The following is a 121,896-nucleotide window of genomic DNA, read 5'->3' as shown; positions in this document are numbered from 1 at the left end:
AGCCTGTTTTCCTGTTACGTTATTTGACGCTATCGTCGTTGATCGTTAACAGTTAAACGACGATCGTTTGAAAACGATCAAGTTGAAATGATAACGATAGCGAGTACCTTTTTCTGTTAAATTGTTAACATTTCAATGTTTACGTAGAAGATCGCCGATTGTTGTTAACGATAGCGTCGACTAACGTCGACAGGAAAACAGGCTTTAATCATCGTCATATTGTTATTGATTATTAATTCAAATGTGTTTATGTAATATTTCCTTATAGAAGGTTGCCCTCCTGAAGTTGTTATGGTAAAAGGTGTGAATTATAAATTTGAATATACATCGCTGGGAGTGTTGGCACATTCTCTAGAAGTATGTGGCGCAGGAGGCAGTAAGTTCAATAAAATACAAGAGTTAGGAGGCCTATGTGTTTTTCCCAAACAATTTTAATATTGCGTCTGCAAGTGAGTTGAATAATTTGACAAATTTATAAAAAACTTCAACTATGTCGGTATACTAATACGGTATTAAACACATTATCGTATTATAGTCATTCAAGATTCCGTGTATGTTCATACCAGAGAAGAGTGAAATGTTTAAACATCGACGCATGCATAATTCGGATTAACAAAGATTCTATTAGTAGTTGGTAGTGTGGAAAGATGAGATTGCATATTTTCATCTCATGGAATTATTTGCCCCATTGCATGTAAAAAATAAATATGTATTATAATATTAGGCCTAAATCAATATCAACTATTACTATGCGCATTTCTTATTAGGTCCATTGGCTGAGCGGATGTGTAATCGTAGCCTACACGGAGGAGTAGGACTCTGGGGAGCAATTAAAGTGAAGTTATGTGAAAATTATGAAAACTATACCATTGATGAGTTAGTAGAGGTAGGCTAATAATTAGGCTTATATTTGTATAGCTAAAGTGAATGCTTACATTCTTAACTACACTTGTTTGAAAAGTCTTGATTAATCATTTGATAAGACAATTTTTAGTATTGTTGTTGCTTTTACTGTTGTTATACGATAGTGATTGGCTAATTTTAGTATCAATAAATTCAGATATGTCTAGATGTACATAACATGAACGTATCAGCTTTATATCTCGGGAGTATGGGAAGTGTCTTATCGTAATCATAGTGTTAACATTAAAAAAAATTGGATTGAAAATATAATAATAACAATAAATAACATATAATAACAATAAATATTTGGAAGTATAAAAATATACATGTTTCATAGTTATATAAGTTATACATTAATATGAACGTAGTTGATTGTTTGAGTGTACGTATTACTGTTGCTAATAATTAAGACGATTTTTTTAAATTTTAATTTGTAGGTAATTGTAACTGAAGAAAACTCTGAAGCAGTTGCTACGCAGTTATCAGTCATTACTGGTGAAGACAATATTAACAATGGAGATAATATTGATGCCATTTCCTCGATTCTAGAATGTTTAACTATCGTAAGCGCAGGAAATGAAAAAGTAAGCAGTAACTGTATTTCTTAAAGATGTATTGTTCCCCAAAAACATGAAAAATGAAAGCCATTTCACAGTTAATCACTTCCTTAGAAAAAATATAAAAAACAAAATATGTTCACTTATAAAAAAAAAAAATAAATGGTTAAAATTCAACCAAAAACTCCTCCGCGACTCTATAGCTCACTATGTCGATCGATTGGTTGGTTGGTCGGTCTGTCGGTCTGTAAACATTAGCTCAAATTTTATATGGCCTTCAGGTAATAATATGTTTTTGTTCGATCCAAATGAATAACTATATGGCATTACATTTTTTAGTGGGACGCTATATGTTTAAGGTGTTGTTTCATTAATTAATTATCTCAGGGTGAATTCGAATTTGCAAATGCAAAACAACAAATATTAAGTATATTTACCAGAAAAAACTTACAAGTAACATAATTTATTTAATTTTCCCTTTCAGCGTTGATTGTTTCAATTCATCAAATATATTGGAAAATATTATCTTGTATACCACTTATTTTTCAGGTTACCAACTTAACAGTAAAAGTTGTGAGTAACTTACAAAATGCTGACGATGAACTATTTTCAACAGACAATCGAAACATAGGTGGAACTTCTAGGATCATACTGTCGCTTCAAACTCAGCTAGCATCACTACCAGACTATAGAGCAGTTGAAACGAATCTAGCTGTGCAGACTAAACAGTATCTTCCTGATGAATTAAACCAGGGTATTGGGTATTTTATAAATGTAGCCAACTCTGAAACCGGTTTTCAAGGCGACAACATTAAAACATTTTACACAGTGGATGACGTTATAACTGAGAAGATAGATACATCAATATTTCTGCCTTCTGATATTGTTGAATTAAGTCTTGATCAAACCAGCTCAAGCAAGACTCAAATAACCATCATTGTATATCGGACATCTAAGTTATTTACATCTAATTACTTGATGTCCAATAGGAGTAGAGCAATTGGAAGTCGTATAGTTTCTGCTACTGCTGAAAAAGTCATAGTTGAGAGTCTGAATGAGCCCATCCAAATGACTTATTCACCGGTTGTGGTAAGTTTACCGCGACTCGGATGACGAAATTAACTTTTCAGTCACCCTAAAAATTGAAAGTCTTAAATCGGAATTTGCACATTGCGACCGAAATAAAATAATGTCGATAATATTAAGTGAATGATGATTACGTTTGAGTTTTGGTCGTTTGAACGAACTTCATAACGGCATTGACGGACGATGATTATAAAAATTCAATAAATTAGTCATTTGGATAAAAAATAATGTAGTTTTTTATAAAGCTAATACTGTAGTTTATTTATGGGATTACTTGTATTGTCTACAATTATTGCTGTGAAATAATTTCAGTAGGTATAATCTATCTACCGAAAATAAATATACAGTACTTATTATTTGTAATTGTATTTAATATATTACAGGAAGGTGTACTTGATAACTATGAATGCGTTTTCTGGGACTTTACATTGCAAAACGGACATGGTGATTGGTCTAACGAAGGCTGTTACTACAACACAACATCAGACGATCGTATCGTCTGCTTCTGTGACCATTTAACTAACTTTGCAGTCATAATGGTCAGTACTACTTTCACATTATGTATTCGTTACCTTTTCATGATTTTTGGTTATTTATTTGGTATTATGGTTTTTTTTAAAGACATGACACGTAACAGCGAGGCTAGTTGGAAAAAGTCTATAACATTGAATCTTCACACAATTATGGTTCATAGTGGTAGTTGCCTGAAATTAACTTTAATCTTTCCCAATATCTTTTTAATAGTGACATTGGGCCCAAGTTCCTATCTTACCTTCGTCTCAACAACATTTTTTTTAATGAAGTTCCAAAAATCAGTAAATAAATAGATACAATAAAAAAGCCCCAAAAAACCCAACACTGTACATAATGTCAGCAATCGTTAGATTTAGTGACCTGGTTTGTATGATTGGTCTGCTCATGTGAATTTGTCACTGCTATATCATGGACGTAATGCATTTGTTTACCATAGTATAAATAATGTGTTTTTTTGGACAGGATTACTCTGGACAAGCCGGCCCAACCTCTACATTCGAGGATGTACTTACATACATTAGCATCATTGGTTGTGTCATATCTATCATTTGCTTGGTATTTACGATTGTTACATTTACATATTTCAGGTAAGATTAAACAAGAAACTAAATGTGCATACATTACATCACTTGGCTCTATTATGATTCATTATTCTCTCTTTCACCATTTTCTAATCAAGTGTCTGTAAATGTACTCCGAGCCAATATACAGTGTCATGATGATGTAAATGTGCATTGTACAGTAGGTTGTCAGGAATGTGTCTATTTCAATTCCACAATAATATTGTATTATTATTATTCTCAGCTATACAACATTTATTTTTGTATTTGATTCCGCCTATGATGATCAATTAGTGATATTTTGTTATACTTTATATTAAACACACACTTAAAACTACATTTATAACAACGTGGTTTTATTATTTTTTTAAAATTTATTTTAGAAAATTACGTGGAAAACGTCCCCAACGTATCTTGGTCAACCTGTGTTTTTCTCTGCTGTTTCTATACGCTACTTTTGTGATAGGTATTGGGTTAACATCGTGTCCCAATTGCTGCATCGTGGTAGCCATTCTTCTACATTACTTTGTTCTCACAACACTTTTCTGGATGCTTGTCGAAGCCGTGAATATGTATCTGCTATTCGTTTTAGTGTTTGACGATGGAGTACGTTTTTTCGTGTGGAAGGCTGCTTTAGTTGGATGGGGTAAGTACTAAGTAGATACGTTTAAGCTACCACTAGAGCCTAGCACCGTATCCGTACACTCCTTATGAAACCCCCTAGCATCACCCAATATCACTATTCTAGAAATCACATTTAAATGCGATTGCCGCAGAACATTATCAAACTGGTTTAACTAAATGTTTTGGCTAGGGGGAAGGTAATAAAATAGGTCTACTGATGTCATATACAAATAGCATTAAAGTATTCACTACGCTAATTTACTTGACATTTCATTCTGTCTAATTATGATAATTTATGACAACAATTTATTTTAAAGAACATGTGGTTTTAAGAAAAGTGAAACAATTTGCGTATGGCAGTTTACCTAAATTATATATTTAAAAAAAACAACAACAACAAAGCACAGACGCCAAGAATGAATGAAATGAACATAGTAAAAAACAAATTTCAAAATGTTACTTACTTGTTGTCTTTAACAGTTCTGCCTATCATACCAGTTACAATCATTGCTGTTATGAAATGTGATGAAACATATTCTAATAATGAGTAGTAAGTTATTATTATGAGTATTTATTATTATTTATTTACTTGCACTGGGCTAGTGTTGCCCGAAAGCTCTGCTAACTTTTCTGGCTGTTTTACTTTATCGTTTTGATTTAGCTTTTCGCTTTTTTTTGTATCTCCATTGAGATCCAGCCACTGATACACACAGCATTGTCATTTTTTCAGTAATTTTCCTTTTGATTTTAATATTTATTTACTGGTAGATAGCCAGATAGTAGTTGTAGGCCCATAAACAAGTAACAGCCTAACAGTACGCTAATCCTAACTAGGGAAGATCAGGGAAGAGTTACATTACTTCCCCTTGCCCTGGCTTTACCATTTTTGCTTGGTCCGGACTGTTCTCTTCCTCTTCTTGATATACATTAGGCCTACTTACAATTACATGCTGTTGAATCTGGAATACACGCTCTATATTTAATACTAATGCAACCTGTAATGCTAATATTGATACTAGTACGGTATTTAAACGCATGCATTATTGACTAATATTCTGCAATAAGATAACCAATTATAAAATTGACTCCACACATTATAAAGTTATACTTTTACACTTAAGTTTTACTAAACGTTGATACAAAATAGCCCCATGTATCATGGGGATTACCACCTATCTGATAGGACAGTGATTAATTTACTATCGGTAATCCTTGGCCACATTGCCTAAAGACATACAAAAAATAAAATAAAATACTTCATTTATACAATCATTAACAGAAAATGTAACCTTCTTTTGCACACTCAGTTGTTTTATGAAACCTGGAAACCCGCTATACTTCGGTTTGTTACTCATCTCATCTATCGTCCTCTTCATCAACATGGTCATGTTCGTTTTAATCATTCGGGGACTGACATGCCAACGATCAGTAACGTCGTCAAAACTGAAGGATAAAAGTAAAATGGACGAGCTGACTACACGCCTACGACAAGCCATATCGATAATGATGCTGCTTGGCTTAACGTGGATCTTCGGATATTTCTCTATTCATTCTTCTGACGCAGTTCGTTTTTCGTTCCAATTGTTGTTCTGCGTATTTAATTCCCTACAAGGATTTGTTATCTTCGTATTTCTCTGTATTCGTCGTAAGGATGTCAGAGATGCGTGGGCGAGTTGTTTCTGCTGTCTACGAATCGAAGCCACTTAAACCAGCACTGCCATGTCAAATCCGCGACGTAGGATTGCAAATACCATACTTTGAAACCACTTTATACCAAAGTAGAAAAAAGACACTTAGGCTACATTTTAGATTACCAAATGCTAAGACAATTCAGATTGCTCTCGAATAGTTGTTGAAATCTAATACATTTACGACATGTATTATAAAGAAATTATAATCGTTCAACATTTTCTGTGTTAAACATTTCGGCCTAAGTAAAGAAACTATATTACAATAACAGTAAGTTTAGATGTGAATTGAAATTACGTGAGAATGGTATCACATAAAATACCGGTATGCCTACAATAAAATAATGATGTTTAACAATTATTATCTGACTACAATAGGCCTACATATTTTTCCAGATGTTTGTTTAGGCCTATATAATAATTATGAAAGATCAATGTCATAAGCTTATTGTAGGAAGATCCGATTAAAAACAATTGCTGGTCGCTATTTAGCGTTACTTTACCACCTATCGATTCGAACATCTTAAAGACCCATTCCCTACAATTTGTGACGTTTTGTAGAAAAAAATAATGCATATAATATATTACTTTTAAAAACATTAAACCAGGTCATTCCTTGTCTTAAATGTACGTTTTATGGTAAATTATGATAAAAAGAGAGATCAAATTAACTTTAAATAAATGTAATTGAAATATGTTATTAGAGCTACTGTCACTGTGTATTTCTAGTAAAAAGGTAAATATTTTGGCACATCTGACGTTTCATAGTGTTTCTACTTCTAGTAAAAAGGTAAATATTTTGGCACATCTGACGTTTCATACGTATGATACTTTAGCTCAAATATTTCCAGACAAAAATTGGTAAACTATTACAGTACTGTATGTTGGAACATCTTGTTGTATGTTCAATATGCAATATGAATCAATCAATCTATTTTTTAAATTCTAATATTCAGCCTACGAATAATCTGTATATTATTCGTAGTAACAATAGCGTGGGATCGACTATATGCTAGATTTAGTTGCAGGGACAACAAATGGAGTATTATTCGATTTATTTATTTAGTTGAGATATAAACAATGTGTCATTCATGGAACCACAGTAGAAGGTCAGCAAGATATTTAACTTTTCTATTGGGGTATAAAATCTTTTTTATAATAATGTATACATTAAGTACTATATGTAAACATACACATACTTTATTCATTTTACCGTTACACAATATGTAACTAAATAACATGAAATTAAAAAAAATAATTGATAGAATAATGTAATATTAATGTAAAAAACATATTGCAATACTTGCTGATTACGTCATTCACTATCCGCAAAAAAAAAATAATAAAACCTAGTAAAACTGGTCACGAGTAACGGTTTTGTCACACATAAGTTGAAATTAGAACGTATTTCGTACAATTCCAATACTTTTTTTTAAGATTAGAAGAAAACAATTAGATAATTCAAAACGGGGTCATACCTAGGAACTGGAAGTAGGTATTTAGCTATTGTTAGGCTAAGGTAAAACACGGATCTTGAATACTAACGTTCAAGGTCAGATTTACTTTACAATAAAATATATTACGTAAATAAATACTCGTGTTTACTGAGGCATGACAAATGTTGGCTTTAGTTTACAGGAAACTTCATTTCACCTTGTCGCTGGTTGAATCAACACACCGGATTGCCAACATACCCGATATAGTAAAGGTAGCGTTCGAGATTACCGAAGGATCTACGGACCGTGTATGGGAGAAATATGTTATGGAAAAGGACTATATGTTTGTTTATGCTTATAGGACTATGCATTGAAAGCAGTAGATGTCAAGTTACACAGCCAGCAGGTAAACAAATTAAGTTATAAACATGTTAGCTACTCCATCAATACTAAACTAGGCGAATATGTTTAGATGGGTCGAATGGTCCCGGGCCCGAATCGCCTCAGGTCCGAATCGTCCCGCTACCGGTTGGTTATAGCATGGACCTATACATATAATGTCTAGGTCCATGGTTATAGCTTGACTATTATGGATAGGTAACGTTGCTAAAACTGTCGAAGTTCATCAACTTTGCAATGCTAATGAAGTTAATTCGATGCCGCGTGTTCTCATTCCATTATTTGTAATTGCCATTTTGGTTATAGGTGTGTAAGACAATGGACCTATCAATGTAAAGGTCCGGACAATAACCTATTAATGGACTCTACCATTGTTAGCGGATGGACCTATAAATTATAGTGGAGTAGATTATAGAAGACAATGTATATAATTATGTATATTACTGCACTGCTCTTCTTCACTCTTTAAATTTACCCAAATTGAATTTACTTCACCAGATATTTATTAGTGATTCCAATTCTAGGTCTTTTTACTCGCATCTATTAAATAGCAATGCATGTATCCTGTAATACCCTATTGATAACATACAAAACAATGACTTTTCTATTTGTAATGTTGTCTTTAATAGTACATACCGCGATAATATTTCAAAAATGTATAAATCTGTGGATTGTTTCAATCATGGTATCCTTTAAGTCTGCCAAGTTTTCGCAATTATTGTAATACTTTATTTCTTGTTAAAACCATTTTTATCTTATATGATTCGTGTGAATCTTCATTCTGATGTGTTTTATTTTGCTGTACAGTTTTGATAATAATAATAATAATTTATTTGGAGTTTACATTTTACAACAGTGGCACTCGACCAAATGGAAGGTGCATCCATAGGAAATATATGTTTCTCTTAAGGGAGGTCAATACATTTGAATTGAATTAATACTAAACCAACAGTAAGATGCCTTTTAAAGTCTTAAGTTAATGTTTGGGTTTCGTTGTATGGGCGTCAGAAATTGTTTAATAGGCCCTTAACCAATTTTAATATACTTAGCTTGCCTTCTTACATTTATGACAAATTACAAAATAATACAACGATTGTAGTACTAGCAAAGTACATTTAGATATTTCTCATTCAATTGCTGCAGTTGATGCGTTTTAATAAAATATTCTCATACCGACGTAAAAGCAATTCACTGTGATAATCCAAACAAAAAATACAACTATTATTATTATGAATTTAATACAAACTTACAATGCAACCACTGTAAAACCTGGAAGAGTTAAACTCGACTGGTAAAACAAGATACAACCAAGATAATTCAAGTCTACCATCCTCCATGGTCGACCCCACTCTAACAATGGTAGGCCTAGAGTTAATTCTATTGTCTGGTGGGTGGCTATTGTCCCGGGTGATTAATGTTTCAATACTTATTGTTTCGACCTTAAAACCGGATAGAATATAATATCTCTGTGATTGCGTGTTATACAGTAGGTCCTCTTAAGTGAAAATCAAAGTCTGTGTTGTCATGGATCACCTCAATTGTGGTTTCATATTGTAGCCGTACATTCTTTATGTGCTGGTCATTACTGTACGTGGGAATTACGAATATGCGATACACAATGTGGAAGTGTTTTGTGTCAGCATTAACCCCAATCAGAATTAATCAAGTTTGTGTAATTGCATCAATCAAATGTAAGCAATTTAACTGAAGTAAAAATGATCGTAGAGAATATAGATTCATTTTTACATACAGTAGTACTTTTTCCATTGATGAGTAGCCACAGCCCCGGAGCTACAGAGGCCTACATGTATAAATAAAAACATTATTGCAAAATAGTGTTTTTTTCATGTAGGCCTATAATAATAATTATGATGTAGGCCTATCTTTCCCAAACACAATCATTTCTACTATACTGATTCAGCATATAACGCACTATTCTAATCCATTGTGTATTTTTGTAATGAACAAGGCGTACTATGGCCTACAAAACGTTTAGCGAGGATTATCTACCCTGTACTCCATGGAGATTAGCACTGTTTTACTCTCTGTTGATAAACTCCTATTTACTTGCTCCGCCTAAGAGGTTATATTTTTGTCTAAAATATTTGTGTTTTTCTGTTTTTATTTTATTTTACTAGTTCGGTAAAAACTACAAATCGGATCTCTATCACGATTATTGTTTGTTTGCTTTGTTGCTTTCATAGATAAATTTTTAAGATGCTGTTGTACAAATAATTACAGTAAGCTAAAATATCGTTTAATACAGTAGTGCGTACTATTTCACGCCATGTGACCAGCAATCGACCAATCAAATGACAAGAATGTATTTAGTTGTTATAATACTGTATGTAATATTCACCTCTGTTTTGTTATATCCTAGGTAATTTTCTACCCGTTATTAAGATTATTTTGTTAAGAAAAAAATATTCATTCTTTTTTTACGGAAAATATCAATAAAACAATAATAATAATATTAAAGCTGATCCGCGATTGTTTGGTATTAAATAATAATTTTAATAATAATGTATACAAATGTGAGTCATGTTTTGTTGTGTGTACAGGCATGTCGACGCTTAATCCACAGTAAGTCTGTACACAATCATGATAACAATTAAGCGAATTACCGTTTTTTGTTATTTTTATCCTAGTTTTCATATTATTAAAAAAATTCTACATTATTTTCCAACGTATCACAATAATAGTTTACAGTGTACTTCCTCTATGATACTGTACAGTAGGCCTACATACTGTACAACATACAGTATTTTAAAATGTTTTTATTTTTCCTATTATACATTTCCAAAATTCTAATTTAAATTCTGGCGGACCATTATTTATCAAAATACAGTATTCATACACAACATTATGTTGAAATGAGAAATGTTTTTTTCTTACAGTGAGCTTAGCAAACCCTTAATGAATTTACTCTTCCAGTACGGATCATATATAATTGTAATATGAATATGTTAAATTTAAATACGGTATTAACTAAAATAATTTATAATTGTTATTTTTTCATTTTTTGGTAGAAAATGGAAACCAATACTTTTTTTATTTCTATATTTACAACATACAAGATAAAGTGTTTTCATAATTCTAGCAAGTGTTTAGATACTGTAAGAACATGTTTAGGTTCTAAATACATTCTAAACATGTACAGTACAGTAGTCTGTATCCAACTTAACACATCAACGCCGTGTTGATTGATAAACATGTGGATCAATATAAAGACACGTTTAGGTTTTAAACGTATTTAATTTTCAATGTATGGAGCTCATGTGGGGAGCTTTTTTTCTGCCACAGTAAAATCATATGCACGCAACGCTAAATACATACCACGCTAAATACATACCACGCTAAATACATACCACCTAAACATGTTGACTGAACATAATAGTGACATGTTGACTGCTAAACGAGTGGAAGAAAACCACCAACATGTACCTATAAACACGTTTAGGTTTTAAACACGCTAAACATGTAGTTCTACGTGTATAAAAGCTAAATGGGTGGAAAAAGTGGGTACAAAATAGATTTTTAAGATCTAACTATTTTTACAGTGTAGACTACAGTATATCTGTAGTATCATTATTTTAAATGTGTAGTAATTAATATAATATTGTAATTCTGACAAATTTTTATTTTCATTTACATGTTAAAAGTCGATTGCTCCAATCCTGGAGTTTGTCAAAATGGAGGAATTTGTCAAAACAGTATGTGCGAATGTTCACCTGGATTCAATGGAACCAAGTGTGAAAGTAAGTTAGCATCTATTATTATTCTGACAAAAGCCAGTCAAGCCAATAAATAGCTTCAAACTATTTTGATTTATTATACAATAGTATAAAACAAAATATTTTCCAAGCTCGAAAAGATTTTGTTTTCATACACGAAGGAAAGTACTATTAAACGATCGTTTAATAGTGCGTACTATTGCACGGCATGTGACCCACATTCGTCCAATCAAAGGTGTTATATAAAATTAATTATCGAACCTTATTATAAATATACAGTAGAACCCCTATTAAGGAATACTTTCGGAACCCACACAATGTTCCCTTTAAAGGCCAATTTACACAGACGAACGGTAAAGGTAGGCCTAATTTAATATAATCTGCAGTATGATATTCGTTACTGTATTTACACACAACGCCTAGTGGACGAGCGGTTTCCGCTCAGGATAGACACTGTTCTACGTGTGACAAGCTACAGGTTTTCCGCTTACCGCTTTCCACTCGTCTTATGTAAATTAATGGCCTTAATGGGGTTTTCCCTGAATAGGGGTACTCTTATTCAGGGGTTTTGCCTGAATAGGGTACATTTATTCAAGGGAGAATAATAAACTGACCTGCCGACTTAATAGGAGTTTTCACGGAAAAAAATCGCAAAACAAATACAAAAAATGAACAATAACTGAAACTAGACTCATGGAATTGAGAAGAATAGAAACTACAATTCAACATTTTTGTACTAAAACGTTGTCTAATAGCCATATAAATGAATAGGATTATTTTGATCTTTTTTGTTGCTTTTGTGACGGGACAAAATTCTCCTCTTAAAAAATCAGCACAGTGTTACAGAGGTGTCCCTTAGAAATCTTTCTCCTTGTCCCTCACACCCTCTCCTCAAAACGGCTGTCATGCTGCAACTGGTCCCAGTTCCAACTGGTCTAGTGACCCGTTGGAACTGAGACCAGTTGGAACTGAAACCAGTTGGAACTGGGACCAGTTGGACCAGTTGGAAAAAGGAATTTCCATCATTCAACTGGTTCCAGTTCCAACTGGTTCAACTGGAATTTTCACCTGGGTTTAGAAATCTTTCTCCTTGTCCCTCACCCCCTCTCCTCAAAACGGCTGTCCCAAAAAGAGGTAACTTCTGTAAGACATAATGTAGCGCACCTGTGACGCTGTATCATACCAGATAAAAGAATATCGACATCAGCTGCAATGTCCCTCTACAAACAATCATAATGAATATAAGCCTACGTCATGATTTTGTTGCTCGGATTTGTTTACAGTCTTTGCTTGTGATGCTGAAACATGTCAAAATAACGGAGGATGTGCTAATGAATTTGAATACGCTGAAGTTGGTATTATCTGCAACTGTCCATCAGGAACCACAGGCCGGTATTGTGAAATATTGGGTATGTACATAATATTGAATCCTTCTGACTTCATTTTGTACTCATCTTTTCCTACACTTTGAAATACAAAATTCAGTTGTTCTTTTCTTAAAGTAAGATTTAGCATATATTACTTAGGCCTACTCAGTCCTGTACGCGATATTTCTTTTCGTACTGTACATAAGTTGGGAACCCTCATGAAACGTCACAAAATAAACATAATATTCATAACATGAATATTCATTAGTCATATACCCATAAGATGTGACGTAAGAATTGAGCTAACTGCAATTCGATAGCAAACGCTTTCCGTCGATCCGTCTATATGTCGATGTATGGTGTTCGAATCCCATGAGCAACTTCTTTCTACTTTATAGTGAGAGAGAGAGAGATTATTTAGTTATATTTAGGAAGTACTTTTACATAAGGGGCGGCTATCTTTCACATAAGTTGTCCCCAACTTAGTACGAAAACAAAAATCGCGTCCGAGACATACCTAAACTAGATTCCTTCATTCCATAACTTTCTATCTACCATTGTGACAGCCAGTTCATCTCTCTGCATACCAGCATCCATCTAGTACAGCAATGTATGTGAGTGCGTGTCCTCTTCCACAGCAGAACATCTGCAATGATTTCGTCCTTATTGTATAACCATTACATTATCTTAAAAAATCTCGAAATACAGTCTACAGTCTATCTAAAGTGTTTTATATAATGTCCTATTCACACACATTGACATTAATGTTTCTCCAACTTCTTTTATAGTGAGTCCAGAATGCAACGTTGAGACATGTCTAAACGAAGGTTTTTGTGCGCCGATTGAACTTGGTAAACTCTGCGATTGCCCTCAGGGATTCACCGGTTCATTTTGTGAGATAAGTAAGTGCTCTGTTGTTAATTGTCCTTCACGCTCCTTTGTTTTGCATAAAGCTATCAATGATGTTGCTCATTTGTATTCTCTCGTTAAATAATTAACAATACTGCAATATAATAATAAATGCGGTAAAATACAATGCAATGAGGATATTGAATTAATTTGCGATCTACCTACAAGACAACTCTTTATGTTTACTGTCTAAAATAGCTTTTTGATACACCTTAAACCTAAAAGTACTATTATGATATATTACAGATATGTATACTCGGCAAAAGTCGGATACCTTGGGCATATTCCCTTTGGCCATCTCGACATTAACTCTCATTTCCCAGGTCAAGATTAAAAGATTTCGATTTGTGACGACATGACCTACGCACGTGACATTGATTGTCACCTAGACATAGAAACCATTGTGTAGAAGTAAATAGCGAGCAACCAGGTTCCAACTTCCACGCCCCCACTCCCGCTATACGCAAAATATTATGTATTACTATTACGAGTTTTTTCCTAGCTGTCACAAATCGGAAGGAGTCTTCTTTGCTTCAATATAGCATTTTAGAGACCCAATACTCCTGCCTTATTATACTTGTATTTTATGTTTTAAACTTGTTAAAAATATGTGTTAGAGAAAACATATTAGTTAAGAAAAAAAATGTTCATTATTATAATAATATGATGTCTGTTTTTGAAGTTCCTAATTTTGTAATATTATGTATATTTTGTATTGAGGAGCCTATTAAATACAAGCTATGCTTTCACTTAGGCTCCTCCACTTTATATACGTTATTAGTAAAGTGAAATAAATGAAATGAAATTATAAATGTACCATATTCAATTCATATTCCATTCTTCTTTCAAGTTGCTGATTGTATTAATACCCCACGATACTGCGAGAATGGGGCAACGTGTATTCCAGGTATCGAGGGTTTACCAGTCACCTGTCAGTGTTCGCCTGGTTTTAAAGGAGACCAATGTGAAAGTAAGAAATCATGAATAAGTACGGTAAACTACTAAATGAGCAATACCACGTTCACATGTCTTGGGTCGCTGTCGCTCTCCATACGCTGATCGGTTCGCGAGCCGTTCCAACGTGTGAACGCTGAGATTCTATCTTGAGTGGCCCAAGGCCGCTTTCGATATTATAATACATTTGACTTACCATGCAGTACGTACATTGTGATGTTGTGAAGTTTTAATATATATTGTCCATCGGTACTGGTTTCAAATATTGTATATTCATCTTTACAACTACATTCTTAATGGTATTTGTTTAAGAAAATAATAATAATAATAATAATAACGTAAGGCCATTATATCCGTAATGTAAATTTATTTAGTGAGTGAGTGGCCAAGCGGTTAAGACAGTGGAACCGTAATAGCTTCCAGATTAACATCGGCAAGGGTTCGAGCCTCACTCGCTCCGTGGTTCTGATGGTAGAACGAGTCTTCTCAGATAAGGACTATAAACCGTAGGTCACCCTTTATATAAGGTATAACAAAAATTAATGTAGGCGTGCATGGGATACCTCATAAACTTATAATTTGTCATAATACCTCATAAACTTATAATTTATATCATAATACCCATCGCGCATACTCATATTTCAAAATCTAGCGACAATAAAAGTTAAATTATTATAACGAATTTCGTGTTCACTATCTCTTGACAGCTTTTTCATGTGAAGCAGGTACCTGTCAAAACCAAGGAAAATGTTCTAGTGAACCTGAGTTTTTAGAAGTTGGAACGATATGCAACTGTTCGCCGTTGTTCACGGGCACGTACTGCGAAGGTATGACTTCTGTAAACGATGAGTTGCTGTTTCATTAAAAAAACACTGTAGGCCTACAGGCCTAGTATGTTTCTTTAGTATTTGTAGTAATTGAGTGCCCGCGGTTAAGACACTGCAACCTTAATGCTTATGTAAAGGGTTCGGGCCTAACTCACTCCATGGCTCTGGTAGTGGTTAAGACACTGCAACCTTAATGCTTATGTCAAGGGTTTGGGCCTAACTCACTCCATGGTTCTGATAGTGGTTAAGACACTGCAACCTTCATGCTTATATCAAGGGTTCGGGCCTAACTCACTCCATGGTTCTGATAGTGGGTTAAGACACTGTAACCGTAATCCTTATGGCAAGGGTTCGGACCTAACTCACTCCATAGGTCTGATAGTGGAACGAGTCATTTCGGAGAAGGACTATAAGCCGTAGGTCCAGTGTGCACAGAATGGTTATGTGCACTTTTAAAAACCTAGTACATCGTTCGAGACTAGATTAGGACAAATGAGATAGCGTGTATTATTTAAGTCCACATTGCTATGAATATTATTGCGGATATGGCGCTATATATATCATCGTCATCATCATCATCATCATAATTTAATTAAGCATACTGTTAGTTCAGTTCAGTTCAATAACAAACTATATCTTTTTTTAAATTGTAGTTGGAGTGGATTGCAACGTGGAGACGTGCTTAAACGGAGGAGCTTGCAACACTCCAGAAATAGCCTTAGCGAACAATTCTCTTTGTTTTTGTCCGGACCAATTCACTGGTCATTTTTGCGAAACAAGTAAGATACTTTCCTATATTTTCTTTAAAACATTTGGGTAACGGCTATCATACTTGAAGAATTAAGAACGTTCTAGTGAATTTGCTTGTTAAATTAAGTATTATTGCATGTCAATATACCTAGTATATACAACGATGACATTGCCAATGGGGAATGCGGATATCGTTTGATCGAACGAATTTGCAATATCCGGAAAATTAAAACCAAAAAAAAAGGTGTAACCGCAAATTGCTAATCCGTATTTTCAAGTACGTACTTCACAAACCGACATTACTCGATGTGTCACTGTGTAGGTACTGTAGTAGGTTTTATTTAACTCGAAAATAAAACACCATTAGAAAAGAAGCTAAATCGATTAGTTCTAAATATGCTGGAATAAAATACAATAACAACTTATATATCGTCAACTAAAGACAATGTTTTACCATTAACATTTCAACGGAACATTTCATTTAAAAAAATTAAATTTCAATCTATTCCATCCTCTAAAAATAAAGCAATATCAAAGCAGTATAAATGTTATCATTCACAAATTTAAAAAAAAAGAAGAATAAAAATGTGTTTTCGTTTATTAACATGGGTCGAAATATCAACATGCGCTCTCTGTGGAAATATTTCTCCAAGTACTTCACTCAGTTTCTGATTGCTTACATTGATACATTGATTCTAATTTGATTTCACAGTGATAAACTGCGTCCATGATCCAGCTCTTTGTCAAAATGGTGGTAGTTGCATAGATGGATTGTGTATTTGTCCCTTTGGCTTTACTGGCAGTTCATGTGACGGTAACAAACGTTTTTATTTGTTTTAGTAAAAGTGTGTATGCATCATTTTATTCTAGCATAACTATGATATTAAATATATGTCTTAAGGTGTTATTTTTACATTATATAAAACTAATTAAAAAATGTAATTGAAAAAAAAACACAAACTAAATAATTATGTGACTGTAGCATAGCCAAACGCTATCATCTTCATGTTGTTGTACGCATTTTATAAAATGGTATTAGTCAAAAACACAAAACAACAAATTATAGCCAAAACGCAAATACGTTTCACAATTCTAATTTCAGATTGTTAACCAGTTATTAGCTAATTAAAATTTTGTAATTTAAATACTCTATGAAGCGTTTGAAACAACCTGGTGTGTGTAATAACTATTAGTGTCAAACAACAAGAAAAAAACCTATTTTTCGCTGCTTATAATAGGAAGAAAAATCATAAATGTACATATAAAATCAACGATTATAACACAAAGAAAAAACACAGTACATATACAAACATGCATACTTTGTATTAAGTGTTTGCAACCAAAATACTATTGGAAAACATAGATCAGAAGAACAATGCAATATTTCAATGTACTTTTCTGCCTGGGTTTTCCTAGAAGTACACCTTAAGATCACTCTATTCGTTTCTATTCTGTGCAATTGCTTTTATTTTGTTCTAAATCCGTTGCCGTTTTTTTAGTTTCAAGTAAGAGTGGTTTTTGCACGATTCTCCATGTGAAAAATAAACAACTCGTTTTTATTTGATTTCTTAGTGCTCTTCTGTTTATTTCTCAGTTTATGAGTGTGGCAGTGGCACTTGTCAGAATGGAGGGACTTGTCAACCAGGATCAACAGACCCTGCGACGGTGTGTACATGTCAGCCTGGATACATGGGAACGTTCTGTGACGAAAGTAAGTGACTATGGTAGTTTGTCCTACTTTTTTTTACTGCAATTTTAAAACGTGTAAATCGGCCATAAATACCTTTAAAAAAACAATAAAACAAATAAATTACTATGATGATATTTGGAGAACACTGATGATGTCATATCACTACCATATTTGGTTTTACATCACATCTTTTTTGTCGTTTGATGGTATAAACTAGGCATTATAGTCAACTCACACATATTGAAAAACAAACGCTCTAAAGTATGTTGGTATTATACATTAAAACAATATTCTGAAGATATTAATTACATATACAGGTAATATTTTAACAAAACTTTCGATTAGGATAATAAACATAAGAATATGGCATAAAATGTCTAATAACATGATCGGCATCGGCCATTGAAGATAAATATCATTTCACTTTTTTTTTATAGTTGATACTGAAGCAATGTGTTTGATTAATTGCAATAACGGGGAATGCTCATCCAACCACACCTGCGAATGTAACCTAGGCTATCAAGGAATTTATTGCAATGGTAAGGATGGTATTTAAGGCCGTGTTTGCGCAGCCAAAAAAATCGATAATTTACTGATAAACTGCCTGTAGAAACGGGGTTTAACCGAGTCCACTCGAGAGAAATTAACCGATAATTATCTCACTCAAATCGAATAATTATTGGATAGATGCGATAATTTTTAACCTTTAACCAGATGGTTGTAATGACTGATCATGCGCACTTTATTGGTTAAAAAATTAACCGATAATTTTGTTTTGGCTGCGGAAACTCGAGATTTGTTTTTCTTATTTATTTATTTTTTTTTATTTCATACGCAGCGAGAACAAACTCGCCAATTACAGGAAGGATAAACTCTTATTGTGCTTTGAAACTAAGTCTCATTTGAGGCTTAGGGGGTGGAGTTGAAAAAGTCACTAGGTCAGGATTGATCCCTGAACCACCTTGGTTCGGAAGGCAAGCACGTTCACCACAATGCTACAGCTCCGCTACTTTCAATTTGACCAATCACAAGTGAATGATTAGTTGAACTGGCGCTTGCCATTGGTCAACTCACTTGCGTTGGGTTTATGTCCTTGCGTTGCTTCCATAGTGGGAAAAAAGATTAAGTGTCATTCCGATGTCCTTCGGAGAGGACGAAATTTATCCATTCGTGTTTCCTTCTTCTTAACCACGTAGTACAGCCCTTGTAGCATATGGAATCATTTCCTGCCGTGGTCTCTGTACCTGCCGTTCAATTTTATTACCGTAGTCCCATTTCTATTTCGTTTTTTTTAAATTTATTTTTATTTATTTTATTCATTTTATTCGTTCACATCCAACAGTGTATACACCAATTACAGGATGAAGATATAGATATAAATATAAAAACATATATAAAAATAACAAAAAGAAAAGCCTAAAAGTTTATCTAATCTATAATAATCTATAGATTGGCAGCAGTGTTAACTAATTCATGGACAATATGCTTAGAAAAGATACCTAATTCAGGATTTTGACAAACACAGTTGTTATAAACAGACAAAATTTTACAAAAAATACCTTTCTTACAAGAAACAAGATTACAAGTGAACATAGAATTAAGACATTTATACAAAAATATTAGGTCATTTATTTTTCGTTTATCAGTTGGTGAAATAATTGGAGATTGGCAAGGCCAACAGGTTTTTGGGCCAAGAAACCGTAAACATTTTTTATGAATCCTTTCGATTCTAGAGGATGGTGTATTTGATATAGAGTTAAAAATAACTGAACAAAAATCTACCGAAGGTTGAATAAGACTTTCATAGAGGGCAATTTTTGGTGGACGGTATTTAATATCTATATTTTTAACACATCTTTTTTACAAACCATGGATTACAATTTTACACGCATTTGCGTTGTTCACTAGGCCTATTATGAGAAAAAGTAAATGCATTTAGATCGTATATCGTGTAATAACTTTGAATTTAAAAATTAAATGGTAGATGTTGATACTCATTATTACTAATGCTTGATTCCCACTAGAGAGAGGCAACGCAAAGACGTCAACGTAAGCGCAACGTCATTGGTCAACTCGCTTGCGTTACGTCATTGCGTTACGTCTTTAGAACTTTGGTAATCCGTATGTACAGCGCCGTGTATATAGTCTATAACCGTTTTTCAATTCAAGTATAAAAAAAAGACTAAATTAGGTCCAAGGCATACTATGTATAGATATTGCTTGCTCAACGCTGTTTGTAATAATTTATCATTATTTTCTTAAAACACTAGGACTTTTAGTAACTTTAATGTCTTTATTCTTCTATCGATTTAGATATAATTCCATGTGAAGAAATGCCATGTCAAAACGGTGGCGAGTGTTTTGGACGACAACCACAGCGCCGGAAACGTCAGGAGGAGGAATTATTACCACCTACGCTAGCTGGCTGTTCTTGTTTGATCGAATATACCGGTTTATATTGCGAAACAGGTATACACATTTACGAGAGAAATCGTATTATTTATTTATTCAAAATATTGTTCAATAGTATCAAACGAATACCTGCAGCCCTATAATACAAAAACAAATCAAAATTTGTTCCCGTAGCTATGTTTGAAACACTGTTACGTCGTCGGTTCCCACTTTACGTAATACAACATTTTGGGTCGATACGTCGCTACGTTACGTTGCGTTGCGTTCTAGTGGGAAGCACGCTTTATGATTGTTCAAATCACATACGTTGCATTACGTCTCCAGTGGGAACGAAGCATATTAATTACGTCTTTTAACTTTAACTTCCGTAATCTGTAGTCTTATGGGCCTCACATAAATTATTATTATAGTGGTAAAACGAGTCTTCTTATATGCCTATAAGGACTATAAACAGTGGTTCAAAGAATCTAGTACATGCTTAAACGAGAGGGAGATTACCCTGGTGAATAATGAATAATTTGCGCTGTAGTTGGCAGTACCGACTTGACCCTTAGGAGAAAGCATTTAATATTGAAAGGTAGAAGTCCACATTGAGACGACATTAAACGAAGTACTATAGGCCTATGTGCAATACAACACCACACAATCACAAACGATCGATTTGTTATTAGATATTAATTACCTTGTATTACGTCATTATTGTTAGGCGTATTGCGAATCAATTTACTTACTCTTGACCCATTGTTTTTTTCTTTTTCCATTATTATTTGAATTGTTGAGAATATCATAACGCGTTACATTCTATAACCAGAGATTTGTTATGTCATGTATATTTAGGATGATTATTGATATTGATAAATACTATATACTGTTTATTTTTACACTGAAGAACGACCGCCGTGTGAGTTGGAATGCCAAAACAATGGAAGATGCGAACTAAGTCCAGAATCATTCGATTATATTTGTCAATGCTCTAACAGGAACTATTACAGTGGCGAATTGTGTGAAGGTAAGTATAATGATAATTGTTATTTTTTTTTATTTTTTTTTTTGGTTTTCTAAATATTGCGGAACAACGTCCGGTTATTTTTCAGACACATTCTATTAATCTCTATACATTTCTTTATTATTTGTCATAGTAATATTATATATATATATATTACAATACATCTTTAATATGATCTCATGCTTTACTTACAGTAGCTTAACAAAATGCATTCATTACATTTTAACTGTATACGCAATGATATACATGCATACACACATATACCAACAAAAGGTCTTTTAAAAATCATTTTTATATTTTGGACATTATTATCTAATGTATATTTTCTACAAACAGTTGTTGCACTTTGCTTTGAAATCGGCTGTGAATTTAATGGTATCTGTGATGAACAAGGCAAGTGTATCTGTCCCGATGGGCGATACGGAGCATTTTGTGAACAAGGTAGTCTTCTTAAGTCATTCAATTATGTGATAGTATCCGCTGCAATCCATTCTAATACTGACAAAATTTAAAAAATGTGCAAATGGTAACAGTCATTTGTGACTTTAATTCAGTATTACCCACTTGTTAAAATCACGTACAGTGGCTCTCACTCTCTAACTCTTTGTATTGGATGGAGTGTTTCGGACTGTTTTTGTTTTCAATCCTCACTCTTTCTTAGATTCTATAAACGTTGGTCCTCTAAATAGTCTTCCCACTCAGATTTAACAGATCCTCTTGATAAGTTTCGAGAATTTGACATAAGTCTTTGTCAACACAATTTTCATACCTGAATTGTCATTTCCTTGGCTCTCGTATTTGATTTTCTTTGTAATTGCATTTTTGAGAATTATGATTTGAAAATGTTAATCATAATGTTATTTCTTTAAATGATTTAAAATTATATTTTATATTTATTTGTAATTCTGTTAAAAGAAAGTCTTCCTACCGTGATTTAGTTCGCTTTTGAAAATTCTTGACATCGTGTTTACTTTGTTGTTTTGTAATTTTTCTGTATTTGTTGTTGTTCCAAAATTAAATAAATCAAATAAAAAATAAATCAAACAATTAATGGATTATGGTTGACATTAAATGATGAGCATTTTATTTTATAGACATCTGTGACACAAATCCTTGTGCAAATGGAGGAATCTGTTTCCAGCCTACTGAAGCGTTTTCTGAAATTCAAATTGTTACCGATGAATTTTACTGCGCATGTGCACCGGGTTTCAGAGGTCCTACATGTACAGGAGAAATCGGTTTGTATTAAACATTATTAGTTTCAGTTAAATCTGCATTTATTCATTATGTATTCGTTATTCTGAAAATATAGAGTCAATCAACAACGATAGTGTAAGATTTGTGAGTGAAGTTAAAAATGCAGAAGTAGGCCTAAACATTTTCTAGTGCGTATGATACAAGCCAATGAAAAACCCTTCTTTCTTTCGTCGTTTATCTATTGTGAATCTTTAATATGATTTACCTTTAGTTTTGTATGATGGAGATTTGAAATTCTATAAGGACCAAACAAATATAGACATAACTGTACCAGACGCCAGGCATACACAGTGATATTTTTTCTATTGATATTCTAATTTATGTATTTCTACAAATGTATATTGATTATTTTTATAGTTGAATGTAGTCGTAATGAATTCGCATGTGGAAGTGGCGAGTGTATCTCACTTAGCAAGATGTGTGATAATGTGCCGTATGACTGTGCAGATAACTCAGATGAACCAGACGAATGTCAAAGTAAGGAGAAATAATAAGTATGGTTAATTCCGACATAGGCGAGCACAATGGAAAAACTTCGGGATAAATCTCCGCCTTGGATACATACCTTATCTATCTCAGATGTACCGCGAAACGTATATTTGATAATTTTAGTTTCCACTATTACAATGTTGTTCCATATTTCTATCTTAGGAAGATATAAAGGGTTTCGAAACAAAATTTCTGATTTCATCGGTAGATGTTCAACTGTGCCCACTAGAAGTAATTTCCGGGTTCACGGTCGGTCCACGGATTCACCTTGTATTAATAATTTAACTTCATATTTACAAACATTGATAAATTAGTGAAACACTACAAATAGGAATATGAGCTTGTCAAATAAACCACTTTTAGTGAAACATAAAATGCGCAACATGGCTACAACAATGAAATGTAATGTTTACGCATATTTATAATATTATATGTTATATATATATATATATAATACAATCTGCAAAACAGTATCTGTCCCTGCAACATGTAGGTATATTTCTTAATATGGGCTAGTGACATACGCTATCATAACGTATTGTAAACATAATGTTGTACTTACAAGGCATATCTAACTATATTCCAAATCAATATCCAATTACATTTATCCAAACTGCTATAACACATCCTTTATTTTACTTTATTAGAAGCAGAATGTGACGACTTATTGGAACGTCTGGACGCTTTGACAGAAAGATGTGGGGAACTCCAAACAATTGAGGCCTTTCCTAAAGACAGTACAGAATCGCAAAACGTATTTCAATTCAGTTTCGGAGGATCTGATTTTCCAGACGCTCCGACTATAATAGCACAGGTATAGAATTATTAAATTCACCATTACTAAGAATATAATGTACACAATTGTAACAACATAACAATCATCGAACAAAATAGAAAATGTCGTGAAAACTAGTAGTGAGCAATATAATATAATAAGCAAAATAGCCTTATATTGTTTGGAGGTTTGCATGGCGAAATCAAATGTTGCCTCCTGAGAACGATAAAAGCATATTGATCGGAACGTCGAGAAACTCAACAGTTCTTTTCAGAACTAATATACGTGGTGTACCGCAAACTTTATATCAACAAAATAGCCTTCCATTTATAACAACATTATGATTACTATGGTTATATGTAATAATGATAATGACAATGTCGACTTTAATATGAATGAACTATTGTAAATGTACAATCAATGCTTTTCAAAACTTCACTTTTGTAGTATCGTGTATTTTAATCACATTATATAAAATATTTTGTTGTAGATTAAGATTGATATCTCTGAATACTTTGGAAATGAGATTAGAGAAACTGGAACGCTGTTTGTGCCATTACCTTCATAAGTAGTGTTTATTTTAATCACATTATATAAAATATTTTGTTGTAGATTGCGATTGATATCTCTGGATACCTTGGAAATGAGATTAGAGAAACTGGAACGCTGTTTATAGCATTACTTTCATCAGATCCAACTGTTATTGAAATACCTGTTATTCATTTCAGGGTAAGATTATATTTACAATTCGCAATTACTGCTTATTACGTCTTATTGTATCATTGACATCGTCCACTTCTTTTTGTTGTGCTTCGTTTATTTTTCACCCGTTTCTCGGCAATGAATCTAAATTTCTCCAGTATCACCTAGTAGCATATACCATAACCTAACCCTTAATCTAACCTCCCATGATACAGGCAGGCACACAATAAGTGATACCGGTACACATGGGATTCTGCATATTGTTGTAGAGATACATCTCTATAGTGATGCAGATCTTGCGTATTGTAATCCCATTTTACTCCTGCAGACTATAATAATAATAATTTCTTATTATTTCCATTATGATACTACTTTGATATGCAGCTGAATAGATTCTGATTTTATTGAAATGTAATGTTCACTGTGTAATGAGCCCTATGTTAAAGATAAAATACATGAAAAATGCAGATTAATTAAATCAGACTTTGAATATGTTATTTTGTAGTTTTAATAAAGTTAATCACTTCCATTTTACTTATAAAATGACAAAATAAATTGTTATATTCAACTAAAAATCCATTGGCTGGCAGCCAATTTGACCATTTTTTTTCAGGTAAATACATTTTTTTTTAATCCAATTTTTGTTCAAAGTGTATAACTATTATGTTACATTAAAATGGAATATTCAACAAAAATGTTGTTAAGAATTATTTTTCAGGGGGACAATACATCTTTAACATTGTTCATAAATTATTTTTCCCAAATGTATAGTAATAATGTATGTACAATAACACCAATATATTTTTCAGGTATATTTTGAAAATGAGTTGGAATCAACGATCTTCGAGAAAGACCTGTCTGATATATTCAGTGTTGTTCAAAATGAGCCTCAAGATGTCTGGTTATCATTTCTTCCTGATGGCGACACAGAACACATTCCACTTCCATGGTTCTCGTGTTTCATTCAAGAATCGTCTTGCTTAACCATGTCAACAAGGTTATTTATTCCTGACTGTAATGATCTCGAACCTACATGCCTTGACATATATGCAGAATGGGTACAAGCCACTGACGACTCGAGAGATTACAATTGTGGGATAACTTCGATTGATACTGTTGTTGAACCGTTGTTTGACCAGTGTCTTGGTAAGTAGGCCTATATCAAACACCTGTTGCATAGTTCAATCATTGTTTGTTGCCGTTAATTTGTACTGCTGTTTCTCTCTGAAATTATTATTATGATACTTAAAATTATAAAAAAATGATTTCCACCTAGAATTAAATAAGCACGCACTAAAATTATAATGAATGTCATTTACTTCACGCGATTATTACATTTACGTTTCTGCATTATAGGTAAATTTAAGAAAATTTAGTGGGCCTACAAGCAAAATGTACAAAAGTGTCGATCTTTAACAAATGTAAACGCTGCCGTGTAATTTGCATATCGAATCGTCCCAAGCTTTACTGGCCTCAACATACAGAACAGGAGTTGTTTTGTTAATGTCCGAATGTAATACTTACTGTATCAAATAATTGCCCCGAACTGCGCCCCGTAGGCTGTATAATAATAATAATTGTGCACGTTTTTTTTTTCTGTTGATAAATATATCTAACCATGTATATTCTTAAAACACGTTTTATAATTATATTGTTGTATCATTAGCTGCACCAATTATTACATCCGTCAGTGGCTCGATGAGCATCAGTTTAGAAGAAAGTGTCACATTATTCTGTGTGGCTTCTGGAGTTCCATCAGCAACTGTCCAATGGGCAACGGTTACTGATTCAGGTGAATACGTACCTGTTACAGCGCCATCTACCGCTCAGTCAGTGTACGAAATAATGGATTTTTCTGAAACAACGTAAGTGTGTGTTTTTTTTAGTAAATTGTATTTCTAATATATTTAATGTTAAAATATTTTTTTAAAATATTTTCAATAATTTGCTTTACGTCATGTAAAATTAAATTTGTTGATATTTGTCGTGTTGACTTCCTCAATAATTTCATTTTGAAATTTAAGAAATTCTAAACTATTTATATCAATTTCATTAAAATAGTTACTATCATCATAACTTTAACATATTTAAAAAAATAACTTTTGGTTATCTTACCTTGCTGCTATTTTGTAGATATGTAAATGTTAATGTATTTATATTCTAGATATGTGTGCCAAGTTGGAAATATAGCGGATACAGAACAAAGTGAAAATGTAATTATTTCAATAGAAGGTAAATAAAAAAATGTATCAACATTAAAGGAAAACTTAAGAAAAACAAGGGAGCTTTGAAACTGGTTTTGATTTAAATAAGATGGCCGCAACTATTCGATTACAAGTTAGCGGCTTCTTGGAAGGTGGAACAGTGTGCTAGATGATGGCCTGTTGTGCATGCGTAACATGTTAAACTAATGACAGGCCTACCATTATTCATTTATATAGTTATGCTTGTGCATACTTAAATCATAATCATAAGTTTTTTTTCATCCAATATTTTCAGACGGTTCCTGTACAGATTATTATGCGGAAACTCGAAGTTTTTTCCAATCTATGCCAGAATGCTACAATATGACTATGACCTCTATCCCGCCAACGAGTCAACGTGAACGTTTTGTTTACATTGATCATTTTGTTCAAGGATCTGTTTTATACAGTGTTTTATTCCCATCGTCTAATATTGTCACCGGTAAAGGACTTGAGTTTGGAGAAGGTTCCTTCAGTTCTAGTGTAACAGTCTATGAAGACGTCATCACCTCCATAGAAGTCACTATATTGAATCTAAATGCAGGTGTTACTGTCTATGCTGAAACCTTTGACGGTATAATAATCACTCCTGAAACAGACATATTTCAAATTGACCTGACATTTGATCAACCAATCAAAATCAATAGCACGTCTACGTATGAGATAGAGTTGTCTACTCGTTCTGAATCAGTCGTTGGCCTGTCAAACGAGGCAATCTCAGTGAATGGTGTTACTTGTGAAAAAAGCTCACCCGAATGTTTGCAATTCTTAAGTGACTGGAACAGACTCGTGCTAGACCAGGTTGGTGCTGGTTGCAGTCAGACAGACGTCGAATTTCCCTCACTTAAACTTTGCTTCGGAGAGTTCTTTGAAGGTATGTTTATGCGCGTTGTTTATATAACTAGGCCTACTATTTAAAGATATTTAATATGACCCCTGCATGTTGAATATTATTTTAATGTTACTAGTTATTCATTTTGACCAAAAATGGATCTAAGAGAAATTCTTTACCTGAAAACTGTAATAAAGCAAAAACATAGTCAAATTGACTGGAAGTCAATGTTTTTTTGGTTGAATTTAACGGTTTATTTTGTCTTTTTATAAATGAAAACATTAGTTAGTGTTTTTTTCCTACGGAAGTACTTAACTTGATTAAAACTACGAAATGTCCTATTTAAAGACTTTTTTTTTAATAATCTTCATTTTTCTTGTTTTTTGGACAATACATATTTAATACATACATGATTACAAATACACCCTCCCCCTCTTTTTCCATATAGTGTAGGTAATCATTTTATTTACTCACTGTACGTTTGGTACAGTTTATGACATTTCTTTATCAATAAAAAAAACACATTACACTACTGTACACTTTAAGCCTGTTTTCCTAAATGCAATATTCATTTGATTCGATACGTAGTTTGTGTGAGCTCATGCGTTTATTATTATTTCATTCCACTTCATGTGGTGCAAAATTGCACAGCAAATCAGAGTTCATGAATGTTCGCCTAGTACATTATAATGCTTAAATCATTTAAAAACAATTTTGTTAATTTGTGTCCATTTTATGTTCAGATCCTGAAGTGGTACGTCATCCTGAATCGCAAGCTGCTGAAGTCGGCATGTCAGCTACATTAGAATGCAATATAGAGAACGTTGAGTTTTATGAATGGTTTAAAAACGGCGGCCGTATCCCCAGTGGTGCTGATGGTCCTGCTTACAACGTACAGCTAGACCAAGGTCAGAATCAGGGCGACTATTCCTGTTTTGGATCTAGATCTCAGGATGGGAAAGATGCAAAATCAAACTCTGCAACCGTACTCATCTCGGGTAAGTCTGACCTACTGCTAAATAATAAGATTGTAATTACTTTAGTTTTCCGTATACTGTACTTAAACATAAATAAAAAACGGGTTATGACGTCATTATCGTAAATGTAAGTCAATTGTCACATGCTGTTCTAACGTTTGACAATCTTTACTATTCATCTTTCTATCGTTCGTAACTGAACAAAAAAATCTGACATACTGTATATCAATACCATATCATTTGTAAAACCGTAACAACTATTTATGTATATACGAAGCAATAGTGTTTTATAAAATATTGCCACTTTCTTTCTGACTGTTCCATTTTATCACTTGTTTATGCTTATTTTATTTGTATTTACATTGAGATCAGCCACTGATACCCACATCATTTAATAAAATATGATTATGAACTATTTACTTTGGCGTTTCTAAGAATAATATTTATTTTGTAATTTTTACATTGTTTTGATATTAATTTATTGTCTGTCTTCGTCTTACATTTTCATTCAATATTTGTCATTAGGTCTGGCTACTTTTAGAGCACTCGCTAGATTCAACATTCCTTTCGAAGATGACTATACAGACAGAGAAAGTTTGGCATTCAAAAATTTCACAAATGCGCTGGAAGCTACTGTAAGTACATTTGTACGGTTACCGGTTTTGGCTCTTCACCAAAATACTATTGTCGACAAAAAAATATAAGTAATAAATATGCAAGATGTCTTGTAAATAGATAAAAATCAAGAATATTAATGGTAAATGATACATACAGAAATTAATATTCATAAACTATACAGACAATTATATTATCTATTTTTTACTTGTTTTTTTTAGTTTTAAACATGTTAAACTTATGTGTTAGAGAAAAGATATTAGTTAAATTGTTGTTTTTTGGAGTTCCTAATTGTGTTATATTATTTATATTTTATTTTTTTTGTTTTGAGGAGCCTATTCACCACAAGCTTTGCTTTCTTTTAGGCTCCTCCACTTTATATTTATATATTTGTAAAGTGAAATAAATAAATGAAATGAAAAATGAAATTATGTAAACAGGTGTTCAGCAAAAATGTTTAAGTGTAGTAGACAAATAAGATATATGGATATACATTAACAGCACATTTGGTAGATAGTAAAATAGATCGATAGCTATTAATAGAAGGCAGCCGACAATCTCAATGTTTGCACTGTCCAACTTTCATCACGTCTAAAATGATTGTGTTTTGAGAAAGTGCTGTGCATACATTTCCGATTCCGATGAAATGTATTATTTAAAGAACTTATTTAAAATGTTTAGAACAGTTTTTGGATCAAAAACATAGTATTTATTATTTGTGTAATGTCTGTATTACTCATTGATAGTAACGAATACAAATATATTTATTTCAGTTGTCTGCAAGCCTGCCTCAATCATTTGAATTCTACGTCACGAGTCTGGAATCCGGGAGTGTTATTGCTAATATGGATTTATACTTCAACCAAGCCCAAAACGCGACCACTTACAGTTCTATGATAAACGATTCTCTAACTACATTGGAAGGGTATGATACGGACCCTGAATCTATTGTTGTTACAAGTATATGTAAGTACCTATTATAAGGTTGAAGATAAAGTAATTTATATAAACATTCTTTACCTTTTGGATACAAGGAGAAGGACCACGCGCAAAGGGTCTTTCACACGACAAACGATAATCCGCCACTAGTGCTTGGTTCCCACTAGAGAGGCAACACAAGGACGTGGCCAATCACAAGCGATACATTATTCGAACTGTTGTTTGTCATTGGTCAACACGCTTGCGTTGCGTTTACGTCCTTATGTTACGTCCTAGTGGGAACCAAGCTTTAGAATTACTTGCCGTCGTTGTACTTGACTTTTTATTTATAATTACTGTATATACAGTACCTTTGGATTTGAATTCCACATATCAACTTTAATGAGTTGACCTTACAATATGCTCGCCATACGGACATGTTGTAACCCAAAACGGTATCCCATAATAATATTGTGTTGCCACATAATTTAATCAATGTTCACTATGCATGTGTTATTAGTAACATTGTTTATTCACAAATTAATATAATATTCAACATTTTTAAGAATGTTGTTTCTACATTATTTTAATGGTTAGTACAAAAAGCTTTACTTATGAAAAAATCTGTTTTGAAAATGTTAAAGATATTTTGTCCCCAAAACATGAAAATAAAATTCAAGTCAACAAACTTTGATTAGGTCATATTAATTCAATTCGGCGGAACAAATGTTCGTTCATGACATATATTTTTTCCGATCCAACCTCTTCTAATGTCAGAATCTGTCGTCTCGCTTGGCGTCTCATAGATAGAAATAAATAATGCAAAATATATAAAACATTCATTCTAATTATGAAATGTTTTCTTTTTCAATGAAGCATCGTGTGTTGGAGAAGACATTTTGGTTGATGGTACTTTGTACATTTTCAAAGATGTTCCACTTGGTGTCACTGCAGATTCGTTACAAGATTGTCCTCTATATTCAGACCAAGGTAAATAACACTAAACTAGACTAACATAGACTACTAAATGCTGTTCTTCTATAATTGTAACTTAGGAATATCATGGAGTAATAATGTTTATTATCAATAGTATTAGGCTAGCTCCATGGTAATATGCAACGTTATCTTTACTGAATGTACATTATTGCATACAATACAATACAATTTTTGTTTTCATTTTTTTTACATTAGGCAAAACTGTTTCTCTTGCGACTCGATACTGTGGTGGGGATTTCGTATCAGGAGCTGTATGGGGATCTATCATTATCACAGAGTGTGACATTGGAACGACTTCAAGGCAAATACAAAGGATAGATGAGGTATCAATAACTTTATTTTAGATAAATAGATATAATAGAAAAGTGTGGATAATATTTTCCTTCTTACATTAATCAACTACATTGAGTAAGATTTTTGAAGGTGTTGATTGTCTCAGAAATGACAACTCTTTCTTTTATTTACTAAAAAAGTTATTAACATTTTAAACATAAATAAAACATAATATATCAAGGAAAGAGGCTAGAAAATAATTATGTTCAACCCTTAATTATTGAAGAATAAATAGTTAAAAAAAGTATAGCAACCTTTCTAAACTTAATAATACATAAAACATTTTTTAAAAACTTTTTCTCAAATATAATTCTCTTTTGAAACACGAAAAAAAAATTCGCTTAAACAAACAAATACTATTCTTTGGCTTCTTTTTTAAATGCTGAGTTTGTTAACTTTTAAAATTCCACATCTTTGCACCAGAATACCTAATAGAATGTTGTCCCATATTTGTTCGATATTTTGGTGTAGGCCTACACAAAATCTTTCTAGTCTGTGACCTTGTTGAATAATGAAAATGAATGAACAAAACTATTAAAGAGTTGGAAGTTTACCATGTATAGGCCTACTATCATGACAAATAAAGTAGTTAAATACTGATATTGATAAATATTTATATTCCTAAGTTCTTTAAATAATAATGATGTGGATGCTAATTTATACGAATAAGTTAATGTGTTTGTGTTAGAGATACTGGTTTAGATATACTTGTTATAATGCACTTTCCATGTAAGTTTATTGTCTGTATCTCCTCTAGAAAACTGTTCCAATACGTAATCACTCTCGAACTTCTAGGTCAGATCTGTGTTGAGAGTGGGTTTGACTTGAGGTCAAATTGCATTTCACAGTATTGGTAGCATTTTTAGGTAATTATGTATTCACTGATTTTGTAGGTTGAAGTTACAGAAGAGAATGGCGAAGACGTAGCCGAGGCTCTTGCAGAAGTAACCAGTAATTCGGAAGATCTCGATGAAGAAGCGGTTGATACAGTTGCAGATATTTTAGAAGACATTGTTGATCTTGAGATGCCTGACGAAATGGTATTTTATTTATTTGTTGTATATCAAACCTTAAAAAGACGGCCATAACGGAATTAATATTCTTTGAAAATAGTGGTGACCCAATAGGCCATAATGAGATTGATATACCACCTTGGAAAATATTCTTCACTATGACATAATTATTACAATGGAATTTGTGAATCTAAACATTATTATTTACAGATAACATTAAATGTTGTTGAAGTTGTCGATAACATCATCGATTCTAACATACTCGACTCATCAATGAGGGAAACGGCATCGTCATTTGTGACGTCATTAGAAAGACAACTTGCAACAGTGGCAGCAGCAGGCATGAACTTCACCAGTGTTCAACCACATGTGGGCGTGATGACTTTAGCAGTAAGCCCAGAATCTCTAGTAAACGGGCTAGCATACGTTGCTTTCTCTGGCGGCGACTCGCTCAAGGACGCTTTTGAACCAGACGATGTAAAAACGTATTACGAGAAGACATTTCCTTTTGAAATGGTGGGTGCGTCAATCGCACTTCCGCCTGAGATCGTCTCACTTAGCCAAGAACAAACAGGAGAAGATGAGATCAGAGTATATTTTACAGTGTACCAAAACAGTTCGTTGTTCATTTCAAACAGCTTAGGTAACGCTTCTGGAGAAGGATTTACGCGCCAAGTTGGCAGTCAGATTATTTCAGCCACAATAGAAGCAGTCAAGATTGATGGACTGTTGACACCAATAAAAGCCGCTTTTCTACCACGCTTTGTAAGTGCTTTATAAACACGCTTACTTATAATTTCATATTACAAGAGATGTATTAGTAAAGTATTTTACTAATTTACTAACTAACTAATCTATTTCTAAAGTCTACTTCTCTTTCTTTCAGTTTTGTTTACTTTGACAAAAACATTTCAAATCGTTTTACCGATTGGAAATTTGTAAAAGCATATTTTGCTTTTCTTTTAGGAAACTGCTAATAATACAGAATGTGTATTCTGGGATTTCTCACTTGATGATGGAGTAGGTGATTGGTCAAGCGAAGGATGTGAGCTAGATGGAACAACTGACGACCGTGTTGTATGCTTATGTGATCATCTTACAAATTTTGCTATTCTTGTTGTAAGTCATTATTATTTTTTTTACCATTAAGTGACATCATTTAGCTTATCTTTTACTTTTGGGCGCAAATATCTTGCCTTTATGGTCTTTGATTTGAAAGATATGTTGTCATTCACAGTCAATGCTATACGATTTTTAGCATGAGACAAGAATGTGGTCGACTAGACCTACGTTTAAACCGTGGATAATTCTCCATGATTTAAGATGTTGTTTTCCCGGAAAAATATAGAAAGGAAAGAGCAATATCAATGGGAATATCTGAAATCTTGAAAAACAGAACAGAACAGAACAAATGTTTACTTATTAGTATGTGATAAAGAACCATCAGTATCAATGTACTTTTCTACAACATAACAGGTAAATATTTAAAAATACACCTGCATCGGATCGGCCATTGTACCCGAGATCGTTAAACGTGATTGAAGAATTTAATGTATATGTATGGAAGACAAAAAGGATCTTTGAATACATATCTCTATTGGAGGAATAGCATATCTAAAAGTATTCTACAGTAATATTGCAATAATATGTTAACGGATGCTTTCTTTTACAGGATTATTACGAACCTAAAGATTCTGCGTTTCACGATGCCTTAACTATCATCAGTTTAATCGGATGCATCGTGTCTATTGTGTGTTTAGCAGTTACAATAGCTACGTATTTATACTTTAAGTAAGTATTCCGCATGAAAATACAGTACACAATGTCCTTCAGGCGTGTCACTTCAATAGTGGCATTTCCAACGTAGTAGTAGTAGTGTAGTGTTTTCCGGGTATCTCTTATTAGAGATGCCTTCTTAAATGTCAGTGTTTCTACTGTATGTGAACATGAAAACCATTTTTGTAAACACATACTAGTTCATTGGTATAGTTCTCGGGTTAATAGTAATACATATTCATTTTAATGTTTTTGCTTTATTGCAGACAATTTCGAAGTAAACGTCCTCAGAAGATCCTCATCAACCTGTCACTATCTTTACTACTCCTTTACCTCGTGTTTGCAATTGGCATCGAGCAGACAGGCTCTAGAAATGGATGCATCGCTGTAGCAGCGCTGATTCATTACTTTGGACTGGCCTCTATTTTCTGGATGTCAATCGAAGCTGTAAACATGTACCTTATGTTCGTCAAAGTTTTCTACGATGATATCGAACACTTTATGCTGAAAGTGTGTTTAGCAGGATACGGTAAATATTTTGTTTTATCATATTCAATGATTGAACCAGAATATTGTAATTTAATGATATAGATTTATAATTGAAAAATCAACCTTAGTATCACAATTCAATTGAGTTCACCAATTTGCCCCAGAAAGGTCCAGTGAAGAAATTGTCCAGATGTTTAATGTCCATTAGGCACAATAATTAGTTCCCCAAAGAAAACAGTTGACTTGACCTATGATCTTTCCCATCTTAAAACCATTAGATATTATCACTTTTTAAGCACAGATTTGACAGGGCCAATTCGTCATTGTAACCACCCAGATACAATTAATCAATCCCTCCAAAAAGGAACCTATATAAACTTAGGACCAATGGTTAAGCTCAGGGATTATGTAATGACATATACTAATGAACAGAAGCCCAAGTTTCAGAAGAGCCCAGACACACCTAACAGACATTTCTCGGAACACACACTTTACAGACACTTCCTCAGAAGCACATCTACAGCCATGCCTCACTTACAGCATCACTTATACTTTGTTCCTGTTTCTTTATTACCGTATTATCCTGTATCATGTTATCCTGCATTATCCTGTATTATATCGTGTATTATACAGTATTACTGAATAAACAACTGTGATATTTCAATCAACCAAGAGAGTAGAGTCTTTAATATCAATATAGCAAAACCTCACACATTATATAACAATATTGACCAAATTGAATAAAACATGCCGAACTCTCGTAGATTGTGTCGTTTCTAAATATTTTTGTTTCACCAATATTTATGTTCTGTTGTTTTTAGGATTTCCTCTGGTGATTGTTGCGGTTTGTTTAGGTGTTGATGTTGATCACTATGCGAATGAAAACTAGTAAGTATCACAAATCAACGTATAGTAATAAACCGGTGGATAAAACCATCAATTTAGCGCCATTTTAAAGACTGGATCCCACTTCATGGAGGAAACCCCAAAACATAACCCAAACTCAAGTACTGTAATTTAATCACAAGTTATAAAGCAGGCTATAGGTCTTCAATCATCTTCTTCGTTTGATAAACATATGTTGCTTTTTTAAATTATGTAACAATCATTCTTTTTTGCAGCTGTTTCATTCCTTCTGGGAATGTTCGCAACTATGGCTTCATTCTGATCATCGGCATACTACTTCTGTTTAATGTCGTAGTATTCATTCTAGTAATGCGTACATTGACATGCGGAAGAAAGATTGCCAGAACAGTTGATGAAACGAAGAGAGAGATAGTCATGAAACGTCTGCAGAACGCTATCGCGGTGTCTGTACTTCTAGGCCTAACCTGGGTTTTCGGATTCCTCGCAATCGACGCAGATTCGACCTCTCGCGACGCGTTTCAGTTGTTATTCTGTATCTTTAACTCTCTGCAAGGCCTCTTCATTTTTCTGTTGTTCTGTGTACGACAGAAGGATATCCGTGACGCGTGGAAGACATGTTGCAAAGAAAGTGACAGAGCTAAGCGAGCTAAGTACGCTACCGATACTAGTAACAGCAAGGGTAAAGTCAAAGACCAGAGTATTCCGTTGACAGGAGACTCTACGCATAGTACAAATACTGCTAGTAAAAACAACGAGAATGTGTAAAACCCACGTAGTAACATTTTTGAATGATATTCTAGGCCTAAATTTCTGCCATAACTGACTTGTAAATTATGGGCCTTGCGTGATTTATGTTTGGTTACGTAAATGCACGATGTTCTCGTGTCAATCTATGACCTTGAACGCCTCGCTAAGTAATACGCGTAGCCGTTCTGTGAGATGAGAGCGTTTAGTTGATGGAACCTTCTAGATATACGCATATCACTTGTACCTTATACGCACAAGACTTGACTAATTCTCGTAGGGTTTCTCTGTATGTATACAAGAATGTCTTTTTTTTCCGCTCGCCCCAAACTGACAAAGTATGGGAAACAAAACTAATACGTTTTGGCGTATTCGTAATCATAATATTCTATAATTGAAGGTACAGTATGGTTTTTTTTTCGTGTGTACTGATTAATTTGTCGTTTTAACACAATGTTATGTAAACTTATATTTTAAATCTTTAACAAGGCGCACATTGTATATTTTTTTTAGGGAACAGTACCGTAGTAAATCGGATTGTTTTTGTCAAAATTAATAATTTAACATTACTGTAATATACTGTACCATTTTAATTTATAATATCATTGTTCTTTGAATTTTAGATAGCTATAAATAGATGTACATATATTCCAGTGTAAACAAATATTTACCTCTTAAGGAATCTTCCATTTTATTATAACTATTAGACACTATTTTCTATATAATTTTTTTAAAGATCATTGTTTTATAAATACACATTTATAGTCTTTGTAACTAATTACTAAACTTTTATATGCATATTCTGTTTCATGTTTGTCTAAAATCATTTCTTTTAACTTTTCTTTTATTATTTAGATGTATCTAGTCTGTGTATGTAACACATTATTCACTATGTTGACGTTTTAAGATCATTGTTGTGTATATCATAATCATTGTAATCAATGTGTGACGTAATACTACATTTTTAACCTACCTTAACAGGTCACCATTGTGTTAACATTATTGTTATTTTTAAATCAAGGTATGAAATAAATTGAATAAAATGTTAAATAAAGAACAGTATGCCTTCTTGTTAATCAAACAAATCGTGTTCCACTAGCCAAAACAGTGTTCGTCATACTTTTGATGTTTTAAAAATTCGTTAAACAACAACAACAGAAAATAAATCAATGTACAACTACAAACGACATTTATGTTTGTTTTTCGAAGTAGAATTAAACGCGTGAATGTGGAGCTCTCGCTATTTTCAACATTTCAGTTACGTGCGTCGAGAACCGTATTTCTGAAAATTAACTAAGGTTGTGAAACTTAGAAGAATCTAGGCATTTCCGAATTTGTTTTAAAGCAAGTGGCGTAGGTTGCGTGCGCGACACATGCGTATTTCAAAATTAAGTTGCTAACGCTGTTAAATGTCTTATATTTGTATGATCTAACAAACTTGCCATTTTGGCTTCATATTTTTCCATTTTAACACAAATTCACCATACAGTTTTAAGCTCTGTCTACACTATCAAACCAGTTTGAAAACAAAAAGTGATGTTCCCAAATAGAGTAGTGATATGCCCAAATATGGAAGTTGACATTACCATATTCATATAAATATAGGCACATCACATAAGGTTCGATAGTGTGGACAGAGCTTTTTCGGACTTGCCCCAAGTCTATATATCAGCGTTTCAATTTTTGTCTTGATTGTGAGCTCAAGTACGTAGAAAACTCCATATTTGTCAAACAATGTATCGTTTACTAATATTAAGTTTTCGAAACCATACTCTAGATTACTAAAAGTTTATGAAGGAAGTTCAATATTCAAAAAGTTATCTTTTTTTGTTTAGTTTAGTTGTTTGCCATTTTATCTCTGTTTTATATCTTTAAAAACAAAGAACAGGTCCTATAATTTGTCAAAATGTCTATTGTACTAATAATACTTTTTGTTTGTCATCGTTTATTTGTTTTGTTATTTATTTTTGTTTGGGTTAACCTTGGCATGTGGCCGTATATAACACACTTTTGAATCGGAACGTGTTTTGTACAATCAATCTACAATTAGCAATCTTTTTTTTTAAATATTAAAAAGTTTTTGGAACCGACTCCTTTAATTTTATCTACAAAGCAATATTAAGAAAGTGGATGTATTTAAAGCTAAAACACGGATCTTGCTTACTAACGGTTCAAGGCCACATTCACTTTACAATGTTTGTGTTTCCGGATTCACCAAAAAAAGGGTGACTGCTCAACTTGGCCTAATCCTTTCATTTCACACCCTGTCGATTACACACCAGCCAGTTGAGAGTGCTTATAAAATACTGTTCCTTTATATACTTACTGTAGGATCTGATCGGTGTGTAGTACAAATATGTTTTGGAGATGGTGGACAATTTCTAAAACTATTACCAGTGTCAACTTAGTTTATCTTATAGGATTATGTATTGAAAGCAGTAGATGCCAATTTGGTACAGGTAAAGCGTTATGGTTATGGTTATTCAGAAAACTGCTCGAAAAATATGATCGGTTTCAGAGATGTTTGAGACCCTATATTTAGGAGACTACATGTAAGATTGCCATAATCTTTTCTTTATTATAAAATGCATTATTTGATTTAAAAATATTAACTTTTAATCTTCCATCGTTATCCTTAATAGAAGAAACGAGCCAATCAATCATTCCCAGTGGCGTTTCATAGAAAAATTAGCAGGGCAAGTTAAGCCGCCGCCAGAAAAGCATTGAACTTTTTATTAGTTCTTTATTAATTGTACCCCGGCCACTCCAATTCCATTGTCACATAGGCCTACGTTTCTTATCCTATTACCAGGATTGTTCAATGTTTCATTTTAACGTTGAATTCTGGTTGCCATGTATGTCATGAAGGTTCCTCCTTGCGGTTAAAAGTAAAGAAAACCGGAAAATAGCATTGGTTTGACCTTGAGGCTGGAATTCGCAAATTTGGTATTGAGTATTCTGTATACATTTTAGCGTAGCAGTTGAAATGTAATGTAGATTAGTTTTGGACTTAATGGCATGTGACACTGACCATTATTTATATTTTTCCACACCCTCCAAATCATACAGTGTTGGATTCCTGCTCAGAAGGATGGTTCTTGTTCGAAGGCAGTTGCTATTCAGTTGAAAAAAGAGCTAACTGGACAAGAGCTAGAGACAAGTGTCTTGAAAGAGATGCCTACTTGGTTGTAGTCGGAAATCAAAACGAAAATGACTTTCTTGTTACTCTAAAATATTCAGATGCGAAAATGTGGATAGGTTTGTCAGATATGAAGAACGAGGCAGATTATATTTGGGTCACAAATGAAAGCAGTCAGTATAGAAGTGAGTGTTAATGTCACATTTGTATCACTTGTAAATGGGTATCACGGTGAATAGTTGGCATTTCACGAGACACACGGAGGAGGAATCATTGATGGCATTGGTTTTTATTAATTCAAATAATTTTTCTTTTGGATGATCCAAATGGAATAAAACCGTAAGTTTAAAACCGTTACTTTACTTGAGTAAAAACGTACGTTTTACGGTTTTATTCCCTTTGGATGATCCAAAAGAAAAATTATTTGAATACTATACAGAGATCCAGATGAACCTTTTTACTAAGGTTTTTATTAACGTGCGATAAAACATGACTTTGACACAGAGGGTCATGTGGTCATACCCTACACCATCATATGGTTAGCAATTAGAATAGGCATATAGGCCTAACCTCCGACATTATATTAACATACAATAAGGGGACAAATTGGACAGGTTGGCAAGAGCTTGAGATACTGTAGGTTTATAAAATATACATGAAAACAAACCTCTAATTGGCAATGATAAAATGTAATCTGATGTGTTTTGTTTGTCAACAGATTTTGATTCTGGTGAGCCAAGTAATTCTAGAAATGAAAACTGTGTATGGATTAAGCCCGGAGAATCTGGAAAATGGAATGATGTCAGTTGTGATGTTGAAGCGAGCTTTGTATGTGAACGTAAGTGAAGATTATTATTTTTAAACACATTAACAGGTTAACAACTATCGCCGTTTTAGTAAACAAACAATAACGTTGGTTACTAGTAAGTAATAAACTAAACTAAATTTATTGTAGTCTTCGCAAAATATTGATGGATTGAAAATAATACTAATTTAGGAAATATAGCAAATATTTATTTAAAACATGCTTTAAATAGTAATAGTTTCTGACAATTTTATTTTCAACTTTTGCCTGATTTTGTTGTTATTGTCCAGATCATTTCAATTACCGTAGTATTTACTCTACAACTGGTGCCAACAACATTTATTCAGAAACAGTTCAAAAGATAAAAGCAGCATACAATAATTTACAATAACTTAAAACATGTCAAACAAGTTATCATTTTACTCATATTAAGTTGTCGAAAAGCTTTCTATACTCTAGTCTACCGACAGTTTAATAGTTCAATATTCGAGAAATCATCTTTAACAAAATGTTTTCTTTGTTGTTTACTTTGATTGTTTACCATGTTATCTCTTTTGTTTAGTATTGTAGTTTGTTATCGTATTCATGTTTGTTTTGTTATTACTTTTTTTTTGGGTTAACCTTTGCATTTGGCCGTATTGGCCGTCCATAACGCACTTCTGAATCTCAACGAATTTTGTACAATCAATCTTTTTTCAAAGTAGTAAAAGTTTCTGCATTTTATTCATAAAGGCCATCATTAAGAAAGTGGATATAAAACACGGATCTTTCTTACTAACGGTTCAAGGTCAGATTTATTTTACAATGTTTGTGTTTCCGGATTCACAAAAAGAATGTTGGCTTTAGGCCTACCGGAAAACATTTTCCTTGTGGCGGCTCAACTTGGCCTAATCCTTTCATTTCACACCCATGTCTTGCACACCAGCCAGTTGAGAGTTCTTATAAAATACGACTGTTCTATACTTACTGTATGAACGTTGTGGTAGGACCTGAACGTTGTGCGGTACAATTATGTTTTGGAGAAGGTGGACAATTTCTATTAACAGTATCAGCTTAGTTTATCTTATAGTATTATGTATTGAAAGCAGTAGATGCCAATTTGGTACAGGTAAAGCGTTATGGTTATACACAATATTAATGTTTGTGTTTTTTTTATTTAGACCATTAAAAATGTCTCTAAATGTCTATCTAAAATTACGTCAGCAAAATTCAGAATATTGCTAGAAAAATACGATAGTTTCATTGATGTTTGAGACCCTATATTTAGAAAACTATTAAGAAAGTATGATTGTCATAATATTTTTCTTGTTATAAAATGCATACTTTGATTTAAAAATATTAACTTTTAATTTTCCATCGTTATCCTTAATAGAAGAACCGAGCAAATCAATAATTCGCATTTGGCGTTTCATAAAAAAATTAGCAGGGCAAGTTAAGCCGCCGCCAGAAAAACGTTATTCAGCTTGTTCTGCTTTACAACACTTTTTAGATATTTACTGTAGGACCTGACACACATGTGTGGTAAATATTGTTGGAAAATTCTTAACAATTAATGTTATCATTCTGGTTTATCTAATAGGAGGATGTCATGAAAGCACATGCCAAGAAGAAGAAGTTACACAGCCAACAGGTAAAGCATTTTACAACAATTAATGTGGATTTGTAAATTTGTATGAAGACTTAATTCTTATTATTTTATTATACAATTTTAACTTTTCGGTGAACCAATTGTCAAGTAGGCCTACTTACTTGCTACGTTTAGTCTATATTCTCAAATGACCCTGAGATGATCTTCTGTCAGTCGTCATGGCCCGGTGATTTGCGCCATCACTCCCCTGGTGTTCAGCGTTCTGCTTTTGTCCCCTCTTAATATTAACAAAACCAAAGAGATAATAACAAGATTTATTGTAGTAGAATGTATAGACGATTAAGGGAACTAAGGTTGAAATAATAATACTATTTGGGTAGTATAATAAAGTGGAAATCTAACTCTCTTATGATTTTCAAGAAAGCATTTTAAAAACATTTTAGGAAACTCAAGCAAATTAGAGTTGGATTATCTTTTAGCATTGGACTTTTTATTAGTTCTTTATTAATTGTACCCTGGCCACTGCAATTCCATTGTCAAATAGGCCTACGTTTCTTATCCTATTACCAGGATTATTCAATATTTCATTTTAACGTTGCATTCCGGTTGCCATTTATTTTCATGAAGGTTCCTCCTTGCGGTTAACAGGGAAGAAAACCGGACAGTAGTATTGGTTTGACCTTGAAGTTGGAATACACTTATAACCCTTTATGGTTGTGTTTATCAGGTTCTTCCTGGTAGTTAAATACCATACGGGTCGTATTGGAAAATAGGTCTATTGGTAAGGGTTAAAAGTTTCCAAACAAGAATATGGGTCCAGTTTGCTGTACTAGCAAATGTGGTTCACCACACCACAGATTTTAAAATTTTCCAGGAAAGACCAGGGGCGGATTGCTATAAGCGGTCTATAAACGGCCTTAGCGCTTAGCCGGCTATAATTCGTGACGTAGCAAGTAGTCTTTATTATAGACTATTGCTATACCGCGGTCTAAACTGTAAGTGGTCTTTAAAATTAAAGCCTAGTCGAAGGAGTCTTAAAACAGTCTTAAACCTCTGTTTTGTTGTTTTTACGTCTTATTTATCGTGAAAGACAACCAATTAAACGAGTTTTAAGTGTTAAATCAAATACTAACGGTGATTTTATTCTTATATAGGCCTAGAATGGATTTTCTCGCGTAGAAATGTACGTACTGTTATGATTGCGAGTTGAACAAGCGTGACGAACATTACCTTATTTGGTATTCTACGCGCAAAGTACGCCCTCAATGTGTTACTTTACGCGGTCTTAGCTAAGACTGTTTTATAGCAATGGTCTAACAGGGGTGGCTTTACTAAGACCGTCTATCTGATCAAGTCGGCTTTAATCGGGGAGTTAAGACCATCAGTTAAGACTGTTTTATACCAATCCGCCCCTGGTGGTGTAACTTAAAGAGAGAAGAAAAGAATAGAAACACAGAGTCTCCACGAGTACTCTACATCAAAAACATTGCTTCGTGGCATTTTGACTCAGATGATTATAGGTAAATCAATTTTTAATAGCAGGATACTAAACGGTTCCGGCATCCTGAAAAAGATAATCCACTTCACATACAAATGTTACACTGTTGTACACAATAGCTTTTTTGCGGACACCGTCAGTTCCCATTAAATATCAATCATCTACTACTGGGAAGAGGTTTTGTAGCACCATTTTAACATACTCATTACACTGATATGTGGTCGATCGCGCGTGTGTTCTTTCTTTCTTTCTATATATGTTAGTTAGCAGGATTACTCAACACGTAATTGTCCGATTTTCATAAGATTTTAAAGGATTGTTGCATAGCTGTATGAACACGTAGTATGCCTAGGTGGAGGATTGCGCTCTCTAGTTTTATACAACACTATCTTAAAACAACTCAGTGTTGGTATCAAAGAAGTTGGAATGTTTACATTTTGTATTCAGTAATGAGAACTAACGGAACGTGTGCATTAGTTTAGTATTATATCATATTATATATTTATTATATTATATATTATATATAAATCATATTAGGCGGCAGGAAAATCTGCAAGACAATATTAGGTATATATGTATTGACAATGGCGATGATTTTTATTAATATATTCATGCTAAATAATATTACTGTTTCTTTTCACTCCAGTACGACTAGGTCCATATCGTCCGTTGGAATGCCTAGAGAATTTACGCGGAGACGGTAATATTCTTCTATTATAATTATGTATTTAGCTGCCGGTAGTACCATATTACACCTTAAGTGATTACACCCACTACAACTTGCAATAGGCAGCAGCTATTACATAACTGGATTATTATATGAATAGGCCTACATAATAACGAAGTATTAACGTCACTTAAATAAACACATTATTCTAACTATTATTGTCGACCCTCATACACGCATTATATGTTTACTATTCTTGCCATGGCATTGTCGTATATAAACTAGCCACCACATAAAACTAACCGAGCGAGAACAATTGTCAAAATGGACATGAGATAACTAATTGGTTATGCAGAAATACAGATTAAAACACAACATTATTAATATTACAGATGTTGGGATATGCGAGAGATCAGAAGTCCGATCACGATTATGTGAAAATGGTGGCAAGTGTCTCAGCGGTGGATGTATGTGTTCGATTGATTACTGTGGCGCCTTTTGTGACAAAGGTATACAAACGGTATAATCTTCCCAACTCAAGGAAGTAAGCGCAACGCAAGTAATTTGACCAATTATGCCTACACATTGGACGAATCATTTGAATTGCGTTTCGTTGCATTTACTTCCTTGCGTGTTCCGTCCTATAGAGAAACAATTAAGCTGGCTGGGATTCCACTACCACGGAAAGTAACTCAAAAAGCTTAACAAACTTACGCAATCAACGCGAGCAATTCACTGTGATATAGTATTATATTTGTATAGCATGATGTAAAAACTTAAAGAGTACTTCATTGTGTCGATCGAGAATAGTTGTATAGTTATTTTTTTAATATTTAAAATAAAATCTAACTAAAAAATATAAACGTTAATACACCAGATTATATCGCAGCGCAGTGTATCTAGATTTCTCCAGTGTAATTGGAATAGTTGGTACTACATCACCACATGTGATACATAGTATCATATTTTTGATGATGAAACGGTAAATTAATTTTTAAAAAGTCAACCGGTAGCATGTTGGGATATGTTTTTGGTTGATTTTAACTAGTAATTCTGTCTTTTTATAAGCTAAATAATTGTATGTTGTTATATTTTTTTGTGCTAAAGTCAATGATTATTTAACTACAAAATGGCCTAATAGAAAAAGTATCATATTGTAATCTAACTTTTACCCTAACCTTATACATGATACGCCAAATGATTGCCAAATATTTATTCCTATACATACCCGGGTAGGTCATGTCTAAAAAATGACAGTGTTAATGCCAATGATATTGTTTTGGCCAAATAATGACTATTATTGTTCTTTTTTTTATTCTAAAGTACGACCACCTTGTGAATTAGAATGCCAAAACCAAGGAAGATGTGAAATATTTCCAGAATCATTGAACCTGTATTATTGTAAATGTTCAAACAGTGTATTTTACAGTGGTGATTTATGTGAAAGTATGTATGTTTAACTAATAATGTTAATTAAGAAATAAAGAAATAAGACAGGATAAAGTAGCTCTATCTACACTATCAAACTTTATGTGACAAAAAATGTCATGTGCCCATATATGGACATGATGATATCATATCACTACCATATTTGGGAATATCACTACCATATTTAGGAATATCACTACCATATTTAGGAACATCACACTTTTTTGTCAAACTAATTTAATAGTGTACACAGACATATAAATAAAATAAAATTGAATCCAATGTAGATTGATATTTTGGAAGATTAACATGGACATTAAATCATTATATTTTTAATTGTTTTAATTCAAGTATAAATAACATTTCCTTTTCAACAGTTGTTGCATCATGTACTACAATCGGTTGTGAACATAAAGGTGTTTGTAATCAAGAAGGCAAGTGCGATTGTCCCGAAGGCCGTAACGGAGCATTCTGTGAACAAGGTATGACAGAATCTTAATTTACACAAATCTAAGCTTCGATTTGATGATTGTTGCGTGTCGCTTTTTGCGTGCAAGTGTTCAGTGTACACAGGCCTTAACAATTGAATTGATTAATATAATTTTGTTATTATATATATATATATTATGTCCACATGCAGAATCACATAAGTAGACTGTGACTTGTGACTCGCCGAGTTATCAAACTAGTTTTCTCAATCAAGCAAAGTATATTGCCTAACTTCTGCAAAGTATTTGTCTGAAATTTGCCAACTGTTTTGTTTCCAAATTCGTAATTTATCTAGTTTGCAAACTAAAGTTTGATAATGTAAAAAGGCTTAAGCTCTGTCTTCACTATCAAACTTGTTTGACAAAAAAAAAGTGTGATGTGCCCGAATATGCTAGAGATATGACAGCATCATGCCCGTTATTATGGGCACATCACATTGTTTTGTCACATACAGTTTGACAGTGTAGACAGAACTTTACAGTTACATCCTTAACATATTGGAGTTAAAATTACATAGAATAAACATGACATCCATTGAAATTATATCGGAGTTAACTGATCACACTAGCACTTACGTCGGACGTAACTCGGATATGATACGGATCCGCTTAATCGTGCGCAGAACTCTAGTGCTGCTATTGTAAACATATTTGATATTTGCATGTGCTACTGTCATGGTGCTATGTAGTAGACGCTCTCACTTCCGAGGTAACGATGTGATAGGTTTTATATAATATATAGGGAATAATTTAAAGGGAAGCAAGGTTGTAATGTGGACATTCATCAGTTATATCTTATTAGCGGACAAATAACAACATGACAATATATTTTTGTTATCTTATCTATATTACTATTTAGTAATTAAAACCATGTGCCTAAATGCACTTAAATGAACTGGCTTAACATGAATGTTTGATTAATTTTACAGATAATATATGTACCACAGATCCTTGTGAAAATGGTGGCATCTGTTTCCAGACTATTAATAGGTTTTCCGATATTCAAACTGTAACAAATAACTTTTACTGCGCATGTCCCCCGGGTTTCAGAGGTCCCACATGTACAGGAGTAATCGGTATGTTTTTTTTATATTATCATTTAAAGGACTACATTACCAACAACCATATTTTAACATCGTGAAAGATATGTACATTTTATTTCAGAACAAATTTACGATATCGCCGCGTGCGCTCGCTGTACAGCCGTCGCCGTAAATTTATGTGACGTCGAGTGTGCTTAGCAAAATCTACATCATGAGTTTTCACTGTTGTTAACATACAAGAGACCGTTACCCGTCATTTCAATTGCTAATTTTACCTGCATTAGGCTTACATTTGCCAAAATATTTAGTATTTTACCTTGAAGAAACACTTCAATATCCAGATACACAAAAGAAACAATAAAAAAACAACTCAGTATTTGTATCTTTTACGATTTATTTAAACATTTTCAAAATAAGGTTCTTTGTAAAGTAAATTTATTATCTATTTAATACTGACTCTGAAGTCTAAACTATCAAACAACAACTTTGAAAATACTGCGAAGATACGATGGCGACCAAAGTAGACTCGAATATGACTATCGGAATCGCGTATAATGTCGGCACAGGTATGTTATGAATTGATTGCAATGACTTAAGTATATTAGAACTTCAGTATAATATGACTCGGGTACAGTAAGACTCAGGTGTATGACTTAGGTACAATATTACTCGGATATAATATAACTCGGATACAATATTAATCGGACTCGGGTACTGTATGACTCGGGTACTGTATGACTCGGTTGTATAACTTAGGTACAACATTACTCGGGTACTGATGTGACTCGAGTACTGTGTGACTTCTGTACAATATTACTCGGGTACTGTATGACTTCGGTACAATATTACTTTGGTACAGTATTAATTGGTACAATATGACTCAGGTACGACTTCGGAACAAAATGACTCGGGTATAGTATGACTTGGTATAATACGACTCGGGTACAACTTCGGTACAAAAATTACTCGGGTACGGTATAAATTAGTACAATACAAATCAGGTACGACTTCGGTACAATTATGACTTGTTTAAAATGTTGATTAAATTATTGCTTCTGTAATTATTATTCCAATTGTTGTTATAGTTGGATGTGGTCGTAATGAGTTCGCCTGTAAGAGTGGCGAGTGTATCTCACTTAGCAAGATGTGTGACAATGTGCCGTATGACTGTGCAGATAACTCAGATGAACCAGACGAATGTCAAAGTAAGAAAAACAAATGTGTTCTTTTATTAAATGTTCTATTACCAATAGTACCTGTTTCAGAAATCCTGGATCTGCCACTGAAACCTAGATGCTATAAATGTAAATATTTGTTTCTTTAATAGAAAGAGAATGTGAAGATTTAAGTCAACTTCTAGACACGATGACAGCAAGATGTGGTGATGTTAAAGAATACAACGTCTTAACCTTTGAAGGCTCAAACTCGCCACACATATTTCGTTTCAATGCCAGAAGATACTATTTTCCAGAGGGTCTCAATATAATAGCAAAGGTATAGATTTCAATTGTTTCAATTATATTTTTGGAAACATTGTTTTTTACATTAAAAACACTTTTCATATCTGTAAATTATACCCGTTCCACACGCACAGAACATCGAAAATCTCCGAGATAAACCCGAGTCTCACAACGCTCTTTTCAGACGACAGCTAAAGAAATGTCTGCAAAACAGATTGCATCACTTCTAGTAGTAAAGGCCAACCTAATGATTGGATTATTGTTTTAATGTGTTTATGTTTTTTGTATAGTACATTTTGAATAATGGTATTTTAAATATTGGAATTTTTTCAATAGATAGACTCTAGTTTTTATTATGTAATGCTCATTTGTCTTTGAACAAATACAGATAAACTGAAAATAATGAAATAGAATGGACAAAAAAAAAAGATAAAACTCTCTGAGATAATTAAAACGTTTGTTGAATTTTAAATTCCTACTTCTATTTAGTTAATGTAAACTAGTTTTTTTTAGTCAATATAAATATAAAAAAACAGTAAAATATGTATTTTGATTTCACAAGATTGAAGTTGATATTTCTTCATATGTTGGGAATAAGATAAGAGAAGACGGAACACTGTTTGTAGCCTTATTGCCATCTGGGCCGAACGTCATTGAAATACCGGTTATTCATTTCAGGGTAAGATAATTATTACGTAATTGTAAAAAGTATTCCGTCCCCGTTCCACAAACTGCATTTTAAATACTACTGTCCTGAAGCGACAACTTCCTATTCCTAGCTATGTTTTTATCACGTGACAGTTTGTTTAAGTAGTAGAGGTTTTTAATTTTACAAAAAAAAAAAAATTAAATAGGTTATACTATGGAGGAAAATTTGTTTTTTCCTTCATGGTTATACCCTATTTATTCTCAGAAAACACATTACATTATAATGGATTAGGTATGGATGGTTTTTCTCTTCCACATTTTATTTAGATTCGATATATATCGTAACGATAATGCTAGAAATTGAGGGGGAAAATCTAAGTTTTTTACACATTTTGTTTTACCGTTTTCACTTCATTACCTCTATCATAATCAATATATTTATATAAATACTTGTTTAAATATACCGTAAAGATCTTCAAACTTAGTTTTATCCAAATGAAAATTAAAAATAAATTCTATCTTTTTACATGTATTGCTTATAGGCTAGTGATAAGTAATGCATACAGTGTGTGTTTCTGTGTTTTATACATTTAAACATTATATCAGGTATATCTGGAAGACGACAAGAAAGAAACGGTCTTCGAAAAATTACTGTCGGACATCCACAGTTTTGATCGATATGGAGTACAAGATATCTGGTTTTCATTTCTTCCCGATGGCGGTACTAAGCACATAATACTTCCACCGTTTAGCTTAACCCTGACAGCAAGGTCGTTTATAGCGGACTGTAATGACATTGAACGTACATGCCTTGACAGATACGCAGAATGGGTGCAAGTCAGTGAGGAGTTAAGAGAATACGGTTGTGGAGTGACTTCAATAAACACTGCTGTTGAACCGTTGTATGAGCAATGTATCGGTATGTACAGCCAGAAGTTACATTTCAGTAACTAGTATCTTTGGTAACACCGTTGATACATTGTGTAAAACCAGTATTGATACGGCACTATCCTTTCTCTGTATTATTACAGTAGAACCACTCAATTTGGTCACCCCTATTAAGGGGAAACTGCAAAACTAGGGGCAATATGTAACAGTACGGCTAACTACTACAAAAGGGGCACTCCTATAAACATGACGACGACAATAATTGATTCAACCTCAAATAAAAGACAAATATTTTTTCCCATCACGAAAATGAAAATGTATATTCATGGTTTTTATGGATATAAAATGGATCTTCATAATAACTATATACTGGTCTCTGGTTTTGTCCAATGCTTGAACGTTTCGTGGTGATGAGCCAATATATAGGCCTACAAACAAAATAAATTATCAAATTTGGCCTTTAAGTAGTCATTGACATTCGTTTCTTCCTAAATTGTTATTGTAAGTGTAAGGGGAATATCCCTGTTTCCACCAATATCACCACATTTTCTATTTGCGGAATATGTGACCAATCAGTACGTAGGATTCAGATTTTGATTTTATGTGTTTTTCTGAAGGAAAAACAACTGAACTGAATTGAGTAAAGGTATTATCGTGTTATTTACTACATAACTTTTATTTTATTATATTAGTTGCACCAATTATTACGTCAATCAGTAGTTCCATGATTATCAATATCGAAGAAGAAAGCATCATATTGTATTGTGTAGCGTCTGGAGTTCCAGCAGCAACTGTCCAATGGGAAACAGTTAATGATGCAGGTGCCTACGTACCTGTTACAGCGCCATCTACCACTCAGTCAGTTTACGAAATAACGGATATTTCAGCAACAACGTAAGTGTTACCAGCGAAATAATTATGCGGTTTAATCCATCCCAAAACATACATTTTACATTATTTAAATTTAAGTTTTTGCTATACAATTTTGTCCACAAGTAATATTGTTGTTACCGTAACATTTTTTATCTTGATTTTTATTTATTCTAGATATTCTTGCCTTGTTAAAAATTTAGCAAATAAAATACGCAGTGAAAATGTAGATATTTCGATAGAAGGTAAGTAAAATTAGACTGAAGTGTTTTCATGCCTTTATTGAACCAGAACAGTTTGTTGTTTGCTCAATTCATTACGCCACAAGGTATACGTGAACGTTGGCGTCGTCGTTCACTAAAAGTGTTTGTGACGACCGTAAACCTAATAATGTTTTATTTGTTATGTTTGTAAAACATGATCCAAAGTCGTCACTCAGACCAGCAAACCGACGAAGTTCGACCCGACGACGACAACAACCACTGTGAAACAAATCCAAAACGCATGCACATAGTAAAATATCACGGGGTCATAGGTTATAAGCCAAAAGCTCTCTAAAGTAATAATAGAGACGAACTATCAATATTCGCATGTAAAACACCGCCATCAGCACATTTTAAATCAGTTTTATTCAAGTGTACGTCATAATACAATTACCTCATTCATTATTCCCTTTTTTCAGATGGTTCCTGCACTGATCGTTATGCAACAACTCAACGTTTTTCACAATCATTGCCAGAATGTTACAATACGACTATTGCCAATATCATGCCAACGCCCCAACCAAATGAACTTGGAGATCTCCCTAAATTATACATTGACACTTTTGTTCAAGGCTCCGTTTTGTATAGTATATCATTTTCATCTAACATTTTCATTTGGAAGGCCTTTGAATTTTCAGAGGGTTCCGCAGAAGGAAGTGATTCTGATTACGTAATGATCTCCTTAGAAATGACCATATTGAGTAAAAATACAGGCTTTGCCATTTATGCAGAAACGTTTGGAAGTATAGTAATTACTCCTGAAGCAGAATCTTTTCTAATTGAATTGACATTTGATCAACCAATCAAAATCAACAGCACATCTACGTATGAGATCAAGTTGACTAGTCGTTCTGATACATACGTTAATCTGTTAAATGAAGCAATCTCAGTGAATGGTGTTACTTGTGAAAAAAGCTCACCCGAATGTTTGCAATTCTTGAGTGACTGGAACGAACTTGTGTTAGACCAGGTTAGTGCTGGTTGCAATCAGACAGACGTCAAATTTATAGCATTCACACTTTGCATTGGAGAGTTCTTTGAAGGTATGTAGACAAATGAATTTTCTTAAAAAAGTAATGCCTTTCTTGTATTTGCAATTTTTTATGTTAATAAACGTTACTTAATGTTTTAAAAAACAAACAGAAAAGTATGAATATGTTAACTTTTAAAAAACCCTTTGGTATAACATTTCTTGTGGAATGAAAGTACAAGAGCATCCATTTAAGACAGAAATCTGTTCTATTTTTAGAAAAAGGCTTAAACTTTATATTCGCAGGAAATTCGCATTGAAGTCCCTGATTTACCCTAGCTTAAGTAGGTTTTTGTGCAGTGACATTTATTTACCTTAATCTAAAGATTTGGCCTGTGCGCATGCGTATTTATATTTCCTTCTACTATTTGTAATTCAAAACAATACGTAAATAACAAGGGCTCAGTAATGTTCGCTTAGTGGAAAACTGTTTAATCAATATAGTTGATATTAAGTTGGTATTTAGTTTCATTCAATTTTATTTTAGATCCTGAACTCGTTCGTCACCCAGAATCGCAGGTTGCTAATGTTGGAAAAACAGCTACATTGGAATGCAATATAGAAAACGTAGAGTTTTACGAATGGTTTAAAAATGGCGACCGTATCCCCAGTGGTGCTAATAGTCCTGCTTACAACGTACAACTAAAACAAGGCCAGAATCAGGGTGATTACGTCTGTTTTGGATATAGATCTCAGGATAGGAAAGAAGCAAAATCAAACCTTGCAACCGTGCTCATCACAGGTAAGTCTAGTGCTATGCAATGCTTCTAAACAACTACGTTTTCTGTATACCGTAGGCCTAATCAAATAGAAAAAGGGAGACTAGTAAACATGATCATTAAAAGTAGGCCTAGGCCCACTTGTAAATCCATTTCCACTTACTATTTTCACACTGCTATCTCTTTTTACTCTTTCCCGCTCCGGTGCATTTCATAAATTTAATATCGTTTCAACGGTAATTATTTAGCTCATATGTGCCCATTGTTTTACGAAAATGAGGATCGTGATTGACCGCACAACAATTCCGAACTGCGTGTAAATCACGTGCAAATCACGTGCATATTTGATGAGACTACTTCTTATTTAACATTCCATTACTCGTTTGTATTAGTATCTTCTATATGGTTGATCTTGACATGTTTCTATCTTTCGTACATTTTCATTAGAGTTGTCAACTTTTAGAGCACTCGCTAGATTCAACATTTCTTTCGGAGATGACTTTACAAACAATGTTACATTCAAACGATTTGCAAATGTGTTGGAAGCTGATGTAAGTTTTACTACGATTGTAAAAAAAAATAATTATTACTTACAACTTTATAAAAACATCGTGTAATCCTTCGTTTAAAAAAAAAAAAAAATTACGTAATGACTTCCTGATTCTGTTAACAGTTTATTTATTTTATTGACAATAGTAAAAGGCAATTATTTTTGTATTAATACAAATATAAAATAGGAACTACATTACAACTAAGATATATATTTTTAAGATATTCAATTTCATTTGTGGTGATGGAGGGCAAACTATGTTTTGGCTTAATTCGATTTATCTTACAATAGTAATACAAGATATGTATGCATTAACATGAACGTAAAACACGAATAAATGTATTTCAGTTGTCTGCAAGTCTGCCTCAATCATTTGAATTCTTCGTCACGAGTCTTAAAAACGGAAGTGTTATTGCAGAAATGGAGTTATACTTCCACAAAACACAAAATGCGACCACATACAGTTCCATGATAAGCGATGCTCTTTCTACATTGGAAGGGTATGATACGGACCCTGAATCTATTGTTGTTACAAGTATATGTAAGTACTTAAATGTATACAAATAAGCTACCGACAGATTTTTACTGCCAACATTAGATCAATTAGTCAAACTTAAACTAAACATAGATCATATTTCATCAAGGACATACCGAAGTCAACCTTTCTTAACCTGGTGTGATTTTTTTCTGGACGTATGAAATGGATAGCATGAATAATACATAAAATAGCCGACCTTTTCCCTAAATATAACTGGTCCTAACACTCTAAATATTCTTTCTCCACAAAAAAAAATACCATTCGAACACAGGGTCATATCATGAGCCGCTTGCAGATACCCTTTGGTTGGCCCTACAACTCAGTTGGTCTAAGTCTCATTCTGTATGTATATAGCGCCCTCTATAATGTCCTTCCTATATTAATTAATTAATTATTCATATTAATTTCTACTTCAGACGTCCAGAATAATAAAAATAATCATCCGGGTTGTCATATATAATTACAGTAAACAATAATATTTCTAAATATGTTTCCTTACAAAGCATCGTGTCCCGGAGAAGACATTACAGTTGAAGGCACTTTGTACAGTTTTCCAGATGTCCAACTTGGTGCAACCGCAGAATCAATACAATACTGCCCTCTATATTATACAGATCAGGGTAAATCTTTTAAAATAATTAGTAAATATTCTTTTTACAAAAATATATTTTTGAAAATCTCTAAACTTTTACAGCAGCTAGTACTGCAGCTAGTACTGCAGCTAGTACTGCAGCTAGTACGGCAACATCAACGTTTTTTTAAAAAAATATATACATTTTTTTTGTAATAAAGGAAAAACTGTTTCACTTGCGACACGATACTGTGGAGGAGATTTCGAATCAGGAGCTGTATGGGGATCCATCACTATCACAGACTGTAACATTGGAACGACTTCAAGACAAATACAATGGATAGATAGGGTAACTGTAATTTACTAACTTCAATATGTCCTAACTTTAGTAAAAAAAACCTTTATCTATAAGAACCTTTATCTATTATGGCACCGCTATTAGACTTTTAAAAGTTAAAAGATGAATGTACTTCACTGATTTTGCAGGTGGAAGTTACAGAAGAAAACTGTAGAGAAGTTGCCAAGGCTCTTGCAAAAGCCACCAGTAATACGGAAGATCTTGATATGAAGGCGGTTGAATTAGTCGCAAACATTTTAGAAGACATTGTTGGTCTCGAGATACCTGATAAAACGGTAATTTGATGTTCTATACAAAACATGAACTGAATGCAATGCTATTATTTTCAAGTAAGAGTTAAGTGCTAATTATAAAACAGTGAAACAGACATCTTGAGCACCACTTTCTTGAAAGCAGAATCAAAAAATAAATACACATTAACAATCGTATCTAGGGCATTTGCAATGTATAAGACCAAAACAGTTAGTTTTCGAATAGAGAGATCTAGATAATAAGAATTAAGATTTGAGCACAATCTACACATTATCTTCATTATTACTTAAAGATAACCTTAAATGTGGTTGAAGTTGTCGATAATATCATCGAATCTGGTATACTTGACTCATCAATGAGGGAGACGGCATCGTCATTCGTGACGTCATTAGAAAGACAACTTGCAACAATGGTAGCAGCAGGTATGAACTTCAGCAGCGTACAGCCAAATGTTGGTGTTATGACTTTAGTAGTGAGTTCAAAATCTCTAATAAACGGGCTAGCTTATGTGACTGTCTCAGATGGTGACTCGCTCAATGAAGCCTTCCAATCAGACGATGTAAAGACGTATTACAAGAAGACATTTCCTTTTGAAATGGTAGGAGCGTCAATCGCACTTCCACCTGAGATCATCTCACTCAACCAGGCTCAAACAGGAGAAGATGAAATCAGAGTATATTTTACCGTGTACCAGAATAGTATGTTGTTCATTTCAAACAATGTCGGTAACGCATCCGAAGGAGGTTTTACTCGCAAAGTCGGGAGTCATATTATTTCAGCTTCAATTGAGGCAGTCAAGATTGATGGACTGATAACACCTATAAAAGCTGCCTTTCTACCTGGCTTTGTAAGTATTGTGTACAAATACATAACCATTGTTCAAAAACAATACTGTACTATTAGCTAACTTTCATTGCATTTTAGCGGACACAGGTGATGAAAAAGTTGTTGTTCTTGTTAGTGTAAATAACGTTTAAGCTAATCATACAGAGAGAGCATACGTATCCTTACGTAGGTTTCCAAACTGCCTATATTACTTTATAATTGAGGAAGATGGTCTTTTTAATCTAACATTACATTCAAAGGGAAAGTTTTATTATATATCCCGTTCAATGTGTTTAGAGTTACCTATCTTTAGAAAGTTTAAGGCATATATCCTTAGTTCTTCTTTTGTCATTTGTTAATCACACGGCAACATAATATTACATTTCTACCCATAATACAGTAACATTGTTTCAGAGAATCATCCAAATTAAAAAAACAAAGCGTTCTTTCTTACAATTTCTTTTGGCAGAAAACTACAAACAATACAAAATGTGTTTTCTGGGATTTCTCACTTGATGATGGAGTAGGTGATTGGTCAAGCGAAGGATGTGAGCTAGATGGAACAACTGACGGTCGTGCTGTATGCCGGTGTGATCATCTTACGAACTTTGCTATTATTGTTGTAAGTCATTATTATTGTTTATTGACCTTGTCGATCGAAAGAGTCGATATTGTGTGTTTAATCTTTAGGGCCTAAACGAAATCTTTCTAACTAAAGATTTAGAATTAGAATAGTGGGACACAAGAAAAATACTAAAATCTTTATCATGATTTTAGCACATTGGATAACTCAGTAATCAGAATCGTGCAATAGTGGTATGGATAACATTAATCATTATTGTCGAGCGGTTAAGGCAGGGGCTCAGTTTACCGTAATGTACCTAACCAATCAACAATATCGGCATGGGTTCAAGCAACAAGCTTCTAGTTCTGGTGGTGGAACACGTTTTCTCGGATAAGGTAGCGCAGTATATACACAGTTTGTCTTTGTGTACTTTGAAGAATCTAGTTAATTTTTCAAGACGAGTAGGGTTACGCCGGTGAACCGGTTCACAATTAGCCTATGTTCAAATGGAGTACCTATCTGATAAGACGGTGATTAATTTACTATTGGCAATCCTTTATCACATGTGCCTAAATTTATAAAATAAAATATAATAACAATAATGCTTATTCATTCTTACAGGATTATTACGAACCTAAAGATTCTGCGTTCCACGATGCCTTAACTATCATCAGTTTAATCGGATGCATCATTTCTATTTTATGTTTAACAGTCACCATTGCTACATACCTTTACTTTAAGTAAGTTGGAGTAATTTTTCATTTGTGAAAAACATTAGTTTGTTTCGTGAGCAAATAATATAAAACAAAGATTGAAACATTCGTATAGTTATGAGATAATTGTACAATATGCCACGGTACATATGTTAATGATATTATTATGGTTTTATTGTAGAAAATTTCGAAGTAAACGTCCTCAGAAGATCCTCATCAACCTGTCACTATCTTTACTACTCCTTTACCTCGTGTTTGCAATTGGCATCGAGCAGACAGGTTCTAGAAATGGATGCATCGCTGTAGCAGCGCTGATTCATTTCTTTGGACTGGCTTCTTTTTTCTGGATGTCAATCGAAGCTGTGAACATGTATCTTATGTTCGTCAAAGTCTTCTACGATAATATTGAACACTTTATGCTGAAAGTGTGTGTAGCAGGCTATGGTAAATATTGTTTTTTTTTTCTTTATTATATAACATACAACATTGAAGAAAACATTCTGAACTGATTTTTTAGTAAATTATTGCACCACAGTGCAGTCTATTACTTTTTGTAAACAAATTAGTTTGTTTTACTCAATTTTGGTTGTTAATTTAAAACTAACATTGTTGTTGTTTTTAGGGTTTCCTCTGCTGATTGTTGCAATTTGTTTATTCGTTGATGTTGATCACTATACGAACGAACATTAGTAAGTATCATATAATTATAATAATGCATATAATAATTAAATAATAATATTATAATAACACATGGGGAATACCAGCACGTAATCATTTACAATTAATTGTTTAATTGTGACCCGATCTGGCAAAACCCTACTTTTGTCGGAAATATTCATTTTGTATTTTTTTATATATTTGGATTATTTGAATCAATTATTGATTATATCAACGAGAGTATTTTACATGTCCAAGTAAACGCGTAGATTGTTGGTTATTCATCAAATAGTCGATGGAAGCCAATCTTAGCTAACTATGAAACTCAATAATCGACAAAATGCCTGAAAATACGTCATAAGAGTTTTTTTATGGTAAATTCCGCCCTTAACTGTAAGCATGTCTATATTGCGCTATCAATATTGTGGAAACCTGAACCGCATAATTCTTCAATTGACATAGTAATTTTCCTCCACCAACAATAGCACCAACATTGTATTGAGTATAGACGCTATCATTAATTATTTATTATTTCAGCTGTTTCATTCCTTCGGGAAATATCCGCAACTATGGCTTCATTCTTATCATCGGCATACTACTTCTGTTTAATGTCGTAGTATTCATTCTAGTAATGCGTACATTGACATGCGGACGTAAGGTTGTCAAAACAGTTGATCAAACGAAGAGAGAGATAGTTATCAAACGTCTGCAGAACGCTATCGCGATTTCTACACTTCTAGGCATAACATGGGTTTTCGGATTCCTCGCAATCGATGCAGATTCGACCTCTCGCGACGCGTTTCAGTTGTTATTCTGTGTCTTTAACTCTCTGCAAGGCCTCTTTATTTTTCTGTTGTTCTGTGTACGACAGAAGGATATCCGTGACGCGTGGAAGACATGTTGCAAAGAAAGTGACAGAGCTAAGAGAGTTAAATATGCTACTGATACCAGAAAGGGTAAAGTGAAAAAGGATCAGAGTATTCCATTGACAGAAGATTCTACTCGTGCTACAAACACTGTTAGTGCAATCAACGAGAATGTGTAAAACGATATAGACAGTTTTTGAATGATAATTGTAGGCCTACATTTCTGCCATAACTGTACCTTTATGAGCCTAGGCGTGATATGTGTCTATAAATCTACTACTTACTAGTTAAACGTTACATATATTCTCGTGTTGATTTATAGTATATGTCTGTAATGCCTCTCTAGATACAGTTAAAGCCTAAAGCCTCTCTGGGAGTTAAATCAGAGATTGACTAAAACTACTTGTTTAATTTAGATATAATGTTTAGGCGGTAATTTTCATACGCATCCAACAGCGAGTGACTCGGCAACAGGATGGATAAACTATTTAATACTTTATAAACTAAGTCTTATTTGAGGTTAAGGAGTGGAGTTTTGAGTTACAACCCTGGCACTAGGTCAGGATTGAACCCCGGACCTTAGGATTGGAAGGCAAGTACGTTTACCACCAAGCTACAGCTCCACTTTGATGTGCCCAGTTTGTATACATGTATCATACAACTGCCGTTCATTCACATTTCATCACTAACACTGGATGTTATAGTAATATTTAATATGGCCGTGTTTCCGCAGCCAAAAATTAACCGATAATTAACCGATACAAATTAACCGATAAACTGCCTGTGCAAACGGGGTTTAACCGATTCCACTCGAGAAAAATTAACCGATAATCATCTCATTCACATTGGATAATTATCGGATAAATGCGATATTTTAACCTTTGACATGGAGGACAAATTTTTTGCGTTGTGATTGGGCATCTGTTTGTTTTGGTAATAACTGATCATGTGCACTTTATTAGTTAACAAATGTACCGTTAATTTTGTTTTAGCTGCGGAAACACACCCTATGTGTAATGGTTGAAATCAATATATGTTTGTTGTACGTATTAATCTGCCGACAAAACTCCTGTCTTAAATAAATCGATTAATGTTTCTTTTTAAAATAAAACATGTTGTCATGAAAGCTATTGCATGTTTTACATTATTTGGACAATTGTTCATTTTTTTATATCATTTTAGATAGATTTGTGCATTTTTGATTACTACTGTATACCGTAACTAATATTAATGCTAAAATACCATATATAATCGTTTAGTTTTATACCCGTTTGTTTATTTACAGGATCACAGTATAAATAATGACTACATTTTCCATTTTATTATTAATATTAATTTACTTTGTCTGTGCTATTAATATCATTATTAACATTATTAGTTAGGTCATATTTGTGTAATTATTAATCGAAGTTAAAAAGTAAGTAAGAATAAATAAAGATGTTACAAATCACAAAAGGCTTTAATCTTCATCTTACAGTCAATCAAATTAAAATCACAGCAAATCGGCATTCTGTTTATTTCATGTCGTCTAAACGAAGCAATTATTGGGAGAAACCGGTAAAAAGCCACCATTTCTCTCAACTCGAAAATAAAATTATTCCACAAACAATTCCACTCACAGTCCTTCACAACCCTTCCTATCCCACCACCCCAATCGAAAAAACAACGTATACGATGTCTTATTTGTTGAGAATTCAAAATTCTATTCCTCCTTAAACAAAATATTTAAACGATGTATTATTATTAACTTGGTATAAGAGTAATAATACATTAGGTACATTTGAGGATTTATTCAATCCTTTAAAGAATCAGCGATCATGATTTTTTAACATCGAATTTTACATTGTTAACAAGTACACGTATTTGGTATCAAATGTAATGTGAGCAACGTGAAATAATATTTCATGACGTTTTATTTTCTGTTTAAATAATTATGTTATTTACAGGAAATACTCAACTGAAATCAGGAACTATTGAGTTTGATTGGCTACTTGAACACACCTAATTCTAAGAAAATGCAATATAATACATCTTTTTCCAAATATGGACTTCTTGTCCCAACCAAGTATCATTTAAAAAAACAAAAACACAGTCTAAGCCTCAAACACAACTTTACGTTGAAGTATGGACATTTCCGGTTCGCAGTAAAGTTCAGCGACTTTTTATTGGTGAGTAAAACAAGTAGGGATCATGTAAAAATTATTTTCATGCAGTTACTGCAGTAACTACATTTTTACTGCACTTATGTATGGTTTTACTTCTTTTCAAAGTAGAATGTTATGACGCAGTCACTACAATACATATTGTACTGCATGCGCAGACCTACCTATAAATATTGATAAAGATTAAACAAATAGTTACTGCAGTAGAATAATTTGATAAGATATTTCATATTTTCATAAATTAAAGTATAATAATATTATATATTTATATATAATTATATTTGATTTGTTTTTCATTGTATAATATTACGATAGAAAAACAACAAACACATTGACGTGTGATTCGCACTAAAACCTAAGCCGTGTCTACACTATCACAACTAGTTTGACAAAAGAAATGATTTGCCCAAATATGGTAGTAATATACCCAAATATAGTAGTGATATGACATCATCATGTCCATATATATGCGCATCACAGTTGTTTTACATATAGTTTGATACATAGCTTAAGACTTATCTATACTGTTGTTATAATGTTTTTCATGTAATTGCCTTTTCTCCTTTTTATTTGAACAAATACTAAAGATTGTGCGAATCGAGGGCCTTCAATGTTTAGCAATGCCACAAATATTACCTCTTAATTTGTTTTAATTACACAAAATCATGTTGTGTATAATATGTTTACTTTAATAGCAGGTGAACGAAAATATATATATAGATATAAAAATATTTAATCAATAATGAGTCACTTGACAATACTAGGGATTAGGCCTATGTGTGTCTGTTTATTGTAAAGCCGGCCTCACCGACCGATATCAGTATTATTTTCAAAATATTGTTCATATATTCAAACGATTTTTTTTTACTATCCAGGAAAAGGAAGTTGGTATACAGCTGTATTGTTTCTGGTAAGTACTAGCGTTGATCTACAGTATATTATTTCCTTTAAAATGCAATTATTATAAATACATCCATATACATAGACCTAGATATTAATAGGCCTATTATAAAATAAATTAATGTATGGTGTAATATGATGATCTTCTCTAAAGATACTGCAGTAATCCGAATAAGATTTACTTTCTGTTACTAATTATTTTTGGAAGAGAAAAGGCAAAACCATAAAAATGACCAAACAGTATTAACCAGCTTGTTTTAATAATAAAGTTAGGAAAACCAATATTTTTAAAACAATAGACACTGTCATCAAGTTGCTAAAGTTGAAGATACGAAAGAACATACCTCTTCTCTTCCAACCTTCTACAAAGTATATCGTGTGTAATAACCGATGAATTTTAAACTGAACATAAAGGTGATTCATTCATCCATTTAGTTTTTATTTCAGATAGTATATCCATATACAAATCATATAAAAACAAACAAAAACAAAAAGAGAAAACATTTCACCAGGAAATTCACAATATAATCAACTTCCACAAAACCAACCTACAATATTCTAAACTATTATTTTTTTGTTCATTATTCATAATAATCATGATGTAATAATTTAAACAGATGGAAAAGTTTTCTCTGGAAAAAAACGCCTGAACTGAACTATACGTTAATCAAACAAGTACATTTAATAATTCTTTCAATTATGCAGTTTATATTGTAACACAACTCTACAGAAGCAAGATCTCCAAAAAGCATGATTGCGTTAAGGTATACCGGAATAATCGCTGTGGTTACTTTTACATTGCCCCGGATTGTATGGCCATTCGACCAGGAGGAATATGAGCAATGCTGTAAGTAGGTCTAATGTGTGCAAATGGAAAAATTATTTGGATTATGATTTATTTCACATAGTCGTCCTTTAACAATGACTAACACAAGGAACGCAGACCATTAAAATTCATAACAATTATAATACAGTTGTTTACAGCATTAGATATAGGCATACCTGACAAACTAAATCAACTCTAATCTTTAGACCTGATGGGAAATATGCCTTGGGTAGGCCTAGTTCAGTACTACATATGAATAGTGAATCGATGTTTTTATTTTGTAGGTCGTATATTTGATAAAGACTTTCCTACCAATGAGAGTTCAACACGTACTGGCTACTTATCGGCTTCACCAGCTTTCGACAACCATACGGGTCCAAGAATAGGAAATATATGGGAAGCTGTTTGCTCACACACAACAAACGAATATGGTAAGATGCATATTATTCTTTTGTATTTATTTTATTCATTTTGCAACAACACATACAAATGCCAATGGTGCAACACCCTGTGGATTGCCATGATTGTTAAGCACTATCAAACAAACATATTAAGTAACGCAATAATAATAGATATAAAAGGTTTAAATTACGTTAAAGATGTATTGTCCCCCTGAAAAAATAATTCTTGAACAGTTTTTTTGTCGAATATGCAATTTTAATGTCACATAATAGTTATCCACTCTGACCAAAAATTGGATCGGAAAAAAGAATGTATTTACCAAAAAAAAATAGTCAATTTGGCTGCCAGCCAATGTTAGTTTTTGGTTGAATTTAACCATTTATTTTGTCATTTTATAAGTGAAAATGTTGATTTTTTTCCGTTTTTTTTTCTACGAAAGTGATTAACTTTAAAAAAAACTACAAAATACTCTATTCAAAGTCTGATTTTATTATTCTTCATTTTTCAAGTTTTTGGGGAACAATACGTACATCTTTAACAAAACTGAACAATAGATTAGAGCATGTATGAAAAAGGATTATTTACAATTAAAGCTACCTAATAATAAGATTATAACGGAGAGTTATCGTAAATGTGTTGAAACTAAACAATAACTATTTAAAAGAATTGGTTCTGACACATTTGTTATTATATTTGATACTGTTTCAGTATATCTAGGATTAAGATCAACAAAATTATGGATATTAAAATCGTTTCGGCGATAAAAGAATTTCATAATAAGAAAAACCAATAACTTTTATATAATATAACAAATCATGAAATACCGTATCTCCATCTTCCAACTCATAAAATGTCATTATTTTTATGGTAATATAGGCCTACTCAAACCTACGACAATTTCAGTTAGGTCTACTAATTACTAATTTTCAACATTATCAGTATTGTTTTTATATCTAAAGAACCGTGGTGGTATGTTGACCTGCCTGACGAATATGTGATCGAATATATTGTTTTATACAACCGTGAAAGCCACTGTAAGTAGTTTTATGTACATGTATTGTGTTAGGTTATGCACATTTATCATTATTAATGTATGCCCTAATAATTAATTAAGCTTCTTTGCTTGTTTCTTGCCAGAAGTTACGCCTATATTATATAAATGATATCTTTAGTATTGTAAATACTGTCCTCATATCCTCCAAATGCAATTATCTAATATTAAAATGCGTATTACGCCTAACTATCATTAGTGTATGTGTTATCATAATTATCATGGACATAATATAAAATTGTCAAACAATGCTAATATTTAGTATAATAATAATAATAACATCTACAACCAGATCAATATTTTCGTAATAAAATAACATATATTGTTGTATAATAAATATACTTTATAGCTGATCGCTTGGAAGGTGCGCAAGTACGAGTTGGAACAAGTACAGACAATTTAAAGAGCAACGTTGCATGTGGAAACCCTGTATCATCCCAGGATGCATCGGAATCTGCTGGTGTAATAGTATTAAAATGTGAAAATGGAACAGAAGGCAATATTGTATCAGTTCAATTGGAAAACAGGACAAACTTTCTGGTTTTATGTGAAGTTAAAATATATGCATCATTGATGATAGGATATATCACCGTAACAAATCGTGAGTGGGTTATTATTTCATATTTATTATTTACATATTTAATAGGACATAGGCTATTTTGACTTTGGTGAAAACGAACAAAAGAACAAAATACATGGATACTATTTTAGCTCAATTTAATGTAGCATAGTAATGCTACATTCAGTATGTATAGAAATATGAGGCTCCGTTTCCTACGTAGTCTTTCAAAAGTCGGAATAACATACTAGTAATCAATATCAAGAAGACGTTTTCAACATTTGGTGTTATACATGGAACAGACATAACAAATGTCTAAACGCATAGTATAACCTTTTTGCACACTCTTCCTTCCAAATTAGAGCCGTGGACCACTGTACCTGTCACTGACGTAACCAGTCGCAGTCACCTATGTATTGGAGAGGAATTGAAAGTTAATGGCACTTGGTACAGTTTTCCAGATGTTCCACTTGGTGTAACTGCATATTCAATACAATACTGCCCTCTATATTCGAACAAAGGTAATTATACAAACATGATATAGACCTACATTTTAAAAGCATGTTATAATATGTTTTTGATAATAACCATTGCATATAATGCATATAAAAAAAGCTTACCCAATCCTATATGACTAGATTCCTCCATAATTTCCTATCTGTCATTGTGGTAACTCTCTCTGCATACCGGTATCCGTCTTTAGTACATCAATGTAATTGAGAGCTGGTTCTCCTTGTTTTGCAAGCCCCTATTTTGGCTGCCACAAAAGAACATAACAATTTCTTGTTCAGACAGTGGTATTCTTATTGTTTCCGTTATTGTTTGTATGGCCAAAGAGCCTTATAGTACTTTGTTACTGATTTGTTGTTGCCATTTTATGCCCATAGCAACACGAAGTAGTAATGGTAGTGAGTGACTTCCATCAATTGCTTTTCATGTTTCGTTTTGATCCATATACAAATACAGATTCAACAGTACTGGAAACATACTGTACATAGACCATGAACTTGAAATAGAGTCGGATATGATGGCAGATCTTGTAAACGTTCGTACGTTCTATAAAAGTAGAGTTAATTAACTTTACAAATTTATAATAATTGTTATTCGTAATCAGGTAAAAATGCTTCCCTTGCTACGCGACACTGTGATGGAGATTTCGTATCAGGAGCTGTGTGGCGGCCTATTGTAAATGAAGACTGTGGTATTGGAACAACTTCACAACAAATAGAAAGACTATATGAGGTACACTTATATTTGTATTTCTGAAGCTAAAAGACACCAATGGATTGTAATTTAATAGTTTTAGTAAGCTGTATAACTTTAAAGCCCCCTTGCCTACGTTTTTTAGATCTAATTTAAGATCACAAACTATATTTAATGTAAAAATAATACTATATGGTCCTATTGCGCCAACTTTTTTCGTCTTTAAACGGTTAAAAATGTGAAAAATAAGTCGATTCTAATAATTATAGCGGCCCGCTATAAATCCCAAAATGCATTGCGCGCGGATTGATATTTTTGTTTTTCACCTGTAATTCGCCCACTTTTCGATCGATCGTGAGGCCAAAACAAATGGAAGACTCCTAACTTTTCAGCGAAAATACCGGGATTTTCCCCAATTTGTATCAACGGAGTCTGGCAAAAATAGAAAGACAATTAATGCAGCAACTATACAACGTCAGGCTGGGTATATAGCTAGCGTACGATGTTCGTACGTTACCGATGTTTACCAGCTAGGCCTACAAAACTAAGCCTAGCTAGGCTAGGCCTAAGACCGTCCACGAGAGGTCGATCGCCGCGAGCTACTTAGGTAGTGCATTGTTTCTCACTTTTTATCATAATTTACCATAAAACGTACATTTAAGACCAGGAATGACATGGTTTAATGTTTTTAAAGTGATATATATGTATTCCAAAAAACGTCCAAATTGCAGGGAAGGGGTCTTTAAGTTTCACATTCATTGTTTGATTTGTGCTACTGTAATTCCGAAACCGACAGCCATAAAAATCAACCCCAGATAAGTTAAGGATTACACATTTTTAAATTTTAACTTTACTGATTAGTGATGGAAAAATGGTTGACAAATTACATAATCCCAGTGATGAGAAAGCTGTTTTTCTGTATTCTCCTCTAAAGAAGATGATGTAAACTGTAGGCCTAAGAGTCGGCGCGACTAGGTTAATTCCCCGGTTAATTCACATTGCTAAGAAAACTGTATCTAAAGCCCGACATTATTTATCTATTATTCGTCTGGTACGCAGATTGACAGATTGACAATCAAATTAAATAGGTTTAGGCATGTTGAGTACTCCTCACATGAGATCTGATACCAGAAAGAATATCAAACTCAACGCAAAACACTGTCTTTAGTTATTTCTTAAGACATTAACTTAACTTATTTTGTAGATTGAGGTTACAGAAGCTAATAGTGAAAAAGTTTCCGATGATCTTGCTAAAGTCACCAGTAATACGGAAGATCTAGACGAAGAGACGATTGAGTTAGTCGCAGTTGTTTTAGAAGCTATTGTTGATCTTGAGATTCCTGATGAAAAGGTAATTCAATTTTCTATTATACGAATACGATACATTGAAATGATAGCCTCCTGGGTGATTACATCTAGTGTTTACTACTATTTGTGTCTCATCGCAAAGGTGAGTTTCTGTTAATATTGTACCACGAAATAAATCAAATTATAAGCTTTAATTTGGTATTTTAATTAATTTGAACAATTGTATTTAGATCATTTGAAACTTAAGACTGAAGAGCATGTGTACCTTAAAGATGTATTGTCTCCCAAACAAATATGAAAAATGAAGATTAATAGAATCACGTTTTATAATCAATCACTTTTGTAAAAAAATTCTAAAAAGACATGACTATTTTTTTGCTTTAAATTTCAGTTTTTACATGTAAATAATTTATTTTTCGATCCAATGTAGGGTCAAAGTGAATAACTATTATGTGACATTAAAATGGCATATTTAAAAAAAAATGTTCAGGGTACAATATATAATTTAAGTAAGAAATTAATTGTATATTACAATTAGATTGGATCTGAATTTTCACAATTATTGAAAATATTTACAGATAACATTGAGTGTAGTTGAAGTTGTTGATAACATTATCGATACTGACATACATGACTTATCAATGAGAGGAACAGCATTGTCATTTGTGACGTCATTAGAAAGACAACTTGCAACAGTGGCAGCAGCAGGCATGAACTTCACCAGTGTACAACCACATGTTGGCGTGATGACTTTAGCAGTAAGCCCAGAATCTCTTGTAGACGGATTAGCATACGTTGCTTTCTCTGACGGCGACTCGCTCAAGAAGGCCTTCGAACCACACGATGTAAAGACGTATAACCAGAAGGAATTTCCCTTTGAAATGGTAGGAGCGTCGATCGCGCTTCCACCTGAGATTATCTTACTTGGCCAAAACCAAACAGTAGAAGATGAGATCAGAGTATATTTTACAGTGTACCAGAGTAGTTCGTTGTTTATTTCAAACAGTTTAGGTAACGCGTCTGGAGAAGGATTTACGCGCCAAGTTGGCAGTCAGATTATTTCTGCTACAATAGAGGCAGTCGAGATCGATGGCCTAGTAACACCTATAAAAGCTTCTTTTCTACCACGCGTTGTAAGTAAAAAAAAATTGTACTTGTGATGCCATATTGTATTTTACAATGACAACTTTCTTTTCTCTCAGAGATGTGGAAGAAAATTATAACATTTATACAATATGTCGCCGAATATAAAAACACGATGAAATCGAGATTTTTAGTTTCGTTTTTTACTCTTTCTACAGAAAGCTGGTTATAAAACAGAGTGTGTATTCTGGGATTTCTCACTTGATAATGGAGTAGGCGATTGGTCAAGCGAAGGATGTGAGCAAAATGGAACAGCAGATGGTCGTGTTGTATGCTTATGTGACCATCTGACCAACTTTGCTATTCTTGTTGTAAGTTATCAATTTTATCTCTTACAATATTACAAATTATGTATGCTTATTATCCAAAATACCTGAGATTAGTAAGTTTCAAAACGATTTGTATGAGAAAATAAATACAATCCACTCTCTTTTCCCTGACCTTGCTATTTTTGAAAACACTGATTATTATTTGAAATATAGTAGACGTATAGACAAAGTAGAAGAAATGAAAAAAAGTTGAAGACTAAATCTAGTTTTAAAACAATTTTTAGCAGAGTTAGACAAAAAATGTACCTAGTACTATAAAAAAAATCTGTAAACATTTTATTAATAATTACTATTATTATTATATTCAAATTTACAAAAAATAACGTTTAATTTTAAAAGGACTATTACAGACATAAACATGATCAATTCCAAGATGTCTTAACTCTTATCAGTTTAATCGGATGCGTAGTGTCTATTGGGTGTTTGGCAGTTACCGTAGCAACACATTTGTATTTTAAGTAAGTAGCAGTAATTGGAAAAACTGTCCCTGTGAGATGGAATTTTTTTGTTGTATTGATGGTATAATAGATCCATATTTTAGATTAAAAAAATATACCATGAATTTACTTTATTTGTTGAAAATATGTGTTACTTCCATAATAAATTGTGGAATAATTATACATGGCATTTCTATTTGTTTACATTATAGTTTTTGCTCACTGGATTATTTTATTTAAATAAAATTGATGGTTTTCAGAGAACATTTTAATTATGTAATTAAAATTGTTGTTGTTTGGGTGTAGCAAACCTCGAGAATATCGTAGTACTGTATAATTGCTTTATTACTTTACTGTCCTTACTAAAGTATTATGTTTTTATTGTAGACAATTTCGAAGTAAGCGTCCTCAAAAGATCCTCATCAACCTGTCACTATCTCTGCTACTTCTCTACCTCGTGTTTGCAATTGGCATTGAGCAGACAGGTACTAGAAATGGATGCATCGCTGTAGCAGCGCTGATTCATTACTTTGGACTGGCCTCTATTTTCTGGATGTCAATCGAAGCTGTAAACATGTACCTTATGTTCGTTAAAGTCTTCTACGATGAAATTAGATATTTTATGCTTAAAGTGTGTATAACAGGCTACGGTAAATATTGTTAACAAATCATTCTAGTTTAAAAAAAAAACCAATGATTTACGATTTCACTTCTTGGCTGTGTTGCCTTAACATTTCGCTCGATCTTATTGATGTATTGTCCCCCAAAACATAAACATTGAAGATAAAAAAAGACTTTGAATGAGCCACTTTGCAGGTTTAACAAAGTTAATCACTTCTGTAGAAAAAAGACCTAAAAAGTAATGTTTTTATTATAAAACCCCATTGACTTTTTGCTGTAAATTACATTTTTTTCAGGTAAATATATATGTATTTTTTCAATCCAATTTGTTTATTATTACTATTATGAGACATTAAAATTGCACATACAACAAAAACATAAAGTACCCCATATTTATGATTATTTACCAATAATTCTGACTAAATTAATAAACATCAAGTTATTCGACTCAATCATTCGACTGTGTTTGTTTTTTAAGGCGTTCCTCTGGTAATAGTTGTACTTTGTCTGGGTGTTGATATTGATCACTATGCAACAGAAAATTAGTAAGTACAAATATCAAAATTATATTAATGAAACATCGACGACAAACCGCGTGAACTCCTCTATCAAAGAGTATGACGTAGAGGCTAACCTAAAAAGCTATCCTGTACATTATTTATCAATTCCTTTTTCCAGCTGTTTCATTAAGCTAACATGTACATTATTTATCAATTCTTTTTTCTAGCTGTTTCATTCCTTCGGGAAATGTTCGCAACTATGGCTTCATTCTGATCATCGGCATACTACTTCTGTTTAATGTCGTAGTGTTCGTTTTAGTTATGCGTGCATTGACCTGCGGAAGAAAAAAGGTTGCCAACAAAGTTGATCAAATGAAGAAAGATATAGTCATCAAGCGTCTTCAGAACGCTATCGCGGTGTCTGTACTTCTAGGCCTAACCTGGGTTTTTGGATTCTTCGCAATCGACCCAGAGTCGACCTCTCGCGACGTGTTTCAGTTGTTGTTCTGTGTCTTTAACTCTCTGCAAGGCCTGTTCATTTTTCTGTTGTTCTGTGTTCGCCAGAAGGATATTCGTGACGCATGGAAGACATGTTGCAAAAATAGTAACAGAGCTAAGAGAGTTAAATACGCTACTGATACTAGTAACAGCAAGGGTAAAGTCAAGGACCAAAGTATTCCGTTGACAGGAGATTCTACTCATGGTAAAAATACTGCTAGTAGAAACAACGAGAATGTTTAAAACGTTAAAAGAAAATGTTGAATGATTAGTGTAGGCCTGTATAGTTTTCTGGATACTAAAACTTAGATTTTGAAATCGAATATTTCAATTTTCATTCTTAAATAGAAAAAAAAAACCCAGATCATAAACAAAATCATTCCGTTATCAATCAGAGACATTGATGCACTACTGACCAATATTACATATAGGCCTACTTCTTATATGTTATAGGCCTATAATGTGATTGCATGTACTGTAAACCTACATTCAAAGAAATAAGAATCATTATCTGGGTTTTTTTAATTGAAGAAATAATCTATACAATTCTTGGAGTAAAACATAGGTTTATCTGCGATCGTTGTCTTCTAGATCTGAGTTTTCTAGACATTACAGATAGAACTGGTGCGTTTTATATAGATTTCCTTAACTGCTGGGCCGTTCATGATAGGCAGGCTATTAGTGTGAAGTTTGAAATTCCCACCTCGATCTAGGATCGTTGAACGACCGGTTTAGTTCTATGTCTGGCGTAGGTTTACGTCTTTCACTGTAGATACGCTTTACAGCAATGATTGATGTAGCATACTCTAAGAATGTCCTTCTCAAGTGGTTACTTTAGCTAACTACGTATACCAGACTTTCTCTAATATTTTATTGGTAAGACATTATTGCATATAACAGTATTAATTGAATATCATTGTTTTTTAAATAATTGTTTACATTGTATATCTTTTAACTCATTTTTTTTTGCGATCAGCCTTCTTTTTGTGCGTTGCTTTCTGCTTGTAACCAGCTTTTTCTTATTATTTTTTTTGGGGCTTATTTACCACAAGTTTTGCTTTTTTTTATTGTTCTTTGTCCTCTTGTGTTTTTACATTTTTAAAATTATTACTTTGTTCGTTTATCCATGCCTATAGGACCATTGTTATATAGATGTAAATAGCATTAACTAACGTTGACGTCGTACTATTTTTTTTAATTCTAAATTATATTTTATAATTATATTTCATTGTGACGTCATACTAAATTATTCATGTTCTATTACATTGTTGAACATCGTTGTTATGTCATTCATGTATATTCATTGTAATCTATTGTGATGTCATACTATATTTTTTATTCTGTAAGTATTTTTCATTGTGACGTCATACATTGTTCGTGTTCTATTACTTTGTTAAACATCGTTGTTATGTCATTCATGTATATTCATTGTAATCTAGTGTGATGACATACTAACTGTTTATGTTATAATAATAATATTATTGTATTGTTGAAAATCGTTTTATATCATTCATGTACATTTTGTTGTAATTGATTGTCATGACGTCATATAAATTGTTCATGCTATTATTAGACGTCTTACATTATAAAGTATGTGTTACATGTATATTTATTTCATATTAATTTTGGCGTCATACTAAATTGTTCATGCTATTTTATTTGTTCGACATCGTATATCATGTAGCCTAATAAGTATATATCAATTGTGACGTCATGCGAACTGTTATTATTAATAACTATTATTACTATGTTATTTGTTAGACATCCTATATCATGTAGCTTAAAAATGTGTTAAATTATGGAGAAATAACTTAATTCTCCGTTGTTGCACGTATATTCATTATTTATCAATTTTTCACGTCATGCTAACTGTCCATCCATAACAATATTCACTATGTTTGCTTAAATCAATGTAAATAATAAAATGCAGTTACAAACAATAACGGTTTGTATTTTTGTGTGGTTGACAATCAATATGTGTTTACTGGAAGTCGATACCGATGCCGTCTGTCCGGAAGGAAATTTGCGCACCATTTGATTGTTTTCTAACTTCTTGAACAATGTATTAAACTACATTATTTTATGTTTGCTTCCGCCTTTGCTAGCTCTCGCGTATTCCTTATAAATTGATTGATTTTATGCTATATTAATAACTATCCATATGTAGTGTGAAGGGCTTATTTTCCCGTATTGGACATTTAGATTGAGCCGTTAATCAATGATACATTAATCAATGATACATAAATACGTTATCTACAATAAGTATTTGGAAACAAAGTTTTGAAAAGCTGTTAGCTTATTGTTTGTATCCTTAAACCTGTTTTACACAAGGCGAATTAGTTCGCACCAATCGAAAGCGTCACATTATACGCAATTTCTTTTATTATTATAAATTAAATGAAAATCGCAGCGATATGCTATTGTAAAACCTTCTTTGCTAAAACTTAATTCGCGTAGTGGCAATAAGAGTTAGGCAAGATACTTCCGTTGGCGTGCCTCGTCCTCAGGATGGGACGTAAATACATGGGTCCCGTGTACACATTTTATACAATATTTTAATGTAGAAGAGCGTTATATAAGATAGAACTATCTCTTATGTAATTATAAATACTAGATGGTACGCTCGCTTTGCTCCCGTACCATCTAGGTCGTGCCCACAGATGAATAGGCCTACATAGTAATTTCAGCGTTAAAAAACTGGCGATTTCAAATGTACGTACCGCAGGACAAATATACATGTCGTTTACAGGAACGAATAAATAGACACGATGATTTATTCACAACTAAAATTAGCACCCTGGGAATTACTGCCGAAAGAGAAACTTGTCACAAAATGAGACCAATTGTTTTAGTAAAATTTAAACAAACTTAATTGTGTTTTGTATGTAACATTAGGGTTGAGGGATGGGGAAGAGGATTGGTGCAAAGAGGAACAATTTTTAGATATATTCTTTTTCTATTTAATAACGAAATATTAATTGTTTTCATGTTTTACAAATAATATAACACTAAACAGAGTAAAACATTGCGATGTAATACTTTGTTGAAACTGTCACCGTCATAGTCGATTGAAATAGTACAGTGTACATGTAACGATACGTCACTACGATGTTTATATATATTTTTAAATTACAGTATTAATTAATACAAACGTTAAGAAGCAACTGTCAGTAATAAAGTTTATTTGTATATGTTTATATAATGTAATTCTGTATTCGATCTGTTCAACCGGTTTTCAGCTATTAAAAACAATTATCGTAGGAGGAGATAGGAAAATAGGAAACATCCTCGTATTATTGTGTGCGGGTATTTTTCAAAATGGACATCCATTAGACAGTGTATACCGCGATCAGAAAACACCTCTATTTGGGGCAAATCGTGGAACCTAAATTCATTTTAATTGTCAATAACTAATTATCTAATTCAATTTAATTAGTAAACAGGATTACATCAGGTGGTTAAAATCAGTACCGAAAGTACGAACAAACTTTATATACCATCAAGTAAAAATTCTAGAAGTAAGACGCGATTTACCGAATTTTCCCTTACGTACATTTATATATAGATATGCCTACATTAAACCACTAAGTTTCCTGTTCTACTTCTTTATTTTCCCCTGATTGCTTTGCTAACCGATATTATGTAGGCCTAGGTTCATTATGCGACTTTCAAGGAAATATAAAATAAAACAAAACACAAGATATTGTATCTTATAACCGATGAATTTTCAAAATGAAACTTCCAACATTCTATAAAACATATTTAGCTATTATGATCTAGTTTTATATTTATTTAAACTGAAAACTAAAAAACATTATTCCAGGAAATTCCATGACTGTTTATTTGTTCTCTTTAAGGAAATAAACTTTAATATGATAAAGTAATTGAGAGAATAGAATAATGTTTAGGTGCATTTATGTGAACATTTTTAAAGAAGTAACATCTCTTCATTAAAACTGGGTTAATGTATACCAGATTGATAACCGTTGTGATTCTTGCACTTCCATGGATTGCATGGTCATTTGATTACCAGGTTTATGAGAAATGCTGTAAGTAGGCCACTTATTATTTTCTTAAAGATGTATTGTCCCCCTGAAAATTGGTTCTTAACAACATTTTTGTTGAATATGGTATTTTAATGTAACATAATAGTTATCTACTTTGACCAAAACTTGGATCGAAAAAAATGTCTTTACTGGAAAAAACTGTAATTTAAAGCAATTTGGCTGCCAGCCAATGGGTTTTTGGTTGAATTTATTTTGTCATTTTATAAGTGAAAACATTATTTTTGTATGTGTTTTTTTAAACTTTATTAAAACTACAAAATAACATATTATTCAAAGTCAAATTTAATTAATCTTCATTTTCATGTTTTTAGGGACAATACATCCTTGACCAAATAAAATGTGATTCTAGCTAATATTCAAATTTGTGATGTGACTGTACGATCATTTCATGTTTCATTTTATTTATTTCGTCTCATATATAACAAAAAATAACAAACAATAGAGAGAGACAGGATTCCCAAAAGCGAACTAAATCAAACTATCAAGTGGGTCTCCAAGATCATGATAGCCAGTGAAGAGCCTGTGAAAGTATACTGTTATTTGGTATCTCATGTGAATGAAAACAAATACTATGTAACGATTGTTAAATTGTCATGCCATGTGACCCACAATCGTCCAATCAAATGACAGTAATTTATTTACGTCTTATCATAATGTTGAATATTATACATTTATAGTATGGAATATTTGTCAATTAACTTTAAATTTAATAACTATTTCAATATTTTCACTGAGATCCAGCCACTTATGATACCCACGGTATTACAATTGTTCAGTAATTTTACTTTTGATTTTGTAGGTCGTATATTTGATAAACAATTTCCAACCAATGAAAGTTCAACACGGTTTGGATACATAAAGGCTTCCCCTGCATTTGATAATGATACGGGTCCAGAACCAGGAAAACGAAGTGAATCTGTTTGTTCACATACTGAAGGAGAAAATGGTAAGAATAATATTGTTACTCAAATATAATGCACGTACGTTGGTACGGTTGGTAAGGTTTCAACCTGACCACTTTTTGACAGAGGTTTTTCGGAATCCTGTGGCCCGCATGGGACAATGTGTATTGTTATTTTGGGGGTAATGAGTATTACCAACATGAAATTTATGATTGCATATAAAATACATTTGCAAAATTAGATGACAAAGAGGGAGTAAAAAAATCATTCTGTTACTTAGGTAATGCCTTCACCATAACTAGTACACCAATCAATAATGTAGGCCGTTGGTTGAACGACTCAACAGGATGCTGCAAAATGCAGATGCCGATATCAATGTCTTCAAATATAGGCTATTGATCATGCACACAATTTCTTCAAACAAAAATAATGTTTTTAACTAATTTTACTATTTGTTTGTTTTAAATTACAATTTCATTTCAGGTATACATTTTTAGATCCAATTTTGGCCAAAGTGAATACTTATTATGTAACCTTCTTAAAATTCAATGTTCTACAAAAAATTAAACACATGTTCAGAGGGTCAGTATATATTTATTAAAAATAAATACTTAGGTAATGCCTTCACCATAACTAGTACACCAATCAATAATGTAGGCCTTTGGTTGAACGACTCAACATGATGCTGCAAAATGCAGATGCCGATATCAATGTCTTCAAATATATTGATCATGCACACAATTTCTTTAAACAAAAATAATGTTTTTAACTAATTTTACTATTTGTTTGTTTTAAATTACAATTTCATTTCAGGTATACATTTTTAGATCCAATTTTGGCCAAAGTGAATAATTATTATGTAACCTTCTTAAAATTCAATGTTCTACAACAAATTAAACACATGTTCAGAGGGACAGTATATATTTATTAAAAATAAAAAAAACTACTCTATAAGCGTCAAAGTAAATGTATATTTATTCATTGTTGTTAAAGCAATCGGAACTTTCTGTTATCTGAAAATTATACATTATGCCAAGAACAGTGTATGCTTCTCAGTTTGATAAGCATTTAACAGTTATGTACATGCTCACCGCTGCAAATGAATATGAATAACATGTGTAAATGGCCAACAACATATGGCGATCCATCCCCACACAGAGGTTGTATAACCATGGTAGGCATACAACGTACACACTCTTCTCTTAGATTCTGCTTAGTGTGAGATTATTTAATTTGATCATTTTGTCTATAGAACCGTGGTGGTACGTAAATTTACAAGATAACTACGTGATTGAATATGTTGTCCTATTCAACCGTCAAACAAACCGTAAGCACAAATCTATTAAATAAATACCATTTTGTTGAAAATCGATTACAATTAATTACGTCATTACATGCGATTTAAAATAATAATGTACGATGTTTGTAGTACAAACCTAACCTTATTATCACAAATGTTATGTATTTACTGTATTGTAGGCCTATCCAATTGAAAGAATATGAATATCACATAATATAGGTGCGCCTAATAACAATTGTATTACCATTATACCATAATGATTCAGTATAACATATCTATCTTGTTATAAATAATTAATTTTCTATATATTTATACTAACTCAAGTGTACTCGTGGAACCAAAACAAAGTTTTTTGTGTCGAATTGTAACAATACAGTTTTATTGTATCTTAGAAAAGCGCCTGGAAGGTGCGCAGGTACGAGTCGGAACCAATACAAGACGTTTAAAGAGCAATGATGCGTGTGGAAAACCAGTATCCTCCAAGGATGCGATGGTACCAGCTGGGATAATAGTGGTAGAATGTGAAAATGGCACAGAAGGCAACATTGTATCAGTCCAATTAGAAAACAAGACAAACTTTCTTACATTGTGTGAAGTTAAAATATACGGCAGTCTAAACAATGGCAAGTATTGCGCAGGTTACTAATAGTGCCAAATATTTAAACAAATACACAATGAAAAATATATTTTGAAAATATCAAATATTATAAGATAATTTCTGTCACTGTATTTATCTCAGTGATGCTTGCCCAGTCTGTCAAAGTACATTTTATAGGCCTACCAAACTTGTGTTTTCAAACTTCGTGTTTACCATCGTTTAGAGAAGTATATGTTGTCTGCCTATATTAATTAGGCCTACTAGAGGCTGTCAAATGTTCATGTGCAGGATCACATTACCGCAAAGACTGTTATTTATTTTTCTGCAGTTTGCCGACGTTTATCAAAGGTCTACACTAGCAAACTTTAGTTAACCTTTCTTGCAAAACTCGTTTTTTAGTGTAGAAGTGAATAATAGACCTGAAACATTTCATTTATTTTCAGAAGCAGATTTTGACATTCTGACTACTGTCGTCACGGTTACCGATGATATTACCAGTCCTTCTTCTATTTGTATTGGAGAAGACCAAAATGTTAATGGTACTACGTACAGTTTTCCAGATGTTCCACTTGGTACAACTGCAAATTCAATACAAGACTGTCCTCTATATTCAAACAAAGGTAAACCTATAACAACCATAATCATAAAGTAAATCTATCGACGAGTGTATTCATAGAAAAGAAAATTGTTGAAATCAAGTTGCTTACAGAATACAAACCATCATGGCGTCGCTACGAGTGTAAATACGTGTTACTGAATAATTTGTGTGCGAATCTGATGGAAGTTGGAAGAAAAGAAAAAAAAAACAAATGCGGATATAAAATAAACCCGCTAAATGCACGAACATAGTCCTACTGCGTATAACCATTTCTAAACTTGCTTTTAAAGTGATATATAATTAATAATAATGAACTGTAAATAAATGGATAAAAATTATTTATATTGTTGTAATACAGGAAAAAATGCTTCTCTTGCGACGCGACACTGTGCTGGAGATGTCTTAACAGGAGCTGCATGGGGATTCATTAATGTAACAGACTGTGGAATTGAAACAACATCAAGAAAAATACAAATATTATATAAGGTAACATAGCTGTATATAAAGATGGCTTAAATATTAGAGACACCTTCTTTAATTATAAAATAAATTGCCGAACAACTTAATTATTTTTTTAATTCTTAAATAATTTGAAATAACACTATGCAATAACGACTGGACTTCGATAAATTCATTTAATGTATCATTACTATTTGGTACCACATGTACTTAAGTATTAGTACTACTACACGGTAAAATGTTATATGCATTGGTAGTATTAAAACGTTCTAGTGCACTTTCAAATTTCGAAAATTGTAGTTGCGAGCCTGTTGACTACTGTGTTTTAATTCGAGTCCGCGCCTTGCAAAATATAACAGTCAATATTTTAAAGCATAAACTGTTTTCCCCATTAAACTCATAAACATTCATTATTTATCTTTTTATTAGCTTACTGTTAAAAAACTACACATAATGCAATAATAAAATGGATAGATAATGAAAACAAAGAAACATTCAAGTGAAACAAATACATTCTCCTTAAGCAATACCGGAATCCTGTAGACTTTCTTAAGTATTTTTATTTTTTTTTTGCCAGACTAAAGTTACTGAAGATAATAGTGTTGCTGTAGCCAATGATCTTGCACACATCACAAATAATACGGAAGACATAGATGAAGAGACGGTTGAGTTAGTTTCAGAAATTGTAAAAGATATCGTTAATCTTGAACTACCTGATGAAAACGTAATTTATCTTTTTTAAACCAATCATGATGATGCTTTTTAAATAGAATGTAAAGGAATTACTTATTCTCTCCATTTAATTTATAGGCAATATTACTTTATTTTATTTTACATAATTGTTCTTAAATAAATGTATTACTTAATCTGCTGCTTCTATCTTTCATCAATGTCAAATGTTAGGTGGAAGAATAAAACAGAAAAGTTATAGACGGGGCACAATAGTCATATATTTTGGTTTTTCCAAGCCTACAATTCACATCATTACGTTGAAAAAACGTCTCAAAAGCTTACGAAAAGCTAAACAGTCAATAACTTTCATTATCAAATATTATATTTATATTTGGTAAAACTAATAGGCCTACTGAAAGGCACGTGATCCGTTAGTAACCGAGCAAATTTCACGGATACATATAGTTGTTGACACATTTGCCTTACCAAACCCAAACTATTCTTCTTCTAGATAACTTTAGATGTGGTTGAGGTTGTTGATAACATAATCGATTCTGGTGTGTTTGACTCCGAAACATCAATGAGAGAAACAGCATCCTCATTTGTGACATCACTAGAAAGACAACTCGCAACAATGGCAGTGGAAGGCATTAACTTCACCAGTGTACAACCACACATTGGTGTGATGACTCTTGCCATCAACACGGCATCTCTGGTGAATGATTTAGCATACGTTACTATTTCAGACGGTGACTCGCTCAAGACATTATTCGAAGCAGATGATATAAATGCACATTATGAGAAGACAATCCCTTTAAAAATGATTGGTGCTTCCATCGCACTTTCAACCGAGGTCATCTCAATTGATCGGAATAAGACGAGAGAAGACGAGATCCGGGTTTATTTTACAGTTTACCAGAACAGTTCCTTGTTTATTTCAAAAAAGTTGGTTAACGATTCTAGCGAATATTTACCGCCTCAAGTTAATAGTCACATCATTTCCGCTTCAGTAGATGCAATTGAGATTGATGGGCTGGTAACACCAATAAAGGTTGCGTTTCTACCACGTTTTGTAAGTACTGTATACTATTACACAATTTCAATCCATAATTGCCTATATTACTTAATACTATCCCCAACTTAATATACAATCTACCAATTATCATAGATTAACTACACCAGCTTTCCATACTGACTAGTAATAGATACATTGAATTAATTTTTAAATATTGGTTTTTTATCTACATTTTATTTAGGAAACTAGTAATACAAAATGTGTTTTCTGGGACTTTTCTCTTGACGATGGAATTGGTGATTGGTCAAGCGATGGCTGTCGGCCAGATGAAACGATTGACGGTCGTGTTGTATGCTTATGTGACCATCTTACTAACTTTGCTATCCTAGTTGTAAGTAGTGATCGAATTTAAATGTAAACATTTCTTATCGTATATTATTAATGCACGTGTAAATGACAACCAAATCGGCAGTGTCAGACGTATTCATGTTTTCAAAACTTGATCTGGAGTTGTGGCTTGTTGGTTATGATGCTTGGCTACCACTTCTGGGTTCAAACCCCGTCACATGTCAGGATTTTTTCTAAGGACACAATTACATCTCCACTTCCAAAGACTTGTAATAAGACTTTTTTATGTTGAGCATCTTGTGTATAATGTCTGTATGAACATCTGAGGGTCCCTAATGATCAGCAATTGCTGGATGGATCAAATACAATGCTGGATTAAATATGGTAAAACAAAAAAAAATCTGCCATGAGTTCTGTTCCGGCGATTTCTCATTCGGGAGCTTCAAAGTGCTGAAGAACGGAGCGGTAAAAATTACTGTGTCACTTCAAATTATATGTTTAAGAGACCATTATTATTTGTTATCATCGAGCAGAAAAAAACCCTGCGTACTCGATCATGCATTTCAAATACATTTTGAAAACATTTAATTCTATATCAGTGTATTATATCACTTGTATGCTACAGAATATTATTTTTTTTTTCATTTCAACTTTTAAGGATTATTACGAACAAGAGGATTCAGGATTTCATGACGTATTAGCTGTAATCAGTTTGATTGGATGCATTGTTTCTATCGTTGGTTTAGCGAGTACAATTGCTACACACCTTTTCTTTAAGTAAGTAATGGTAATTTGTTCTAAATAGGTTTCAGACCTCATATATCCCAATTTGCAAATGTAATGATTTGTGACATTGTACAATGACACTAAAATGAAGCAGATCAAGCCAGTCCTAAACCCTCTAGGCAAAAAATCGACGACAAGTCAACTCGGCCTCATGTAAACTCGGCCTCGTACTCTATCCCAAACAAAAATAGCACAAGTACATTTCCTGGAGATGGGGTCGGATCTCTCGGTGCATAATTGTATTCGGCCTATTTCTTTTTAAATTTTGTTTTAAATTATATTTAATTTAATTGTCCACACTTATTATATACGTATTTCATAAAGCCACGTTTAAACTATTATATCACCAATGTATTATGTCTTAAGTAATGTATGCACTACAAACAAAGATAAATAAAGCTTGCTCATTCTCATCCCTGAGGACGATCGAAGTCTACTGATCGAAGCATATTGAATGAAACGTCGATAAACCCAACAGTTCTTTTCAGAAATACATACGTGGTGTAAAGCAACTTTATACCAACACACTTTTTGTCATTGCAGATCACTTCGAAGCAAAGTTCCTCAGAAAATTCTCATCAACCTATCAATAACATTGTTATCTCTGTATCTCGTGTTTGCGATTGGCATTAAACAGACAGGTTCTAGACATGGATGCATCACTGTAGCAGTGTTGGTTCATTACTTTGGACTTGCCTCTATATTCTGGATGTCAATTGAAGCTATAAACATGTATCTTATGCTCGTCAAAGTCTTCTACGATAACATCGAACACTTTATGCTGAAAGTGTGTGTAGTAGGCTACGGTAAATGTTTTGTTATTTGCACATTTAAGTGCCTTTCACACATGCTCCGGTTCCGGTTCCGGCGCCGGAAAGTCGCGTCTCAACGCAACGACGCGCCACGCGGCTACACTTTACGCGTATGCATAGTAAATTGATTGATGAGAGGTGCGTACAGCGTCGTCAAAACAAAAGTGGCTAATGATATACTGTACGCGTATTCTGACACGAAGTTAAACTGGAGCCGGCCGGAACGGGGCATGTGTGACCCTTTACAGTAACTGCAGCTGCATTTTAAATTATAAGAATTATCATTTACTAAGCTTTCTTTTATTGTAGGTATTCCTCTGATAATTGTTACAGTCTGCCTGTGTACTGACGTAGATTACTACTACAACACCAGCTAGTAAGTACGGTATTCTATGTCTTTCTATTATGTATCGTTGAGTAGTTATGTAAACTTACCTGACTATACTGATGAGACTCTTCAACTTATGAAGATTACTATTTTTGGTCATTTCTTGTGTGTGTGAGAGCTAGATACTAAAAGTTATGTTATAAAAACGTGCCCTATATTCTTTTAAGTCACTTCGTCTCCGTATTTTTATTTCCATCGATCCCATGCAATTCAGGGGATAAAGGTACTTGGACGGGTAAATTGACGACTTTCGATATTTTCTCATTGCTTCTAATAGTTTTCTGAACACACGCAGGTGTGCCAAAATATGTATCTTTTACTAGTTTTAAGTCCAGTCGGCTGACAACTACATTACGTGCGCATACGGGTACATGCTCCCTCGTCCCTCACCTTGACATCGTTTTAATGTTTTTTTTTGGTCCATGTGACGACCGCCGAAACATCGATTGACCTGACCTAGGTAGGTCTATAGGTCGTCGAAAAGTGTACGCTCTCTAGTTACTAATATGGTTTATTCTAGGTACCTACTGTAGGTTCTGTAGGTTTAAAACATTACTTTATTTGCTGTCCCGGTAAATTTTTAAAACAAAGACAATTATTTTTTCCCTCAGCTGTTTCGTTCCGTCAGGAAGTATTCGCAACTATGGCTTCATTCTGATTGTTGGTATACTTCTGCTTTTTAATGTTGGAGCGTTCATTCTAATAATGCACAAATTGACTTGCGGACGAAATGTTGCCTTATCGACGCGAGGTGAAGTTTCAAAACGTCTCCAAACTTCCATTGGACTTTCGGTACTATTGGGCCTAACATGGGTTTTGGGATTCCTCGCAATCGATGCAGACTCGTCCTCTCGCAAGGCGTTTCAGTTGTTATTCTGTGTCTTCAACTCTCTGCAAGGCCTCTTCATTTTTCTCTTTTTCTGCGTACGTCAGAAGAACGTTCGTGACGCCTGGATGTCCTGTTGCAAAGAAAGGGACAGAGCTACGAGATCTAAATATGCTATCGTTAGCAATACGGGAAAAACTAATGGTATACAAATGGCAAGCTATTCCAGTCATGATACAAATATTACCAGTCAAAACAACGAATATAATATGTAAACCCGAATAGGATTTATATATAATTTGTATTACTGTTCCGATGTGGTTAATAATATCTAGAATGTTATGATTCACTTTTAGTGAGACTGCCTAGCTAGATCTTTACACAAAACTAGAAAGGTGAAAAATAATTCTTACAATTTTTGCTTTTGAATATGCCATTTTAATGTTTAAGGCCCATTCACACTAGGACGATAACGATCGACGATAAATATATAAGCATGCATTTTTTTTAACATAAAACAAAAGAAATTAGAAAGGGTTTCGTACTAGGACTATAGGATAATCATTTATGCTGTCTTTGATAAAAATAATATTTTTAAAATTCCAATCAAATGACGTCATGATACATAAAAACAATAAAATCGTTGTATTGTCACGATATTATTGCTCTTACTAATCATGACGTCATTTGATTGGACGTGTGAAAATATAATTTTCATCAAAGGAAGCATAGATGGTTATTCTATAGTTCTAGAATGAAAAGGTTTTATTTTTCTTTTATTTTATGTATGAAAAATGCAAATTGTTGTCTATTATCGTCGGTCGTTATCGTCCTAGTGTGAATGGGCCTTAATTCACCTTATCTCCACCTTATCCCCACCTTATCCAAAAATTGGAGAAAAAAATGTATATACCCGACAAAAAATGTAATTTAAATTAAAAAAATGCCAGCCAAATATGCCAAAATATGCTTGGGAATGTATAATGAAAACAAAGAACTTATACTTTTATGAGACTTTAATAGAGATTATAAATTTGACATTGGCAAAATCAATATAATATTAGAATACCATAAACAAACTAGAAAATATTTTTAAGTTAACACCGATTGCTAACGATAAAACAAGGGTTACTAAACAATCAGTGACATGTTGACTTGATATTATCATCAATTCCCGAACGTCATGTACTAACTGGAGTCGCTCATTATATCATTAAATAACCATTCCTTAGTTTATACATATTTAAAAAGGGAAATAAAAGCAATAGATGTAAGACAAATACTTGTAGAAATTTTAAAAACGTTAACGAATAATCATTTATCGGATATTTACAAGGAAATAATGAAATGAATGAATTAACTAATAAAGATGACGAAGAAAATAAATAATAATAAATGATCTATCTTGAAAAACATTTCAAATAAGAAGAAATCATGCAATATCATGTTTAATGTTCAAATGTTTTAATGGCACTGCATCTTCAAGACTATGTAATGATATGGGAATGGTGTTTATAGCACTAGGCAATCTAATACACTCAATATGGTTCCCCCTGAGCCACATATAAAGATAATGAGCACTTCACTCAAATTTGCCGGAGCTTATGTATAGAATGATCTAAAAGAACTTAAAGTTTATTATTATTATTATTACTTGTATAGCGCACATTTATACAACATTTAATTATAATCAGCGGCGCTTCACACCAATTAGTATCGTAACATTGTTTGAAATATAGTGCTTTTAAATGTTTTTTAAACTGATTATAGTCGTCTAAGTGTTTAATGTGACTTGGTAATCTGTTCCAAATTTTGGGTTTAGATCAGATTGTAAAACAAAATATTTCAAGATAAATCATCACTATTTTAACATTTTGCGAACAGTTTTATTTAGGATTTGGGGATTCATTAATTGCTGTCTTTTTAAGCTATTTAATTGCCAAGGTTTAAGTAACCATCTATGCTTCCAGGTAAATTACATTCTTATTATTTCATTTTGTTTTTTTCCACTCCATATATCATATAATGTATACATATATTTGTCTTTGTATTGTCATTGTTATTAGTTTTTAAAGAGTTTGTTTCTATATTTGTTTACCTTTATTTAATTTACATTGTTGAATAAATCCGATATCCACGTGTTGCACTATATGTAAAAATCGCAATGTTGATTCTTTAATTGTCTCTTCTTGCCTTTTATACCATACTTTCTTTATAACATAATGCCTACTACTATTAATAGACAATTTATTTTATACACTAAAACCTATAAAATGGGTTGTTTTAAGACACACTTTATTCTCATTATTAAAGTGGTCGACAAAATGATAAATCGAAATATCTCAAAGCCGGAAGTACTAATACATAATACTATTTATAGCTTTAACCAAACAAACCGCTAATAATTACACAATCATATATAATTAAACATTCGGAGGAGAATAGTTTTCTTAGTAACAAATATGGCTTGGTTGGCGTATGTGTAACCAGACGATATAAATATATATTACGAGACTATTTTTCCTTTTGAAGTCATATCAGCGTCAATGTCTATTTCGCCTGAGATATTCTTAATTAGCCAAGCTCAAATTGACGTAGATTGGATCCGATTGTTGATTACGGTTTATCAGAATAGTTCGTTGTTTTTTTTTTCTCTCAGCGCTTTGGGACAATCTTTTGATTGTATAAGCGCTATATAAATCGAACAACATTACATTACATTACTATCTGCTGATATTGTCATATCATTTTTCTTTCAAAGAGGATTTTTCATTTATTGTCAAGGTATGTCTAATACAGTATTTTGCATTTTAGCATTAAAGAAAATGTCACAATTGTGTTTATGTGTTTATATGTAATAACAATTTGCTGCACAATTATCTGATTTGTCACATCCTTCCTATGTGTTCATATTTCATTTCAAAACAAAAACCAATACACCTTACAAAACAACATTTTGTTTTGTTTTGTATCAGTTTGTTCTCACATTGTTATCATACTGAAACGTTACTGTGACCTCCATCCACCCATACTATATACATTGTATACTTCTGTTAAAGAATGTTTAAATTCATTTGAAGAGTGAAAAACAAACGAAACGAAGCGAGACATAATACAGAAGTTAAATAAGTATTTTTACCATATTATGTGTTATATACACGATGTTTAAAGAAAGACCCACTGAAAAAAGAATAATTATTATTGAAAAAGTAACACTACCTTATTGTATGTAGCTATTTAACATATTTATCCAGGATAACACAATCACGTTAAAAAAAACCTGTAATAATGAAAACTGTCTTATATTGAATTAAACAATTAAATATAATTGCCAGCGTTGCCCAATGATCTCGTTTCCTATTGACGCTTTTGTTAACTATCTACACTAAAACAATTCCAGACTGTCTGTACCTGGATACATTTCAGTCCGGTTTTTTGTTACGCAATGTGTCGGGTATAACTTTTTTTCAAAACCGAAAGTTTATTTATTAACACAATGTTCTAAATCATAAACTGCAAGTCACAAATAACGAATGCATCATTCAAAAAGGTGTGTTTATTGCTGAAGCATCAATCCTGCAATTCCGTACGTTTTTATAAAAAAATAAATTAGAGAAGCAAAATCTGTTTAAAACATGGAAAAGTTAATGTATACCGGCTTCGTCGTCCTAACGCTTACATTACCCGCGTTTGTGTCGTCATTTGAACAGGAGGCATACGAGGAATGTTGTAAGTACGCCTATTTAACATACAGAAGATGGTGACAATCTATTAGTTCTTATCAATTATCGATTACCGATTCCCTCAGGGGAGTTCCCCACCAGAGGTGCTGACCGGTCGTGGCCGACCAATGATTTTTACTTTTTTTGTTTACATAATTGTTGTTGTAGGTTGTATGTATGTAGATAATTAAATAATAGTCCCCATACTGACAAGCACGCGCTTTTTGTGGTGTACTGTTGGGTGTTGTTATTCTAAAATTGTAGTAATAGTAATTGTAATTATGAATTGGGAATTACTTGTTATAACGGTAGTAGGTTTTAGTACTAGATAGTCTGAACTACCACACATACTTTTTTAGAAGGAGATTTTAGTAGGCTATATAATATTGAATAATAACAGACCTATTTATGCTTTTGCTAAATATTTTATTGATGTACCCAACTCTAGGCCTATACATCTTCATACATTTGGCGAAAACATCATATCTGACTCGATCGATGTTATTAACTATAGTTTCCCGGTGCAGTTGTTGTATCTATAAAGAGTTTTCCCAATTTACTAAGTATTAACAAGTTGCATACAAATACATTTTCCTAACGGGACAATTTTACTATCAGGTACGGTAAGTTATCGTTCCATGGAATGATTTTCCTTTTAACTGCGATTATTTTATTTTGTAGGTCGTATATTTGATAAAGACTTTCCTACTAGTGAGAGCTCAACACGTTCTGGCTACTTATCGGCTTCACCAGCATTCGATAATAATACGGGTCCAGAACCTGGAAATCGACGGGAAGCAGTATGCTCACACACAATAAAGGAAAATGGTAAGATGAATTTTTTATTTTTTATTTATTTTATTCAATTTGCAGATAAACAATCAACAATACAAATAACAACGGTGTAATACCATGTGGACTGACACTAAACACTAAAACTAAACACTACAGAATCGGCTATCCATGATACAAACAGAATTAAAGCAATATCTATAGCTGTATAAGGTATGTAAATGTAAATTTCTTTAACAAAACTGAACAATAGATTAGAGCATGCATGAAAAAGGATGATGCAGATGATTATTTATAATTAAAGCCGTTTGATACAAGGTAGGAGAGCGGTCGCAGATTAGTTCTTGCATTTCATTGTGTTTAATGTTAGCTGATTCGGTACATCTACAACTAAAATCAACAAAACCATGAGTGAATTTCTTTCCTCCCATATAAACTACGAAAAAGGTAAAATTGATTATACTATTCCAAGTGTTATCTACGAAGGGTAGTTTTATAGGCGGATCCAAGTGATATATACAACATGACAATTATTGATTCTGCATATCCGAAGGTCCATTAATCAAATATTTTTTATTTTTTTTTTTTTTTTTTTTTATTTTTTTTTTTTTATGTCTTTAGGCAATGTGGCCAAGGATTACCAATAGTGAATTAATCACTGTCCTATCAGATAGGTGGTAATCCCCCTGATACAGGGGCTATTGTGTGAACCAGTTCACCGGGGTAACCCCCTACTCTTCTTCGAATAATGAACTGGGTTCTTTAAAGTACACACAGGTTATAACTGTGTACACTGGACCTACGGTTTATAGTCCTTATCCGAGAAGACTTGTTCCACCACCAGAACTAGGAGCGAGTCGGCCTCGAACCCTTGCCGATGTTGTTGTTGGCTCTTTAGGTACGGTAAACGGCGCCCCTGCCTTAACCGCTCGGCCATATGACTCGCTCGGCCATATGATTAAAAATTGATAATAGGGCCTACAAAATTTTAAAAAATATAATCTTTTTTACTGCGTTGACAACTTTCAATTATTTCAATGTACATGCCAAGTCGTTGTTAAGTCGTTGTTAAGTCGTTGAATTTTGTTGCTATGTAATTTTATTGTATTAACCTTTTAACTTTGAGCAATTGTATGTCACATGAATGTCCGTATGGACAAATAAAATGAACTATGAACTATTATCATTTTTGTTTATTTTTACAGAACCGTGGTGGTATGTTGATCTAATGGACATTTACGTCATAGAATATATTGTCGTATACAACCGTGAATCAAACTGTACGTATTCAACATGTGTTGCGATTAGATTATGCTATAACTAACACGTTTAGCGTAAGCTCAATTCATTGGAAATGTTCGTTTTGAAATCTTCTGTACCCAGACATACTTAAATTATTAATATAATTAATGGTAGCTAAGGATACCATGGAAAAAGAAGGTGAATGGTATTAATTTGTTAATAAATATGGACAACCCACCAATGATAAAATATATAATTTTTGTTTTATTATTAAACATGTAATTCATAGCTGAACGCTTAGATGGTGCGCACGTACGAGTTGGAACAAGTACAGGCAATTTAAAGAGCAACGATGCGTGTGGAAACCCTGTATCATCCAAGGATGCATCGGAATATGCTGGGGTAATATTGTTAGAATGTGAAAATGGAACAGAAGGCAATATTGTATCAGTACAATTGGAAAACAGAACCAACTATCTGACATTGTGTGAAGTTAAGATATACGGAAGACCAAAAATCATTGGTAGGAAAACAATTGCGGTATTTGTTTAGATAAATAATTAGTTAATAATATATAGACCTTTGTGCTTATGAACATTATTCTGCTTCTAAAACCGTAGTCCTGTAATGTGATGACTTTTGTATCGAACAGAGCATTGTGAGGTTTGCTCAAGTATAGGCCTAGACTAACTTAATTTCAAACGTTGTTTCATAATAGTCTTTATAAGGCACTGTAAGTATACTATGCTTAACATTCTTATTAATAGATTATAAAATATTAGAAACATTCGCTACTGTAACTGCTTCAACTACTGTTTGCCTTGGAGAAGACATGGAGGTCGATGGTACTTGGTACAGTTTTCCAGAAGTTGCACTTGGTGAAACTGCAAATTCAATCAAACGCTGCCCGCTGTATTCAAACAAAGGTAATAATGTTATACAAATAATGTTTATGAGTGAAATTGTACAATTAATTTCATACCAATAACACTTTATCTGTGTAAAACACACTACACTGAACAGAATATATAGGCCTAGGCTTAGTTAGTCTAGGATAGCGATACAAAAAATCCTAGGTAACTACAACTAGGCTAATTCTGTTTTTTTCAACGATTCTACGTTTTATTCCACGATTTAATCAAACTAAAAAGATGCTTTTTGTTCTAGAATAGTACATATCGCTACAGAAATGTTAGTTACGACCGACTGCCATTTTGAATTGTTATGTTTATTTGACAAGCTAAGAAAAATATAGCAGCGGTATTAGATTTTAACCTTGGCCTGTTGTTTTTTCTTTTCGTTACCAACATTCTGGATCACTGTATATAACGTTGAGCGTGCTATGGTGTAGTTTATTGAATATCATGTGACCCACAATCGTCTAATAAAACTACTGGAGTGGGTCTACACAATTCTTGGTAAATGTGCGCACATACATTGTAAAATGTAGTATAATATAATATGGTAACGGTTTGATTTTTGTGATAGGGCACACAGTTCCACTTGCGACACGTTACTGTGATGGAGATTTTGTATTTGGAGCTGACTGGGGACGCGTCAATATTACTGATTGTGACATTGGAACAACTTCAATTCAAATACAAAGGATAGATGAGGTATTATTAATTTTAATACAGTTATTCATGCAACATATTATGTTTGGACTGCTTATTTCCCATAACTTTTACCTAACATACACCAAATCTAACTTTACATTTAATAACTTTAATTGAAAGACTATCCTTCCAGAGATTATTATAATTATTATTTTTCAGGTCGAGGTTTCAGAATATAATGTTGAAGACGTAGCTGATGCTCTTGCAGAAGTCACCAGCAATACGAAAAATCTTGATGAAGAGGCGGTTGAATTAGTTGCAGGAATTTTGGAAGACATTGCTGACCTCGAGCTATCTGACAAAATGGTAGTTTTATTTTCTCTATGCGAAACGTTACCTATAAAAGTGAATATGTCAAAGGAAACGTACACATTTTGCACAATTGTCAATACAACACTTATTGTATAATTGAAGTGAGTTGATTGTTTACTATTTTTCTTACAGGTAACTTTAGCTATGGTCAAAGTAGTTGATAACGTCATAGATTCCGGTGTACGTAGCTCATCAATGAAAGAAAGTACAATGTCATATGTAACATCATTAGAAAGGCAACTTGCAACGGTGGCAGCAGCAGACATGAACTTCACCAGTGTACAACCACATGTTGGTGTGATGACTTTAGCAGTAAGGCCAGAATCTCTAAAAAACGGGCTAGCATACGTGGCTCTCTCTGACGGCGATTCACTTAAGGATACATTTGAACCAGACGATCTAAAAACGTATTATTACGATACGACATTCACATTTGAAATGGTAGGTGCTTCGATCATTCTTCTACATGATGTCATATCAACGGCGAGAGTAGATGATATCCGAGTATATTTTACAGTGTATCAGGATAGCTCGTTGTTTATTTCAAACACGTTACCCAACAAATCAGGAGAAGATTTTACTCGCCAAGTTGGAAGCCACATTATTTCCGCTTCAGTAGAAGCAGTTAAGATTGATGGGTTGACAACACCTATAAAAGCAGCTTTTCTACCTCGCTTTGTAAGTATAATATAATAAGTATAATATGTCGATCTTATATATATGTCACGAAATGTACAAAGCCTCTAAGAGCTTCACATTAATACCTAGTCATTTATTGGATTAAACACGTCAAACACTACCATAAGTCTGCAGCCAATAATCAGCTCAATTGTGTTTTGACCTATACCAGGTACCTATTTGTACACCTGAGTAGAGAGAGGCAAACATAAGTAAAGTATCTTGCCTAATGATACTTAGTTCAACGTCCAACCATGGAGTCCAACACAATGCGCCACACACCCTCATCACGATTATGTAGACTAGATCAAGATAATATTTTGCAAAATATAAATATAACAAACCTATAGATACATCTGTCTTTTTCGAAATTTAAAACTTCAGTAGTATGTATTTAAAAAATAAATCGTGTTCTTGTAAACATATTTTCATCTGCTTTAAACTAAGAGGGTTCTATTGTTGGTGTATATTTTAGAATCCTAATCAAGGTAGAGGAAAATCGATCACCAAATATAAATAAGGTCAATGTTGAAACTGAAAGCAACTCAACTGATCTCGACGCGACAGAAGTTTATGTCGACTTTCGAGCAACTGAAAGTGACTCGTGTGCGAGCACTTATACTGACACTGAAACTGATTGCAATTAGTTGTGCTTGAATTAAGTTGCGTTGATTTTCGTGTCAACATAAGCGTACCTTTTGAAGAGGGTATTGACCTCCATTAGCTTTGTTAGGATTAACAACCAAGCAATCTCTACCAAATGACCTTTTAGCGAAATATTATCTTGACCTAGTTTGCATAATCGATAAAACTACAGAATCAAATACTTTATCTGAAAAAAATCATCATCAAAATAACATAGGCTTTTAGTTTATGCAATTTTATTGTAGGAAACTGGTAAAAATACAGAATGTGTTTTCTGGGATTTCTCACTTGATGATGGAGTAGGTGATTGGTCAAGCGAAGGATGTGAGCTAGGTGGAACAGCAGACGATCGTGTTGTGTGCTTGTGTGACCATCTTACAAACTTCGCTATTCTTGTTGTAAGTCATTGAATTGTTAGTTTCAACAAAATGGTTGCCTCCAAATTGGCAATGATTTTGAACCGGTGACATCTTTATTAGTTGTATTATGCCTAGCACTATAATTTTTCATTCAAACTTTTACTTTTCATTTGTTATTAAAATTATCAATGTTTTGTTAGTTTTCGGTATAATGTATAGGAGGAGACTAAGATGCTGATAATCAGAAATTTACGTTTTGTAATTTTATATTGAACAAATATACAAAGCAAAGCCAAAAAAATACCTTAAAAACGAATAAAATGTTTCAGTAAAAATAAATAAAACATAAGGTTATTGATAACAGAACACAATCAGTTATGGAAAAGTAAATTTAAAGCATAAGCTTCTAAGAAGGGACCACTAAAAAGGTAATAAAAATGTAATAACAAAAATACTATTCAGAAAAAGGGATAAAATTAACTGATAGATAAAAAAATGTAATATTGAATATCCTTGACATACATGTGGAAAACGTCGATAAGTTTGTGTTCTCAAAAACCAAAATTAACAATTAATATCTGACTGGAATGATGTAATGTGAATGTAAAGCTCGGTCAACACTAAAAAATGTACGATGTGCCCAAATATGGTAGTGATATGCTTAAATGTGGTAGTGATATGCTTAAATATGGTAGTGATATGCTTAAGTATGGTAGTGATGTGCCCAAATATGGTAGTGATATGCTTAAATATGGTAGTGAAATGCTTAAATATGGTAGTGATATGACATTATCATGTCCATATATGAACAAATCACATGTTTTTGCCACATCTTTTTTGATAGTGTAGACAGAGCTTTAGGATAATAATTGAAATCAACAGAGATTCATTGAAATTTGTTAAGTATTAAAGAATTTCGGACACAGTGTTGTTTACTGACAATGTTATTATTATTATAAACTAATATTTAATTGAAAAAAATATTATTATTAAATATATTTTACAGGACTATTACGAGCCTACCGATTCCAGATTTCATGATATCTTAACCACCATCAGTTTAATCGGATGCGTTGTATCTATTGTGTTTTTAGCAATAACACTTGCTACATACATATACTTTAAGTAAGTACTTATTCTTCCTAAAAAAGTATGTGAAAAACAATATATTTTTGTAGATAAACCATACTAAGTCAGATTTTAAGAATAACAACTTAAATTTATTTATAGGTTTAAAGGTCTCTTTTTATTTTCTGAAGTATGAAGATCACACAATCAAGCTTTTTTATGTGACGATGTAGTATATTAATGTATCTATTCTTAAATTTCAGACAATTTCGAACCAAACGTCCTCAAAAAATTCTCATAAACCTATCGCTATCATTGCTTCTCCTCTACCTCGTGTTTGCGGTTGGCATCGATCAGACAGGTTCTAGAAATGGATGCATCATTGTAGCAGCGCTGATTCATTACTTTGGACTGGCCTCTGTCTTCTGGATGTCAATCGAAGCTGTAAACATGTACCTTATGTTCGTCAAAGTCATCCACGGGCAAATTAGACATTTCATGCTGAAAATGTGTTTAGCAGGCTACGGTAATTGTTTTGATTTGTTTAACATGTCCAATTATCAAACCATTAACGGATGGCGTACGTACTTTATAAATGTTTAGTTATTTGTTTAAAAAAAAATCTTATTTAAAAAAAAATTTAAGTAGTCCTACTTGAATAATTATATGCTAATACTGTTTATTTGACAAGTCTTTTGCCTTTATTTTTTAAAAGTGTTTATATACATTTTTTTAGGTCTTCCTATAGTAATTGTTGCAGTTTGTCTCAGTATTGATGTTGATCACTATGCGAACAAAAACTAGTAAGTATAATCTATAAAATGAATGTTTATGAGTTGACTAACAATTTTTGAGTAAAAATATTATTGAAACTCTTCTATTTCAATCATCGAGGCGGATCCGACTAGTTTTTCAATAAATTGAATTATTCTCACCATTGAACGAATACAAAACATTAATTATTTGTTAATAACGCATGCGTAGTAAACAAATACTAAACAACACGTGATACCAAGTCAACCAATCCAAAACGAAGAAGATAAATGTACGTGTGTTATTAGGTCATGCAGATTAGCACAAATTAAAGCCTATTGTTAGACATACCAAATCACCGTGGTCTTCTGTTAATAATGTTGTCTGCTCATGGATGTGTATCTTTCGTTGTAAATATGTAGTACAATATCAATAGGTTTTAATACAGATACAGGTTAACTTTTTTCGCAGGAAAATTACATGGTCGCAGTATATAATGATTTTAATGAAATTAAAAACTTAAACTAATTCTAAGTAGGCCTAAATTCATCAGATATTCCTGAAATTGAAATCACATATCTCTGAAAATTTTCGTTATGACATTGTATTCATGTAGAATAGCTAGGCAATGAGAACTTCACATATGTTTTTTCATGTACCACTATTTCTTTGTTATTTTATTTTGTTTCAGCTGTTTAATACCATCAGGAAACGTTCGCAGCTTTGGCTTCATTTTGATCATAGCAATGCTTATGATGTTCAATGTCGTCGTTTTCATTTTAGTTATGTTTAAATTGACTTGCCGACGAACGATTGCCAGTGGTAAAGATCAAAACACGGTAAAGAAAGTTACAAAACGACTGCACAATGCTATCACAATTTCGGTCCTGTTAGGCCTAACATGGGTCTTTGGATTTTTCGCAGTCGATGCAGATTCGACCTCTCGCGACGTGTTTCAGTTGTTATTCTGTATGTTTAACTCTCTGCAAGGCCTCTTTATTTTTATGTTGTTCTGTGTACGACAGAAGGATGTTCGTGACGCGTGGAAGTCATGTTGCATTAACTGTGACAGAGCTAAAACATCCAGATATTCCAATGATACCAGCAGCACTAAAAAAAAGAATTATTAAGTTGAAATAACCAGCGATAACTTAGAATATAAAAATTCGTAGCTAAAGAAATGTATAAACGCGTGCATTATCATAATCTCTATTATCACTTATTATTCTTGGTGCGTACTATGATGAGAAAATAAAATACTGAAAAGTGAAAGCGAAAAAATTCTGATTAAGCCCTATTAACCCATTGTTATAGTTATGTATATATATATGTTTTATATTGAATGCCTTTAGGATCATTCTCACAAATATAAAGTTCACAAGGTGATGAATTTATACCCGGTACTTATTTCACTACTGTATACTAGGTCAATCCAAATTCCATAGGACCATGGTAGGGCAGTACCAGGGAAAAGTGAAATTAAATGTAACTCTTCCCTGGGAAGTACAGTAATCTTATCCTTAAAAGGTAACAAATCTTACATTTACTGTGAAATTAAAGTCTATCTCCAGGCTTAATGTTTATATTGTAACGAATTCTACTTAATTTTCTTAATTACTTACAATCTTTAACCGTGTAACTAAAAGTGACTAACATATTATTTGTTCCGTGTACAATTATGATTGAAAAGAAAAGAGAAGAAAATTTGCCAAGTTACATACAGTAAATAGTGTTAAATTTTGTGAATGTCTTTACTTACGTTACAAAATAGCACCAAAAAGGGTTTTTTCCAAGATGGAGCTTACACTTTAAACATAGTAAATAAATAAAGTAAATTGATGAATATGTATTTACTATAGATGATATTTATGTTACTTTAGTTATTGCTTAGAAGAAGCTTAATTTAAATATCTGTGAATGAATAAGTTTGCATATAATTATTTATAGGTGCCTGGTTGACTATCATCATAATTTGGCCTAACTACACATTTTTATGCATTGTTTTTTGGTTCTATATTAAGTGTTTATGTGTGCAAATAGCCACGGTTATGATTTGATAACAGAACACATCCAACTGTATAAACCTATTTATTAATCACTATTGTATGATCGTCCAATTAGCATACACGGGTAAAAGATGACGTCATTAGTATTCAAACTATGGAATGCAGTATGGGCGCCAGCACACTGAGACATCAGTTGGGTTCATATCGAACTTAGGGCGAGATAAGTACTGATCTAGTTAAATTTTACGAGAGCAGTAATTCGATTAAATTCATTAAATTGCGTTCGACGGCTCATGTTAGGGCGAGATAACTTAAGCATCACGTGCTCGCGACCCCGCCGACACAAACAGGAAGTACAGTTGAACAGGTTAGGGCACTTTATTGTGGGCTATTCCTTGTGTGTATACGCACCCATTCTACCACCTTCTTCTTCTTTTTCGAGTACTGCTTAACGATCCGTCGACACAAAGCTTCCTCAGTTATTATTATTATCGGGGTTTTTACCTATATTTTTACAAATGATTAATGACGACACTGAACTAGATGAAGGTACTGCTTTGCTGCTGTTTGCGTTAGTTGAGTTCGTTTCTAGCTGCATGGAATCCCAGCGAATGATGCGACAACGACGGCTCAGATACCTACGATATGCCGAGGAACAGCGCGAACTTGGGGAGATCATGTTTCTTTTACATACAAGCCTAGATGTAACATTTTTTGTCTTCGCTTTTACTTTTTCGGACATGATGAATGCGGTACAGATGTATTGAAATAAGTTTTAAAATAGTAATATGACAGATCGTCGCTCTCGGTTAACATGTGGTTCAGAAATAAAGCTAATTTGTTGATGTTTATATGTCAAAGTTGAATTTTGCTTTAATCTGATTGGTGTATTGGTGACCTCCAATTCTGAATGCATCATGTTGTGTTAATTACCTTAATCGTTTTCTAGCTTTACCAGTGGATTTACTATTCCGTCGAGGCGATGGCCTTGACTGACCGTAGTCGAGGAAATTCCTTCATCTCGCCCTAATAATTCGTTCACATCGAAGTTATGGCGACATCATCTCGTTAATCTAGTCAATTTATCTCGCCCTAAGTTCGATATGAACGGGCCTAATATCAATTTGTAAGTACTAAAACACAACAGGAAATTCTAACTATAAAAGGATGTTTCACTGTTTTTCATGTTAGTTTTTGGAAAACGGTATTTATAGGGTTACTGGGTTTTGTAGGGATTTTAGGATCGATTATAAATAACATTCTGGATCGCGTGATATTAGCCAAGCATGACATATCGGCATATCGGCTAGGATTTGCTAATGGATGGTGACTGTAGCCTACTGACGTATAGCCTATTGTACTTTTGATGAAAATAACGTAGAGCCATGTTCTAAAGTTTAAATCCAGTCAGTTATCAGTAGGCCTATATGATTTTGTCTAGGCTATTTTCGGTGAGTATTCAGGGCCGACTGGTGGGCTAACAATAGGCCTGTGCCGTCTGACTGAGACGTTTTGTGGGGGGTCTGATTGAGACAAGTTTATTACTTCTAAACCAGATCCTAAACAAATTAAGGGGAAAACATTATGTTAAAATGTATGTTAAATAAAATATGTACTATTTTGGTTGCATAAATATTACGAAACGAAACGAAACAATCTAACTTTTTCTCAAACGCATATGTTCCCATGACACAGGTTTGCAACAATTATTGGAAATTTAATAAAAATAGCATTAAACAGTATTGAAGTTACATTTCAATTCCAAAAACTAAATTGAATAAACTATAAAATAAGCAAATACAATGCGTATTAAGTTAACCCTATTGTAAACCTTAATAATTGCGATGTATTGTTTGGGAATAATATTTTTATCTTCCAAGTCAATCACAAAATTATAATAGTTTTTACAATACATCATACAATTGTGTGTGTTTACTATCAGTACATTTCATCAGCATCTCCATTCAATGCCCCGTACTTCCTGGTACTTTACTCAAGCAATTCACAAACTATATTTGAAGATTTCTTCTTAATTATTGTTCGGAATTCTGAAGAAAGAGACGTCAAGCTCAAAAATTCTATTAAAAAAATTACCCACGATCACCTTATCATAATATTGTTAGAACATTTCCTTATTATTTGTTGAATATTTGAATTACCTTAAATGTCAATCGCATGTTTTAATGACTGTATATCTTTCAATTACGCCATAAAAATTGTGTTTCCTGTCTACCTTTCACACATTCAATAGTAAAATCCGTTATTTTGAGGGAATTTTTAAGTTTGAATTTAACTTTGAAAACCGTCATCCTCGTAACGATAAAAAAAATACTGGTTTTAAGAAAATAAACACTATATTTTTAAATACTTAAAAAAATATAATTAAACAGCAAACAAGTACATTTTAAAAATAACTGTAAAAAATAAAAGTAATATAGAGAATGTGTATGAGTTGAATATAGATAATATTTCGTTGCACACAATAGGAAAAACATGCAATTGATAATTAGATGTAAGACATCTGCAGTGATATTGTTATAGCAAAAGGTTATGGAAATTAGATGATTTGTAATAAATAAAAGCGATTGAATCTAGACCACGCTTTATTATAGAATGCACAATATCGTATACGTATATGTTAGTTTGCCATGTCCTTCTGTAATATGTGTAGGCCTACATACGAAACATTACTAGATAACTGAAACTGATCAAGGCTAAATGTTTTCCCCAAACGAGTAGATTATCAAATTCATACAAATTTCCCTTTATGTCTTTTTGTGCCCTACAACTTAATATATACTTCCTATGTATTAACACTAAACATATGTAGTACATCAATAGGGATGTTTTGTGATTCTCATTATTTTCTTTACCACTGTCACTGTAAATGTCACTGCGGTCGCCAAGTACGTATAACTATGTCAGCTTCAATTCAATACTAAAAGTACTTGATGATAAGATGAGTCGTTGATGAGCTTTATTCGTAAAAAGTCAAACGATCGCGTGAGTTGTACGACATAATAGGCCTGATAAATTGAATGTAGTAATACTTTCCCCATTGCTTGTTTATCTTCCTTTTTTGGATCTAACGTGGATCCACCCTTCGAGGTGTATTCATAAACCTAGATTCTAAAATAAGAAACTGTGTAAAGGTTTGTTTGGTCCTATTTAATTTTCTCTTTCTTGTTAACTTTTGAATACACTGTTTTTATTATTTTCACTTCAACATTGTATGAAACGTCAGCTGAATGTCTATTTTGACGACCATGGCGCTTATATTATATTCGATACAAAGCTCCCTTTAAGGATGCACACACTTTATAAAAGATTGTATAGATAGTGTATAGATGTAAGTTTTAACGGAAGGTGCCGATGTGCCGATGTTAACAACAATAGCGGTTTAACAATATTTGATATTCGTCCTAGATAATTGTATTATGCAGGATGGATTTAAAAATCACCTATATATAACTAATAATTTATTCGTATTGGTTACAAATTATCACGTGTTTATTTGAAAAAGAGTAACAGGTGAATCTGTTTTCTGCAAGCAAATTGTGTATTTCCATTACTACTATAGCAGCATATTATTAAGAAATAGTTGTTTCTAAAAATATGGAGATTTTTGCTGAGTAAAACTACTGGTTACACACATCATTTTGTTTTGATACTTTTCCGTATATGTAACATGTTTTTTTCCCAGAATAACAAACAAATTATATGTAGTAACCTAACAATTTTAACCCTAACAGTTCTCTACATACAATCGATATTTACACTGACTCTATTAAACATTATTAATTTAAGCATAGAATTTAAATTAAATTTATTTAATTAAAAAAGTATTTTATTGTTTTACAGTATTGTATAATGTATAAACCAAATCTAAACAAAAACAAAGAACAATTAATTACATTAATTTAACTTATTCATTTTTCAACTGTACACCTTCAACTGTTTGGTAGGAGGGTATGAAATGCAGTTTTCTACGTGCTATTCTCTGATAATATTTATACGGTAATCCATATTGTGAGTCCCAAAAATCGACCAATTTAGCCACATCACCGACCACCGATCAAATTCTCATGAATAATAATAATAATGGATTAGAAGATAAGCCGGACAAGTTGGACCAGATGGACTTTGACCATGAGTTTAAAGGCAGAATCTGCAGAATCCAGAACGGTGAAGCATTCCGCATTAGCGAGGGTCTTACACCGTTCTGAATCATGCAGATGTTGACAATGTGAGAAGCCCCGTCCCTGAAATGTTCACGAACCCGCATTTGCTTATTCATCAATTTTGATTTTATTTAAATTTATTTAACTATTCGAAGATAGCACATCACTCTGATAGCTTTCTTGCAATTCTTGCAAAAAAAATAATGTTTATCTCACAGAAATACAACAACAACAGTAATATGTTATCTCGTTGTTGCCTGTACTATCCTACTAAAATAGCAACAACTATGTGAGTTCCTTTATAAATATTTAAATAAACAATACTATCGATCATAGCCCATTTGTTATAACTATAGGCCTACACCTACCCTTTAAATTAACCAGTTATACTTCAATATTTTCCTTTGTAATTTACAGGGTCATTTTTCTTAGGTATTTGATGCGGTTTTCACTGCAATGTTTAAATAAAAGTACTGGTTATACTTATAAACGCTGTATTTAAAAAAAGAAATAAAAGTATAGATACCAGAACATTTTTGTATATCGAAAACATTAAAATTAATGCCTAAAACCTAACGACTCAAGTAATTGGCATCTGAGTGTAAGAAATCTATGCAATATGAAAAAGAAACCGGTGGTATTAATGTTTTCTGGTGTGTCATGAATATATAGCCAAGATAAACAATAATTTGTTTTCTGTGTTTCCTCTTCCTCTTGACGGTACTACTTTGCTCGCTTAGTTACCTGCACCTTGTCATTCTAAGATCTTCCCAAGTCAGGAACTCGCATTAATAAATAAACTGAATGCCAGGAATACTGGGCATTCTGATGATCTATCTTTAAACTTGTTAAGAAGTTTAATCAAAGCAACATTTATTTTCTCCTTTCATATACAAAACAGATTTCAATGAACAATATATATGTAAACAAAATTTCGAAAGAAGAAGGTACACGCCCATAAAGATGAAAAACACATCTTGTGGAGGACGTACCTATTACAGACACAGACAATGAAAATTTAAAAAAAAATATAAATAAAAAATAAAAAATATCGATATTTGCGAGACTCATTAAAGGTTTTATCGTCAGATGGATCACTGATGACATTATGAATATTTTAGATATTAAACCTTCATTTTAGAAAGGATCTTATGTTGAATATTCATGTTCGTACCAAAACGTTAACCTATTCACTGTTTACTATTATAGGATCGTCCAATTAGCATACGCGTGAAAAAGATGACGTCATTATTATTCAAAATATGGAATGCACTATGTGCGCCAGCACACTGAGACACCATCAATTTGTAAGTACTATATAAACACAACAGGAAGTTCTTGTAACTATAAAAAGATGTTTCACTGTTTTTCATGTTAGTTTTTGGAAAACAGTATTTATAGAGTTGCTGGGTTTTGTAGGGATTTTAGGATCGGTTATAAATAAGATTCTGGATCGCGTGATATTAGCCAAGCATGAAATATCGGCTAATCAGCTAGGATTTGCTAATGGATGGTGACTGTAGCCTACTGACGTATAGCATATTGTACTTTTGATGAAAATAACGTAGAGCCATGTTCTAAAGTTTAAATCCAGTCAGTTATCAGTAGGCCTATATCATTTTGTCTAGGCTATTTTCGGTCAGTATTCAGGGCCGACTGGTGGGCTAATAATAGGCCTGTGCCGTCTGACATAACGATGCATTCTTAGGCGGAGAGTTATATTATAATATTGGCATATGTTGCAAATGCTAAAAACATGTGAGTTGTCGCACATCACAATCGAATCCTTGGTCACATAATGATACAGTACAGTTTTGTTCCTCCCACTGATGTTAGTCGCATCCAAGAGGCAGTAATATTCTAAATTTTAAAAGGAATTTGGATTAGTATGCCTAGACAGTTACACCTTAAATATTGTTTTGTGAGGGGTCTGATTGAGACAAGTTTATTCCTTCTAAACCAGATCCTAAACAAAATAAGAGGAAAATATTATGTTAAAATGTATGTTAAATAAAATATGTACTATTTTGGTTGCATAAATATTACGAAACGAAACAATCTCCGGTGGATTCATAACAATCAAACTTTTTCTCAAACGCATATGTTCCCATGACACAGGTTTTCAACAATTATTGGAAATTTAATAAAAATAGCATTAAATAGTATTGAAGTTACATTTCAATTCCAAAAACTAAATTGAATAAACTAATACTTAAAATAAGCAAATACAATGCGTATGTTTTAAGTTAATCCTATTGTAAACCTTAATAATTGCGATGTATTGTTTGGGAATAATATTTTTATCTTCCAAGTCAATCACAAAATTATAATAGTTTTTACAATACATCATAAAATTGTGTGTGTTTACTATCAGTACATTTCATCAGCATCTCCATAATGCCCCGTACTTCCTGGTACTTTACTCAAGCCATTCACAAACTATATTTGAAGATTTCTTCTTAATTATTGTTCGGAATTCTGAAGAAAGAGACGTCAAGCTCAAAAATTCTATTTAAAAAATTACCCACGATCACCTTATCATAATATTGTTAGAACATTTCCTTATTATTTGTTGAATATTTGAATTACCTTAAATGTCAATCGCATGTTTTAATGACTGTATATCTTTCAATTACGCCATACAAATTGTGTTTCCTGTCTACCTTTCACACATTCAATAGTAAAATCCGTTATTTTGAGGGAATTTTTAAGTTTTAATTTAACTTTGAAAACCGTCTTCCTCGTAACGATAAAAAAATACTGGTTTTAAGAAAATAAACACTATATTTTTTAATACTTAACAAATATAATTAAACAGCAAACAAGTACATTTTAAAAATAACTGTAAAAAATAAGTAGTAATATAGAGAATGATTAGATGTAAGATGTTGTTATAGCAAAAAGTTATGGAAATTAGATGATTTGTAATAAATAAAAGCGATTGAATCTAGACCACGGTTTATTATAGAATGCACAATATCGTATACGTATATGTTAGTTTGCCATGTCCTTCTGTAATATGTGTAGGCCTACATACGAAACATTACTAGATAACTGAAACTGATCAAGGCTAAATGTTTTCCCCAAACGAGTAGATTAATTAATCAAATTCATACAAATTTCCCTTTATGTCTTTTTGTACCCTACAACTTAATAGATACTTCCTATGTATTAACACTAAACATATGTAATACATCAATAGGGATGTTTTGTGATTCTCATTATTTTCTTCACCACTGCCACTGCCAAATACGTATAACTATGTCAGCTTCAATTCAATACTAAAAGTACTTGATGATAAGATGAGTCGTTGATGAGCTTTATTCGTAAAAAGTCAAACGATCGCGTGAGTTGTACGACATAATAGGCCTGATAAATTGAATGTAGTAATACTTTCCCCATTGCTTGTTTATCTTCCTTTTTTGGATCTAACGTGGATCCACCCTTCGAGGTGTATTCATAAACCTAGATTCTAAAATAAGAAACTGTGTAAAGGTTTGTTTGGTCCTATTTAATTTTCTCTTGTTAACTTTTGATAACCCTGTTTTTATTATTTTCACTTTAACATTGTATGAAACGTCACCTGAATGTCTATTTTGACGACCTTGGCGCTTATATTATATTCGATACAAAGCTCCCTTTAAGGATGCACACACTTTATATAAAAGATTGTATAGATAGTGTATAGATGTAATTTATAACGGAAGGTGCCGATGTGCCGATGTTAATAACAATAGCGGTTTAACAATATTTGATATTCGTCCTAGATAATTGTATTATGCAGGATGGATTTAAAAATCACCTATATATAACTAATAATTTATTCGTAATGGTTACAAATTATCACGTGTTTATTTGAAAAAGAGTAACAGGTGAATCTGTTTTCTGCAAGCAAATTGTGTATTTCCATATAAACCACTACCATAGCAGCATATTATTAAGAAATAGTTGTTTCTAAAAATATGGAGATTTTTGCTGAGTAAAACTACTGGTTACACACATCATTTTGTTTTGATACTTTTCCGTATATGTAACATGTTTTTTTCCCAGAATAACAAACAAATTATATGTAGTAACCTAACAATTTTAACCCTAACAGTTCTCTACATACAATCGATATTTACACTGATTCTATTAAACATTATTAATTTAAGCATAGAATTTAAATTAAATTTATTTAATTAAAAAAGTATTTTATTGTTTTACAGTATTGTATAATGTATAAACCAAATCTAAACAAAAACAAAGAACAATTAATTACATTAATTTAACTTATTCATTTTTCAACTGTACACCTTCAACTGTTTGGTAGGAAATGCAGTTTTCTACGTGCTATTCTCTGATAATATTTATACGGTAATCCATTTTGTGAGTCCCAAAAATCGACCAATTTAGCCACATCACCGACCACCGATCAAATTCTCATGAATAATAATAATAATATGGATTAGAAGATAAGCCGGACAAGTTGGACCAGATGGACTTTGATCATGAGTTTAAAGGCAGAATCTGCAGAATCCAGAACGGTGAAGCATTCCGCATTAGCGAGGGTCTTACACCGTTCTGAATCATGCAGATGTTGACAATGTAAGAAGCCCCGTCCCTGAAATGTTCACGAACCCGCATTTGCTTATTCATCAATTTTGATTTTATTTAAATTTATTTAACTATTCGAAGATAGCACATCACTCTGATAGCTTTCTTGCAATTCTTGCAAAAAAAAATGTTTATCTCACAGAAATACAACAACAACAACAACAGTAATATGTTATCTCGTTGCCTGTACTATCCTACTAAAATAGCAACAACTATGTGAGTTCCTTTATAAATATTTAAATAAACAATACTATCGATCATAGCCCATTTGTTATAACTATAGGCCTACACCTACCCTTTAAATTAACCAGTTATACTTCAATATTTTCCTTTGTAATTTACATGGTCATTTTTCTTAGCTATTTGATGCGGTTTTCACTGCAATGTTTAAATGAAAGTATTGGTTATACTTATAAACGCTGTATTTAAAAAAAGAAATAAAGGTATAGATACCAGAACATTTTTGTATATCGAAAACATTAAAATTAATGCCTAAAACCTAACGACCCAAGTAATTGGCATCTGAGTTTAAGAAATCTATGCAATATGAAAAAGAAACCGGTGGTATTAATGTTTTCTGGTGTGTCATGAATCTATAGCCAAGATAAACGATCATTTTGTTTCTGTGTTTCTTCTTCCTCTTGACGGTACTACTTTGCTCGCTTAGTTACCTGCACCTTGTCATTCTAAGATCTTCCCAAGTCAGGAACTCGCATTAATAAATAAACTGAATGCCAGGAAGACTGGGCATTCTGATGATCTATCTTTAAACTTGTTAAGAAGTTTAATCGATATTTGCTAGACTCATTAAAGGTTTTATCGTCAGATGGATCACTGATGACATTATGAATATTTTAGATATTAAACCTTCATTTTAGAAAGAATCTTATGTTGAATATTCATGTCCGTACCAAAACGTTAACCTATTCACTGTTTACTATTGTAGGATCGTTCAATTATCATACGCGTGAAAAAGATGACGTCATTATTATTCAAAATATGGAATGCACTATGGGCGCCAGCACACTGAGACACCATCAATTTGTAAGTACTATATAAACACAACAGGAAGTTCTTGTAACTATAAAAAGATGTTTCACTGTTTTTCATGTTAGTTTTTGGAAAACAGTATTTATAGAGTTGCTGGGTTTTGTAGGGATTTTAGGATCGGTTATAAATAAGATTCTGGATCGCGTGATATTAGCCAAGCATGAAATATCAGCTAATCAGCTAGGATTTGCTAATGGATGGTGACTGTAGCCTACTGACGTATAGCATATTGTAATTTTGATGAAAATAACGTAGTTATTTAGTTTGTTCTAAAGTTTAAATCCAGTCAGTTATCAGTAGGCCTATATCATTTTGTCTAGCCTTTTTTCGGTTAGTATTCAGGTCGGCTAATAATAGGCCTGTGCCGTCTGACATAACGATGCATTCTTAGGAGAAGAGTTATATTATAATATTGGCATATGTTGCAAATACTGAAAACATTTGAGTTGTCGCATACATCACAATCGAATCCTTGGTCAAATAATGATACAGTACAGTTTTGTTCCTCCAGCTGATGCTAGTCGCATCCAAGAGGCAGTAATATTCTAAATTTTAAAAGGAATTTGGATTAGTATGCCTAGACAGTTACACCTTAAATATTGTTTTGTGAGGGGTCTGATTGAGACAAGTTTATTCCTTCTAAACCAGATCCTAAACAAAATAAGAGGAAAATATTATGTTAAAATGTATGTTAAATAAAAAATGTACTATTTTGGTTGCATAAATATTACGAAACGAAACGAAACAATCTCAGGTGGATTCATATGTTCCCATGACACAGGTTTGCAACAATTATTGGAAATTTAATAAAAATAGCATTAAACAGTATTGAAGTTACATTTCAATTCCAAAAATTAAATTCAATAAACTATTACTAAAATAAACAAATACAATGCGTATATCTTAAGTTAACACTATTGTAAACCTTAGTAATTGCGATGTATTGTTTAGGAATATATATTTCTACCTTCAACGTCAATCTCAAAATAATAGTTTTTTACAATACACCATACAATTTTATGTGTTTACTATCAGTAGTTTTATCAGCATCTCCCTTCAATACCCTGCACTTCATGTTACTTTTACTCACGCAATTCACAAACTGTATTAGAAGATTGGTTCTTATTGACGCCAAGCTCAATAATTTCATTTTAATAATCACCCACGATCACCTCGTGATATTATTAGAACGTTTCCTTATTCTTTGTTGACTTTAAATTATGAATTATCTTAAACTAGATGGTTTACATCTAGGTCGTGTCCACAGATGGTTCTCGAATACACAGTAATTTCAGCGTAAAAAAACTGGCGATTTAAAATGTACGTACCGCAGGACTATAGTACATTGTCGTTTACAGAAACGAATAAATAGACACGATGATTTATGTAAAATTAGCACCCTGGGAATTAGGCCTTGTCTTAAAAATCAGTCTAATTGTTTTTATTTGAACTCATTTAAACAAACCCAATTTGTGTTTTGTATATAACACTAGAGTTAAGGGATGTTAAAAAAGGATGCGAAGAACAATTTTTAAATATATTCTCTATCCACTCAATAACGAAATATTGTTTTAAATGTTTTATAGGCCTATCAATAATATACCACTAAACACAGTAAAATATTTACGATTTATAATACTTTTTAAAACTGTCCCCGTTATAGTCGATTGAAATAGTAAAGTACTTGTAACGATACACCACTACGACGTTTATATTTTTTATAATTATTAATTAATACAAACGTTGAGAAGCAACTGTCAGTAATCTACCCACAGTCACGGTAATAAATGTTCTTGGTATATTTTGTTTATATATCTAACAGTAACCACATTCACAGTAAGACAATTTCTATTAAACTGGCGACCAAAAATGGTTAATACGTACAGTATTTACAAATATTGTACTGCAATACTATATGTTTTATTCTCCAAGGGCCCATAAATTTACCTACTTGTGTTAAACCAAGGGCTCATAAATTTACCTACAAATTGGGAGTCTGATTGGAATATTCCATTCATCGCAAATCAATACATTTGTATAAACGTATGTTAAATTTAAAAAAAATTGTATTTTTTTAAAGAAAATCGGCCTGTTTTTAACATTATGATACTGTACTCGAGCTGTTCAACCAGTTTTCGGCTATTAAAAACAATTATCGTAGGGGGAGATAGGAAAATGTGAAGTATCCTCGTATTATTATGTGCAGGAAGTTTTCATGAGTATATCCATTGGACAGTGTATACCACAATCGGAAAACACTCCTATTTTGGACAAATCGTTGAACCAAAATTTGTTTTAATTGTCAATAACTAATTATCTAAACTAAATTTAACTGGTAAACAGGGTTACATCAGGTGGTTAAAATCAGTACTGAGATTCTAACCAACTTTATATACCATCGAGTAAACATTCTAGAAATAACGCGCGACTTACCGAATTTTGCCCTTACGTAAATTTATATATAGATGTCAACCGCAAAAGTTCATTATATTATGTTACAATTACTCCATACAAATTGTGTCTCTTATTCTACCTTTCACACATTCAATAGTGAAATAAGTTATATTGAGGGATTTTTTAGGTTTAAATTTAACTTTGAAATTAACTGGAAAACCGTATTCCTCTAACCGATAACAAAAATACTGGTTTTAAGAGAAATAAACACTATATTTTAAAATGTAATTAAACAGCAACCATTTTAGTAAAACATAAAATTAATAAAGAATGTTTATGAGTTGAATATAGAGAATTCGTTGCACACAATAGAAAAAAGCAATTAGTGTTGATTATAATCAGTGTAAGACATCTGCAATTATATAATTATAACGAAAATTATGGAAATTAGGTGATTTGTAATAAATAAAAGCGAGTGAATCTAGACTCATAACTATTATGATATACAAAATACGATCGTAGACTTGTCAGTATATAGTTTAATGTGTGAACCTACTGTATACGTAATTAATTGACCTAGCTATACAAACATTGCTAGATAACTGAAACTGATCAAGGCTAATATGTTTTCCCAATGAGTCTATGTCTTGGTACTTGCTATAATCATAATCATACACAATTCTCTTTATGTCTTTTTATGCCCTAAAGCTTAGATTATAAAAATATGTAATTAATTATTAGGGGATTTTTTTGTGATTCTCATTATTTTCTTCACCACTGTCTGAAAAGTAGTATTGTCACTATTGATTGTTAAAATGCGTACTATAAGTATCAGCTTCATTTCAATCACGGAAGTACACTTTAAGATGAGTCTTTGATGAGCTTTATTCGTAAAAAGTCAAACAATCGCGTGAGTTGTACGACATAATAGGCTTGCTAAATTGAATGTAGTAATATAATAATAATTTTTCTTTTGTTTGTTTATCTTCCTTCTTTGGATCTAACGTGGATCCACCCTTCGAGGTGTATTCATAAACCTAGATTCTAAAATAAGAAACTGTGTAAAGGTTTATTTGGTCCTATTTAATTTTCTCTTTCTTGTTAACTTTTGAATACACTGTTTTTATTACCTGAATGTCTATTTTGACGACCTTGGCGCTTATATTATATTCAATACAAAGCTCTCTTTAAGGATGCACAAACTGTATAAAAGATTGTATAGATGTAAGTGATAACTAAAGGTGCCGATGTATCGATGTTAAGAACGGATAGGTTTGACAATAATAGCTGTTTAACAATATTTGATATTCGTCCTAGATAAAATGCCGGGTGGATTTAAACATCACATATAAATAACTGAAAATGTCTTTGTATTGGTTACAAATTGTCACGTGTTTATTTGAAAAAGAATAACAAGTGAATCTGTTTTTTGCAAGCAAATTGTGTATTTTCCATATAAACCATAGCACTCATATTGAGTAAAACTACTGTTTACACACATCTTAATGTAATGGAGTATAGAAATGAATTTTACTGGTTAGTGTTCGTGCCCATTTTGCTTTGAAACTTGTCAGTATAATGTAACTTTAACAGTTCTCCACATACAATTGATATTTACACTGATCATTTTAAACATTATTAATCTGATCATAGAATTTAAATTAACTTTATTTAATTAAAAAGTATTTTATTGTTTTTACAGTATTGTATAATGTATAAACAAAATTTAAATAAAAACAATTAATTACATTAATTAACCTTATTCACTTTGAACTGTTTACACCTCCAAATGTTTGGTAGGAGGGGAGGAAATGCAGTTTTCTTTGTGCTATTCTCTGATAATATACGGCAATCCATTTTGTGAGTCTCAAAAATCGACCAATTTAGCCACTTCACCGACCTCCGAACAAAATCCCACGAACAATAATATATGGATTGGAAAATAAGCCGGACACGTTGGACCAGATGGACTTCCTTGGCCATGAGTTTAAATGTGGAATCTGCAGAATCCAAAACGGTGAAGCATTTCGCATTAGCGAGAGACTTAGACCGTTCTGAATCCTGCAGATGTTGAAAATGTGAGAAGCCTTGTTCCCGAAATGTTCACAAACCCGCATTGATACCCGCCTATTAGTTTCACCAATATACATGGAATTACATTGAGTATAGTATTCTCGAAACATGTCACGGTATTTTATGGCAGTTTGCCTATTCATCAAATGTTTATCTCATAGAAATGTTATCTCGTTGCCTGTATATCCTGCTAAAATAGCAACAACTGTGTAGAGTTCCTTTATAAATATTTAAAAAAACAATACTATCGATCATAGCTTATTTGTTATAAGTTATTAATATATTCACGTAGTCATTATTTTTGATGTTCGTGTTTTTATAAGGCCTCCTCGTCACAACATGACACATCAAAGTCTTTACTTCCTTATTGTGTTTGTAAACGGAAATTTAAAACAATTACAAATATAGTATAGAATAAATATCTGAGAATCTATATGAGAATCAGTTTGGAGACAAATATATGACACTGTTGTATTAACACAGAACTTAAAATACGTTCAAATATTTATTTTGATAATATATTATTATATTACTCTTACTCTTAGGAAAAGTATTCTAACACATGAGCGGTTGAAATATGCATATTAAGCTATTTATAGGGTTATATACATATTGGAAATCATCCAAGAAAACCAATTTAGAACTATACTCCCGCGCCAATTTACACAATCAATTATATATAGATATTTAAACGTCACTGATAAATAACAATTTCTGGTAGTGGTAGCAAATCCAAGTACAAATTTAGTTTATTTTGCAATGGCTAAAAAATACCACTTTTAAATTATAAGAAAAGAAAGAAAAATAGGTGGCTTTTTGTTAAAGTTAATGTACTACCATGATGATGATAGGATTGATTAAAGTTAATTAAGGCCGTGAATTATACACAAATAATGAAAAAATAAAATATTCTTTTTGTTTTAAATTTCTATATTTGTGTGTTGAAATACATACCATCACAAAGCAACCAGGTAGCGTGGCCTTTTACTAATCTTTTTAAGTCGCGTGCAAATATAGCAGATATTAGGAACAAAGTGAATAAAAGGTATACTATTTTATCCTAATAAATGGTCTCTGTCTCTATATATGGACCACTTGCTGCCTGGCTGTTGCTACTGTTTCTGTTAATTTGTCGGTCGGTCGGTAGGTCGGTCGGTCGGTCAACACTAACTTAAATTTGCGCACGCGACTGCAGCCATGTATATGGCCTTGTTTATTACAGCTTGTTTAACATAATAAACCCAGACCCATCCATATTAGGTATTTCTTTTTTCCTTTATTCATTTAATTTTAGAACGACCATAAAATAACTATGCCTATCCGGAAAGACAGCATATATTATTTATTGTTTAAAAAAGAACTTCAACCTATGAATTCAGTAATACAGAAAACCAGACTGGATTTAAATGTCATTTTATAAATTAGGTTTTGAGAAGTGTGTTATTAAACTATTTATAGAATAGTTTTCCAGAAGTTACATGCACAATTAAATCAAGAACAACAATTACAGAACACTTTTATTACATAGCCAATCAGATAAGCTTATTATATCTAAATGTAGTAGAAAACTGGCATATAAATACAAATACAAATATCAATATTACTGTACTTCTTTTGGAGTGCTTGCATTTCAAATTAAAAGCACAACTGGATTTCAACTCGACTTTTTGCAGTTTTCAAGTTTGCTTGCATTTGTTATGGTCTTTATTTTAGTAAGTAACTCTACATACTAATTTTCATTTATTTTGTGTTAAAGAAACTTTTAGAACATTGAGATTATAAGAAATCGTAAATAAATTAACGTTACAATGTTCATATATAAATTGCAACGCATGACATCGGCACAACAACAACTTGTAAACAGGAGGTTTGCGTAGTGTGAAGACAATTTTGTGCAAAATCTCCCGAGATTTTACAGGGAGAATTTGCAAAAATTGTCTTCACACTTCACACATTTTGAAAAACACACCAGCCGTGAGAGGCCTGTGTTTTTCTCCCTAGATGTTCCGAGTTATTACTGCGCGCGCGTGTATTGCCCTGGCTTTACACAGACCACTCATAGTAATCAAATAGCGCGCAACTATTCTTTCCTCCCGCCGCCGAGAGATTTTTCAAGGTTCGCGTATGCGTGAGTGAAAACGTGTAATAGGTCAAAACAATTTATGCAGATGTGAAAAGGGTATTAGACACATTGGTATCAACAATAATTAAATATATTTCCCATAACGCAGCTCATAGGAAAACATTTTCAAATAATACCCGTAGTGTTATACTGTAATGTACCATACCATTTTATAAAATTAATAATAGTTAGTTATACCATACTAGCGGTTTCTCCGTCCAATGGACATCTAAATTAATGATTCCACGATAAATTCTCTGTGGTCTGATACTGACATAGAAAATATAATCGAGAATTTCCGAAAGCGGCATTCGATAACTGCACAAAAGTTATTTTCTATCATAGCTGATGTATAGAGGAAATAAATGGTTGTACGGTTTAGGATTGAAAAGTAACATATTTTTACTTAAATTTATTTAATAAATAGCGTAGATTATATGGTTTAATTATAGCTGTGCTTTATATTCTTCTAAGAATTCAGTTACTGAAACTGTACTCTGTATTCACCAATTTACTGATAGTGGGCTCACGTGAATTCCAATTTCTTGATGCTATTTCCTTAGCATACTACATTTTATAGGGTCCTGCTGATTTTATATGAACAATTCTCTCTTTTGTTGAGAGCTATTGTGAATATCCTCTTATTAATTTTATATTTTGTAATTCCTGTACTGTATATGCATTTTAATCTGTATATTTTTTTTGTACTGTGTAGTTTACTTTGTGTTCTCATTTTACTGATTTTATTCTATTTTTATATTATTAAGTTGTCATGAGAAAATGGCTAACAGTACCCTTTAAGTTGTAGGGGTTGTTACCACACGTGGCAGGTTTCTATAACCACCACATGTTGTTAATAATGACGGTTAATATTACCTCGTATGCAAATTACACACACAATGAAAGATAATGAAGACTTAAAAAAGCTTCAACTACAAACGGCACGTATATTTACTAAAGGCTCCACGCTATACTAATACACCCCGTGGTGATCTTGATTGGGTCTCTTTGAACTACATGAACTATCAAGAACAAAGATTTTCTAAGATCATATTATGGTACAAACTTGTAATAACCTAACATAAACATTCTTAAGTAGTTGTAATGATACACTTAACAAATATACAAATGATGTGAACTCATAATGTATTTAATGTTAATAACCTGTCGTTCACGGCATTTTTAGTTAAAGGACAACTTGACCGAGGACCATATTTTAAATACGTATTAGGGATGTACATATTATTTCAGAACCATCGCGAGATTAAGAATATCGCCCCACATGCTAGCCGTGACGTCACATCAATTTACGGCGACGGCAGTACGGCGAGCGCGTGCGGCGATATCCTTAATCTCGCGATTGTTCTGAAATCATATTTACATTCCTAATACGTTGCAGAAGTATGGTCCTCGATCAAGTTGTCCTTTAAGAATATTGAACAGGCATTATCAGAAACATAAGTCAGAGTGGTCAAACACTTTACTACAAGAAACGTCCCTAAACGTTTATTCTAAATTGAAACCTGAACCAAAATTAGAAAAATATCTTCTTGACAAAACACATTTTTTTTGTGCCAGCTTAAAGTTTTCGTTTTTCGTATTTGTATCGACGGTCGTTCACCTTTAAGTGTTGAGGGCTTCATACATGTAAGCCTCGGCTGTTTTGAGTAACCCTCATTAAAGAAAGTTCAATCAAAAACAAATAAACAAAAAAATGACTTTCTAATAAAAACAGCTCCGTGCACATGCAAATTCAATTATGTTGCAGACATTATTTTAAGTGATTTTTTTTTTCAGTTTTGATTTTATCAGACGGTTAGTGTACCTACATCTTGTTTACACGTGAAGATGTTACTAACATTTCTGATTGTGATATTTAGAATTGTTAATCTTGTCAATTCACAAAGTGAGTATTTTTTCTTCCTTGTTAGCTTTGTAATCCATTTTATTTCTATACGTAATATTGTTTTTCAGTCCAGTTTCTGCAAAAGTTTAGAAACTATAGCAGTTTCCTCTTTGAGTTGTTGCAAAGGCCAAGGAATACATGATTCGAATGAGTAAATGTTTAGTTATAGAATAATGATAATTTTAAGAACAAATATATATATATATTTAAACACATACACATGATAACTTATTATAATGTTCTGTTATTAATTAATACAAATAAAAATAAAAAATGTTCTAATCTCCCAGTGAGCAAAACCAAATATCATTGATCCTTGTAGAATAATCAACTAGATTCAAGGTAGAAATATTAACATTAATTCAATGTAAAACTTACATTTAACCAACGTACAGATCAACGTTGATTCAATGTAAACACATTTTACCGTTGCTTCAACATATAAATTATCAACATGACATTAAATAAACGTGGCAATGGTTTAGTTGAATAACAGTTTACATAACATACATTCAAAACAAAAGCTGAAATCTGGTGTATTTTTAATGGAAATACTGAAGTTGAATTAGTATCTAATTTAAACCAACGGTAAAACAAATTGGTGTTACGTCGCAGAATCCATCAATAGAAACATTTCATAAATACTATTCATTCTAACCTTTAATTTCTATAAAAAACATAATTCATATTCAAACAAATACATCTTGGATGTTCTCATGTATTAGAGTTTAGTATCCGAAATTGTATATACTAATCAGTTTGTAACACGTTTCACAACTAACTTGATTAAATAATTAATAAATAGTGGCTGAATAACACACGTCACAAGTGTCTTGTGCTGCAGAAGTCCGAATGAGATGGCAATACACCATAATTGCATTGTTTCGATTTATCAATAAACAGTCGTCTCGATTCTTGTGTTGACAAGTTATTCACTCGCTGTACAAAATAAACAATATTAATGATTTCACTTTCTTTCAAAAAGACAAAATAAACAGTTATATTTAACAGTAAATCCATTGTCTAAACAGATAATTTGGCTATTTTTAACGTACAATTCAGATAAATAACTTTTTAAAAATCAAATTTTAGTTAAAGTGACTATAAACTTTTATGCTGACATTAAAAATGACTTATTCAACTAAACATTTCCGGGGACAACTATATTTAAGGATGAGTCTTTCACATTGTTAACAAATCATAACATAAACAAAACTCAGTGCTAGTAATAATAATATTACTATTCCTTCTTTCTACGAGCATGAACGCAAGTGCGTCTATGGTTTTAAATTAAGAGTTTTAAATAGTGAAAATGATCTGTTCTATTCAAATCTCTTTACAAGTAGGAAAAATCCTATTTTAGTGTGATTTACCGTTTTGTATTAATTTTTGTTGTATTTTTAAGAAAGTGAATGAGTGTATTGCATAGCCGTCAGACCTAGCATGTGTTTATATGAGTTGTAGACAGCCTAACTACACCTACAACATACCATTTTATAACCTTCATAATCAGTACTGTAGTTATCCTTAGCATTGTGTCCAGTAATTATAATGTAGTTGAGTTCTGCATCCAGCCAGGCTAGGCTAGTTAGTTTCCTATTATATGCACACGGGTACTAAGGCTCTAGATAGTATGGTAAACTAGTTAAAATAAACCAATAATCAAGCTACATACATACATACATACATACATCATACATGGTTCTAGGACACCTACCCCCTAGACAGTTACCCCCCCCCCCCCCGGATGTTTACCACCCGGACAACTACCCCCCGGACAACTACCCCCCGGACAACTACCCCCTTAGGAAAACTACCCCCTTAGGATAACAACCCCCCGGACAACTACCCCCCGGACAACAACCCCCTTAGGACAACTACCCCCTTAGGATAACTACCCCTTGTCTGTGTGGTAGTTGTCCAGGGGTTAGTTGTCCTACGGAGGTAGTTGTCCTAAAAGAATATTTGCCCTCGGAGTATTGTCCAGGTCCAGGAGGTAGTTGTCCTACGGGGAGTATTGTGTCAGAGGTAGTTGTTCGGGGGGTAATTAACCGGGGGGGGGGGGTAAATTGTCCGGGGGTAATTGTCAGGGGGATAATTGTTCCTAGGGGTAATTGTCAGGGGGGTAATTGTTCCTAGGGGTAATTGTCAGGGGGGTAATTGTTCCTAGGGGTAATTGTCAGGGGGTAATTGTTCCTAGGGGTAATTGTCCGGGGGGTAGTTGTCCAGGGGGTAGTTGTTCTAAGGGGGTTGTTGTCCTAAGGGGGTAGTTGTCCGGGGGGTATTTGTCCTAAAAGGTAGTTGTCCTAAAAGGTAGTTGTCATAAGGGGGTAGTTGTCCAGGTGGTGGTTGTCCGGGGGGTAGTTTTCCGGGGGGTAAGTGTCCAGGGGGTGAATATCCGGATACGATATTGATGTTATATAATTGATGATAGAAACAAACAAAGATCAATGCCAACCGAAATCCAACGTAAATTTAACGTTGAAACATCAATATTTACGTATACAAAAACACATCATATTAACTAATAATTGGAATTCAATTGTAATGTAACGTTTAAACAGGCCTAATATTGATAAACCAAGTAATAATTGGTCATTTTAATAAAAAATGAACTGAATTTCAATGTTAAATTAAAGTTGAGATAACATTAATAAAGAAACTGATTGCAATTACGAGATAATTTCAACCTTTAATAATCAATGTTGACAGTCATGTTGTCATTTTAACCAAAAATGTCAACTGGATTTCAACGTTTAATTAACGTTAAAATAAAGTTGTCAAACAAAAGTAATAATTGTTTAAAACACATTATAATTTCAAGCTTTATTCAATGTTGAAAACATGATGCCATTTTGACCAAAAATGCTAACTGAATGTTAACGTTTAATTAACGTTGAAATAAGATTGATAAACAAACCTAATCATTTGTTAAAACCACAACACAATTTCAACTGTTTTTTCAATGTTGAAAACATGTTGCATGTCATTTTAACCAAACTTGTCAACAAGGTTTCAACGTTAAATTAACGTTGAAATAAAATTGATAAACAAACGTAATAATTGGTTAAAAACACTACATAACTTCAACCTTTTTTCAACGTTGAAAACATGTTATTATTAAAAGAAATGTCAACTAAATTTTAACATTATTTCAACGTTAAATTAACATTGATAAATAAACGTAAAAGGTTAGTTAGACAATGTTATTTAAACCTTGAATCAACGTTTAGAATATGCTGCTAACATGATTTCATCAACTAGATTTTTGAAATTGAAATTATGTTCTGTGCCCTATTAATACGTACTTTTTAAAGATAGTTTTTATCACAATAGACACAATAGATCGGATTTAACAGTTTACGATATTTTTTTTGCGTACTGTTAAAACTTCAGACTAACTATAATGTTTTGTTTCCTTAAAATGGACCTGAAGTGGACTTTCTATTTTCAAGAAATTCACACATGTTATTTAAATGTATCAAATTAACACAAGCCCATACAAAAAAACAAAATGTAAATATTATTTTGAGAAAAAACGAAATTTTAAGATACCTAAATTAGCGAAAATTACTCACGCCATTGCAATATTCTATTTCAACCGCCGTCGGGAGCCTCTATATTCACGACGTCACATATAAACACGACGATATCGAGAGCATGTATGCCGCCCGATAGTCAGTGAATGATCGACGGGCTGGATAGATACGCGAAGCGTTGACACTAATACTATTTGATTCAATATCTAATGTTGTTGAAATATAGGTCCCTAAAATGTACTTGTATGCTCTAAAACCCGAATTTAGAAGGCCTACCTTCCAATTACTAGGCCTAGTATAGTAGTCCAGTATGAAATGTAGCGATATGATAAGTTGCATTTTTTTTTTGCTATATTTGATAAAAATTGGATATGTCACTGAATCAAACAAGTATTTGCTCCATTTTTTTTTTCATACGCAAGGGGGGTTGGCTGCCATTTCAAAATGGCCGCCATTTTGCACAAAATATTGTAAGTATATGGCATTAAAAGATGTTATCGAGATAGAAATTCAATCATAAAAGTAAAAATAAATGTTCAAATAATGTTTCACATCATTTGTGTAACTGAACAAGCCAAAATGGCCGCCATTATGCCCAAAATGGCTGCCATTTTATCCAATATGGCCATCATTTTATCTAAAATGGCCACATATATCAATCAAATATTGTTTTCACCTTTTATTCACATATATTTGGTAAAAATAGATAGATATGTTGTAGAATAGACATCACTGAATCCAAAAAGTATTTGCTCCATTTTTTTTTTATACACAAGGGGGATTGGCAGCCATTTAAAAATGGCCCCAATTTTGGACAAAATTGTTTCAAATATTGTAAGTTTATGACATTTAAAGATGTTATCGAGATAGAAATTCAATCATAAAAGTAACAATAAATGTTCAAATAATATTTCATATTTGTGTAACAGAACAAGCCAAAATGGCAGACATTTAAACCAAAATGGCCGCCATTTTATCCAACATGGCCGCCATTGTTATATAACATAATGATATTTGTGTTTAATTACTTTAATTATTCGTCGTCATTTTCGCCATCACTATCACTGTCCGAATCGGATGTAGACAACAATGGTCATATGTTATTCACGTCTGCTTCGCATTTACACATCTCGGTACATTATAGATTGTTTTTCTTACACGTGCATGTATTATAGGAACATGTACATGAACTATGTATCTCCACAACTGCTTCTCGGATAATACTGGTCTTAGTTGGCCGTTCTCTATAAACCAGCCTAGTTTTGACATGGATCGGGAATTATTGGGTCAATAGTGACATCTTGGCTCCATATTGGCCTGGAGATATGCACGTAGTATGTGCTGGTGCAACGCTCCAGAAGTTGGTGGCAATTTTTCCACACCTTGATTATTTGGCAGTGTTTTGAACCGCTGACACCCTTTTAGTTCCTAGAGGACTGCACAGAAACTCCTCGCATCCCGCCTTCCCATTGAAAGATGGTATATTGTCTTCTCCGAGTTTGACTAGAGCTTCTATGATGTGAGGAGGTGACTTCATATACAATCTTAAAAGCTGTTTTTTTACTGTGACTCGTAACATCACATCCAGTGATAGCATGGAAACCTGGTAGTCCGGCTGCCTTTTCTGGTCCAAGGTTATCGTATATTGGTTGAAGAGTAATTCTTCTTCCTGTTTCAACTGTGCCCGAGTGTTAAAATTCCAGTATTTTCCCCCAACTGTTGTAGGTGCCTTAGAATTAAAACAAACCAGTCGGTATCTTGCGTGAAGAAGTCAACTTCATTTCCTGGTGTAGATGCTATTTCAATGCCATGAGGGATCATTAGTGTATCTACCTCTTCTTGGGTGTTCACGTGACTGTTACAATAGGATGATTGATATCACCTCAGCCTGTGAATCGCTACCTCATCATCGATGGAATGGCAGTTGTTCAAACTCTTATAAATGTTCAGACTTTTACCACCTGCAAAGATTTTGTGGAAGCATTTGTAGCCTGCATAGTTTATCTACTTAACAAATACATTTATGTTGGTGGACGTGTCGTCTTTGACAACTATGAGAAGACACTTTCGCTTAAAGACGATATCCGATATCAATCATCTCCTCCTAACATTGTTGAAATTATTGTGGAAGATTCCACACTGATTAAAAACAAAGCAATATTCTTGTCAAGCAACACGACAAAAGATCAACTCACAATTTATCTTGCCGACAAATCAGTACGAAATTGTAAACATCCTATTGTAACAGTCATGCGACAAGATGAACACAAACACACCTGAACATTCCCCAACAACACCTGTGAGCACCCAAGAAGAGGTAGATATACTAAATATCCCTCATGGTAATGAAGTAGCATCTGCACCAGGAAATGAAGTCGACTTATTTGTTTTAATTTTAAGGCGCCTACAACAGTTAGGGGAAAATTCTGGTATTTTAACAGGCACAGCTGAAACAAGAAGAATTGCTCTTTAATCAATATACGATCCCCTTGGACCAGAAAATGCAGCCAGACTACCAGGTTTCCATGCTATCACTGAATGTACACAGGAAAAAACAGCTTTTAAGATGTATATGAAGTCATCTCCTCACATCATAGAAGCGTTAGTCAAACTCGGAGAAGACAATGTGCCATCTTTCAATGTGAAGGCAGGATGTGAGGTCTTATTAAAACTAAAAGGGTGTCAGCCACAGATTCATCAACCCCGAGATGGAAACGGTTCAAAACACTGCCAAATAATCAAGGTGTGGAAAAATTGCCACCAACATCTAGAGCGTTGCACCAGCACATACTACGTGCACATCTCCAGGCCAATATATGGACTATTGACCCAATAATTCCCGATCCATGCCAACACTTGGCTGGTTTATAGAGAACGGCAAGCTAAGATTATTAGTATTATACGAGAAGCAAACTGCTCCAGAAGCAGTTGTGGAGCTAATACGGTGTTCATGTTTAAGTACATGTTTCCATAATACATGCACGTGCAAGAAAAACAATCTACAATAACCGAGATGTGTAAATGCGAAACAGACGAGAATAACTGTCACAATATATGATCATTGTTGTCTACATCCGATTCGGACAGTCATGATAGTGACAAAAGAGACGACAAATAAGTAAAGTAAATAAACACAAATATTATTATGTTGTTATGTTGGTTCCTTTATAGCCCATGTATTTAATCAAAGTTAAAGAAAAACCAATTTTATTATGTGGCCATTTCAGATAAAAATGGTGGC

At 32.9% G+C, this 121,896-nt stretch overlaps 5 protein-coding genes across 5 annotated transcripts; all 5 read left to right on the top strand.

Annotated features, from left to right (window-relative positions):
• The first annotated feature begins 2,507 nt into the window (after positions 1 to 2,507).
• On the top strand, positions 2,508 to 6,062 carry LOC144856464 (adhesion G-protein coupled receptor G6-like). The gene is made up of 6 exons (XM_078714480.1): positions 2,508 to 2,549; positions 2,930 to 3,085; positions 3,543 to 3,667; positions 4,024 to 4,286; positions 4,745 to 4,814; positions 5,572 to 6,062. The coding sequence occupies exons 1-6, from the start codon at positions 2,529 to 2,531 to the stop codon at positions 5,969 to 5,971; spliced, it is 1,035 nt and encodes a 344-aa protein (XP_078570606.1). The 5' UTR covers positions 2,508 to 2,528; the 3' UTR covers positions 5,972 to 6,062.
• Positions 6,063 to 7,629: 1,567 nt separating this feature from the next.
• LOC144856406 (uncharacterized) lies at positions 7,630 to 38,313 on the top strand. The gene is made up of 31 exons (XM_078714409.1): positions 7,630 to 7,794; positions 13,677 to 13,790; positions 14,648 to 14,767; positions 15,459 to 15,578; positions 16,232 to 16,357; positions 17,041 to 17,142; positions 17,923 to 18,039; positions 18,456 to 18,557; positions 20,332 to 20,487; positions 21,320 to 21,439; positions 21,773 to 21,877; positions 22,531 to 22,674; positions 23,051 to 23,170; positions 23,830 to 23,996; positions 24,570 to 24,686; positions 25,469 to 25,805; positions 26,326 to 26,524; positions 26,824 to 26,891; positions 27,159 to 27,776; positions 28,478 to 28,732; positions 29,237 to 29,346; positions 30,100 to 30,292; positions 31,121 to 31,234; positions 31,436 to 31,563; positions 32,467 to 32,613; positions 32,797 to 33,351; positions 33,553 to 33,705; positions 34,259 to 34,377; positions 34,629 to 34,891; positions 35,673 to 35,739; positions 35,973 to 38,313. The coding sequence occupies exons 1-31, from the start codon at positions 7,710 to 7,712 to the stop codon at positions 36,481 to 36,483; spliced, it is 5,652 nt and encodes a 1,883-aa protein (XP_078570535.1). The 5' UTR covers positions 7,630 to 7,709; the 3' UTR covers positions 36,484 to 38,313.
• A 1,239-nt stretch (positions 38,314 to 39,552) lies between these two features.
• On the top strand, positions 39,553 to 60,250 carry LOC144856408 (uncharacterized). The gene is made up of 27 exons (XM_078714410.1): positions 39,553 to 39,786; positions 40,320 to 40,439; positions 41,986 to 42,036; positions 44,139 to 44,192; positions 44,552 to 44,668; positions 45,483 to 45,605; positions 45,965 to 46,069; positions 47,005 to 47,151; positions 48,204 to 48,323; positions 48,446 to 48,612; positions 49,141 to 49,257; positions 49,833 to 50,145; positions 50,807 to 51,008; positions 51,162 to 51,229; positions 51,667 to 52,290; positions 52,765 to 53,019; positions 53,444 to 53,547; positions 53,895 to 54,087; positions 54,588 to 54,704; positions 54,877 to 55,004; positions 55,142 to 55,288; positions 55,558 to 56,112; positions 56,560 to 56,712; positions 57,277 to 57,395; positions 57,550 to 57,812; positions 57,991 to 58,057; positions 58,563 to 60,250. The coding sequence occupies exons 1-27, from the start codon at positions 39,711 to 39,713 to the stop codon at positions 59,068 to 59,070; spliced, it is 5,013 nt and encodes a 1,670-aa protein (XP_078570536.1). The 5' UTR covers positions 39,553 to 39,710; the 3' UTR covers positions 59,071 to 60,250.
• Positions 60,251 to 61,011: 761 nt separating this feature from the next.
• Positions 61,012 to 71,226, top strand: LOC144856233 (adhesion G-protein coupled receptor G6-like). Its single transcript, XM_078714183.1, has 15 exons — positions 61,012 to 61,059; positions 61,929 to 61,963; positions 62,659 to 62,800; positions 63,064 to 63,210; positions 64,141 to 64,215; positions 64,582 to 64,728; positions 65,154 to 65,312; positions 65,906 to 66,033; positions 67,199 to 67,345; positions 67,881 to 68,435; positions 68,604 to 68,756; positions 69,114 to 69,232; positions 69,599 to 69,861; positions 70,311 to 70,377; positions 70,560 to 71,226. The coding sequence occupies exons 3-15, from the start codon at positions 62,704 to 62,706 to the stop codon at positions 71,071 to 71,073; spliced, it is 2,571 nt and encodes an 856-aa protein (XP_078570309.1). The 5' UTR covers positions 61,012 to 61,059; positions 61,929 to 61,963; positions 62,659 to 62,703; the 3' UTR covers positions 71,074 to 71,226.
• Positions 71,227 to 78,083: 6,857 nt separating this feature from the next.
• On the top strand, positions 78,084 to 84,118 carry LOC144856450 (adhesion G-protein coupled receptor G2-like). Its single transcript, XM_078714464.1, has 9 exons — positions 78,084 to 78,317; positions 78,654 to 78,781; positions 79,332 to 79,478; positions 79,938 to 80,498; positions 80,683 to 80,832; positions 81,448 to 81,566; positions 82,119 to 82,381; positions 82,697 to 82,763; positions 83,387 to 84,118. The coding sequence occupies exons 4-9, from the start codon at positions 80,007 to 80,009 to the stop codon at positions 83,874 to 83,876; spliced, it is 1,581 nt and encodes a 526-aa protein (XP_078570590.1). The 5' UTR covers positions 78,084 to 78,317; positions 78,654 to 78,781; positions 79,332 to 79,478; positions 79,938 to 80,006; the 3' UTR covers positions 83,877 to 84,118.
• Positions 84,119 to 121,896: the final 37,778 nt, after the last annotated feature.

This window comes from Antedon bifida, chromosome 11 (genome assembly GCF_963402885.1).
Source record: "Antedon bifida chromosome 11, ecAntBifi1.1, whole genome shotgun sequence".
In the NCBI taxonomy this organism is placed as follows: Eukaryota; Metazoa; Echinodermata; class Crinoidea; order Comatulida; family Antedonidae; genus Antedon; species Antedon bifida.
The sequence above is the reverse complement of the archived record's forward strand: the minus strand, read 5'-3'. Positions and strand labels throughout refer to the sequence as shown.

Coding starts and splice junctions, on each gene's coding strand:
- LOC144856464 (XM_078714480.1), top strand. CDS start 2,529: ATGACTTATTCACCGGTTGTG. Junction 2,550..2,929: donor TGACTTATTCACCGGTTGTG/GTAAGTTTACCG, acceptor AATATATTACAG/GAAGGTGTACTTGATAACTA. Junction 4,815..5,571: donor ACATATTCTAATAATGAGTA/GTAAGTTATTAT, acceptor TTGCACACTCAG/TTGTTTTATGAAACCTGGAA.
- LOC144856406 (XM_078714409.1), top strand. CDS start 7,710: ATGTTATGGAAAAGGACTATATGTTTGTTTATGCTTATAGGACTATGC. Junction 22,675..23,050: donor TACATGTACAGGAGAAATCG/GTTTGTATTAAA, acceptor TTATTTTTATAG/TTGAATGTAGTCGTAATGAA. Junction 24,687..25,468: donor TACCTGTTATTCATTTCAGG/GTAAGATTATAT, acceptor TATATTTTTCAG/GTATATTTTGAAAATGAGTT.
- LOC144856450 (XM_078714464.1), top strand. CDS start 80,007: ATGAGAGAAACAGCATCCTCATTTGTGACATCACTAGAAAGACAACTC. Junction 80,499..80,682: donor TTGCGTTTCTACCACGTTTT/GTAAGTACTGTA, acceptor CATTTTATTTAG/GAAACTAGTAATACAAAATG. Junction 81,567..82,118: donor GCTACACACCTTTTCTTTAA/GTAAGTAATGGT, acceptor TTGTCATTGCAG/ATCACTTCGAAGCAAAGTTC.
- LOC144856233 (XM_078714183.1), top strand. CDS start 62,704: ATGATTGCGTTAAGGTATACCGGAATAATCGCTGTGGTTACTTTTACA. Junction 67,346..67,880: donor TTGAGATTCCTGATGAAAAG/GTAATTCAATTT, acceptor AAATATTTACAG/ATAACATTGAGTGTAGTTGA. Junction 69,862..70,310: donor AGTGTGTATAACAGGCTACG/GTAAATATTGTT, acceptor TTGTTTTTTAAG/GCGTTCCTCTGGTAATAGTT.
- LOC144856408 (XM_078714410.1), top strand. CDS start 39,711: ATGTGGATAGGTTTGTCAGATATGAAGAACGAGGCAGATTATATTTGG. Junction 46,070..47,004: donor CGGAGCATTCTGTGAACAAG/GTATGACAGAAT, acceptor TTAATTTTACAG/ATAATATATGTACCACAGAT. Junction 51,230..51,666: donor TGTAGATATTTCGATAGAAG/GTAAGTAAAATT, acceptor CCCTTTTTTCAG/ATGGTTCCTGCACTGATCGT.